Source organism: Hyla sarda, chromosome 6 (genome assembly GCF_029499605.1).
Source record: "Hyla sarda isolate aHylSar1 chromosome 6, aHylSar1.hap1, whole genome shotgun sequence".
Taxonomy (NCBI): Eukaryota; Metazoa; Chordata; class Amphibia; order Anura; family Hylidae; genus Hyla; species Hyla sarda.
Genome location: NC_079194.1, coordinates 153,361,425 through 153,505,603, shown reverse-complemented (window position 1 = coordinate 153,505,603; position 144,179 = coordinate 153,361,425). Strand labels below are relative to the sequence as shown.

At 43.2% G+C, this 144,179-nt stretch overlaps 3 protein-coding genes across 10 annotated transcripts; 2 read left to right on the top strand and 1 right to left on the bottom strand.

The window, feature by feature from the left end:
• Positions 1-43,492: 43,492 nt before the first annotated feature.
• CA7 (carbonic anhydrase 7) lies at positions 43,493-92,944 on the bottom strand. 6 transcript variants are annotated; one of them, XM_056525586.1, is made up of 9 exons: positions 92,519-92,944; positions 87,750-87,872; positions 81,346-81,438; positions 60,950-61,147; positions 59,572-59,690; positions 58,919-59,014; positions 58,293-58,355; positions 51,815-51,970; positions 43,493-46,218 (listed from the first exon to the last, which is right to left on the bottom strand). In XM_056525586.1, the coding sequence occupies exons 2-9, from the start codon at positions 87,805-87,807 to the stop codon at positions 46,090-46,092; spliced, it is 912 nt and encodes a 303-aa protein (XP_056381561.1). In that variant the 5' UTR covers positions 87,808-87,872; positions 92,519-92,944; the 3' UTR covers positions 43,493-46,089. The 6 variants fall into 6 exon arrangements, with proteins under 6 accessions (XP_056381561.1, XP_056381562.1, XP_056381564.1 ...); XM_056525587.1 differs by lacking the exons at positions 81,346-81,438; positions 87,750-87,872 and adding an exon at positions 69,730-69,912 and having other exon boundaries at positions 92,519-92,940; XM_056525589.1 differs by lacking the exon at positions 81,346-81,438 and having other exon boundaries at positions 92,519-92,938.
• Positions 92,945-93,291: 347 nt separating this feature from the next.
• On the top strand, positions 93,292-117,842 carry MVD (mevalonate diphosphate decarboxylase). Of its 3 annotated transcripts, XR_008845094.1 has the most exons (12): positions 93,683-93,796; positions 95,006-95,075; positions 95,700-95,770; positions 97,241-97,355; positions 98,689-98,841; positions 99,692-99,891; positions 100,217-100,291; positions 102,586-102,804; positions 104,296-104,411; positions 108,896-109,004; positions 112,218-112,365; positions 117,723-117,842. XR_008845094.1 is itself a non-coding variant. In XM_056525584.1 (11 exons), exons 2-11 carry the CDS (start codon positions 95,024-95,026, stop codon positions 112,296-112,298), a joined length of 1,191 nt encoding a protein of 396 aa, XP_056381559.1. In that variant the 5' UTR covers positions 93,292-93,410; positions 95,006-95,023; the 3' UTR covers positions 112,299-113,524. The 3 variants fall into 3 exon arrangements, 2 of the variants coding, with proteins under 2 accessions (XP_056381559.1, XP_056381558.1); XM_056525584.1 differs by lacking the exons at positions 93,683-93,796; positions 117,723-117,842 and adding an exon at positions 93,292-93,410 and having other exon boundaries at positions 112,218-113,524; XM_056525583.1 differs by lacking the exon at positions 117,723-117,842 and having other exon boundaries at positions 112,218-113,526.
• Positions 112,232-135,170, top strand: LOC130276351 (cytochrome b-245 light chain). The gene is made up of 7 exons (XM_056525591.1): positions 112,232-112,365; positions 117,723-117,850; positions 122,152-122,221; positions 126,496-126,570; positions 128,245-128,328; positions 133,575-133,656; positions 134,438-135,170. Exons 2-7 carry the CDS (start codon positions 117,793-117,795, stop codon positions 134,615-134,617), a joined length of 549 nt encoding a protein of 182 aa, XP_056381566.1. The 5' UTR covers positions 112,232-112,365; positions 117,723-117,792; the 3' UTR covers positions 134,618-135,170.
• The last annotated feature ends 9,009 nt before the right edge of the window (positions 135,171-144,179 follow it).

Genomic DNA, 144,179 nt, shown 5'->3' with positions numbered 1-144,179 from the left:
TCTGGCTACCTAACTACATAGATAGCTACCTACCTGGCTACCTACTAACTTTTCTGTGCAGTACACCAAGGAGGGCATTATAACAGTTCGGGGCCTATAGATAGGGAGATTGTGTAAAGGAGGGGAGGGCACTGGAAAAATGTCTAACATGTTTGTCCTGCAGATTATGTCAAGAGATGACTTTTGGATTGGAAAAAAAAATGGAGAAGAAAAGAAAAGGGGATGCCGCCTTTCAGAAAATAAGTCTGTGAGTTCCCTAGATGTAGCTGTAGTCACTTATATGTTGTATATATCCTGTGTACAGATGGTATCCTAAATATGGTCCTGTATGTAATCACTAATCTGGTATACAGATCCTATGTACAGCTGGCATCTACCTCTATATGATCTTGTATATAATCACTTATACGGTATACAGAACTGTGTACAGCTGGTATATACCACTATATGGGCACTGTATGGGGAAATACTGGTCTGTGCATAGTGATTTTATTTAGTACAGTATGGCAGTATTATCCAATTATTGTATGGTGGTATATATTCCCTCCTTGTATACCGTTATTATTGATCATGAAAAATTATCTTTCCTACGTTAACGTGTTTTATATACATATAATTTTTTGTTTTATTTTGTGTGTGAGGTGTCCCGGTACAGTATTGCATACAGTACCTAGTGTAGAGGTCCCCAAAGTCAGAGTAACTACGTTCAGGTAGGGTTCCTCAGGTGGGACAGCCCCTAGTCACCTCTCCTAAAGTTTATCTTTAATAATAATAAATGTATATATTTAATAATTATATATATATATTCTATAGTAATGTATAGTACTTACCTTGTTCAGCGTCGCAGGACCTTCGGTCATGTGACCATGTTGATAACCTCTATGGTATGTTGCAGGACCTTAGGAGGTCCTTTGTAATGGTGATTGACATCAGTATGGACCAATTAGCTTTAGTCCAGCCCCTGCCCTTATAAGGGAGCTGCATCCAATTATCGCTCTCTTGGGTTGCTGCTCTCGTGGATGCCGGACTAACAGGACGGTGCTACGCAACTTTCAAAGACACGCTAGGCCTCAAAACCTCCGGCCTGAGCGGAACCAAAACCGTGAGTTCAAATCTAAATCCCCGCTAATGCTAGCATGACTACTGGACCGCAACTAACCCCTAAATCCAGTGGAGCAACGCATAGTACTAAAGACTCTTAATGCTAAAGTCCCAACCTTTGTCAATCATCAAGGAAAAGCTGTTGTTATACCCAGAGACTGTTGTTATATTGAACCTTACAGAAACCTTCAGTAAACATTAATGCTGTTTAAGAAAACTCTCTGGTTGTGGACAATCTATTCTTCTTATCTATCTCCCTATCGCTCTTGGGAAGGGTGGCGGTAGGAAAAGCTTTATTGAGGAACCCACACCCTGGCGTCATGAATAGCAAGGGTTAACAAGCACCCTTTAATAACTGCACAGCTGCTCTCCCCATACCTTACATCCCCCAGGCTATCACATGTGTAAGGGTGGGGCATGAGGAGGGATTTGAGTGGGATAGGAGCAGAGGTGTGTCCAGCAGCAGAGTCTAGCAAGGGGCCCTTGCTTTATTTGGTCCAGGGGCCGTGAAAGTAGTCAGTCCACCCCTGCACAGGGAGAGATTTATCTATACTTGTGTAGAAGAAGAGTAGTGCAGTTGCCCATAGCAACCAATCAGATTGCTTCTTTCATTTTTAACTTCTTGGGGATGAACCGGTATGCCTGCTGAAATGCTTCAGCAGGCATCCCGGCACATCGCCGAGGGGGTCCTGAGACCCCCCCATATCGGCGATCGCTGCAGATCGCCAGTCAAATTAAACAGGTGATCTGCGGTGATTCTGGGTCATTCAGGTCACATTTGATCCAATGAGCCAGAAAAGGAGAGTGACCAGTGGTGTAATATACACCACCAATCACTCTCCGTACTGTACCGGGAGGCACTGTTGCCACCCCCCAGGACAGCTGTGAGTGGCCGGTCATAGTGACCGCACCAATCACAGCAGTATTGGAGGAGGGTGAGGAGCTCATTGCTCCGCTCTGCTCAGCACCATTTTGTTCCAGGTGTTGACCAGGACGGAGTCCCGTGCTGCATCTCCCCCCTCATTGTAAAAAAGTGCCCCCTGGCACCCTCTCTGTGCCCCCGCTGGCACATTAGATTGCAGGGACAGCTTGACGAAGGGCGCATGCGCCTGAAACGCGTCTGATCTGCTGGTTGCTTTTACTGCTTTTACTGTGAGTTCTAATAAAGTCTGGATTTCTACTGACCCACGCTGGATCATCTCCTCTTCTTATTTGAATTCATGTGCACCGGGCTGGGTGCGGATCCGTGTCGGGGGCGCATTGGTGGAGCGAGCTGGATTTTTCTGAACTATACAGCTTAAGTTAGGCAGGGAAAGTAGTTATATAATTTTTTTTTTGCAGCCCACCGCTACTGTAGTTGTCCGTTGGTCCATAGAACCTTTAGCTGCGTGACCCCAGCCCTACAGGGTTGCTGTGGTCTGCCCCCAGCCTTTTTTTGGGCACACACCTTTCATTTATTTTTGCTAACTGTGTGGCCGACCCTCTTATGTATAAAAGAGCGGCTGGCCACTGTTAGCCAATTGGCCATCCACTGCGGATTATAAGCAGCTTTTTTATTTTTTGCACCTATAGTCGGTCCGTGCCACCAGCAGCAGGCCTGTGCTGTGTGGACGGACTGTACCTCTGTGTTCGGCCTGCCCCACCGCTGTCAGTGATTTGGGTTCAGGTGGGTGCTTTTTTGGGGGTTTTGGGCGGGCATCATTTTTACTTTTGGCTATACTCATCATTCTAGGAATATTATTGCCATATCAGTAGTAAAATTGCTATTTTCATTTCCCCCAAACTACACTTCATCCATTCCTGGAAAATAAATTTAGGGAACACCCGTCTGTTTCAAATGTCCACCTCACCCCTATACACCTTCCCTAGGGGGTGTACTGTTTGTAATAGGCTCACATGTGGGTGTTCCTTTCTTTTATTTTCCTCTGAATGTATGTAACTTTTAGGTCTGTAAGAAACATCTGCCTCAAATGCGAAGAGTTCTCACTCATGATCTCTCTTGTATTTCCAGGCGACAATTCGGAGACCCATGTTAGTTGTTCCCAGAAAAATGAAGCAGAGCATAGGTTGAAAATTGCAATTTTCAAAAGCTACCCTTTATCCATTCCTGGAAAATAAATTTAGGAAACACCTGTGCGTTCAAAATTTCCTCTTTAGCCTCATACCCATTACTCAGGGTCAGGGCTCAAGTCCTGCAGGAACTCAAGGGAATGGAGTTCCTGCACCTTTTCCACTGCAAGAACTCTGCAGGATCAGTCCTTGAATGGAAATCTTGGGTGAATTCCCACACTTTTTCTTCCAGGACTTGACCCCTGCTCAGGGTGGGTACTTTCTGTAATGGTGTTGTGGTTTCCCAATACAGGACCTGTCCTATACCATCCTTTAGTCCCCTCAGGAAGAGTCCCTTTGGTCCATTGGGCTCTCCTGCAGGGCTCCTCCCGTGTTGTCATATATAAATGCAATGTATATTCATTATGTGCATCTATTGTTCATATGCATAAAGTTGTACAGTTTGTATAAAATGTATAGGACCTTCCTTGGTCATGTGATATACCCAGAGTTCCATGGGCACAGGAACCCCAGGCATTAGCAACCAATGAGCTTTAGTCCAGCCCCCTAGTATATAAGGGGCTGTAGTCTCTCAGTTAGCTCTCTTCTCTATTGTCTCCTGGACCTAAAGAAAGCATAAAGTCCTGTATACTGCAAATTCATCTCATCTAGGCCAAAGCCTAAAGAAACGCAGCCACTTCTAAAATGTGAGTTACAATTCTCTCTACAAATCCAGTGACTACTACTCAGCTAAGGAATATATTAGTAGTACAGTGGCCTGCCTGTTCCCTAAACATTTCAAGTAAAAGTTCCAGTTTATTTAGAATCCTTGCTGTGGACATTCCTTTATTACACCGTTTTTGGGTTGGTTGACAGCAGTTACCATAACGGAATAACTACATCCTGGCATTACGAACACTAAGGGGTTAACAACATCTTGCCCCCCAGGGTTAATACCACCTGACCCTGCTACATACTGCAACACCCCAGTCACGAAATCTCTTTTGGCGTCCTACGTACAGGATACGGGTGTGTGCCTTTAATAATTCAGCCAACCAGTCTACGCGCAACAAACAACGGGTGTATACCGTTATTGCAAGTGCCACTAGTCCTCCCCCTATGCAGGAATGTGTATAGAGAACTGTCCAGGATTGTCGCAAGCTGCGACCAAAATTGCGCCAAAAGTGTACTGGACATTGTTGCTGAAATTGTGCTTTGCCGGGGCGCAAGAAAAAGTAAGGGGGAGGTGAAGAATATTGTATTGTGGCCATGTGTAAAATTAGGAATGAAGCCATTTTACGTGCCCCGCTACAAAAAGTACCTGAAGGGGTTAAGGAAGTACCCGAGAAGTGCGCCAAAATGTCCAGCGCTGGTCTGCGTCCCGCCCCTGGGTGTGGACATCATGAAGCCATCTCTATACCGAAGTGTTATGCATCCACAAAAGTACCCTGGACACGCAAGACAAGGAGAAATAGCATTAGTTACATCACATTTAGTGCTTAACAGTGGTATGGACTGGCATAAGACAAGTTACAGTCCCTTACATACCTTTAATTGTATGCTTGTGAGATAGGTACATGAATTGTTGTGATTTATGTGTACTAAACTTGTGGATGTACACTAATAAAGTTTTGTGTGTACTGAATTTTATGTGTACACACAATTTTATGTGGTCTAAATATCTCAATAACTACAAGTCAAGGCAAGCCTGCAAGGTATCCTGTGTCCCGGTTGCCTCTGAAGGAACTGCATAATTGTGATGCCTGTTTCCTAAACATTTCAAGTAAAAGTTCCAGTTTATTCAGAATCCTTGCCGTGGACATTCCTTTATTACAAAACCGTTTTTGGGTTGGTTGGCGGCCGTTACCATACCGGAATAACCACATCCTGGCGTCAAGAGCAATAAGGGGTTAACAACATCTTGCCCCCAGGGTTAATACCACCAGACTCTGCTACATACTGCAACACCCCAGTCACCACAGTATCACATGTGGGTGTTTCTTTTTTGTATTTTCCTCTGAATGTATGTAACCGTCAGCTACTGATATGTCATAGGCCTCACATGCAAAACAGACCTCTATGACTTCTGTGCCTTGTTGTGCTCCCACCCAGCACGTTTCCCCATATGTGGATGTATTTCCATAGTCAGGGGAAAAAGCCCTCCAAAATATGTAACCCAATCTCTCCCATTACCCCTTACAAAAATGTTAAAAATTGGGTAACCCCAGCATTTTAATGTAAAAAAATCAAAATTTTCAATTTACGGCCACTGTTCAAAAAACCTGTGAGGTGTAAGTACTCACTGTACCCCTTGTTACCTTCCTTGAGGGGTTTAATTTCAAATTGTGGTCACTTGCTGTTTTTTTTTTTTTTTTTTTAGATTTTATGTCAGAACCTCAACCATTGCAGTGCAAAGCACCCCTTTAGGTCTCAAATCTCATTGGTTCTGTCTCACTCCTAAGCCCTGTTTTGTACCGCATAGTGTTTTACTGCCATATATGGGGTATTTCCTTATTCTGGAGAAATTGGGCTACAAATTTTGTGGAGCTTTTTTCTCTTACTACTTGTGAAACTAAAAAAAACATGTTAATACCAGCAATTCATGGTTAAAGGGGTTATCCAGGAAAAAACTTTTATATATATATATACATATATATATATATATCTATATATATATATTTATATATATATATATATATATATATATATATATATATATAAATAAATCAACTGGCTCCAGAAAATTAAACAGATTTGTAAATTACTTCTATTAGAAAATCTTAATCCTTTCAGTACTTATGAGCTTCTGAAGTTAAGGTTGTTCTCTTCTGTCTAAGTGCTCTCTTATGACACGTGTCTCGGGAACTGCCCAGTTTAGAAGAGGTTTGCTATGGGGATTTGCTTCTAAACTGGGCGTTTCCCGAGACACGTGTCATCAGAGAGCACTTTGACAGAAAAGAACAACCTTAACTTCAGAAGCTCATAAGTACTGAAAGGATTAACATTTTTTTATAGAAGTAATTTACAAATCTGTTGAACTTTCTGGAGCCAGTTGATATCTAAAAATTTTTTTTTCCTTGATAACCCCTTTAAAAATCACATTTTTTACTTTTACGGTCCACTGTTCAAAAAACCTGTAAGGTGTAAGTACTTGCTGTAACCCTTGTTACGTTCCTTGAGGGATGTAGTTTCCAAAATGGTGTCACAAGTGTTTTTTTTTTTTTTTTTTTTGTTGCTGTTCTGACACCATGGGAGGTTTCGGGCGTTTTCTTAAATGGGAGAAATTGGGCTTAAAAATTTGGGGTCCATTTTCTCCTATTACACAATGTGAAAATGAAAAATTTGGAGTAACACCATCATTTTAGTATTAAAAATCAAATATAAAAATCAATTTTAACGCAAACCCGTGAAACACCTGTGAGGTGTTAAGGCTCACTATACCCCTTGTTACATTTCTGGGAGAGGTGTAGTTTCCCAAATAGTATGCCATGTGTTGGTTTTCTTGCTGTTCTGGCACCCTAGGGACTTGCTAAATGCAACATGCCCCCCAAAAACCATTTCAGCAAAATTCTCTTTTAAAAAGCCAAATTTTGATCCTCCTTTTCTAAGCATTGTAGTGTGCCAGCAGAGCACTTAACATCCACATATGAGGTATTTCCTTATTTCCATAATGTAAATGGAGTTTTACATTTTTGGGGGCATTTTCTCCTATTACCCCTTGTGAAAAAGAAAAAATTGGGTTAACACCAGCATTTTAGTGTTATAAATCAAATTTTCCATTTTCACGTCCACTGAAAGGTAAGTTGTTAAAAGGGTACTCCCCTAGAAAAAAAAAATTCTTAAAATCAACTGGTACCAGAAAATTAAACAGATTTGAAAATTACTTCTATTTAAAAATGTTAATCCTTCCAGTACTTATCAGCTGCTGTATGTTCAAGATGAAGTTCTTTTTTTTTTTTTTTCCTTTGTATCTGACCACAGTGCTCTCTGCTGACACCTCTGTCCATTTTAGGAGCTGTCCAGAGTACAAGAAAGTCCCCTTAGCAAACCTATCCTGCTCCGGACAGTTCCTAAAATGGACAGAGGTTTCAGCAGAGAGCACTGTGGTCAGACAGAAAGGAAATTCAAAAATAAAAGAACTTCCTGTGGAGAATACAGCAGCTGATAAGTACTGGAAGGATTAAGAATTTTTAATAGAAGTAGTTTACAAATCTGTTTAACTTTCTGGCACCAGTTTATTTTAAAAAATGTTTTCCAGGGGAGAACCACTTTAAGGCTCACTATACCCCTTGTTACATTCCTTGAGGGGTGTAGTTTCCAAAATATTGTGCCATGTGGAGTTTTTTTATTTTTATTTTTTTGCTGTTCTGGCACCATGGGGGCTTCCTAAATGCAACATGGCCCCCAAAAACCATGACGGCAAAATTCGCTCTCCAAAATCCCACCGTTGTTCTTTCCCTTTTGAGCCATGTTGTGAGCCTGCAGAGCACTTTATGTGGTATTTCCATACTTCAGAGAAATTGGGCTACAAATTTTGGGGGCTTTTTCTCCTTATACCACTTTTAAAAAGGAAAAAAAATATGGGTTTACAAGAACATGTTAGTGTAAAAAATTCCGATTTTGATTTTTCTCCTCCTCTTTGCTGCTATTCTTGTAAAATGCCTAAAGGGTTAACAAACTTTCTGAATGCCATTTTGAATACCTTGAGTGGTGCAGTTTCTATAATGGGGTAATTTATAGGGTATTTCTCACAGAAAGGCCCCTCAAATCCACTTCAAACTTAACTGGTCCCTGAAAAATTCTGATTTAGAAAATTTTGTGAAAATTTTGTCAATTGCTGCTATACTATCAAGCCCTCTGATGTCATCAAAAAGTAAAAACATGTCAACTTTATGATGTCAACATCAAGTAGACATATTGTATATATGAATTAATATATTATTTATTTGTAATGTCCATTTTCCTTACAAGCAGTAAGTTTCAAAGTTCGAAAAATGCAAAATTTTAAAAATTTTCATGACATTTTGGAATTTTTCACCAAGAAAGGATGCAAGTAACGACAAAAAATTACCACTATGTTAAAGCAGAATATGTTGCAAAAAAATATATATATATCGTAATTAGAACAAAAGGTAAAAGCATCCCAGAGTAATTAATGCATAAAGTGACAGTAGTCAGAATTGCAAAAAAGGGTTGAGTCCTTAAAGGGGTACTCTGGTGGAAACCTTTTTGTTAAAAATGAACTGGTGCCAGAAAGTTAAACAGATTTGTAAATTACTTCTACTTAAAAATCTCAATCCTTTCAGTACTTATTAGCAGCTGTATACTACAGAGGAAATTCTGTCCTTTTTGAATTTCTTTTTTGTCTTGTCCACAGTGCTCTCTGTTGACACCTCTGTCTGTGTCAGGAACTGTTCAGAGCAGCATAGGTTTGCTATGGTATGGGACTAAGCCTTGGCTGCTAGGGTCTATCGGTGTTACGCCTAGCGCTCCGGGTCCCCGCTCCTCCCCGGAGCGCTCACGGCGTCTCTCTCCCTGCAGCGCCCCGGTCAGTCCCGCTGACCGGGAGCGCTGCACTGACATGGCCGTCGGGGATGCGATTCGCACAGCGGGACGCGCCCGCTCGCGAATCGCATCCCAGGTCACTTACCCGTCCCGGGCCCCTCCTGTCATGTGCTGGCGCGCGCGGCTCCGCTCTCTAGGGCGCGCGCGTGCCAGCTCTCTGAGACTTAAAGGGCCAGTGCACCAATGATTGGTGCCTGGCCCAATTAGCTTAATTGGCTTCCACCTGCTCCCTGGCTATATCTGATCACCTCCCCTGCACTCCCTTGCCGGATCTTGTTGCCTTGTGCCAGTGAATGCGTTTAGTGTTGTCCAAAGCCTGTGTTACCTGAACTCCTGCTATCCATCTTGACTACGAACCTTGCCGCCTGCCCCGACCTTCTGCTACGTCTGACCTTGCCTCTGCCTAGTCCTTCTGTCCCACGCCTTCTCAGCAGTCAGCGAGGTTGAGCCGTTGCTAGTGGATACGACCTGGTTGCTACTGCCGCAGCAAGACCATCCCGCTTTGCGGCGGGCTCTGGTGAACACCAGTAGCCTCTTAGAACCGGTCCACCAGCACGGTCCACGCCAATCCCTCGCTGACACAGAGGATCCACTACCTGTAAGCCGAATCGTGACAGTAGATCCGGCCATGGATCCCGCTGAGGTGCCGCTGCCAAGTCTCGCTGACCTTACCACGGTGGTCGCTCAGCAATCGCAGCAAATTGCCCAACAAGGACAGCAGCTGTCGCAGTTGACCGCCACGTTACAGCAACTTCTGCCTCTGCTACAGCAGCAACCATCTCCTCCGCCAGCTCCTGCACCTCCTCCGCAGCGAGTGGCCGCTCCTAGCCTCCGCTTGTCCCTGCCGGACAAATTTGATGGGGACTCTAGACTCTGCCGTGGATTTTTGTCTCAGTGTTCCCTGCATATGGAGATGTTGTCGGACTTGTTTCCTACAGAACGGTCTAAGGTGGCGTTCGTAGTGAGCCTTCTTTCAGGAAAGGCCTTGTCTTGGGCCACACCGCTCTGGGACCGCAATGATCCTGCCACAGCCACAGTCCAGTCCTTCTTCGCTGAGGTCCGTAGTGTCTTCGAGGAGCCAGCCCGAGCTTCTTCTGCCGAGACTGCCCTGCTGAACCTGGTCCAGGGTAATTCTTCAGTGGGCGAGTACGCCATCCAATTTCGTACTCTTGCTTCCGAATTATCATGGAATAACGAGGCTCTCTGCGCGACCTTTAAAAAAGGCTTATCCAGTCGCATCAAGGATGTGCTGGCCGCACGAGAGATTCCTGCCAACCTGCAAGAACTTTTCCATTTGGCCACCCGCATTGACATGCGTTTTTCTGAGAGACATCAAGAGCTCCGCCAGGAAAAAGACTTAGATCTCTGGGCACCTCTCCCACAGTATCCGCTGCAATCTACGCCTGGGCCTCCCGCCGAGGAAGCCATGCAAGTGGATCGGTCTCGCCTGACCCAGGAAGAGAGGAATTGCCGTAGGGAAGAAAATCTTTGTCTGTACTGTGCCAGTACCGAGCATTTCTTGGTGGATTGCCCTATTCGTCCTCCACGTCTGGGAAACGCACGCACGCACCCAGCTCACGTGGGTGTGGCGTCTCTTGGTTCAAAGTCTGCTTCTCCACGTCTCACGGTGCCCGTGCGGATTTCTTCTTCAGCCAACTCCTCCCTCTCAGCCGTGGCCTGCTTGGACTCTGGTGCCTCTGGGAATTTTATTCTGGATTCTTTTGTGAATAAATTCTGCATCCCGGTGACCCGTCTCGTCAAGCCGCTCTACATTTCCGCGGTCAACGGAGTCAGATTGGATTGCACCGTGCGTTACCGCACAGAACCCCTCTTGATGTGCATTGGACCCCACCACGAAAGGATTGAATTTTTCGTCCTCCCCAACTGCACCTCTGAGGTCCTCCTCGGTCTGCCATGGCTCCAGCTTCATTCTCCCACCCTTGACTGGACCACCGGGGAGATCAAGAACTGGGACTCTGCTTGCCACAAGAGATGCCTTTCCCCCCCTCCCAGTCCCGTCAGGCAAGCCTCAGTGCCTCCTCATGGCCCCCGTCCTTGTGTCACCCTGCCCCGTGCCAAGCTTCACCCTCTGCCCTCCCTCCCCATTCCCACTCCTGCTGTACTGCCTGCCTTTGAGGAAACCCTCCATTCACTCCCGGTGTCCTCGTCCCAGGTAAAGCAGTTGTCGGACAAAAAAAGGGGGAGACCTAAGGGGGGGGTACTGTTACGCCTAGCGCTCCGGGTCCCCGCTCCTCCCCGGAGCGCTCACAGCGTCTCTCTCCCTGCAGCGCCCCGGTCAGTCCCGCTGACCGGGAGCTCTGCACTGACATGGCCGTCGGGGATGCGATTCGCACAGCGGGACGCGCCCGCTCGCGAATCGCATTCCCAGGTCACTTACCCGTCCCGGGCCCCTCCTGTCATGTGCTGGCGCGCGCGGCTCCGCTCTCTAGGGCGCGCGCGCCAGCTCTCTGAGACTTAAAGGGCCAGTGCACCAATGATTGGTGCCTGGCCCAATTAGCTTAATTGGCTTCCACCTGCTCCCTGGCTATATCTGATCACCTCCCCTGCACTCCCTTGCCGGATCTTGTTGCCTTGTGCCAGTGAATGCGTTTAGTGTTGTCCAAAGCCTGTGTTACCTGAACTCCTGCTATCCATTGTCACGATGCCGGCTGGCAGGTAGTGGATCCTCTGTGCCAGAGAGGGATTGGCGTGGACCGTGCTAGTGGACCGGTTCTAAGCCACTACTGGTTTTCACCAGAGCCCGCCGCAAAGCGGGATGGTCTTGCTGCGGCGGTAGTGACCAGGTCGTATCCACTAGCAACGGCTCACCTCTCTGGCTGCTGAAGATAGGCGCGGTACAAGGGAGTAGGCAAAAGCAAGGTCGGACGTAGCAGAAGGTCGGGGCAGGCAGCAAGGATCGTAGTCAGGGGCAACGGCAGAAGGTCTGGAAACACAGGCAAGGAACACACAAGGAACGCTTTCACTGGCACTAAGGCAACAAGATCCGGCAAGGGAGTGCAGGGGAAGTGAGGTGATATAGGGAAGTGCACAGGTGAACACACTAATTGGGACCACTGCGCCAATCAGCGGCGCAGTGGCCCTTTAAATCGCAGAGACCCGGCGCGCGCGCGCCCTAGGGAGCGGGGCCGCGCGCGCGCCGGGACAGAACAGACGGAGAGCGAGTCAGGTAGGGGAGCCGGGGTGCGCATCGCGAGCGGGCGCTACCCGCATCGCGAATCGCATCCCGGCTGGCAGCGGAATCGCAGCGCCCCGGGTCGGAGGACGTGACCGGAGCGCTGCCGCGGGGAGAGTGAAGCGAGCGCTCCGGGGAGGAGCGGGGACCCGGAGCGCTCGGCGTAACAGTACCCCCCCCCTTGGGTCTCCCCTTCTTCTTGGAGCCTGAGAACCTGAGGAGCAGACTTTTGTCTAGGATGTTGTCCTCAGGTTCCCAGGATCTCTCTTCAGGACCACAACCCTCCCAGTCCACTAAAAAAAAATTTTTCCCTCTGACCTTTTTGGCAGCTAAAATTTCTTTGACCGAGAAGATGTCCGAGGAGCCAGAAACAGGAGTGGGAGGAACAGATTTGGGAGAAAAACGGTTGAGGATGAGTGGTTTGAGAAGAGAGACGTGAAAGGCATTAGGGATACGAAGAGAGGGAGGAAGAAGAAGTTTATAAGAGACAGGATTAATTTGACACAAAATTTTGAAAGGACCAAGATAGCGTGGTCCCAACTTGTAGCTAGGGACACGGAAGCGGACATATTTAGCGGAGAGCCATACCTTGTCTCCAGGGGAAAAAACGGGGGGAGCTCTTCTTTTCTTATCCGCGAACTTCTTCATGCGTGATGAAGCCTGTAAGAGAGAATTTTGGGTCTCTCTCCATATGATGGAAAGGTCACGAGAAATTTCATCCACAGCGGGCAGACCAGAGGGCAAGGGAGTAGGGAGGGGGGGAAGAGGGTGACGGCCGTACACCACGAAAAATGGGGATTTGGAGGAAGACTCAGAGACCCTGTAGTTATACGAGAATTCGGCCCATGGGAGGAGATCTGCCCAGTCATCCTGGCGGGAGGAAACAAAATGTCGCAAATAATCACCCAAGATCTGGTTAATCCTTTCTACTTGTCCATTGGACTGGGGATGATATGCAGAAGAAAAATTTAATTTAATCTTGAGTTGTTTACAGAGAGCCCTCCAGAATTTAGACACGAATTGGACGCCTCTATCCGAGACAATCTGCGTAGGCAACCCGTGAAGACGAAAAATGTGTACAAAAAATTGTTTAGCCAACTGAGGCGCAGAAGGAAGACCAGGAAGAGGGATGAAATGTGCCATTTTGGAGAATCGATCAACGACCACCCAAATAACAGTGTTGCCACGGGAAGGGGGTAAATCAGTAATAAAATCCATACCAATCAGAGACCAAGGCTGTTCGGGGACAGGCAGAGGATGAAGAAAACCAGCGGGCTTCTGGCGAGGAGTCTTATCCCGGGCACAGATAGTGCAGGCTCGCACAAAGTCCACAACATCCGTCTCCAGAGTCGGCCACCAATAGAAGCGGGAGATGAGTTGCACAGATTTCTTGATACCCGCATGACCTGCGAGATGGGAGGAGTGACCCCATTTGAGGATTCCGAGGCGTTGGCGAGGAGAAACAAAGGTCTTTCCTGGAGGAGTCTGCCTGATGGAGGCAGGAGAAGTGGAGATCAGGCAGTCAGGTGGAATGATGTGTTGCGGAGAGAGTTCAACTTCTGAGGCATCCGAGGAACGAGAGAGAGCATCGGCCCTAATGTTCTTATCGGCAGGACGAAAGTGAATCTCAAAATTAAATCGGGCAAAGAACAGAGACCACCGGGCCTGGCGAGGATTCAGCCGTTGGGCAGACTGGAGGTAGGAGAGGTTCTTGTGGTCGGTGTAGATAATTACAGGAGAACTTGATCCCTCCAGCAGATGCCTCCATTCCTCAAGTGCTAATTTGATGGCTAGAAGCTCTCGATCCCCGATGGAGTAGTTCCTCTCCGCTGGAGAGAAGGTCCTAGAGAAAAAACCACAAGTGACAGCATGCCCGGAAGAATTTTTTTGTAGAAGAACAGCTCCAGCTCCCACTGAGGAGGCATCAACCTCCAATAGGAAGGGTTTGGAAGGGTCAGGTCTGGAGAGGACGGGAGCCGAAGAAAAGGCAGACTTGAGTCGTTTAAAGGCGTCTTCTGCTTGAGGAGGCCAGGACTTGGGATCAGCATTTTTTTTGGTTAAAGCCACGATAGGAGCCACAATGGTAGAAAAATGTGGAATAAATTGCCTGTAATAATTGGCGAACCCCAAAAAGCGTTGGATAGCACGGAGTCCGGAGGGGCGTGGCCAATCTAAGACGGCAGAGAGTTTGTCTGGATCCATCTGTAGTCCCTGGCCAGAGACCAAATATCCTAGAAAAGGAAGAGATTGGCATTCAAACAGACATTTCTCAATTTTGGCATAGAGTTGGTTGTCACGAAGTCTCTGAAGAACCATACGGACATGCTGGCGGTGTTCTTCTAGATTGGCAGAAAAAATTAGGATATCGTCCAGATATACAACAACACAGGAGTATAACAAATCACGAAAAATTTCATTGACAAAGTCTTGGAAGACGGCAGGGGCGTTGCACAGTCCAAAGGGCATGACCAGATACTCAAAGTGTCCATCTCTGGTGTTAAATGCCGTTTTCCACTCGTCCCCCTCTCTGATGCGGATGAGGTTATAGGCGCCTCTTAAGTCCAATTTAGTGAAGATGTGGGCACCTTGGAGGCGATCAAAGAGTTCAGAGATGAGGGGTAAGGGGTAGCGGTTCTTAACCGTGATTTTATTAAGACCGCGGTAGTCAATGCAAGGACGTAGGGAGCCATCTTTTTTGGACACAAAGAAAAATCCGGCTCCGGCAGGAGAGGAGGATTTACGGATAAAGCCCTTTTTTAGATTCTCCTGGACGTATTCGGACATGGCAAGAGTCTCTGGGGCAGAGAGAGGATAAATTCTGCCCCGGGGTGGAGTAGTGCCCGGGAGGAGGTCGATAGGGCAATCATAAGGCCTGTGAGGAGGTAGAGTCTCAGCTTGTTTTTTGCAGAAAACATCCGCGAAGTCCATATAGGCCTTAGGGAGACCGGTTACTGGAGGAACCACAGAGTTACGGCAAGGGTTACTGGGAACCGGTTTTAGACAGTTCTTGGAACAAGAGGACCCCCAACTCTTGATCTCCCCAGTGGACCAATCCAGGGTAGGGGAATGAAGTTGAAGCCAGGGAAGTCCAAGGAGAATTTCCGAGGTGCAATTGGGGAGGACCAAAAGTTCAATCTTCTCATGATGAGATCCGATGCTCATAAGAAGGGGCTCCGTGCGGAAACGTATGGTACAGTCCAATCTTTCATTATTTACACAATTGATGTAGAGGGGTCTGGCGAGACTGGTCACCGGGATGTTGAACCTGTTGACGAGAGAGGCCAAAATAAAATTTCCTGCAGATCCTGAGTCCAAGAAGGCCACTGTAGAGAAGGAGAAGGCAGAGGCAGACATCCGCACAGGCACAGTAAGACGTGGAGAAGCAGAGTAGACATCAAGGACTGTCTCACCATTGTGCGGAGTCAGCGTACGTCTTTCCAGGCGAGGAGGACGGATAGGACAATCTCTCAGGAAGTGTTCGGTACTAGCACAGTACAGGCAGAGGTTCTCCATACGGCGTCGTGTCCTCTCTTGAGGTGTCAGGCGAGACCGGTCGACCTGCATAGCCTCCACGGCGGGAGGCACAGGAACAGATTGCAGGGGACCAGAGGAGAGAGGAGCCGAGGAGAAGAAACGCCTCGTGCGAACAGAGTCCATATCTTGGCGGAGTTCCTGACGCCTTTCGGAAAAACGCATGTCAATGCGAGTGGCTAGGTGAATAAGTTCATGTAGATTAGCAGGAATTTCTCGTGCGGCCAGAACATCTTTAATGTTGCTGGATAGGCCTTTTTTGAAGGTCGCGCAGAGGGCCTCATTATTCCAGGACAATTCTGAAGCAAGAGTACGGAATTGTACGGCATACTCGCCAACGGAAGAATTACCCTGGACCAGGTTCAACAGGGCAGTCTCAGCAGAAGAGGCTCGGGCAGGTTCCTCAAAGACACTCCGGATTTCCGAGAAGAAGGAGTGTACAGAGGCAGTGACGGGGTCATTGCGGTCCCAGAGCGGTGTGGCCCATGACAGGGCTTTTCCGGACAGAAGGCTGACTACGAAAGCCACCTTAGACCTTTCAGTGGGAAACAGGTCCGACATCATCTCCAGATGCAGGGAACATTGGGAAAGAAAGCCACGGCAAAACTTAGAGTCCCCATCAAATTTATCCGGCAAGGATAAGCGTATCCCAGGAGCGGCCACTCGCTGCGGAGGAGGTGCAGGAGCTGGCGGAGGAGATGACTGCTGAAGCTGTGGTAGTAACTGTTGTAGCATAACGGTCAGTTGAGACAGCTGTTGGCCTTGTTGCGCTATCTGTTGTGACTGCTGGGCGACCACCGTGGTGAGGTCAGCGACAACTGGCAGAGGAACTTCAGCGGGATCCATGGCCGGATCTACTGTCACGATGCCGGCTGGCAGGTAGTGGATCCTCTGTGCCAGAGAGGGATTGGCGTGGACCGTGCTAGTGGACCGGTTCTAAGCCACTACTGGTTTTCACCAGAGCCCGCCGCAAAGCGGGATGGTCTTGCTGCGGCGGTAGTGACCAGGTCGTATCCACTAGCAACGGCTCACCTCTCTGGCTGCTGAAGATAGGCGCGGTACAAGGGAGTAGGCAAAAGCAAGGTCGGACGTAGCAGAAGGTCGGGGCAGGCAGCAAGGATCGTAGTCAGGGGCAACGGCAGAAGGTCTGGAAACACAGGCAAGGAACACACAAGGAACGCTTTCACTGGCACTAAGGCAACAAGATCCGGCAAGGGAGTGCAGGGGAAGTGAGGTGATATAGGGAAGTGCACAGGTGAACACACTAATTGGGACCACTGCGCCAATCAGCGGCGCAGTGGCCCTTTAAATCGCAGAGACCCGGCGCGCGCGCGCCCTAGGGAGCGGGGCCGCGCGCGCCGGGACAGAACAGACGGAGAGCGAGTCAGGTAGGGGAGCCGGGGTGCGCATCGCGAGCGGGCGCTACCCGCATCGCGAATCGCATCCCGGCTGGCAGCGGAATCGCAGCGCCCCGGGTCGGAGGACGTGACCGGAGCGCTGCCGCGGGGAGAGTGAAGCGAGCGCTCCGGGGAGGAGCGGGGACCCGGAGCGCTCGGCGTAACATCCATCTTGACTACAAACCTTGCCGCCTGCCCCGACCTTCTGCTACGTCTGACCTTGCCTCTGCCTAGTCCTTCTGTCCCACGCCTTCTCAGCAGTCAGCGAGGTTGAGCCGTTGCTAGTGGATACGACCTGGTTGCTACTGCCGCAGCAAGACCATCCCGCTTTGCGGCGGGCTCTGGTGAACACCAGTAGCCTCTTAGAACCGGTCCACCAGCACGGTCCACGCCAATCCCTCGCTGACACAGAGGATCCACTACCTGTAAGCCGAATCGTGACAATCGGTACTACACACTCACCCCTAGAACACTTTATTCTAGATAATTTCTAGATAATATTCTAGATATTCTAGATACACATTCTGTTACCTTACTTTTGTGTGTGCACATGCATTTAGTTAGCTACAGAAATACCTTATGGCCACAAAAGTACCCTGGACACGCAAAGACAAGCATTAGTTACATCATATTTAGTGCATAAAAGTGGTATGGACTGGCATAAGACAAGTTACAGTCCCTAACATACCTAGTCCCTAACATTAATTGTATGCTTGTGAGATAGGTACATGAATTGTTGTGATTTATGTGTACTAAACTTGTGGATGTACACTAATAAAGTTTTATGTGTACTGAATTTTATGTGTACTGAATTTATGAGTACACTAATGAAGTCAGTCTTGGTATCTGATTTGTTAGATGTTAGTGGAAAGGTGATTTTCTTGTTTCTCCCAGTGGAGCTGGGACAGCACCTAAGTAGGATCACTATAACACCTCTATATAATTTTGTACTCATGTACAGTAAACCATTTACATTTTATTACATTTTAGGTGAACATAACTTTTATTGCTTGTAGGCACAAAGGTTAAATACCAGCAGCAAATAATTAAGATGGTCAAGTTAAATTTACCTGATATTTTTGAGTGTCGAATAGTGCACAAACTATATATTACTTTTATCACATATACAATAACGTGCATGTTAGGCTCAACAGTCCACCTACATTATGGAGTCTTTGGTTAGGATCACGGCTATAGCCTGGCACAGGACCTAATAGGATCTCCTAGGGCAAGGAGTCTCTCGGCTGGAGCCGGGCACAAACCTACGAAAATGGTTACTTTACAAACTGTGAAACTTCTTGGCACAGTCCTGCCAGGCACTTGACTGGAACGGTTGCGGATAACGATAACCTGAAACAATAAAGAAGTTTCTAGTGTACCACACAGTTAGTAGAATGCAACAATTTCAGATGTTTGCTCTTCTTGCTTCCCAACCTCACCTGTCGGTGTTCTTCCTGATTGGAGACATATATCTAGGAGCACGAGGTTGGGTTTTCTCTGTGGAATGAACACAGGTGTCCCATGCCACATTCGTTATGGTCGGATTAACATTGACCACCACACTGACCTCAGTGACTGAGGCCACTGGTATAACTGTAGGTGCAGGCTGGTTCGGCCAGACCTCCTTAGATGGAGTGGGCCGCGGCACATTGGTTGGTGCCTGCTGATTAGGCCACACCTCTGGGCATGGAGTAGGCCTAGGCACATTGGTTGGTGCCGGTGGTTAGGCCTCACCTCCGCAGGGGGAGTAGGCCTGGGCACATTTTCTGTGAGAGAAGATGCTGAGCTGGACCTCTTCAGGAATTTAGGAGCCATGGCAGGCGCCTCGGACATGTAGGTCTCCTCCTCAAGAGGGGTGTCGGGGATCTTCATTGGTCTCAGCCATAGTTGAGTAGGGTACTTGGGTCTGGTAATAGCTGCGGCCCACTCTCCACGTAGACTCCTCACCAGGGTATATTCCATGATTTCACCCCTCTCCAGAGAATGGAGGGCTGGAGGCAGGTAGTCCCACTGAATGGAATGGCTCTTTTGTTTACAAGTATGGTACCTCCATGCCGGCAGTCCTGGAGGGTGCCAAAACCCTGTGCTTTGTCGAATTCCAACGGTGGCTTACCCTCTCGTGGATGGTCTAGCTTGCGTATATAGAGGGCCTCCAGCCTTTTGGTATCCTGCTGCTGCTCTACTTGTACTTCATAGGGCAACTGCTTAGGCCCATTTTAAAAATTTTCATGACATTTTGGAATTTTTCACCAAGAAAGGATGCAAGTAACGACAAAAAATTACCACTATGTTAAAGCAGAATATGTTGCAAAAAAAAAAAAAAAATATCTCGTAATCAGAACAAAAGGTAAAAGCATCCCAGAGTAATTAATGCATAAAGTGACAGTGGTCAGAATTGCAAAAAAGGGTTGAGTCCTTAAAGGGGTACTCTGGTGGAAACCTTTTTGTTAAAAATGAACTGGTGCCAGAAAGTTAAACAGATTTGTAAATTACTTCTACTTAAAAATCTCAATCCTTTCAGTACTTATTGTCAGCTGTTTACTACAGAGGAAATTCTGTTATTTTTGAATTTCTTTTTTGTCTTGTCCACAGTGCTCTCTGCTGACACCTCTGTCTGTGTCAGGAACTGTTCAGAGCAGCTTAGGTTTGCTATGGGGATTTTCTCCTGCTCTGGACAGTTCCTGATACAGGCATCAGGTGTCAGCCCGGAGCACTGTGGACAAGACAAAAAAAGGGCTGAGTCCCCAAGGGGTTAAAGAGGCCTGTGAAAAATGAAAGAAGTAAGTTGATTGGTTGCTATGGGAAACTGCACCTCTCTTCCTCTACGCAAAAGTGGTATGGGGTGTGAGATGTAGGGCAGATGGAATTACCCTAGGGGCAGATTGCATTAACCCCTTGTATTCGTGATGCCAGGGCGTGGTTTATCCTCAATACCACCCAAAGGTATACTGCTGGATCTTGGGCTAGGCACGGGGGCAATAATGACTCCGACGCCAAGTTACGGACAACGGTAGCTTTACTGAGGTTAGACAGGTGGAAAAATCTATACAGTTCAGCCAGGCCCACAGAGGTGACCAGTGACTCAGAGACATTAAGGGCTTGCTGGGACTTGTAGTAGATGGGGTCAATTTAATATAGGCCATGTTGACTTGACAAATGATGACTGTGACTGACTTGGCTTGTGACTGATGACTGGCAAGACTGTGACTGTCTTGCAGGTTTGTAGCTTGTGGCTGCAGACTGGACTTGAGGCCTATCACTCTCTGGACACACACTTAGACTGTTGAGACCCAATTAGCTCCTAGCAGGCTATAACTACCCCTCCCCCTTACTACAATAATTAATTAAATAATAACTGACACAACAACAATTCACCTTTTCCGTGGGTGGGGATCGGCCACACAGCTTTATTTATAAAATTACTTATATAAATAACAATTTAACTGTAACAAAGACACCGATTGGCTTCTTGCCAACCCGAGAGGTGCTGCCACACTGTCCTGTGTGGAGGTCTACCCCGGGTTGACCCCGCTTTCACCGTCTTCTTACCACCAAGCTGTGACTTACAATAAACAGAGATACAAAAAGGGAGGGAGGGAGGGCAAAACTCCGGGTCCTGGGCAGATTGAGGGGGGAAGGGAGGCACCACAGCTATAAATACCCAGGGGAGGGACCCTGAAAGCCCGGGAAACTATTAAACCCCTGATTGGTGCACTCCTTCCCCCCCACCCATGGGACATACCACTATAGTTACCAACAAGTTTTTACAGGCGGGGGAGGGGGCTAAAAAACCTTGCCTGTATATTTCTTAACCCCTTAACTGCTCACCAGTCAGGGGGCAAGCTAGTTATGCACAGCTTGCCCCTCCAGACTGTTGAGACCCAATTAGCTCCTAGCAGGTTATAACTACCCCTCCCCCTTACTACAATAATTAATTAAATAATAACTGACACAACAACAATTCAACTTTTCCGTGGGTGGGGATCGGCCACAGCTTTATTTATAAAATTACTTATATAAATAACAATTTAACTGTAACAAAGACACCGATTGGCTTCTTGCCAACCCGAGAGGTGCTGCCACACTGTCCTGTGTGGAGGTCTACCCCGGGTTGACCCCGCTTTCATCGTCTTCTTACCGCCACGGAGGAGACCAGTTAGCCCTACACTGGGCTCCGACCCCCACCCAAGAGACACTGGATAGCCAACACCTGGGGCCAACTCAGCCCCCCGAACACACCCAACACATTTCCTCTCCAGGAAATTCGCCCAACCCAATTCCTCTCCAGGAAATTCGCCCAACACATTACCTCTCCAGGAAATCCGAGGTACCTGCCGCCAGGACCTATGTTTTTTTTTTTTTTTTTTGTATTCACTAACTCTTGTGTGAACTCATCTCTCAGACTCGCCCATACACTCGCACCACCTTGCGGAAAGCCACTCGCAAAACAAAACACATGTGGGAAACATCAAACTGGGCCCCACGCGCTGCGCTACCCTCTCCGGAAACCAAGCCCTCTCCGCCGACACCGGTACAAAAAGAGAGCGAATCCCAAACTCACAACACCCCATCCTACAAAGAGAAGCCAAAACCCAAAACAGACAATCAAGGGCGGGGAGCAAAAAAGAAAAAAGGGGGGGGGAGGCCCCCACCGCAGTCCAGTCAACAATAGGATGACAACCGGAAAAAACTGTCATTCGTGGACCCTCATGCAGCACAAGCTGTGTGTCCCAGATCGCCTAAGCAGTCTCGGACCGACGGACCTGAAAACGCACAAAATAGGCACCCAAAAAACACATCAGACACCCAAGTGCCATGGAAGGAGACGAGGAGAAATAAAGTACCCCATCCACCTAGCCCCGAAAAAAGCCAGCGCAAAACCTCGGATCAGAAAAAAACGACGCAAAAGCGACAACCAAAAATCTGACCCACAGCCGCCACCAAGCGACCCAAAAACTGATAGGAAAAAAGGGTCGCCGACAGCAAGGCCACCCGCTCACGGGCCCAGCCCCTAGGTATACACCAACATCCCACCAACCGGAAAGCAGAAAAGAAAAATCACCCCCCGCCATGCGGCAACCTCACCCCACTGGATCGCAGCCCAGCGGGAAAGCACTTTTTTTTTTTTTTTTGCATTGAGCAGTAGGTGATTCACACGAACAGGTGAAGATACCCAGCGTCATATACTAAGAATGTTAATTGGATACATGCAGAATACAGCCCAAATCTCGAACCTCCTTGGATAGGAGACACAGCAGTTAACTTATTTTATCACAGCCTATCAAAACGAAATAGGAAATCAAACAGCAGAACCTTGTAGGTACAAAAAACAAAACCCCTATCCACAGACACATTTGGAACCTTCGGGACCCTCCTCGACTGTAGACATCCCGGCCTCCACACCAACCCCAACCACTCGCAAGCGCCTCACCGTGAGTGCGACCAAGTCACAGGAGCCACCAAAGCGGACCAAGAAATACACCACTCTCCACGATGACCCACAGGCCGAAAATTTAACCACAACTGTATCACTCAGTCCTACCCCGGGACCCGAACCCGAGGTGTTCTCCCATTCCACAGCCACATGAGCAAACCTTCCGACTCCACCCGAGGGAGCAACCTCCGGAACCACTGCCAGAGAACGGGACAAAGCGTCAACACCCAATACCGACCCCAGGGACTACAGCCGCAAAATAAACCTTATCTCCAAACAGCGAAGCACTAGGTGCAACAAGCCGAGCGCAAGAAGAAAGCCGAAAGAAAGAAATAATAGCAGTGACAACGCCCCAAATGTCAGACCGACAAAGCGCCCCCGATCACTCAAATCACACCCAAAAAAGAAAAGCATCACCAAATTAAAGCACAACCAAGCGCAGGGGCCACGCCAACCCACACAGTACCGTTACAATTCTAGAACATGAGCTACCGAAGCAAGCACCCAAAGTCCCACAACCAACACCAAAGGAAAAAGCGCAAACAAAAAACCCAAGCATGGCAGAAACCCACTGACTACCAAGACACCCAGTAGTAAACCACCCTGCAGCACCACTGGAAAACCAAAACACCACACCAACAACCAACCAAACCAGCCACACCTGGGAACAGAGCGAGCTCCCCATGAGCTGCAACAGGGGACTGAAAGCAGGCCTGTCCACTGCATTACGCCTGAAAAACCCCAACCAACCGGAACGTCAGCCCTTAACGCACCAGGGGCACATATGCGGGGGCACAGATACCACACACCCACGGCGGCCAGAGACAACCTGCAGGAAAAAACTCCGCCCAGAACCACATTCCACGTGGAACATTCAGTAAACCAGCAAGAACCGGAACCGGGGCACCTAGCAAGCCCCGAAGAAACCAAAACAGAGAAAACGCAATCACTCCCTGACCATAGGAAAGCAGCAAACCAACGCCAACACGGCATGTGGAAGACATGCTAATCTCCTCAAAATCGTTCCAATTTTAACATATGTGCTGCCGAAGCGAGCACAAAACATGGACGCTTCACAAATTTGCATGTCAGCCTTGCAGCAACAAACCACACCCCAACAAGTGTAGCGCAAAGGAGAATCACCCTCCGGAATACCACCACGAACAGAAGAACCCACACAGGCAAGACAAATGGAGACACAAGCGAAACCTACCCCCAGAGACTCAAGCGAAACCTACCTACCGCCACATCAGCCAAAGCACCCAGCACAACATACAGGAGTCCCATGCCTACATGAGATTGGGCGAAACAGGAAAAAACATCAGACAAATACACTAGGACAATGGAGCAGCGGAGAGAGACTACAACTTAAGATGGAGAGATAAACCAAACAAAAGGGGAGAAAACCCAAAGAAACAAAACCGTGACTGGGTGGCAGCCACCGATTCAGGAAAAGGAACAAGCCTCGGGAGCTAAGTCAGCAAAACCCCGGCCACCTAGAGCGTAAGGCCAAAAGACCACTCACCCAAGCACGCACCGCAGAAAATGATACCCTACCAAAGCACCCCGTCAAGAAGAGACGTACCCAACTCACAACCAGAGACCAACACAGACATACACCCATATCCGAGACCCAAACTCAACAAACACACGGGAACAAAAGGACGAACACTACACAGAACGTAGCCATAAGCACACAAACCAGGGAAGGGGCCAAGCCCCACATCAGAACACTCACCAATTCCAGAAAATGGAGAAGCACAAAAGAGGGAGGAACCACTTCACCACCGCCGCAGGCGTGGGACAAGGCACGCTGGAGACCGCCGGGTCGCGGGCACTCGGCCGCCGCCCGGAACGGCGCCGGAAACCACGCCGGGAAAACAGCAGTAAAGGACTCCGAGGGAGAACCCCTGCGGGAAGAACCGAAACACCTACTCCCCGCAGGTGAGCAGAAGGCCCAAAAAACACCGCCTGTGCCGCCTCCCAGGGCCAGAGCGAGAGCGGCGATAAATACGTCTATGCTCCCATCCGGCCCCAGAGGGGGAAGAGCAACACGAAATCAAGGGAGCACTCCCTACCCCTCCACGGGGGGCATTGGAGAGGCAGGAGGAAGGAGGACAGCAGCGGCAGCAGGGGGGGGAGGGGGGGTTGGGAACTCGGGGCAGAGAGGTGATGGGGAGGCGTGGGGGGGGGAGGCGCAGTGGCTGCAAGAACCATGGGGAGCACTGGAAGAGCACGAGGAAAAAGGGGGGCAGCAGCAGCCACGGCAGCAGTGGGCAGGGGGAGAGTGCTAGTGTGGTGGGGGTAAGGAGCCGGGCAAAGGAGTGGGGACGGTATGAGGGCTCATATGGTTGGCGTTGTGATCTGAAGCTGTCCGCAGTACCATTGTCGTTTTGATCAGAGTTTGAGATCGCTGTTTTTTCATATTTACGGTATAAAAAGGGGTCAAAAATACGCTATTTTGGACTGTGAAATTTATTTATTCAAGTAATATTATTACTTATTTATGTATTTTATTCATTGAATTACTATTATTTTTTTTTATACGCGTACGCCATAGACGGAGCGCCTAAAATGACGATATTTATTTATTTATTTTTATACTACGGACATGTACGCTGCGATACCACACATGTGTATGTTTGTTGTAATATACAGTATTTTATGTATTATTATTTTATTTTATTTATAGATTTTAATTTTTTATCATTACTATTATTATAATTTTTTTTTATAATTATTATTATAATTTGTTATTTATTTATTTTTTATTTTTTTTATTTTATTTTTTATTTTTTTTGTTATGATGGGGAAAAGGGGGGTGATCAAATGTGTAAAATTGCAAAGGTTAAAGGATCTTTATTAACTTAACTATTCAAATACTTCAACAGTTTTTTTTTTTTTTTTTTTGCAATGCTATAGCTCCCATAGGAGCCATAACACTGCACACACTGAACCTGACACTGATCACTTGCCATGTAGTAACATGGCAATGATCGGTGTTATCAATGATTGATTGCTCAAGCCTGAATTTCAGGCTTGGAGCAATCAATTGAGGAGCGGACGCGCAGGAGGCAGGTGAGTGACCCTCCTGCAGCGTCCCAGCTGACCGGGACATCGCGATTTTATCGCGATGGTCCCGATCAGCCCGCTGAGCAGCCGGGATGCTTTCAATTACATTTTCAGACGCGGCGATGACTCTGATCGCTGCGTCTGAAAAGGTAATGCCGGACATCTGCCAGATCGGCGATGTCCGGCATTAGCAGGGGTCCTGGTTGCTAATAGCAACTGGGACCCAACAGCTATAATGCGCGCTCACCATGTGAGCGCGCATTATAGCTGGGGACGCGCAAACGGACGTTACTAAACGTCCATTTGCGCAAACGTTAAAGGGGTTAAAACAGCAGCAGCCACCCAGGGGCCGCCACCTCCAGAGCGGAGGGGACAACAGGGGGGAGGGGGAGGGGGGGTGGTTATGGAAGGAGATGAAGGGGACCGCAACGGGGGGGGCAGACGAAGGGGACCACAACAGGGGGGAAAAAAGAGACGGACGGGGCAAGGAGGAAATCAGAGCCTGCTCAAGGAGCACGCCCGGAGGAATCAAAGCACAGGCAGGGGAGAGGGCAAAAGGATGGGACAGGGCTCACAGGGATTACAGTGGGAAGGGAGGGCAGGACTGATAAGAGGTCCGCCAGCCTCCCGAACCCGCCAAGGGCGCAACAGGAGGGGAGGCCAGCTCAGCCACAAGCGAGCATGCCAGCCCTCAGCCTCCTGCTCCATCCAGGCCACAAATAAGGGACAGCAACATACCCACCAGCAGCCAAAACTCCGGGTCCTGGGCAGATTGAGGGGGGAAGGGAGGCACCACAGCTATAAATACCCAGGGGAGGGCCCCTGAAAGCCCGGGAAACTATTAAACCCCTGATTGGTGCACTCCTTCCCCCCCCCCCACCCATGGGACATACCACTATAGTTACCAACAAGTTTTTACAGGCGGGGGAGGGGGCTAAAAAACCTTGCCTGTATATTTCTTAACCCCTTAACTGCTCACCAGTCAGGGGGCAAGCTAGTTATGCACAGCTTGCCCCTCCAGCCTCGACTTGACTGGACCTCAGCAGGAAGCAAGAGAGAGAGAGCAGAGGCTCCACACAGGGCTTACATGGGGGAGGCTCTGGGGGGATCCAATTGGTCACCCTTAAGTCACCTGGTCACTGATACCTCCTGGGGAACAATCACATGACAACTCACATGGTAAACAGTCTTAAAGTGACAACGCTTATTTCACACAATACACAGTATAATACATAATAAACATATTTACATGGGGGTACAGATGCAAGGGGGGCCCAGGGGACACTGAAGGGAGGCTGCCTGACAGGGCAGCAAGGGTACAGGGTAACACCTCTCTACTGGACCACCACAAAAGTTTTGATAAATCTTCCCCACAGTCTTTAGATTCACCAGAATTATCAATGAGTCTGAGACACTTTGATAAATCTGGTGCTTCTAAAGTCTGTCTAAGTTTGCCCTGTCTGTTGTCGCAGACAGATTGGTAAATCCGGGCAACAGTGTGAGAGGAGGGTTTTATTCTTTATCTACCCATCCATGCCTCATGATGAATTTTGGTAAAAACCTCTTTAAAGGAGTATTCCGAGATACAAATACATATCCCCTATCCTGAGGAGAGGGCCCGTCTCTGCTCCTGAATAGAGCGCGTTGGCCACCGTACGAAGCAGTGCTAACATGCCCCATCAATGCAGCTCTATGGGAGAGCCAGCATGCTGCATTTGGCAATCTCCGGCTCTCCCATAGATTGTATTAAGGGGGTACTCCACCCCTAGACATCTTATCCCCTATCCAAAGGATAGGGGATAAGATGTCTGATTGTGGGGGTTCTGCTGCTGGGAACCACTGCAATCTCTCCTGCAGCACCCTCTGTCATCTGCTGCACAGAGCGAACTTCACTCCGTGCCTGATGAGGGGTCATACAGGGGCCGGAGTATCGTGATGTCATGGCCACGCCCCCTCGTGACTTCACGCCCTGTCCCGCCCATCAATGCAAGTCTATGGGAGGGGGTGTGGTGACCGCCATGCCCCCTCCCATAGACTTGTATTGAGGGGGCGGGATGTCACAAGGGGCGAGGCCATGATGTCACAATACTCTGGTCCCTGTATCACCCCTCATCAGGCACAGAGCGAAGTTCGCTCCGTGCAGCAGTTAACAGAGGGTGCTGCAGGAGAGATCGCAGGTGTTCCCAGCAGCGGGACCCCCTCGATCAGACATCTTATCCCCTATCCTTTGGATAGGGTATAATGTAGTGGCCCAGTATGGGAGATGTTACCACATACCCTTGCTGTCCTGTCAGGCAGTCTCCTTCAGTGTCCCCAGGGCCCCTGGCACCTGTTTCCCCCCTGTATATATGTTCTGCAGTGTATTGTATTATAAAATGTGTTGTATCTTTAAGAGTTATGTCATGTGATTGTTACCCAGGAGGTACAAGTAGCCAGGTGACCCCAAGAGCAGTGGCGTCGCTAGGGGGGGTCAGAGGGGGCCATGGCCCCCCCTAAATCAGGCCGTGCCCCCCCTTGTGCCCCCCCCCCCCCCAATTTAAAATAAATAGGGATGTCCCGATACTAGTATCGGGGCCAGGGGCGGACTGACCAGCTGGGTAAAGAGCCCGCTGCAGCTGCAGGGATGAAGGTACCTGATGATGGCTCCGCCCACAGCACAGGAGAGGACGGGGGCCGAAAGCTGACAGGCCTCCGGAACACAGAGCAGCTTCAGCTTCATGTGAGGAGAGTGATGTCCCGTGTCCTCCCTCTCTCCCCCCTGATCAGCAGTATATCCTGGGGCGGGGTCATGTGTATAGTAGCAGTCCAGAGGGGTCACTTTCCCTCCTTCAGTATCCACAGGTCACATTATCAGAACAATTTTTGGGAAAAATCGTCGCAAAATTGTGCATTTTTACGGCGAGTTTTCGTAAATCGCGGTAAAACCGCACAATTTTTGCTGCGCTTTTTCCATAACATTTTCTGGTAATGTGACCTGTTGGTGACCTGTGGACACTGGAGGAGGGAAAGTGACCCCTCTGGAAGGACAACATATGAACACACTGCTAGTTTATCATTAACTCCTTAAGGGTACATTCACATGTACAGGATCAGCTGCATATTTTTGCTGCATATTTTGTGCAGCTGATTTTGCATCCCATTAGCTTCAATAGGTAGCAAAATCAGCTGCAGAAAATATACAGCAGATCCTGTACTTGTGAACGTACCCTAAGGGCTCATTCAGGGGTGGATCCCCAGCATATTTTACGCTGCAGATCCACCGACAATGGACCCTACAGTGCTGCCTCCATCTGTGCCTGCTCATAACGGCAATCCTCCGCTACGAGCAGACACGCTTTGATGTGTAGTATACTCGCACACATCATGGCCACTCCTCCTGCTCTCTGAGCTAGGCCGAGAGCAGCCGCGATGTGTGCGAGTATACACATGAAAGCGTGTCTGCTCGTAGCGGAGGATTGCTGTTTTGAGCAGGCACAGATGGAGGCAGCACTGTAGGGTCCATTGTCGGGGGATCCGCAGCGTAAAATATGCTGGGGAGCCATCCGTGTAAATGAGACCTAAGGACACAAGGCGTATGTGTACGCACAGTGCCTGCTCACACTGTGTTATATACATCATTAGCTAGAACCCTCAGCTAATGCCAGACATCACCAATCAGGCTGATGTTTGACATTAACACTTTAGATGCCGCTATCAAAGTTGATGGTAGTATCCAAAAGTTTTAACGCCTTAAGGACATAGGGGGAGATTTATCAAAACCGGTCCAAAGAAAAAGTTGCTGAGTTGCCCATAGCAACCAATCAGATAGCTTCTTTCATTTTTAACAAGGCCTCTGCAAAATGAAAGAAGCGATCTGGTTGGTTGCTATAGGCAACTCAGCAACTTTTCCTCTGCACGGGTTTTGATAAATCTCCCCCATAGCGTTTTTCTGCTTTTGCACTTTAGTTTTTTCCTCACCTTTTAAAAATCATAACCCTTTCAATTTTGCACCTAAAATCCATATGATGGCTTATTTTTTGCGCCACCAATTCTACTTTGTAGTGACATCAGTCATTTTACCCAAAAATCTATGGCAAAAACGGAAAAAATAAATAATTGTGCGACAAGAATGTATGAAGATTTTAAATTAAATTTTTTGACATTTTTTTTTATTAAGCATGTTCTGGGAGCAGGCTACATGTCGACCTAGTGCTGCTGTAATTGCCCACTGGCCCCTGTTTTTTGCTTATTACGCACAGGTAGGTTAGCGTTAGGTCCCGTGCCATCTGAGAAACCTTGGCGTTGGTGTGCGGGCTCTGGTGTGTCCTTCATATAAGGATACACTGGCGAATGTCTCAATTTTAACATCAGTGTTGAGGGATAGCCAATGTCATTGTAAACATCTACCACAGTAGTGCACCTACATTTCTGTATTGTATTATTCTAATTGTTACACATCCACACCGTTTATCTGGTGTAGGATTCTATTGTGGCACTTGTAGTCCACTGCAGGCATCCTCCATTGTATGCATTTTATGCTGGGGATCGCCCCTAGCAACGGACTACAAGGGCAGGATCTGCTCCCCCAGTATATATGCACAACTGCATTTGGGGTTGAGCACCTCCAGCCATTTGAGACCACGTTTTTTGTTGTTGTATTTATTTATGATATATATATATATATATATATATATATATATATATATATATATATACACATACACTTCTGTTGCTATATACACATAAACACACACGTTTTAAAATTGCCCCCCCCCCCCCCACACTTTTGTCACTGGCAAAATATGAATGCTGGCTTCACGTATACAAGGTGTTAATGCCATCTGCTCCTAGGGTAACAACATCTGCCCTCATCACATCTTGCTACCACAATAAGATGTCTAGGGGCGGAGTGCCCCTTCAAGGCTTCATGTGGTGGTTGACAAGCTCCATTTAGAAGGAGAACTGGGGGCCCCGTACAGGAGATTTGTTTTTAGAAGAAACTTAAAGGGTAACTCTCATTAAAACTAATTTTTGCTATTGCACTCCATATGGTAAATAAAACATATTTCTCCTATACTTTAATGAAGTTTTCTATGTTTTATTTGTTCTTAAAAAAAGCTCAAGAGCACATTTTCCCCCATCTCATACACAGACTTTGGACCGAAGCCCAAACACAGGAAGTGCAGCCTGGAGTGCTGAGGTGACTGTGTCTAGCCTCATCCAATCATAGCTCCTTTCACACTTAACTGCCATATGTAAAGTATATTTTTTTTTTTTAGCCCGTAGTACTTTGTTTCCTCAACAAAAAAAAAGGAAACTAGAGCAGTCAATTTACAGTTTCTCGAGAGGCTATATACTTAAGGTAACTCAAACCTTTCCAGGAGCCTAATTCTGATCTGATCCTGAGATCTGAGCCTTTCCTCTGTCACTTCCATCCCCTCCACCCTCCTTGCTGCTGAAGCAATGGCACATGAAGTGTAAGGTGCACGTGATGGATTGAATACACATCTCTATTTTCACAGCCCACACTCCCAGGAACTAGAAGACTCAGAATGAAATCGAACAATGCAGATCCTGTTACTTGTTAAGAGAGAAGGACGATCAGCAGTAATGACTAAACTTCTCTACAGAATGAATGAAATGATGTGTGAAACAAGCCAACACAAAGGATAGGCTGCTCTTACTATTTTATGATATACTGTCTGCTGAGCCGTGTATCTAAGCTTATAATGTATGATACTTGCTGATGAGCTGTGTATCTAAGCCTAACGTGTGATATAAGCTTATCTTGTATGATACTGTCTACGTTTCTGTATCCAAGTCTGTCATGTATAATATTGCCTGCTAAGCTGGGTATCTAAGCCTGTTATGTGTGATATTGTCTCCCTAGCGGCTGTATATAAGCTTATATTGGATAATACTGTCTGCTGAGCTATGTATCTAAGTCTATCATGTGTGATACTGTGACATATCATTACAGAGATTCGCACATAAGATATGAAGTTTTGCTGTCCGTTTGTATTTTGTGGTGTACCCAGGACTTGCTGTAAATCAGTGGCTTTTGTCTACTATGGGAAACTCTGTGAAATGTAATGATTAACAGCGCCTGACCCATAAAGTCACTTTGTTCCGTGTTTACTCTCTGGTAAAAGCCACATTAAATGTCAGTTTAGTTGCCATAATGAGGATAATATATGAGCTGATTTATACATATACTTTCTAGGTGAGGAATGAACTGTTATCTACTGTTACATCATCTTTATAGCGATCCAGCCTGACTACCGGTAGATGCCAGACGTGGCAGAGAAGACCACATAGCAAAACATGTAGCAACTATCAGTTCATGAAACCACCCCTGATCTCATATACCACCAGACAGGACTGATCTCCCTGCCACCTGCTGTAACAGCCTATGAAGAGTAGGGTGGTGTGACCCATGTGTCTGTAGTTGTTATGCTGTGTCAGGAGTACATTATAAGTCAAAGGGGACTGTCAGGAAAAGTTGGTGTCCATCATTCGACAGGTCTGGCACTGCAGTCATGGCTTCCATTGTAACAGAAGCCACTTCAGTCGTGTGAGTAGCGTAGAGGGGATACCTTTCGTCAAACCGCACACCAGAAGTAAAAGTGACAGGTGCAATGCCCCCTTTTCTAGCAGAGCCTCACTAGGCCATTCCCCCTTCCCTGCATAGCTTTGCCCCCCCTTTTCTCTCACATTCACTGATGTTACACGTAATCTCCTAAATGGAAGTGAATGTTTATGGTGTGGGGCCCAGTGTAATATGTGGACATGTCCAGCAGCAGACTAAAATGCTTCTACAGCAGCTGTTCTTAGTTGCAGTTATATAATGATCTTTTTATAGTTTCTGAGAGTATAGTAGAAAAATGTAAGGATATTGGGGGAGATTTATCAAACACTGTCCAGAGGAAAAGTTGCTGAGTTGTCCATAGCAACCAATCAGATCACTTCTGTCATTTTTCACAGTATACAATGAAAGCTTGATGCTATACTTCGCACCTTGTGCTATAATTAACCAACATCTGGTATGCATTTAGCTCTCTGTCATTTCTTACCAAACATTTTACAATATGCCCCATTCCTAAAACTACATAATAAGTTAAAGGGGTTGTGCGCTGCCCTGCAGTTCGGAGTTCCGCTCACAGCTTCTGGAAGTTCATTACTCCGAATGCTGTGTGCGGGCTTCCGTGTTCGCAGCCGCCGGGCATGAGGTCTCGCCCGCCCCCTCGTGACGTCTCGCCCGCCCCCTCAATGAAAGTCTATGGGAAGGGGGTGCGTCACGAGGGGGCGGGCGAGACGTCACGAAGGGGCCGGGCGTGACGTCACGCCCGGCGGCTGCGAACACGGAAGCCCGCACACAGCATTCGGAGTAATGAACTTCCGGATGCTGTGAGCGGAGCTCCGAACTGCAGGGCAGCGCACAACCCCTTTAAGGAGGTAAACATAGCATTTATACTATAATTTATCCCTGTAAATAAATTTATGATATTAATGTAATTTTACTCTACATTTCCCTCTAGTATGGAAATACCTCATATGTGGATGTAAAGTGCTCTGTGGGTGCACTAGAGGGCTCAGAAGGGAGGAAGTGACAATGGAATTTTGGAGAGCGAATTTTGCTGAAATTGTTTTTGGGGGCATATCGCTTTTAGGAACCCCCCATGGTGCCTGAACAGCAAATAACTCGCATATGGCACACTATTTGGGAAACTACATCCCCCCAAGGAACGTAACAAGTGGTACAGTGAGCCTTAACACCCCACAAGGTAATTGACAAATTTTTAATAAAGTTGGATATGAAAATGAAAAATATGTTTTTAACTAAAATGCTGGTGTAACCCTAAATTTTTCATTTTTACTAGGGGTAACAGGAGACAAAGCCCCCCAAACTTTGTAAATACCCCATATGTGGATGTAAAGTGATCTGTGGGCGAACTACAATGCTCAGAAGAGAAGGAACGCCATTGGGCTTTTGGAGAGAGAATTTGGTTGGAGTTGAAGTCGGGGCCATGTGCATTTACAAAGCCCCCGTGCTGCCAGAACAATGGACCCCCCAACATGTGACCCCATTTTGGACACTACACCAGTTGAATAATGTAAAAAGGGGTGCAGTGAGCATTTATACCCCACAAGTGTCTGACAGATCCTTGGAACAGTTGGGCGTGCAAATGAAAAATTAATTTTTTCCTTTTTATGGACCACTGCTCCAAAAATCTGTCACACACCTGTGGGGTGTAACTGCTCACTGCACCCCTTATTACATTATTTAAGGGGTGTAGTTTCCGAAATGGGATCACATATGGGGGGGCTCTGTTCTGGCACCATGGGGGCTTTGTAAACGCACATGGCCTTCAATTCCAGCCAAATTCTCTCCCCTAAAGCCCAATGCAACTGCAGAACACTTAACATCCACATATAAGGTATTTCCTTACTCAGAAGAAATGAGGATTCGGTGTTGGATCAAGGGCGCATGCCCGAAATCTTTGGGGTGTTTGCTAAAAGCTTCATGGTACCTTTTGGTGACATTGATGACACCGTTGACTTGGTCCCTTGGGGTAGTGTCATCTCCCCCTTGGAGTTGTGCCCACCAGGGCTCAGGAGGACTCGTACTGGATCCTTTAGCCACTTGGGCTGCACGCTGTCGGGCCACCATACATTCTGTTAAGATGTCCTTTGACTCTATGAGATACAACTGGGCTACTGGGGTGTATTTGAGTAACACAGTAGCAGCATCAGACAGGTTGACTAACCGGACTGGAACTCTCCTGTTGGTAACGGTGACAATGCTTCTCGCAGCTCGGACTAGAGGGTGGTCTTCTAGTTGCAGAGGTCTTCTATTCTTGACTCCAGGACATACACGACACCAGATGATAGTCTCTGTGTTGGGTTGCAAGGTCACCTGGGTTGCTCAAACTCTGCAGATTTCACCTTGTTGGCAACTTCAGCTCCGCTTGTAGAACTTTCAAGTGGTGCTGCGCAGCCCACTGGCCTGAAGGGGACATATGGGGAAGAGAGGCATGCAAGGAATCTACTATTTCAACAAAACAATTTTTCATAATCTTGATCCCCAGTAAAAATTCAGCAGACCTCTTATCTGTCACATTAGTTACAATTACTCCCTGCCCGCTAAGTACATGCTCTTCCAACTGAATAGTTGGCACCCAGTATCCATGTCTGGGGACTCGTTACCCATTACCCGCAATTACTCTGAAGTTAACATCCTCCGGTTCACACAAACCAGCATCCCAATGCTGATAGAAAACAATTTTAGGTATAGTACCCTGTGACCCTGTATCTATCAACGCCTCCAACGGTATACCTTCTACAAAAATGTTTACATAGGGGCAGGAGGGACATAAAGTGGGATTCCTGACTGAGTTGTTCGGGGATTGGACCTGATGACTGTTTTCCTGAGGGCCGGTCCGCGACCTCATGGGAAATCCGTTTAAATCCCAACACTGCATTTTCCAATGTCCTGGTTTATTACAATAGGTAAAGAAAAGGGTCTATTGGGCAGAGGATTGCAGGGGTTGAAATTGCGGGGAGCAAGGGCAGGTTTTCTGGGAAGGGGCGGTCCACGGTCAGATGAGGTGGACCTGGTGGCAAGCTCATTCAAAACCACAAGTTGGTCAATGTCCTACCTAACACTCTGTAAATCTCAGGCTTCGGTGACTGGCAAAGCAGGTGACACTGGGGCAGGGGCTGGTGATGGTGGTGGTATAGGTCTGGCTACCGCCCCTAATGGCTTTTGGACAGGTGGACAAGCTTCTTTTAACTCAGTCCCGGACTCGAATCACTTGGATAGCCAGTCTCTTGAAAGCAGTGAATGACAAGTTGAGGTTTTGGACTGCTAACATTCGCACCTGGGCTTTGTCCCACTTATTATGAGCCCCATCAATAAATCTGTCCATTAACGCCTTATTGCCCTGCTCGGGAGTTATACCATCTAATTTTTGAACAGTCTCTAGGGCATTCTGTAGGGCCATGGCATATGCTCTCAAGGTCTCACCTGACATCTGTCGCCTTTCATACAGCCGGAGACGTACCTCTAATATAGAATGGGACTCAAATATGTGGTACAGGCCTTCAAAGATCTGCTCTACAGTTGCCTTCTCGGAGGCTGGCCAGGTGCGGACTTTCTCTAACGCTGGTCCCTGTAGTTGTCCTGTGAGCAATTGCACCTGTTGATTAGGAGGAAAAGAGTAGAAGACAAACAAACTCTGGATCCTTTCTTTGAAATCCCTCAGGGTGAAGGGGTTTCCATTGTAGGTAGGGAGAAAAGGTTCCCCATGAATACTGGTGCAGACGTGGAAACACCAGGGTTGTAGATGTGGACTGCAGGCAGGACTGGCAACATTCCAGCCACTTGCACAGGTGATGATCCCGCTGCTGGAGATGGAGTGGCACTGTTGCCTGGTTGATCTGGAGAGCTTGGTTCTGACATCTTGTTGAATTTTGAGTGTGCTGTCACTTTAAGAAGAATAAGGTGCTTTCCCCTTTAAGATAATTGCTGAAGTGCTGCAGCGGCTTAGACTAGGCTAGTGGGAGTACTATAAATACTAAACAATGTTCTGTTTGGGGAAATGTGTTGCATGAAAAGAAATTGCACAGATCCAGGTGCATCACAAAATGCTACAGAGGAACTTATGAGTCGGTTTAGACACAGGGGATATACAGAGACTACCTTGAAGAGAGCTAGAACTAGGGTAGATGGCATTGACAGAAAAGAGTTAATGACACTCTAGGAGACATGGAAATTACCCACAACAGCATTTGGGACAATCTGCAGTAACTCCTGTTCTCCTGTTCGCAGCACCCCGGTCAGACCCGCTGACCGGGAGCGCTGCGATAATGTCCCTAGCCGTGATGCGATCCGCGATGCGGGGCGCGCCCGCTCGCGATTTGCATCCCGGCCCGCTTACCAGACTCGTTTCCCGTCTGTGCTGTCCCGGCGCGCGCGGCCCCGCTCCCTAGGGCGCGTGCGCGCCGGCTCTTTAAGATTTAAAGGGCCAGTGCACCAATGATAGGTGCCTGGTCCAATCAGTCCAATTAGCCTCCACCTGCTCCCTGTCTATTTAACCTCACTTCCCCTTCACTTCCTTGCCGGATCTTGTTGCCATTGTGCCTTGAGAAAGCGTTCCTTGTGTATCCCAAGCCAGTGTTCCTGACCTCTTGCCGTTGCCCCTGACTACGATCCTTGCTGCCTGCCCTGACCTTCTGCTACGTCCGACCTTGCTCTTGACTAATCCCTTGTACCACGCCTATCTCAGCAGTCAGAGAGGTTGAGCCGTTGCCGGTGGATACGACCTGGTTGCTACCGCCGCTGCAAGACCATCCCGCTTTGCGGCGGGCTCTGGTGAATACCAGTAGCAACTTAGAACCAGTCCGCCGGCACGGTCCACGCCAATCCCTCTCTGACACAGAGGATCCACCTCCAGCCGGCCGAATCCTGACAACTGGTCATGTGGACACACAAGGTGCCTCACATGCAATTACATGAATGTCTCTAGAACTGTTATTTCAGGCCGTACGGGTCGGGCCCATGACATACAAGAGTATATTAACTGTAATTCCAAATATATAGTGTATGTGGCCACCAGCACGGCATGTAATGTACAATATGTAGGTTGTACGAGTAACGCCCTCAAGACTAGATTTAGGAAACGTGCCAGATGTTAAAAATAATGCAGTGAGTATTTCCATGTTGTCTAGACATTTTAGAGAAGTTCATTCGGGAGACCTCCAAACTTTAAAAGTCTCAGGGTTAGAAAAAGTAAAACTCGGCCCTAGAGGTGGAGACCTAAGGAGAAAATGATACAATAGAGAGACGTATTGGATGTTCATGTTAGAAACGAGACAGCCTAAAGGTTTGAATAAAAGGTTAGACATGATAGTCACCTGCTCCTAATATGCATTTGAGAGAATAAAATATTGGATTGATTTATATTATGTAAATTTTCTCAATTTTTTTCCCCACTATTTCTCTAGTTAAATAAATTTTGTGTGAGATTAATCTCAAGGAGAAGTAATGTTCTCTCTGAACTCTACGGGTGATCTCCCCTAGCAATATACCACAGAAGTGACATGATGAAAACGGGATGAAGTTCCATATAAAACCTGGATCTGCAGATTAAATAGGAGAGGTATATCTCTCTTCGCCGATTTACGGATGTATTGTAAATTATTACGTAATCGGATAGATTCCATATCATTATATATCTCATGTGGAGTAGTTATGCTATCTTTAATGTATAAAAGAAAATAACACCATTTATTGGATTTTGAAGAATCACCCGTTTGGACACGGAGACCACATCCCCTCCTAACTGGATTGAAGATTTTCCATTTTGCCTTGTAAACTACTGATGATGTAATGGGTCATGTGACCTTTTACTGCATGTATTTTAACCTGTGTGTAATGCTGTAAACTTACGATTAAGCACGCAAGTGCGAAACGTGTCAGACGGCTTGCTCTGTTGTGACTATTGTCTGAGGATTTCTAAATAAAGCAAAGATTTTTAACCGCAACTCCAAGTGCTGGATGATCCTTTATCTTTCTACTATAATGAATGCTCCCCCTCTATTTTGCAGGTACCCAGTAGTAATTTGTCTTATGCCCAGACTTACGGACACTAGTGGGTTGATGCTGATAGTTACCGGCAGCGGAGACTTGATACTGGTAATCGCTGGCATTCGCAGAGTCTACGCTTCAGCTGGTGCTTGATAGAAAACAGCAGAGCCGGACGCAGCCGCCAGAACCTCCAATATGGCTGCGCCCAGGGAACTTCCTGCAACACAGCGCGACTCTTTGGTTCCTCCTCACTGTGCTGGAGAGGCATCACCACTGGGGACTGACAGGGCAGAGCTGTGACCGTTCCCCGCAGGAATCACTGGACCCAATTAACCCTTTCAGGTACTGACTGTCTACAATCCACAATGGGAAATAACAGTCTTTTCTTCACCTCCCCCTATGTTTCACAATCGCCGCGAGTAAAACACTTTTCACTTGCAATGTCCCATACATTTTTTTGCGCAGACTTAAATCGGCATGTTTTTTTTTTCAGACAATATTGGACACAGTTCAGACTCGGGGGAAGGACTTGTGGCATAAGGCACACACCCGTATCCTGTTCGGGATGCCAAAAGTTGTGGTATGGCGGTTAGTGTGATGCAGGGCAGATGTTGTTACTCTAGAAAAGGGGTCTGCAACCTTTAAGACAAAAAGAGCCACTTGGACCCGTTTCCGAAGGCCTGGGTTGGGCTTTTTTAGTTAGGCCCAGGCCTGGGGTGGGCTTTTTTTTAGGCCCAGGCCTGGGGTGGGCTTTTTTTTAGGCCCAGGCCTGGGGTGGGCTTTTTTAGTTAGGCCCAGGCCTGGGGTGGGCTTTTTTTTAGGCCCAGGCCTGGGGTGGGCTGGGGAGAGGGGGGTTAATGCTGCCGCGGGGTGAGGGATTAACCAACTGTTAATGCTGCCGCTGCCATGGGGTGAGCCTTGTGAGGGGTTAAGTTACCCCTCACCCCATGGCAGCGGTAGCGTTAACCCCTCACCCCGCGGCAGCATTAACGCTGCCGCGGGGTGAGGGGTTAAGCAAGTGAGTAATGGTACTCACCAGCTCCTCGCGAGGCGTCTTCCTCTCCCGGCGGCGCTCCTCGACTGAGCGCGCAGGCCGGCGACGTCACTGTCATGTGACGTTACATTGTCACATGACAGTGAGGATCCGCGCGGCCCCGGAAGAAGAGACTCTGCTCCAATGGCTCCAGTGCAGGTGAGCAAACGTAAAGGTAAGGGTGACCGGGACAGACTCGCGGAGCCGCAGCAAAGGCTTAAAAGAGCCGCATGCGGCTCCGGAGCCGCGGGTTGCCGACCCCTGCTCTAGGGAGAGATGGCAGTAACCCCTTGTATTCGTGATGCCAGGGCGTGGTTTAGCCTTTAACCACCTGAAGGTATACCTCTGGATCCTGGGCTAGGTAAAGTCTATACAGTTCAGCCAGGGCCCAAGGAGGTGTCCAGGGACACAGAGACCTTAAGGGCTTTCTGGGACTTGTAGTAGGACTGGACAATTGAATGCAGATCATGCTGACTTTACAGATGACAGGGACTTGACTCATAAAGCTGTGATTTTAGCTTACTTGACTTAATGGTGGTTGCAGGACTTGACTTTGAGATCTCCAACACTCTAGATACACTCTAGGCACGACTGCACTGGACCTCAGCAGGAAGCAAGAGCTAAGAGATCAAAGAGAGAGAAGCTAGCTCCACCCAAGGATTATATGGAGGAGACTAGCAGGGAGCCCATAGGTCACTCTTGGGATCACCTGGTCACTGACACCTCCTGGGTAACGATCACATGACATATCACATGGTGTAACTCTTAAAGCACCATTACATTTTATAACACTTTACATGGTAAAACATATTTACAATGGGGAAACAAGTGCAGGGAGCCTTGGGGGACACTGAAGTAATAACTCCCATACTGGGCCACCACATAATCTTCTGGTAAATTGTAAGGTTACACCCATTCCTGCAGATCGCTGCAAATACAGTGAAGGAGTTTAAACATGCATGGGATGGACATAAGGCTATCCTTCATATATGATAAGGCCAGGGCCTATTCATAGTATTCAGATTATTGGGCAGCCTAGATGGGCCAAATGGTTCTTATCTGCCGACACATTCTATGTTTCTATCACAGAGACAAAGCCCCGCAACACATTTCAAATTTGCGATGTTTGGACACATCCAAAGTTAAATACTTTCAAAGTGCATAATTTACAGTTACATTTATTATGCACCCATGCCATAAGTATTTCAGGTACTATATACATAACAAAGATTCATGAAAACATTGTGCTAACCAAGTAATATCCAGGGCAAATGGACACTGTGCCTATTGTAAGTAAAAGAAATGTGTCCAATCGTAGAAGGTTTAGTAACATATAAACTTAAAGAAAATACTATAATAAAAATAATAATAATGATGTTATATATTTATAGCACATGATAAATAATGGCATTAATCATTTTCAGGGACAGTAATATTAATAGGACATGTATGAGCACATAGTTATTACTAGAGTAAAAGTATTTCAGGTTTTGCCAATAATTCTTAATGTTATGGATGATGGACACATATTCATGTAGTGTTCATGTGTTAATACTATGTAACACAAAGTACTAATGTTATGGCTGATGGGTTTATAAAGCTTTATTAATAGAACTAATCATATATTCAGACACATTTCATAGACTAAAGTGTTTCTACATTTATAGGGTTAAATACATTTTATATAGTTATTGAAACATATATCAAATTTTTTTTTTAATAAAAGATAAGTGCCTGGTTAGATGCATTTTAGATATTGAAACAGTCATTGAATAATATTCATAAAACGCGAGTACAATGTAGAGTAAAATTACATTAATATCATACATTTATTTAAAGGGATAAAGAAATGCAGCACAGAGGAATTTATATGGCTAAACGTATTATAGAAATCAAGGGATGCAACGTACCGCAAATCTCTTTTTCAATTAGGGGTGAAGGGCTCTCTAGTATAAATGCTGCGTTTACCTCCTTTAACTTTTTATCTAGTTTTAGGAATGGGGCATATTGTAAAATGTATGATAAGAAATGACAGAGAGCTAAATGCATACCAGATGTTTGCTAATTATAGCACAAGGCGCAAAGTACAGCATCAAGCTTCTGACAGAAGCAATCTGATTGATTGCTATGGACAGCTCAGCAACTTTTCCTCTGGACAGTGTTTGATAAATCTCCCCCAATATCCTTACATTTTTCTACTATACTCTCAGAAACTATAAAAAGATCATTATATAACTGCAACTAAGAACAGCTGCTGTAGAAGCATTTTAGTCTGCTGCTGGACATGTCCACATATTACACTGGGCCCCACACTATAAACATTCACTTCCATTTAGGAGATTACATGTAACATCAGTGACTGTGAGAGAAAAGGGGGGGCGAAGCTATGCAGGGAAGGGGGCATGGCCTAGAGAGGCTCTGCTAGAAAAGGGGGCGTGGCACCTGTCACTTTTAGGAGTTGGTAATAATGCTCAGCAGAATAGTGAGCGCAGCTCTGAAGTACGATACAGGATGTAAATCAAGATCAGTATGGGGGGGGGGCTAGCTCTGAAGCTACTATTGATTTTAATAGGGTCTTCAGAGCGTACCCATGCAAAAAAGAAAGTGACATCATTACTTATTCTTGCATTTCCTGCCTTCCATTGAAGTCAATGGAAGCAGGACTCTCTAAATCAATGTTTCCCAAACAGGGTGCCTCCAGCTGTTGCAAAAGTACAACTCCCAACTCCCAGCCTTTGGCTGTCTGGGCATGCTGGGAGTTGTAGTTTTGCAACAGCTGGAGGCACCCTGGTTGGGAAACACTACTCTAAATTGACACCACATGGTAAATGATGTGTAAATTTTGGTTTTCACCATTTAGTGCTTATAAAAGGATCTGAACTAGAAGTTTGGGACACTGGAGAGCAACCCAGGTTACTACCCACAGAGTAGTCCTTTTCATTAGCTGAATATAGAAGATTCCAAAATGAATGGTACCAAAACAGAGGATGAGAAATGTAGTTAGACAGAGGTCATGGCAGGCTGAGTTCACTCACAAATTGTAGATAGACAGAAGGCACTGTTTCTATCTCCTATTATTACAGTAAATGGTCAGGGAGCCAGGAAACAAGTAAGGTTAAAAATGGAGCAGTCAGAACAGTATAACTTCTTTGTACTTTACAGGAACATTATTGCTGAAAAATTGATGATATTTGGATCCATAGCCTGGGGTGACCAATAGAGATGAGCGAAGTTACAGTCATTAGATTTGTCACGAACCTCACGGCTCGGCAGTTGATGACTTTTCCTGCATAAATTAGTTCAGCTTTCAGGTGCTCTGGTGGGCTGGAAATGGTGCATACAGTCCTAGGAGAGAGGCTAAAGTCAGCAACTGCCAAGCCGAGAAGTTCGTGACGAATCAAATTACTGTAACTTCGCTCATCTCCAGTGATTACTAATGGAAAAAGGTAACTTGACTTGACTCATCACTTGTTCATTGAAAAGGGAACTTTCACACTGCCGTTGCGTCCCATCAAGAACGGCCGTTAAAGTCTCTTTTTATTTGTGCCTTTAATGGCCGTTATCGTGATAGCGTCCAATGGGCAACAACGGGTCCCGATGGCTCCCATTTACTATTATGGGGTCCATCAGGTACCGTTGTTTTTTGAAGGGAATAGCGGGAGAAAAAGACGGTGCAAGCAGTATTTTTCTCCTGCTATATTCCCCGGCTCCCCTGACAGGCGTCACACTGCCTTGTCATTAGTGATGAGTGGCATTGGCCATATACGAATTTGCAATATTTTGCGAATATATAGACAAATATTCGTCCTATATTCGTGTATTTCGCGAATTCGTTATATTTGCATATTCGCATTTTCGAGGAAGAAAACAGTGAGTGGATGGGCAACTTTACTACTGGTTGCTAGGGATGTTGTTGGGAACCTCAGACAAGTGTATTTGCATCATTCTAATTGTCTCACAAGTGAAAAGAAGGAATATGCGAATATTCACATATGCGAATATGCGGAAAAACAAATATTCGCAATTTAGAATATATAGCGAATATATACGCAATATTCAACACTACTTGTCATAACGCCCAACACTACTTGTCATAACAACAGAGTGAAAGGAGCCTAAGTATGGCTTCAGAACACCTCAAATGGTACTAGGGGGGGTTAATGGCATTTAATTAGATTATTCTTACCGATGACCAATTCCTTTTAAGAAATGTGTTGTATAGCTAGTCTTACAATGTATGTGAATACTTCCGTCATCCTTTGGTATGTAACAGGGGTTATAATGCTGCCTCTATGACAATCCATTAAGTCAGGCAATGCAGGCGCGATCCGCACTATGTTGTACTGTAACTTCTGTTTTTCTCAATTAACAATATGAGTAGGAATAGTGGCAAACCAGGAGAATCACGTCAGAAAGTCATTTGAGGATCCAATGATCTGGAGACTGCCAAGTGCTTATGATATAGATACAGTAGATAGACATATGTAATGAACATAACAAAGGACAGATCCACTCAGTTTAGTAAAAAACATAATTTATTTGCCAGGGGATCATGCACCTCTAATGTTACTATTTTGACAGAATACGAGATTTAAGTTACGATTGTGATCTTAGCAATCATAAAGCAAACAAATTACATTATAAATGACTTTACTGGTGCAAGAACCCAGAAACCATTGCCATTTATTATATGCTCAGGTTAGGCTACTAACATATCGGCTGAATATACATTATGTAACAGGGAACGAGTTTGGGAGACACAAGCAATGACACTATTGACTCTTGACAATGGACTATTATCAAAAGTTTTGCTGTTTGTTATAGTAAAGAGTCCATAAAAGTAGTCATACTTACACACAAACACATGAATGCTCTCTTCTTGCAGTGGCTTATATCCTCAAGAAGAAAATGAGCAGACAGTTGAAATTCAACATGTCCAATCCTTCTCTCCATTGACATCATTGGTTGGAGAGAATCAGGAGACCCCTGCAGGTTGGTTATTCCTACAAATATTGGGTTTGGCTGACACATCTAATGTGTACAGTAAGGGACCATCCAGGATTAGAAAAATGCTGCTTCTTTTTTGCAAAAACAGCACCACTCCTGTCCACAGGTTGTGTGTAGAACTGCAGTTCAGTTTCATTTACTTCAATGGAGGAGAGCTGCAATACCAAACACAATCTGTGGACAAGAGTGGAGCTGTTTTTGAAGGAAAGAAGCCACATTTTTCTAATCCTGGAAACCCCTTTAGGTTTGTGGACAGACACACCCTTAGGGTCTATTCACACAGCAGAATTTCCGCTTGCGGAATTCTGCCTCAAAGCATAAGTTCAGAAGTGTAAATTGGAGTGCAGAATCCCATAGACGTCTATGGGCTTTCATTTGAGGCAGAATTCCGCAAGCTGAAATTCTGCCGTATGAATAGACCCTTAGGCTAGGTTCACTTCCACTGTGAAATTGCAGGCAGAAGCTCCACTTACTATTATGTATAGTATAGTGAATGGGTTTCCGATCACAAATTCACACTTCGGACTTTGTGAAGAGGAATTTGTGAACGGAAAATCTGCTTGGAAATTTCCACCTGAAGAATGTCATTGCTCATCCAGTAGCCTGGTAATGTAATCCGCTGAAAGTTTTAGCAGGTAAAATGCCGCTTTCTGGCCCAAGTGAATTTAAAGGGGTACTCCGGGGGGAAACTTTTTTCTTTTTTTTTTCAAATCAACTAGTGCCAGAAAGTTAAACAGATTTGTAAATTACTTCTATTAAAAAAAATCTTAATCCTTCCAGTACTTATTAGCGGCTGTATACTACAGAGGAAATTCTTTTTTTTTTTATCCTGTCTGTTCACAGTGGTCTCTGCTGACACCTCTGTCCACGTCAGGAACTGTCCAGAGCAGAAGAAAATCCCCATATCAACATATGCTGCTCTGGACAGTTCCTGACATGGACAGAGGTATCAGCAGAGAGCACAGTGGTCATGACAGAAAAGAAATCCAAAAAGAAAATAATTTCCTCTGAAGTATACAGCAGTTAAGTACTTCGAGGATTAAAGGAAAACTGTCAGACATTTTCTCCCACACTATCCACACTACTGGTGGATAGAACGGGAGACGCTGATTAAAACTAGCCCTACCTCGTCTAGATCCGCCCAGCCATTTGCCCGCAATTGTAGTTTTAATCTATGTGTATATCTTGCTGTAACTGGCATGGGCGGGGCTTCTGCAGGTTAACTGGCACTGACGTCAGTGCCACTTATGAACATTCATCCCCCCCTCCCTCCAGTTCTCCCTCTCTTCGCTGCTTCTAACTGGAGGGAGGATAGTGCGGGAGAAAATATCTGACAGTTTTCCTTTAAGATTTTTTAATAGAAGTCATTTACAAATCGCTTTTTTTTTTTGGCACCAGTTGTTTTAAAAAAAAATTTTTTTATAAAAATGTTTTCCACTGGAGTACCCCTTTAACCTAAGGCTATGTTCACACATTGGAATTTCCACAGCAGCAGCAGAATCCTATTGATTTCAATGGGATTCTGCTTCACTGTGCACATGGCAGAATTTCCGCGCCAGATGTTTGTTAGCTTAGAAATTCAGATTCCAGCATCTGCAGAAAGAATAGTCATGTCTATTCTTTCTATGGAGTCATACACGGCAAAGCATTTCCAAGCGGTCCTAGCGCTGGAATGTTCTGCCAGCGCTCCACTGTTGGTGGAAAGTCCACACAGACCACACTTTCCCAGAAGAAAAATTACCAGATCAAACTCTGTGTAGAGTGTAGGGAGATTAATGCTATGTTCACACCTCAGAATTTTCGTGCGGAAGTTGGCAGCATTTTGACTTCAGCTGTACAGAATGATACAGGTTGTAACTCAGGATCAAACATATTCTCTTCCTGAACATCATAATAATAATAACAATAATAAAGCTAATGTTGCAAATATAACATAACAGGTGAAAAACAGTGTGTCATCTACAGAAAAAAAATGATTTATTCATTAAAGAAATTTGAATGAAAAGATAAGTGCAATAGAAATCTACAATGCAGCAATTGGATTATTATAAAATATAAGGCAGAACTTGGCCCCCTTGGAGTCCATCGGACAGCGAGTTTGGTTTCTGCTGTTGAGAAAGTCCTCAGTGCTCATAGGCATCAACACTTAAAAGATGCTTGTACTTTTCTGCCATTGAGAGGCTGTGGGGGGCGGAAATTATTCACCATATGGATCCTCTCTTCCTCTTCTTCATCATTAAAAAGGATGGTTTTCCTAAATCGTTCCATCTAGGAACAGACAAAAACATTAAGATAATAACATTTCTTCATATCATTTACAAAAACACTTTTAGTTAAAAGCCTTAAATCGAAAACTGGCCATACAAAGAGTAATATTTCTGCCATGAGAGACAACTGGGCAAAGAATTGAGTAGGTGTCTGATAAAGCAGAGAACTATTGCAACCTGGCCATGCTGGCTTAACCCCAAAATCACGGGACCCTATAAACTGTCTTCAATTGTATATCTAATACACCATGGCTACTGATATCCCAATGTCCCCAAAAAATAACGTGGAGCCCTTAATTGTGGTTATAGCCAGGGCTGCATTTACCATAAGACACCCGAGGGCCTGGGCCTAGGGCAGCACTTTTGAGGGAGGGCAACACTTCAACGAGTAACAAAAGGAAAAAAGATTTTAAGGTATGTTCACATGTGCAAATTTTGCTGCAGATTTTCTTTACCTTAATTTCTGCTGCTTATTTTATCAACACGCATGTTAACATACCCTCATGGAGCAACAATTGATAGGGCGTACACAAACAAACAGAAATGGGAGGGCAAGGCAAGACATGTTGCACCTTAGCCAATAGGTACAGACACTCAAGGACGTAAAAAAAACAAAAAAAAACAAGAACAGGCCGTCTAGGGAGCAGCAGAACACAGTCTATATTTAGTCACCCAGGGACCCCACACCGCATCAAATTTACGCAGGGCCTTAAACTTTTCATATATCTTCCTTTCCCACCGGACAATAAGAGAAACCCTAGCAACCAAGTCAGTTACCGTAGGGGGGCTAGCCCTGATCCAGTATTGGGCAATAAGTTTCCTAGCCTGATACAAAACACGGAGGATTCCCAGTTCTACCCCCCGACAGCTCAGGGTCACACCCAGTATACAAGATTTAGGGTCCCGAGGCACAGTAATCTCATACACATCACGTACAAGGAGGTGGACATCCCTCCAATAGGGAGTCAACAACGAACAGTCCCAAACAATATGGTACAAGTCCACACCCACCTGACCACACGGTTGACTACGGTTTTAGGTCCGGTAGAAAACCGCATACAGGCAAAAATGAGCCGACCGGGTCACTCCGGTCGGCTCATTGAAATGAATTACATACCGGCCGCATACGGTTCTCTGCTGACACCTCTGTCCGAGTCAGGAACTGTCTAGAGCAGGAGAGGTTTTCTATGGGGGATATGATTCTAATCTGGACAGTTCCTGACACGGACAGGGGTGTCAGCAGAGAGCACTGTTGTCAGACAGTAAAGAAATTCACAAATTAAATTTACAAATATGTTTAACATACAGGCACCAGTTGATTTGAAAACATTTGTTTTCTACTTGTTTCCACCGGAGTTCCCCTTTAAGTGGCACAAAGGGTGTTTGGCCTTATTCACTGATGTGCTTGCCTTCTCATCATTTACACCATTGGAAGAAGATCTGATACCTATATCATAATGTCATACCTGTGTCCAAAACTGCAACTTAGTCATCATAACACAGAAATGTAATAAAACTACTCCCTGCTCTGGGAGTGTCTCTTTTCCTATCACTGATGATTGTCTGTAGATAAGTGCCCTTTTCTCTCTTGATTGAGTATGGTCCCCTCCTGTCCGGTGTATGTGTCACATTGACTGCTTATTGCCACACACCCTGTTTCATGGAATAGGAACTGTAAGCACCATTTATACAGGGCCTGCCCTTAATGTACACGGCAGCAATGTCCCAGCAAACCTCAGAGCATTTACACAGTGGCATTAGTAATAGTTTACTCCTCTCACCTTAACACCTTCACAATCTCAAGACAAACAAGTTACCGCTGCATAATATATTAATCAAATACCAATCAGGTACAAAGTTTAATCCAGATACCATTGCTGTAACAGCTGGACCTAATGAGACCTGTTATAGAAAGTTGGGAGGAGGGACACAGCACCCCATTATTATATGTATGGATGGGCAGATGAGCAGTGCAGCAGTACCTGAGGGCCACCCTTTGAGGCTGATGAAGTCCAGTGATAGGCCCCATTACTTTTTCACTGAAGAGGCCTCCCAACCACAGCTTACATTAAAGGATTATTCCCGTCTAACACATTTATTACATATCTATAGTATGAGCTATAAATCTCTGATAAATGCTTGTCCTAATTTTGTACCTTTTTTATTTTTTATTTTTAGAACTGGGTCCCTCAAGAGCCCTCTGGCCTGTATGTGGGGGACTGAGTTGGCCAGAATTCCAAAAACTGCCAAGCAGGCTGTTTTGCCTTGGTTACATAAGTCCCTTAGACTTATTTGCGAGTTGTGGAAACAGTGTAGCTCATAGGGTTTCAAAGAAAATCTCTTGCTCTGGAGAACATGTCCTGTTCTGCATTACATAGATCAATGTTTCCCAAGGCGTGCAATGGCAGTCCAATGAGAAAGACGGCAACTGGATACACTAGGACCCCTGTGGCTTAGCTCCAGCATAGGGGTCCCAGTGTGTCCTAGCTGTGAGATCTTTAGGCCGCTGGCATGTAGCTGTGCCTACAGACGGTAGTGGAAGGGAACATCACTTTTTCTGGGATGCACACAGGTGACATAATTGTGTGCGTCCCATAGGTAGAGAAGCTCCTGGCCTCTTATGACTGTAGGAGGAAGCTACCTGCAGCATAGAAACAGGATAAATCATTGGTGAGTAACGGGGGGCCAAGAAGGTATGGTTTTATTTGTTTTGTTGTTTTAGAGCTTTTTTTTCTGTTAAGTTTTTAGGGGCACCCCTATACAGGGAGCAAGCTACCTACAAATCGATCCTACCTACATGGGGAAGCAAACTACCTACAGGTAGGGGGAGCCAAGAAGGTGAATATATATTTTTTTGTTTTTAGTTTTCAGGGATATCTTGCCTTCAGGGGGGCAAACTACCTACAGCAGAGTCTTACTTACAGAGGGTCCTACATACAAGCAGCAAGCTACCTCCAAGGGGGTCCTACATACAAAGAGAAAACTACCTATAGGGAGGTCCTACCTACAGGGGAGGTGGAAAAATACCAACATGGGGGTCATATCCACAGAAAGGACAAGCCACCTAAAGGAGGGGTCCTACCTAAAGGGGATTAAACTACCTTCAGGGTTGTCCTATTTACAGTGGGGCAAACAACCTTCAAAAGAGTTCTACCTACAGTGGGGCAAACTATCTTCAGGCAGTCCCATCTACAGGGGGGCAAACTGCCTATAGCGGTGTCCCACCTATAGGGGGCAAACTTCCTACAAGGGGTTTTTATCTACGAGGGGTGCAAACTACCTAAAATGGGCTTCTATCTACAGTGGCAAAGTATCTACATGGGCCAGACTACCTGTAAGGGAGGGAAATTACTGACAGGAAGTCCTACCTAAAGGGTGCAAACCACCTACTAGAGGAAACTACATCCTGGGGAAACAATTTACTGTGGGAAACTACCTAACGGGGAAAACTATCTATTGAACTAGCTACCTACAGTGGGGCAAAAAGTATTTAGTCAGCCACCATTTGTGCAAGTTCTCCCACTTGAAAAGATGAGAGAGGTCTGTAATTTTCATCATAGGTACACCTCAACTTTGAGAGACATAATGAGAAAAAAAAATCCCATAAAATCACATTGTCTGATTTTTAAAGAATTTATTTGCAAATTATGGTGGAAAATAAGTATTTGGTAATCTACAAAAAAGCAAGATTTCTGTCTCTCACAGACCTGCAACTTCTTCTTTAAGAGTCTCCTCAGTCCTCCACTTGTTACCTGTATTAATGGAACCTGTTTTAACTTGATATCCAAACTCCACTATGGCCAAGACCAAAGAGCTGACGAAGGACACCAGAAACAAAATTGTAGACCTGCACCAGGCTAGGAAGACTGAATCTGCAATAGGCAAGCAGCTTGGTGTGAAGAAATCAATTATTAGAAAGTGGAAGACATACAAGACCACTGATAATTTCCCTCGATCTGGGACTCCACACAAAATCTCACCCTGTGGTGTCATGATAACAAGAACGGTGAGCAAAAATCCCAGAACCACACAGGGGGACCTAGTGAATGACCTGCAGATAGCTTGGACCAAAGTAACAAAGGCTACCATCAGTAACACACTACACCGGCAGGGACTCAAATCATGTAGTGCCAGACGTGTCCCCCTGATTAAGCCAGTACATGTCCGGGCCCGTCTGAAGTTTGCTAGAGAGCATTTGGATGATCCAGAAGAGTATTGGGAGAATGTCTTATGGTCAGATGAAACCAAAGTAGAACTTTTTGGTAAAAACTCAACTCGTCGTGTCCAAAGAACACCATACCTACTGTATAGCATCAGGGTGGAAACATCATGCTTTGGGGCTGTTTTTCTGCTAAGGGAAAGAATGAATGGGACCATGTATCGTAAGATTTTGAGTGAAAACCTCCTTCCATCTGCAAGGGCATTAAAGATGAAACATGGCTGGGTCTTTCAGCATGACAATGATCCCAAACACACTGCCTGGGCAATGAAGGAGTGGCTTCGTAAGAAGCATTTCAAGGTCCTGGAGTGGCCTAGCCAGTCTCCAGATCTCAACCCCATAGAAAACCTTTGGAGGGAGTTGAAAGTCTGTGTTGCCCAGCGACAGCCCCAACACATCACTGCTCTAAAGGAGATGTGCATGGAGGAATGGGTCAAAATACCAGCAACAGTGTGTGAAAACCTTGTGAAGACTTACAGAAAACGTTTGTTTGTCACTGCCAGCAAAGGGTATATAACAAAGTATTGAGACCAAATACTTATTTTCCACCATAATTTGCAAATAAATTCTTTAAAAATCAGACAATGTGATATTATGGATTTTTTTTCTCATTATGTCTCTCATAGTTGAGGTATACCTATGATGAAAATTACAGGCCTCTTTCCTTTTTTTTTTTTCAATTGGTGGCTGACTAAATACTTTTTTGCCCCACTGTATGTGCCTAATGGGAAGGGCCACCTACCCCTCCCCAACTACCCACTTACCTACCCCTTTCCACCAACCCACTAACCTTCTCACTCACCTACCTACTTTACAGTTCATGACACTTAACAGCAGAATTATTACTGTTTGGCACCCTAAACTGTGTAGAAAATAGAAGGAGATTTCTGGAAAAGTGTGGAGCTTAAGATGCTTGTCTGGCAGGTTCTGCAGAGATGAGTTTTGGGTTGAAGAAATAGTAATGGTTGTCTGGGCTAGATTGAGAAGAAAAGGGTAAGTGAATTACTCTGATCAGAGAAGATGTCACATGTGAATCATTAGATATAACAGCACTGTAATCTGCACAGCTAGGATATAGGTATTGTGCATTGCTTCTTTTTAGGTGATTGTTGTCTTTGTTGTAGAAAATTATTTGGTAGGTACAGATTTTTTCAGAGGGTAGCCCCAAGGTGAAAAAGGTTGGGAAACACTGACATAGACAATCATTTGATATAAAAGGACACTGTGTAGTGCTCCATTTTCCCTGCAGGGAAACTAAAAGCCTACTGCCAGGTTACCAGGCAGGGATCCCAAGAGCAGGACACTGTGTGATCTGCTTATTGTCTAAAGCAGTCCCCTTTAACAACCCCTTTAACATGCTTCCAGTCAACAATTTTACCTGTTTTTCTGAAACCTTTATAGGCTCTTTCAGGACAATCCAGTTCACACTTTCATTGAGAGGGGGTGTGGTTAGAGAACCGGGGTATGTCCAGTATTCTAGGCTGGATGGCAGCAGGCATTTGGGATTGAAGTTGTTAAATTGTGCTTTGGTTCCCTTAAAAAGAGTTAAATGTCAGTGGTGAATTCTGTATCTCACTGGGAGACAAACATCAGAAGATAGAGAACATTCCCTCCCATAACACATCCACCCCCACACTGTAATACCAGAAAATTATGTACCAATTAATCTGTGATTGTAGCAAGGTCTCCACATATGTATCTAGTAATCTGGCAGCTCTCCCATAGATATGGCTGCCAGCTGGACATTGCTATGTAGTCTAGATATACAAATAAGCTCAAAAGACTATCCCATAATAGCCAAACCAAGACTTCTGCAAAAAGAAGAGTCACCCATGTATAAACAGCTGTTTGGCTAGTATGGGACAGTTTTCTCCTGGAGGAGAGCTGGTCTGCATATTTTTTCCTATAGAGCATTGCCTGGTAATCAGGGATGTGCACACATTCAGGTTCAAAGGAGGCTTGAGCCCCTGCTCTTTTCCGCCCCTGCCCCCTTAATGCCTTTTTTTGCAAATCTGCAGCAGTGTAGACAGAGTGAGTCTGCTCACTCTATAGCATGGGCATAGGAACCGGGGGGGATGAGGGGGACGGATCCCCCCAGGAATTCATGCGGGGGAATCAGCCGCCACCACTTTAAAAGCCCAGTGCATGCTGGGAGCTCCCTGCATGCCAAAGAGGAGAAGCTGGCATGGACAGTCACAGACTTTAGAATGTGGCCAGTATTAAGCTCATGGTAGGCAATCCAAAGGGGGCTTCCTGGACAGCTTTAGATACACACTTACACTTTCAAATGTTACATAAATCGCGGTAAAATCGCGACAAGTTTGCTGCGATTTGTGCAAAATTTTTACACAAATCACTGCAAAATGGACAGAGAACAGAGGGGTCCGGAGAGGACAGGAAGATCTGGGTTACAGAGGGGTCTGGAGAGGAAGGAAGTCTGGGGTACAAAGGGGTCTGGAGCCTAAAGAGCAGTCTAAGGTACAAAGGGTCTGACGAGGACAGAGTACAAGGCCTAGGGTACAAAACGAGCCTAGGGTACAAAAGGGTCTGGGGTACATTGGGGTCTGGAGAGGCCAAAGGGGTCTGGGGTACAGAGGTGTCTGGAGAGGACAAAAGGGTCTGATGTACAGAGGGGTCTGGGATACAGAGTGGTCCGGGGAGGACAGAGCGTGGTGAGTGGACAGAGCGGTCTGGAGAGAACAGAGTTGTCTGGGAAGGACAGAGTAGACATAGGGATCTGGAGTGGAGAGAGGGGTCTGGAGTGGAGAGAGGGGTCTGGAGTGGACAAAGAGGTCTAGTGTACAGAGGGTCTGGGGAAGACAGAGTTGTCTGGGGAGGACAGAGGGGTCTGGAGTGGACAGAGGGGTCTGGAGTGGACAGAGGGGTCTGGAGTGGACAGAGGGATCTGGTGTACAGAGGGGTCTGGAGAGGACAGAGTGGTCTGGGGAGGAAATTGGGGTCTGGAGGGGACAGAGAGGGCTGGGGGTACAGAGGGGACTGGGACACAGAGGGTCTGGAGAGGACAGAGTGGTCTGGAGGACAGAGGGATCTGGGACACAGAGGGTCTGGAGAGGACAGAGTGGTCTGGAGAGGACAGAGGGGTCTGGAGAGGACAGAGGGGTCTGGGGGTACAGAGGGGACTGGAGAAGACAGAGGGGTCTGGGGTATGGAGCGGTCTGAGGTGCAGAAGAGTCTGGGGTACAGAGCAGTTGAAAGTACAGAGGGGTCTGGAGGAGGACAGAGGGGTCTGGGTTACAGAGAGATCTGGGGGACTCTGATCAGGCAGCGAGACAGGAGCCTTATCTGTTTGTATTCCTGGCACATTGTGATCATCTCTCCCTGTATAGACAGTAATGGGAGAAGATTTTAGAAGCCCAACAACTGCCAAATGTGGAGCAGCTTCTGCCTCACAGTCACAATGCTGGAGCCGCTGTCATGGTCGGTGGATCACCGGCAGACCCACCCCACTCAAGACCTGCATACTCTGGGTGAGTTTACATGGAGCAGTACTGATAGGAGATACTAATTGATTGTACCAGATACAGTACTATCGATAATTGGGATGATTTATTTATTTTTTTGCTTAGTTTCGGGGCATTAATTGCATAGATTCATACGACAATTTATGAGGTCCAGAGGTTAAGTAAGTTTGTGAAAATGCTCTAAGTGGAGTTATTTAGGAATTTCAGTTGTAACAGATTTGTGAACTTTGACTTTTGCATAAAATGTCGCAAACCATTCAAAAACACCGCGAATCAGCACTAGCCCTGACCTGGCTTTTAAAAAATGCTTTTTGTAAAAACTTCATTTGGAGAGCATTTTTAAAAAGTTCCACGTTTATTGCACAACAGGGCAAAAATAAATGGCTTTAATACACACTTTATAAAGGCAACAATGAAAAATGTCCCTCATAATTTGGTAACTGTAGTAAAGTAAAACAAAACATAAATAAATTGGGTATCTTTGTAATTGTATGGACCTGCAGAGTAAAGACTACATGTCATTTTAACCGTACAATGCATTGTGTAGAAATGCAAGCCCCCAAAAGTGGCAAGATTGCATTTTTTTATTTCACCCCACAAATAATTTTGTTTATGTTTGTGTGATAAAATAAGTGATGTCATTACAAAGTACAATTGGTGGTGCAAAAACAAGCCTCATATGAGTCTGTAGGTTGAAAATGTAAAGACTTATAGCTATTAAAGTGGTACATCTTTTTTTTCCCTTTAAAATCCGGCCTAAAAAACCTCTACTTACCTCCTACCACACCCTTAGCACCTCCAGTATCCCTGCCATGGCCTCAGCTACAATTCTCTTCCCGGTGCCGGATGTGAACATGTCAGTCTGCAGCTCAGCTAATCCTCAGCTTCAGTCAGTGATTTACTGAGCAGCAGTGTGGGACGTATTGCTGGTACCGATGGGTTCTGGGGGCCTATTGGGACTTTCCTGGGGTAATGCTAACATGATGGCTGGAGGTCCTTTACCTCGGGAATTGTGATGTGGTAAAGGGGCACTTCGCCCCTAGACATCTTATACCCTATACTTTGTCTGACTGCGGGGGTCCTGGCGCTGCGGCACCCCAGACATCCGGTGCACTGAGGGAACTTTGCTTCGTGCCAGATGACTGGCGATGTGGGACAAAGGCTCGAAACGTCGTCAGGCCCCGCTCATCATGTCACGGCAACACGCCCTCAATGCAAGTCTATGGGAGGGGGCGTGACAGGCGCCCCCTCCCATTGACTTGCATTGATGGGGCGTGGCCGTGACGTCACAAGTGGGCATGGCTGTGATGTCACAGCTGCACCTGATGCTCTAAACCAACGCCGGGTGCAGCAGGGAGATCATGGGAGTCCCCAGCGGCAGGACCTTTGCGATCAGACATCCCCTATCCTTTGGATAGGGGATAAGATGTCTGGGGGTGGAGTACCCCTTTGACATATGTAAGTTTTTTATGGTGCCCTTTTTTTAACTTGAGCCCCTGCCCTCCAAAATGTCTGTGCATGTCCCTGCTGGTAATAAATCTCCATACACCATAAGATTTCCTGGGGAATGTTTATATTCTAAGTCTTATGATATTTTCCCTTTTTTCACATTTAGTTATAAGCTTATGTACATTTGCAACAAATTGAGGGCTTTGTTGCAAATTGTGCGACAAGTTGTGCAAGAAGATAACCAGACTATGACATATCTACACACAGAATCTTTGAAACTCATTCAGAGTGACCACTGGGTTCTTCATCACTTCTCTCACCAAGGACCAATTACTTAGTTTGGTGGGGTGTCCAGCTCTAGTAGGAATCCTGTTTGTTCCAAACTTTCTTAATTTAAGAATTACTGTGTTTTTGGGAAATATGAGTGCAGCATAATGTGTCACCTTCTCCAGATCTGTGCCTCCACACAATCCTGTCTCTGAGCTCTACAGGCAGTTCTTTTGCCTCATTATGTGATTTTGCTTTGTTATACATTGTCAGCTGTGAGACTTTATATAGACAGGGTTGTGTCTTTCCTAATCCTGTCCAATCAACTGAATTTACCACAGGTGACTCCAATCAAGGTACAGAAACATCTCAAAGATGATCAAGAGAAATGGGGGGAGTCAAAGCAAAGGGTCTGAATACTTATGTTTATGTAAAAGTTCTTCCTTTAAAAAAAACACTTTGTCAGTATGGAGTATTGAGTGCAGAATGGTGGGTAGAAATTGATTTTGTTTTTATTTTTAGCACAAGGCCACAACATAACAAAATGTGAAAAAAGTGAAAGGGCTTGGAAACTTTCCAAATGCTTTTTATGACTTTTATACTGCATAATGTGTGTATAATGTTAAATGGGCACTGTCATCAACCTTTTTTTTTATATGTTGTAGTACTTATGTACTTCAACATATCTCTAATATACTTTCATTATTTTGAATAGGGTTTGATAGAGCGGGTTGCGCAGTGGGGTTCAGGGTAGCGGGTTGTGGACGTAACAAAGATATTGTTTTCAACACAGGGTGCCTCCAGTTGTTTCACCACTACAACTCCCAGCATGCCCTGACAGCCAATAGATGTCAGGGCAAGCTGGGAGTTGTAGTGGTGAAACAGCTGGAGGCACCCTGTATAGATGAACTAAGGGCGGAAGTGTCGGCCCCAGCAGGTATCAGTGACGTGGTGCCTGCTGGGGAAGTCTGCCTGGTAAGTGAGCACACTACCAGGCAGACAAAAAGCCATTTTTAATATAGTAAAATAAGGGAGGGAGGGGGTAAGGGATAGACGGGCAATAGGTAGGGACAGAAAAAAAAAAGGATGGTGGGAGCTACTCTTTAAGGTTTGCACTCTCCAAGAGGAGAGAAGAGTGCCTGGTCTTATGCAGCAACCTTCCACAACCAGGGTATGGTTCGGGAAGGGGGGAGCCACCAAGAATTATCATTTGCTGTATCCTCTGCTCAGTGTATCCTCTGATCATTTGCTGTATCCTCTGCTCATACAGACACTGTGAATAACTGTCATGACAGCTCTGTTTATGGAGTACTGTCTCTGCCAATACTTTAGAGGAACCGTGGCTGTCAAAAGTAATGGGGACACTATGACTGTTATTGTTATGGGGCATTGTGGCTGTCACTGTTATAGCAACATTTTAGCTGACACTGTTATATGGGCACCGTGACTGGCACCGTTACAGGGGATACTGTCACTGTTACGGTGCATTGCGGTTGTCATTGCTATAGGGAGATTGTGACTGTCACTGTTATATGGGCATTGTGGTTGGCATCATTGGGAGGGAACTAAGGCAGTCCCTCTTATGGGGTACTGTAGCTGGCAATGCTATATGAGTACCCTGTCAGGCACTGTTAATGAGGATACTGTTGCTGGCACTGTTAATGGGGACCTTACATATGACATTGTGGCTGACACCAGTTTGGCTGGAGCTATTTTATGGGCTATGCCAGGTGTTGTTGTTGTTGTTATTATTATTATTATATAAACAGAATTTAAGGATCTAATATGTTTTTTTCATTAACAAATATGGAATGTCACTTAATAGGAAAAAGGTCTCACCACTGTTGACATTCTTGCATTTTAATGCCTCAGCCTGTGCTGCTGTCTCCCTTTGAGATATTACATATAATATTCTTATTATAAGGCTTTACATGAACATTCATCACTCTAATCCTCCATAAAAATCCCATCAGCAAACACTGGATTGGTTTCTGTTGGCCAGTAATCTGAGGCTGTGTTTTATGTGATAGGTCATTATATACGATGCTAAGAAAGCAAATCCAATACAGGTAGGTACATAAGCTGAACCATAAAGGCAGCCGAAGTTAAAAATAGCTGTGAATTTCGAGCACAACACTAAATGTGAATAAACATTATTTACCCACCGGTGGATAGATAAAGGGGTGAAACAATGAACCGAATAAACAATTCTATAGAGCATGAAAAACATGCAATTCATTATAAGAGCATAAAGACAGGTTTCTGGGGAATTTACACAATTTGTCTGTAACAAAGGCCCAATGGTCTAAGATCTATTAATATGGCAATGTATACAAAGTGGAACACAAGTGCAATAGGCAACCTGATAGGGCACATGTAATATAGACTATATGTACAATTCTTTCCACCGAAGGTATAGAAAATGTTCAATACTATGTGTTCCGCATGTACACCTGCAGCACTGACAGTGACATTGTAGGGTATAGGATGTACAGAGGCTGGATATACCGTATATGATCAGCAGGAACCACATAGATGGGACTTACTGGTGTAAATGATGGGGGCTTTTACTCTGGAAGGAAGCAGGATTATCAATTTTTGCCCCCAAGTTTCATGTTAGGGTTTATACACTGGAATACTGATAAAGATGTCACTTACTTTAAATCTGACCATGTACAATGCGTCTGTTAACCTATCAAGGCCCGGGTGTTTCTCCTCAATCTGAAAATGAAAATATGGTAAATATAGGTATAAGATGAAAATGTCAAAATATACATAAAATTCTACACATACTACAATATATTAAAATTTGCTAATAATAAACTACAATAGTAACTGCATCTAATCTATGTACAGCACTAGACTGCAACCTGTGGGAAACTACAAATGCAAGCACGCCCTGACTGTACATGCTGGGAGCTGCCATAGGTTTCCTATACAAAGGGTAGATCTGGGAACTGTTCCAGTCATGACATGAGATATACACACTAGTTATCTTTCCTATAACATACAGAGAATATGTGGGATACAGCTCACTGGCCACTTACCTGCAGTCTAGGAGGGTAATTTCCAGGACTTTAGTGCCTTTCCTGTATCTTTACCACTCCTCTTACATTGAGCCTGTGTAATAATCTATGTTTTATATGGTAACCTTCTTCCATGAAAGACATTTTTAGTTTTTTTTTTTACTGCCAGTCGTTTTATAAACACTTTATATTTTTATCTGCCCACAGGATATTTTTGCAAGTACAAAATTCCTTTCTATTAAAACAATTGATACTGACTTCCATGAAGACACCAATGACCACCAGCCCATCTGAGGCCGCCGCTGCCTCACTGAAAGTGGAGTAGGATTTTGCATTCCAATGAACCAAGTGGAGCTGTGGGTACAATGACATAAAGTAATAAAAGTTTAGGGCTGTTCAGCAAATAACTATAAACTGTCTGTAACATGTGGCATACATACTATTGTAATGTATTGTTAACACTGGTTTAACATTTAAGGGGTTCATAAACTTAAATATACACCAAGAGTTAGAAAATTCCCAGTAAGTGCTTAAAGGGTGACTGACAGCCAGTTCACCCGCACTAAACCCAATACACAGGGTTATAATGTGGGTCAACCAGTTCTGGAGATAGAGCCGTTGTTAGCCAGCATTCCTAATATGTTAATTGCTGGCACGATGAAGGAAGGACCCGGCAAGGAGTCAGGGATGCTGGGCATGCCGGGTCCCTCCTCCATTGCACAAAGCGACTAACATATTAGCAATGCTGGGTAATATCAGGTCTTTATCTGGAAAAACAGATCACGGATGCGGTTGAATTATACCTTATATTAATCCAATCCCCCCACTATAACCCTGTGTATTGGGTTTAGTGCATGTGTACCAGCTTTCAGTATCACCATCATAGCCCTCTTAGTAAGCCTTATGCATACCTCACAGGGGTAAGATTTGCCATCCACAGTGTGTTCTGATCCTTCATTGTCCTGGTTTCCCCAATGAAAGTGGAATTGTTTGAGGCGGTAGGGATCATTAAGTGGTCCTCCACTGATCACTGCAATAGCCATACAATCAAGAAGTCAGCAAACACTGTATAAACCTGAATTTTCTTTTTTTTACTTTGTAAACCTAAAGTATACATACTATACAGTGGACCCTCAACTTATAATGGCCTTAGGTTACAATATTTTCAAAATACAATGGTCTTTTATGGACCATTGTAACTCGAAACCTTACTCAACCTACAATTCTGCGGAGAGACCAGATCCATGAAACGTGCCTATGGCTGAAAGAACTGACCAATCAGAATCAGTGTCTCACTAGTAAAACACCTGTATTACTTAAATGCATGCACTGACTGTCTGATTGTCTGCTAGCGCCTCCCTACAGTACAGGGAGATACTACATGGTCTGTACTATTTACCTGTGCCACGGCCAGCTGGTCCTTTGGACACCAAGTATTGGAGGCTCCATTACTTTTTTGGGACACTGTGTGTACTATACAGGACCCTGAAGAAGCTCCTGTCCTCCACATGGACAGAGATTTACAGCTTCCAGCAGCTCTTTCTTTTATGTGTAAGGACTGTGGGGTAGGAGGCCCAGCTGAGCCAATTATCACCACTTTTTAAGGGCAGTGGAGATGACCAATATATATGTTAGGGGTCAGATCTCGCCATTCAAACCCTGATAACTAAAAATGTTAAATGATGAAATTATTTTCGGGCCATCTTCTTTGGGTTCTTTACCCTTCTACATGAATAGTATACACTTTCCTATGACTGACCAGTCATTAGGAACATTTGGTCATCCAAACAATTCTAGATGGACCATATTACTTTTGTTCCAAAACTGTTGTGTTAGATGGTGCCTGGACCCTCCATGAATCCCTGAGCTCATTGTCCTAATCTAGACATAGAATGCAAATCTGCCATGTCTTATTCAGTCTTCTGGCCACCTTCTTAATCAGTTTATTGCTCCGGATCCACCCACTCAGCAAATATTTAGCCTCCTGGTACTGGAGTGAATGTAATCTGTGTTAGCCAAATAGGATATCACAGAGAGGTGTGAGCAGAATTATGTGTTGTAGCAGCTGAGGGTCCATTGTGGGGTTCTTTCATTTGTTTGGGGTAACGATGACATGGCCCTATTGTCCACCAGTCTGTTCTAAATAAAAAGGTATCTATTCCTGCTTCAATGTCACTCTTCACATTCACAGTAGTAATAATAATTCTTTCATATTGTCTTTCATGCATTTCTGTAATGGAAGCGTACAACATGCACTTATCATAATGTCACACATATCTGCTGTCTCACCTGTTTTGTCATCATTGTCGTCAAACTCCACCATGACCGAGTGACCATTGTTTGAAATGTTGATGGACGTGCACTGATCATAGGACACCACTAGAGGTGGCAGGCTGGGATTAAAGACCGCCTGACTGGTGACTATATTAATAGGAGATTGACGGTTACCCTGGGCAATAGGGAAGTATCGGTACCACTCGGAGGGACCTATGGGTGAAAGCACAGCAAAGAGATGATTAAAGGTGTATGCTGACAAAAGGCTATTGGAATAAATAAGGTTTGGACAGCTTGAGCAGACTCTTATCTCCACCATGGAAAACATTAATGGTAATGGGGGCGTAAGGGTTGATAATTGTTCAGTGGACATTATAATAATGTCTATTGTCAGCTTTAAAGGGAAAACATTTTTTTTTTTACATCAACTGGTGCCAGAACGTTAAAAAGATTTGTAAATTACGTCTATAAAAAAATCTTAATACTTCCAGTACTTATCAGCTGCTGCATGCTCCACAGGAAGTTCTTTTCTTTTTGAATTTCTTTTCTGTCTGACCACAGTGCTCTCACAGTGTCAGGAACTGTCCAGAGCAGGAGCAAGTCCCCATAGCAATCCTATCCTGCTCTGGACAGTTCCTGACATGGGCAGAGGTGTCAGCAGAGAGCACTGTGGTCAGACAGAAAATAAATTTAAACAGAAAAGAACTTCCTGTGGAGCATACAGCAGCTGAATCTGCTGGCAGCAGGTAGTGTAAGCCAGAGAGGTGTTATCACTCTGTTAGTCAATGTACTATGGACTCACCTATTATATCATTACATTTTATCAGCACTGTGCATGGGGAAACATACAGAGGAACAATGTGTTCTGTTGAATTCTATGGTAAAAACGCTCTCTATACACACATTTTAATTTTAATTCAATAATTGTTAGAATCATAAAATTAATGGTCAGACATTTTTTGCCTGTTCATATGAAACAATATGGCAATATTTTGTCACGTAGTCTGGAACATATTTTGGGCCATAAACAGCTGTATTTGGGGCTTTAGGTTTTGTTAGAGCCCAAAAATGACAGAAAATATATCCCAAAATGGCTGCGTTTTACAGGTTAAAAAAAAAGTCCCAATAAAGGCAGAAAAAACATTTTGAAAGTTTTTTTTGCTTGAAACATTTTGCCTGAGAGATAGATGGAATTCCCCCTGGATCCCGCACTGGCAACATCTATTATTGGCACAGGGTTTGGGATGGTTTGGGGCAGTGGTTCCCAAACTACTTTTGGAAATCCATAGAATTTAGAGAAGCAAGAAGGCAAAACGCAGGAGAAGAAAAAGTACAGGGTGGGCCATTTATATGGATACACCTTAATAAAATGGGAATGGTTGGTGATATTAACTTCCTGTTTGTGGCACATTAGTATATGTGAGGGGGGAAACTTTTCAAGATGGGTGGTGACCATGGTGGCCATTTTGAAGTCGGCCATTTTGAAGTCGGCCATTTTGAATCCAACTTTTGTTTTTTTAATAGGAAGAGGGTCATGTGACACATCAAACTTATTGGGAATTTCACAAGAAAAATAATGATGTGCTTGGTTTTAATGTAATTTTATTCTTTCATGAGTTATATACAAGTTTCTGACCACTTATAAAATGTGTTCAATGTGCTGCCCATTTTGTTGGATTGTCAATGCAACCCTCTTCTCCCACTCTTCACACACTGATAGCAACACCGCAGGAGAAATGCTAGCACAGGCTTCCAGTATCTGTAGATCCAGGTGCTGCAGAATGGGCAAAACAAAAATTGGAACAGGACCCTCAGTTTACGCAGAAGATTTTGTTCAGTGATTTTATGTGAATGGTGAAGTTAACAAACAAAACCACCGCTATTGGTCTGACACTAACCCACATTGGATAGATCCCTCCAAGACTGTTGGAACACAAAAATTGATGGTATAGTGTGGTATATGGGGTACAAAGATAGTGGGGCCATTCTTCATCAATGGAAACCTCAAGGCCACTGGATATGTGAAATTGCTACATGATGATGTGTTTCCCTCTTTATGCACTGAAGCTGGCACGTTCTCTGAGTTTTTCCAGCAAGATGGTGACCACCACATTATGGGTGTCAGGTGCGAGCATTCCTAGATGAACAGTTTCCTGGAAAGTGGATTGGTGGTCGTGGGCCAGTTGAATGGCCCCCAAGGTCTCCCGATCTGACCCCCTTAGACTTTTATCTTTGGGGTCATCTGAAGGCAATTGTCTATGCTGTGAAGATACAAGATGTGCAGCACCTGAAACTACGGATACTGGAAGCCTGTGCTAGCATTTCTCCTGCGGTGTTGCTATCAGTGTGTGAAGAGTGGGAGAAGAAGGTTGCATTGACAATCCAACACAATGGGCAGCACATTGAACACATTTTATAAGTGGTCAGAAACTTGTAAATAACTCATGAAAGAATAAGGTTATGTTAAAACCAAGCACATCATTGTTTTTCTTGTGAAAAATGATGTACTGGTGCACACCTCGTGGTATCCTGATGGCGTGTGATGTCACAGGCGCTTGGCAATGCTGCCTGGAAGTTGGACTCGAATGGTGCTGCTGGTTTAGCACAAGGTTTCAAAGGCTGGATCGGAATCTTCAGGTAAATTAATAATAGATAGGTATCGGTGGTGTAAAAATAACTTATATACACCTAGACGCGTTTCAGGGCTCTTATTTGTTGAACACGGCCCTTTGCTCAGTAGGAAAGAGCCGTGTTCAACATATAAGAGCCCTGAAAGGCGTCTAGTGGTATATAAGTTCGTTTTACACCACCGATATCAGATGCCGGATTACTGAAAGTGACATCAATTTGATACTATTTTACCAATGATAGCTATCGGTGTATGTTTTTATTATATTTTGTTATAATTTACGTTATATATATTACCTCGGCACAAGGGCCCTGTGCTATGAGGTTAAATTGCATCATTTTATATTTTAAATAAAAAATTATATTTTTAATAAGTTGTATAATATAATTGAAGCACGATCCAGTTTATCATCATTCATAATTTTATTTACAATTATTCATCTATGTATCAGGTAACTGATACTAGTCTTGAGGGTTTGGTTACTGTTTAATAATTTACAAATCTGTTTAACTTTCTGGAGCCAGTTGATATATAAAAAAAAAAGTTTTTTTTCCTGGATAACCCATTTAATCTTTCAGGCTCAGGAATTAGATAACTAAGATGAGTGCAGTCACCAGTGCAATGATCCAGTATTTCACATATTGCAACGATTAATAGGATTTACAGTCATCTGCAGAGACTGAGAAACACAGGGAAGAATAGGCATCTATACAACAACAAGCAATACTTTCCCATGAGCTCCTGGTAATAGACAAGGATCTAAAAGATAGCTCAATGATAAATGAGCAGGATATATGTACAATAATGTAATGATCATGGGGACAGAGGGTTTTCTGCTATTCCCATCACTTATCCCATAAATAACAAACTGTTCAATAAACCCTTAAAGGGTACCTTTCGTCAAAAAAAAACTTTTGATATATTATAGATTAATGTATGCAGAATAACTTTACAATCGCATGTTATTAAAAAATATGCTTCTTTCTATTTAATTTTCCACTTTGAAGAAATGGCCACTAGGGGTCTCCCTACCAGTCCCGGCAGCAAGCATTTCAGACTCATGCTGGAGTCCTAAACACTGCGAGCTGCCAGTCTGCTTTGTTCACAAAGGAGAACACTCAGCTGCCAGCCTGCTTTGTTCACAGCCTGTTTGGCTGTGAACAAAGCAGGCTGGCAGCTCTCAGTGTTTAGGACTCCAGCATGAGTCAGAAATGCTTGCTGACAGGACTGATCGGGAAAAATACAATAAAAAGAAGCATATTTTTCATTAACATGCTATTGGAAAGTTATTCAACATTCATTAATCTAAAATATATCAAAAGTTTATTTGATGAGAGGTACCCTTTAAATATCAACCACGCTGTCATATTTCATTCTGTACATACAGTAGCTGTATCACTTCTTCAAAGGATCTTACTGTACAGTCTTCCCACTGACTCTAGAGGAGGGAGATTGAGGAGCTTTTCACTCTTACATAATGTTACTTGATAATTCAGTAATACCTTCCAAATTATGTGACTAATATACACAGCTTTAATACACTAAGTCAGTGTTTCCCAACCAGGGTGCCTCCAGCTGTTGCAAAATTACAACTCCCAGCATGCCCGGACAGCCAAAGGCTGTCCGGGCATGCTGGGAGTTGTAGTTTTGCAACAGCTGGAGGCACCCTGGTTGAGAAACACTGCACTAAATAATCCTTATTCTTAGCTTTTATCTGTTTATGGGAAAGCTGAGTGATCACCAATATGGCTACCATTTCTTATCCCAAAGTGCTGACATTGTCCTTTCACCTGGTGCTGCACATTTCACATTTTTCACCTTTTGCTTTTTTACAAGGAGATAGTAAAGGTTCATTTGTTGTGAAAATAGCATGAAGGGTAAGAGCAATGACACTGCAGAGATAAAGATAGGGGAAATATATGAACTTGTTTTGCCTGTAAATAAACAATATAATCTAAAGTGTGGAACATATTTTAAAGGCATTTCCACCCATTTGGTATTTATTGTTCTTTGTAAATCCTGGCTATGAGGCTGCTATAGACCAGTGTACACTACCTGTGGTTTTCCAGCTGATGTAAAACTAGAACTCATGCTCTGGCAGCTGATGGGGGTTGTAGTTTTAAGTTTAAAGGGGTTATCCAGGAATAAAAACTTTTTTTTATATATCAACTGGCTCCAGAAAGTTAAACAGATTTGTTAGTTACTTTTATTAAAAAATGTTAATCCTTTCAGTACTTATGAGCTGCTGAAGTTGAATTGTTCTTTTCTGTCTAAGAGCTCTCTGATGACATGTGTCTCGGGAGCTGTCCAGAGTAGAAGCAAATTCCCATAGGAACTGAGGAACTGTACAGAGCAGAATAGGTTTGATATGGGAATTTGCTTCTACGCTGGACAGCTCCCGAGACACATGTCATCAGAGAGCACTTAGACAGAAAAGAACAACTCAACTTCAGCAGCTGACAATTATTGGAAGTATTAAGATTTTTTAATAGAAGTAATTTACAAATCTGTTTAACTTTCTGGAGCCAGTTGAGCTAAAAAAAATAGTTTTTTTCTGGAATAACCCTTTAAAGCCACGGGTTGGAGAACACTTCCATAGACATTAGATAAAGATTGGTTGCCTATGTGGGCCATAACTGGCCTCCTAGTGGGACACTAAACTTTTAAAATTGAAATTTTTGTTATTTTGTGACGGACGAATGAACGGGAGAAATAGTGCATGAACTAATTCTCCCGTTACTATCGCCTGTCACAAAATAATGGCCGTTATTAATAACGGGCAATAATGGGTTAAAACGGTTATTAGAAAAATCCCATAGACTATAATGGGATTTTCTAATGGCCGTTAGTGATTTAATACCGGCCGTATAACTGCTGATTTCCTAACGGGCGTTGGTAACGGAAGGGATTTTATAGTGTGAAAGGGGCCTAAGCCCCTGTTATCCAAAGACCCTGACATGAGGAGGGGGATAATGAGGGTGCGTTCACACGCTCTTTGTTTTTGCGGGTTTCCGCTGCGTATTTGAAAGGGTGTGGGCTCTTCTTGGCTGTCCGCAGCAGATTTTCCACTGAGGAATTTACGCTGTGGAAAATCCGCCACAAGCCCCATTGAAGTCAGTAGGGACTGCGGCAGATTTTCTGCAGCGTAAATTCCGCTGCAGAAAATCTTCTACGGACAGCTGAGAAGAGCCCGCCCACTTTCAAATACGCAGCGGAAAACCTGCAAGAACAAATAGCGTTTGAATGTACCCTAAGGTTGGATTTACATGCAAAGATTTTGTTGCAAAACTGTCTCATTCATCTAAATGAAACTTGCAGAGGTACCAAAACCTGTGTAGAGGAAGAGTGGTGCAGTTGTCCATAGCAACCAATCAGATTGCTTTTTTCATTTCTAAAAAATGTCTCTGAAAATTTTAAGAAGCATTCTGATTGGTTGCTATGGGCAACTGCACCACTCTTCCTCTACACAGATTTTAATAAATATCCCCCAATGTCAGATGAATGGAACTGACATTCAGACAGAAATTTCTGCAACAAAACCTGCCAAGTGTGAACCCATCCTAAAGGGGATTCCATACTAGTACAACATAATACTGAGCGGGAAAGACAGCTAGGAAGGAGATGAGACCGAAAATGGAGATGAACACAGCAGCAACAACAATATTAACTGCTCTACAACATGTTAATACCAAGAATAAAGAACTAGGTTCTAGTATCACCAAGTGCTCCGAGAAGCCACATCAAGGAGTACATTACCAGTGCCCCCCCCCCCAGAACATATTGTATTATAACTGCTGTATATTGGGTTACATATAACAACTGGTACCTGCATGATACTCTAAATATCGTATTATAAAAAGGCACAGATAGATAGATAGAATGGACAGATAGATAGATAGATAGAATGGATAGATAGATAGATAGACAGAATAGATAGACAGAATGGATAGATAGATAGAATGGATAGATAGATAGAATGGACAGATAGATAGATAGATAGATAGATAGATAGATAGAATGATAGATAGATAGATAGACAGAATAGATAGATAGATAGACAGAATAGATAGATAGACAGAATGGATAGATAGATAGATAGATAGAATAGATAGATAGAAAGATAGATAGATAGATAGATAGACAGAATAGATAGATAGACAGAATAGATAGATAGATAGATAGATAGAATGGACAGATAGATAGATAGATAGATAGATAGATAGAATGATAGATAGATAGATAGATAGACAGAATAGATAGATAGACAGAATGGATAGATAGATAGAATGGATAGATAGATAGAAAGATAGATAGATAGACAGAATGGATAGATATATAGAATGGATAGATAGATAGATAGATTGATAGATAGATAGATAGATAGATAGATAGATAGATAGAATGGACAGATAGATAGATAGAATGGACAGATAGATAGATAGAATGATAGATAGATAGATAGATAGAATAGATAGATAGCTAGAATGGACAGATAGAATGGACAGATAGATAGATAGAATGATAGATAGAATGAATAGATAGATAGATAGATAGATAGATAGAATAGATAGATAGCTAGAATGGACACTAGAATGGACAGATAGAATGGACAGATAGATAGAATGATAGATAGAATGAATAGATAGATAGATAGACAGAATGCTTGAAAAAGGTGGTGGATACCACTGAAACGTTGCATCTGAACATGGTTTAAATAAACACAGCTGTGTTTTTTTCACTTGACTCCGTGAGTGCTGTTGGATTTATTGCTGGAATTTATGGATGCGGTCTGCGACTGGGACCGCAGTTCTTCCTATTGCACCCTGACTACTACCTAGAGACATATAGTGGTTGTGCTGTCCTCCGCCGTTTGGGAATAGATAGACAGAATGGATAGATAGAATGAATAGATAGACAGAATGGATAGATAGAATGAATAGATAGATAGATAGATAGATAGATAGATAGAATGGATAGATAGATAGATAGATAGAATGAATAGATAGACAGAATAGATAGATAGATTGATAGAAAGAATAGACAGATGATAGATATAGATATTGAACATATTGTATTGTACTGGTCCTCTATAAATGCTGTATATTAGATTACATATATCAAGTGTTACCTGCATGATAGTCTTAGTATTGTATTATAAAACAGTTACTGATAGATAGATAGATAGATAGATAGAATGGATGGATAGAATGGATAGATAGAATGGATAGATAGATAGATAGATAGATAGATAGATAGAATGGATAGATAGATAGATAGATAGAATGGATAGAATAGACAGATGATAGATATAGATATTGAACATATTGTATTGTACTGGTCCTCTATAACTGCTGTATATTAGATTACATATATCAACTGTTACCTGCATGATACTCTTAGTATTGTATAATAAAACAGTTACTGATAGATAGATAGATAGATAGATAGATAGATAGATAGAATGGATGGATAGAATGGATAGATAGATAGATAGATAGAATGGATAGATAGAATGGATATATAGATAGATAGATAGATAGATAGAATGGATAGAATAGACAGATGATAGATAGATATTGAACATATTGTATTGTACTGGTCCTCTATAACTGCTGTAAATTAGATTACATATATCAAGTGTTACCTGCATGATAGTCTCAGTATTGTATAATAAAACTGATAGATAGATAGATTGATAGATAGAGTGATAGATCTCATAGGGCTCATTCACACGTCTATAAAAACACAGATCAAATACAGATGCAGCAGATGCAGCATTTTTTTTTTTACAATCTGGATTTCATATTGTATCTGGTTTTATACAGTTATATAGTTTATAAGGCAAAACATTTTTAAATGAATCTGTCCATCTAGTTCAGCTTCTTACCCTCCGTATTTTGCTATACATTTTTTTTTTTTAAGTAGAAAAACAGTACAATTACTAACATGTGAACTATACTAAAACCAGAACATTAATCTTTATGAACTAAAACCCATAACAATACTGATCTGCTAGAACATGATGTTTTAAAAAACAGAAATGCTGATAAAACTATTTAAATGTATAGATGCAGTTGTTTTTTGCAATAAAATGTTATGGATCCAAAAATACAGAAATGTAATTGAGCCCATAGACAATGGTATAAAACTGAAGAATATGACATACATGAAATAGAGGTGAAAGCTAGATACACAGACAGCCAGGTAGAGAAAGATGTTACATAGATGGATCTTGCAGGCAGCATGTGGTCTATAGAGATGAAGACAGACAGTGATCCAGAGATCTGTTCTCCTATATGCCAATGAATGGAGCTGAATCTGCAGTTAATACACTGAGGAATGTTTCATGCTGGAAAGAAGAAAGAGATTATCAGGATTTGAATTACCGTCCTCCTCTCCATATCCCCAGCAGTGTTGGCCGGTCATTGTCACAGGGTGCACTCAGACTCAAGGAACTGTCCCTGATCTCTATACCTGTTGCCTTTTTACTACACACTGTACCTGTTCTCAGCCTCTTAAAGGGACAGTAGGGGGGGGGGGGGGGCTCAGCTGACTACAGGAGTAAGACAGGCACTGCCCAAGTATTACCCACCTCTCCTCCTATCTGGGTGTAGCAGCCAGTACTAGAACTACCATGTTCCCATGTAGAGCAGTCATCACACACATTAATCAGCATTGTTACCCTATAAGGGTCATTCTATGATATGTATCGGTGCACACTTTGCTTTCTAATGTTAGCTCATTGTATCAGCAATGTTCATACAATAATAATATATGGTATGAGAAGATTGATTTTATTCAAATAATACTGACTGTATATGTCAATATCTATGTTATAACTCTTACCATTTTCAAGCTTCTCATTTTAAAGGGGTTCTCCGAAGGTAAAAAAAATGTATGTTTTCAAATTGGTGCCAGAAAATTAAACAGATTTGTAATTAAAAATAGAAAAAATCTCAGCTCACCTGGGACTTGCGCGGCTACCTCCAGACATCAAGAAAAGATTTGTAATTACTTCTATTTAAGAATCTTAAAGGGGTACTCCGGTGAAAAACTTTTTTTTTAAGTCCACTGGTGCCAGAAAGTTAAACAGATTTGTAAATTACTTTTATTTAAAAATATGAATCCTTCCAGTACTTATCAGCTGCTGTATGCTCCACAGGAAGTTTTTTTCTTTTTGAATTTCCTTTCTGTCTGACCACAGTGCTCTCTGCTGACACCTCTGTCCATGTCAGGAACTGTCTAGAGCAGAAACAAATCCCCATAGCAAACCTCTCCTGCTCTGGACAGTTCCTGACATGGACAGAGGTGTCAGCAGAGAGCACTGTGGTCAGACAGAAAGGAAATTCAAAAAGAAAAAAACTTCCTCTGAAGTGTACAGCAGTTGATAAGTGCTGAAAGGATTAAGATTTTTAATAGAAGTCATTTACAAATCTGTTTAACTTTCTGGCACCAGTTTATTTAAAAAATAAAATTTGTTTTCCACTGGAGTACCTCTTTAACTCTTCCAGTACTTATCAGCTGCTGTATACTACAGAGGAAGTTGTATGCTTAATTTGTCTGACCAAAATGCTGTCTGCTGACACCTCTTTCCATGTCAGGAACTGTTCAGAGCAGGAGCAGATCCCTATGGCGAACCTCTGCTTCTCTAGTCAGTTCTTGACACGAACAGAGGTGGCAGCAGAGAAAACTGTGATCAGACTGGAAAGAACTACACAACTTCCTCTGAAGCATACAGCAGCTGATAAGTACAGGAAGGATTAGAATTTTAAGAATAAATCATTTACAAATCTTTTAAATTTTCTGGCACCAGTTAATTGAAAATCATTTTTTCCCCTCTGGAGTACCCCATTGTGGCATATTGAGCCTCAGTATCCCCGTCTTCATCTTGCCAGGCTCAATATGTCACATTGCATCTCAGCCTATCACTGCAGGCGGCCATTAGCTGAGCCCCAGTGTGACAAGTCAACCACAAGAAGCAGGAACAGGATCACTACGGAGCTTGGGAATGGGATACAGGAGGCACTGGGGGAGTGAAGGGAGACAAATCCAGCATTTGTTTAAATTTTTTTTAAGATGAGCATTGTAGTCAAGTTAGAAAAAAAAAAGTTGGAACCTGTAGTACCCCTTTAAACCTAGATGCTGAAACCCATACAGGCTAAATACTTCCCACTGTGAGCTCAATACATTAATGTTCTATTCACACATACAGTATCCTGCACAGATTTTATGCACGGGATTTGCTGCACAAGATTTTATGTTGTAGATTTCAATGTAAACTAAATGACTGAACACAGCTTCAAATCCTGCGCATCAAATCCCACGCATCAAATATGCACAGAATACTTTTCATGTGAACAGACCCTTAGGCTAGGTTTCCACACAGATTTTTTTCTGTCAGTTTTTGGAAAACCACCACTGCAGTTTTTGAGCCAAAGCCAAAAGTGGATCCAGTAGGAAAAAGTATAAGTCCTTCCTTTATATTTCCTATTCTTTTTGGATCCACTTCTGGCTTTGGCTTAAAAACCGCAGTAGTGGTTTTCCAAAAATGCCAGAAAAAAACCTGTGTGGAAACCTAGCCTAAGAACAGAATATATTTTTTGTGATGGTTTAGCAATGTATCAGTTCCATTGTGAATGGAGCCAAGTTGTAATACCACACACAACTTTAGTGTGGAGCTGTTTTTGGAAGAAATTAGCTTGTATTTCTATTCCTGGATAACCCCTTTACAACATTTGCTATTTTTAGACTGCATCAGTCAGTGTCTGTATAACGTTAGGTAATTATTGGAATAGGTCCTGGCGCTTAAATGGTCACTCATTAAAACAAAGTTGTGCTATTGCACTCCTTATGGTGAATAAGAAATCTTTGTAATATACTTTGTTTTAAAAAAAATGAAGTTTTCTTTGTTTCTTTATTTGTGTTTAACCCCTTAAGTTTTCTTTGTTTCTTTATTCGTGTTTAACCCCTTAACGACGCAGGACGTCCTGGTGAGCTGGTACCTAACACACCAGGACATACATTTACATCCTATGCATAACCGCGAGCATCGGAGCGATGCTCGCATCATGCGTGGCAGGTCCCGGCTGCTGATAGCAGCCAGGGACCCGCCCGTAATGGCGGACATCCGCGATCCCGCGGATGTCCGCCATTAACCCCTCAGAAGCCGTGATCAATACAGATCACGGCATCTGCAGCATCACGGTACTTTAAATGGATGATCGGATCGGCCGCAGCGCTGCCGCGGCGATCCGATCATCCAGCATGGCAGCCTGAGGTCCCCTCACCTGCCTCCACTGCCTTCCACGGGTCTTCTGCTCTGGTCTGCGATCGAGCAGACCAGAGCAGAAGATGACCGACAATACTGAACAGTGCTATGTCCTATGCATAGCACTGAACAGTATTAGCAATCGAATGATTGCTATAAATAGTCCCCTATGGGGACTATTAAAGTGTAAAAATAAAAGTAAAAAAGTAAAAAAAATTTGAAAAACCCCCTCCCCCAATAAAAACGTAAATTGTCCCATTTCCCCTATTTCACCCTCAAAAAGTGTAAAAAAAATATTTGATATACATATTTGGTATTGCCGCGTGTGTAAATATCCCAGCAATTAAAATAAAATGTTAATGATACTATACGGTGAACAGCATGAACGTAAAAAAAAAAAAAAAAAAAAGGCCAAAATAGCTGCTTTTTTATAACATTTTAACCCCCCAAAAAATGTATTAAAAAAGTATTAAAAGTTTTATATAAGCAAATATGGAATCTATAAAAAGTACAGATCACGGTGCAAAAAATGAGCCCTCATACCACCGCTTATACGGAAAAATGAAAAAGTTATAGGTCTTCAAAATAGGGGGATTTTAAACGTACTAATTTGGTTAAACAGTTTGCAATTTTTTTTAAGCACAACAGTAATAGAAAAGTATGTTATCATGGGCATCATTTTAATCGTATTGACCCAAAGAATAAAGAACACGTCATTTTTACCGTAAATTGTACGGCGTGAAAACGAAACCTTCCAAAGTTTGCAAAATTGCGGATTTCTTTTTAATTTCACCACACAAATAGTATTTTTGGTTGCGCCATACATCTTATGGTAAAGTGAGTGATGGCATTACAACGGACAACTGGTCGCGCAAAAATAAAGCCCTCATACTAGTCTGTGGATGAAAATATAAAAGAGATGATTTTTTGAAGGCGAAGAGGAAAAAACGAAAACGTAAAAATAAAATTGTCTGAGTCCTTAATGCCCAAATGGGCTGAGTCCTTAAGGGGTTATTTCCTTGGGGACAGAGCCATTTTTGACCCTAGGGACGGGAGCATTTTTTGCAAATCTGACCACTGTCACTTTAATAACTCTGGGATGCTTTTACTTACAAATTTGATTCCAAGATATTTTTTTTGGTGACATATCCTACTTTATGTTAGTGGTAAATTTTCATCAACACTTGCTACATTTCTTGGTGAAAAATTCCCAAATTTCAGGAAAATTTTGAAAATGTAGCATTTTTCTAACTTTGAAGCTATCTCCTTGTAAGGAAAATGGACATGCCAAATAAATTATATATTGATTCACATATAAAATGGCCCTGTTACGCCGAGCGCTCTGGGTCCCTGCTCCTCCCCAGAGTGCTCGCGGCGTCTCTCTCTCTGCAGCGCCCCGGTCAGACCCGCTGACCGGGAGCGCTGCACTGACATTGCCGGCGGGGATGCGAATCGCATGCCAAGTCACTTACCCGTCCCGGTCCCCAGCTGTCACGTCCTGGCGCGCGTGGCTCCGCTCCTTAGGGCGCGCGCGCGCGCCAGCTCTCTAAGATTTAAAGGGCCAGCGCACCAGTGATTGGTGCCTGACCCAATCAGCCTAATTAGCTTCCACCTGCTCCCTGGCTATATTACCTCACTTCCCCTGCACTCCCTTGCCGGATCTTGTTGCCTTGTGCCAGTGAAAGCGTTTAGTGTTGTCCAAAGCCTGTGTTCCAGATCTTCTGCTATTCCATTTGACTACGAACCTTGCCGCCTGCCCCGACCTTCTGCTACGTCTGACCTTGCCTCTGCCTAGTCCTTCTCTCCCACGCCTTCTCAGCAGTCAGCGAGGTTGAGCCGTTGCCGGTGGATACGACCTGGTTGCTACCGCCGCAGCAAGACCATCCCGCTTTGCGGCGGGCTCTGGTGAATACCAGTAGCATCTTAGAACCGGTCCACCGACACGGTCCACACCAATCCCTCGCTGACACAGAGGATCCACATCCAGCTAGCCGAATCGTGACATGCCCTCATTTACTATTGCGCCAGAAATTCTGTCTGCACCAGATTTTGTGCCAGAATTTGTGCCAGAATTGAAAAAACCCCGACTAACTCTCCATTTTGCTAAGAAAACCCAAAAAGGGGGCATGGTCTCAGAAAAGGGGCGTGTTCCCGACATTTTCACAAAAAACAAGATATAAACTAAGGTTTCCACATAAAATGTGGTGGATTTGAGCTGAGAAAAATCCGACAGATCAGAGCATATGTAAAAAAAAACAAAGTGTATGGAAAGTGGAAAATGTAGGGAAACCTTAGTAAATACCGTGGAAAATAAATTGTAGGGAATTAAAACCCACAAAGAAACCTACACTCCACTCTTAGTAAATAAGGGCCAATATGTCTACTTTATGTCTGCATCATAAAGTTGACATGTTTTTACTTTTTGAAGACATCAGAGGGCTTCAAAGCAATTTTCCAATTTTTCACAAAAATGTAAAAAAATTTCAGGGACAAGTTCAGTTATGAAGTGAATTTGAGGGTCTTTATGTTAGAACCCCCCTATAATGGACACCATTATGAAAACTGCACACCTCAAAGTATTCAAAATGATATTACAAAAGTCTATTAACCCTTTAGGTGTTTAACAGGAATAGCAGCAAAGTAAGGAAAAAAATTTCAAAATCTCAATTTTTTTACACTCACATGTTAATGTAGCCCCTCTTTTTTTTCTTCATTTTTAAAAGGGGTAAAAGGCAACCCCCCCCCCCCCCCCCCAAAAAAAAAAATGTAAAAATATTTGTAACCCCATATCTCTCAAGTAAGGAAATACTTCATATGAGGATGTAAAGTACTCTGTGGGTGCACTAGAGGGCTCAGAACAGAAGGAGCGACATTGGGCTTTTGGAGAGCGAATATGGTTTTTGGGGGACATGTCGCATTTAGGAAGCCCTCATGGTTCCTGAACAGCCAAAAAAAAAACATGGCGCGCTATTTTGGAAACTTTACCCCTCAAGGAACGTAACAAGGGGTAAAGTGAGCCTTAATACCCCCCAGGTGATTGGAGAACTTTCATTAAAATGGGACGTGAAAATGAAAAATTTGAGCTTTTAACAATAAAATTGTAATAGGAGAAAATGCCCCCAAAAATGTGTAACCCCATTTCTCTCGAGTAAGTAAATACCTCATATGTGGATGTAAAGTACTCTGTGGGTACACTAGAGGGCTCAGAAGGGAAGGAGCAACATTGGGCTTTTGGAGAGTGAGCTTTTCTGAAATTGTTTTTGCGGGACATGTCGCATTTAGGAAGCCCCCATGGTACCTGAACAGCAGAAAAAAACACATGGCACACTATTTGGGAACTAAACCCCTCAAGGAAAGTAACAAGGGGTACAGTGAGCCTTTACACCCCACAGGTGATTGACGAACTTTCGTTAAAGTGGGACGTAAAAATAAAAAAAAATTTGTGTAGCATCATTTCTTCTGAGTAAGGAAATACCCCATATGTGGATGAACTACAATGCTCAGAAGAGGAGGAGCGCCATTGAGCTTTTGGAGAGAGAATTTGGTTGGAATGGAAGTTGGGGGCCATGTGCATTTACAAAGCCCCCATGGTGCCAGAACAGTGGACCCCCCACATGTGACCCTATTTTGGACACTACACCCCTCACAGAATTTAATAAGGGGTGCAGTGAGCATTTACACCCCACTGGCGTTTGAAAGATCTTTGGAACAGTAGGCTGTACAAATAAAAAGTAAAATTTTTCATTTTTACGGCTATTCAAAAAAAATCTGTCAGACACCTGTGGGGTGTAAATGCTCACTGCCCCCCTTATTACATTCTGTGAGGGGTGTAGTTTCCAAAATGGGGTCACATATGGGGGGGGGGGGTCCGCTGTTCTGGCACCACGGGGGATTTGTAAACACACATGACCTTCAATTCCAGCCAAATTCTCTCTCCAAAAAACAAATTTAGCTCCTTCTCTTCTAAGCATTGTAGTGCGCCCGCAGAGCACTTTACGTCCACATATGGGGTACTTTCTTACTCAGAAGAAATGGGGTTACAAAGTTTGGGGGGCTTTTTCATCTATTACCCCTTGTGAAAATGAAAAATTTGGGGTAACACCAGCATTTCAGTGAAAAAATTTAATTTTTAATTTTCACGTCCAACTTTAACGAAAAAAGATCTGTGGGGTGTTTAGGATCCCTGTACCCCTTATTACATTCCTCGAGGGGTATAGTTTCCAAAAGGGGGTCAAATGTGGGTGTTTTCATTTTTGCGGTCATGTCATAACCACTGCAGCTACTGTGCAAATCACCAATTTAGGCCTCAAATGTACTTGGTGCACTCTCACTCCTGAGCCATCTAGTGCACCCGCAGTACTCCCAGAAATTGCATTACAGATTTTTGGGGTCTTTTTCTACTTTTACCTCTTGTGAAAATGTATAGTATGGGGCAACACCAGCATGTTAGTGTAGAATTTTTTTTTGTTTTACACTAACAAGCTGGTGTAGCCCCTAACTTTTCCTTTTCATAAGGGGTAAAAGTAGAAAAAGCCCCCCAAAATTTGTTAGGCAATTTCTCCCGAGTACGAAAATACCCCATATGTGGCACTAAACGGTTGCCTTGAAATACGACAGGGCTCTGGAGTGAGAGAACGCCATGCGCATTTGAGGCCTAGATTAGGGATTTGCATAGGGACGGACCCAGATGCAAGCATGGCCTTTGCCTCCAATACCAAAAATACTCTACGGCAGTGTTCCCCAAACAGGGTGCCTCCAGCTGTTGCAAAACTCCAAGCATGCCAGGACAGTCAATGACTGTCCAGGCATGCTGGGAGTTGTAGTTCTGCAACATCTGAAGGGCCAGATGTTACAGAACAACTCCCAGTATGTCTGGACTGTCTGGGCATGCTGAAAGTTGTAGTTTTGCAACATCTGGAGGACCAAAGTATGGAGACCACTACACAGTGGTATTCAAACTGTGGCCCTTCAGATGTTACAAATCTACAACTCCCAGCATGCCTAAACAGCCTTTGGCTGTCTGGGCATGCTGAGAGTTGTAGTTTCGCAACTTTGAGAAGGCCACAGTGAAGATCACTTACCACAGATCTTCACTGCAGCCTCCTCCGCCGGCTGTACCGCCGTCCGCCATGCCACCGGTAACTGCTTGCTCCCGCCACCGCCCCACTTGTTCCCCCCGCTCTGCTTGGACTTCGATCGGTGGGCAGAGCGGGGGAAATTAACTTTAAAAATTATGAAAATAAAGGAAGGGGGTGGTTTATCATGATGAGGGCAGTAAACTGGTAGGTTTATAACATTTATCAAGTTAATGAGAGGTCCTCTTTAAGCTAAATGGATCCATAGAATCTTATTACCTGGTGGAAATCAAACGTTTGTCATTTTGGTCTTCATTTACTGTATTAAATAGTGCACTATTCCATTGAGCCAGATCCAGTTAAAAAAAGTCTACCAATGGGTATACTTTTTAAATATAGGACCCTGTTACGCCGGGCGCTCCGGGTCCCTGCTCCTCCCTGGAGCGCTCACGGCATCTCTCTCCCTGCAGCGCCCCGGTCAGACCCGCTGACCGGGAGCGCTGCACTGACATGGCCGTCGGGGATGCGATTCGCATTGCGGGACGCGCCCGCTCGCGAATCGCATCCCAAGTCCCTTACCCGTCCCGGTCCCCGGCTGTCATGTGCTGGCACTCGCGGCTCCGCTCTCTAGGGCGCGCGCGCGCCAGCTCTCTGAGACTTAAAGGGCCAGTGCACCAATGATTGGTGCCTGGCACTATTAGCCTAATTAGCTTCCACCTGCTCCCTGGCTATATCACATCACTTCCCCTGCACTCCCTTGCCGGATCTTGTTGCCTTGTGCCAGTGAAAGCGTTTAGTGTTGTCCAAGCCTGTGTTACCAGATCTCCTGCTTTCCATATTGACTACAAACCTTGCCGCCTGCCCCGACCTTCTGCTACGTCTGACCTTGCCTCTGCCTAGTCCTTCTGTCCCACGCCTTCTCAGCAGTCAGAGAGGTTGAGCCGTTGCTAGTGGATACGACCTGGTTGCTACTGCCGCAGCAAGACCATCCCGCTTTGCGGCGGGCTCTGGTGAACACCAGTAGCCTCTTAGAACCGGTCCACCGGCACGGTCCACGCCAATCCCTCGCTGACACAGTGGATCCACAACCAGCTAGCCGAATCGTGACAGACCGAATGTATAATGGATGCCACCAAGTGCTATACGTCAGATATTGGACATTCCTTCTGACATTTACATCTGACGAACACTGCTGTTATGGTATAAAAGTATTACCAGTTATGGGGAGGTCAATCTTTGACACTGCATAACTTGAGTACACAGTGTGGGTTTACTCTTTAAAGTCCTACAAAAAATGCTTGTTTTAAAGGAGATCTGTAGCCCCCTCCATGTATCTCTATGGCGTTCGTGCATCCCCGCCTCTCCCATAGAGCTGTATGGAGGGGGCGTGTCTTTGACATCAGTGAGGTCGACGACACATGCATTAGCCTTGCAAAGGCCTGCGGATAGGGGATAAGTGTCTAAGATTGCAGTACTCTTTTAAGTGTTAGGCTGGGTGCACACATTGTAGTTTGGTCAATACTTTTTGACAAAACCTGAGGAGGAACTGACAGAAAAATTATAATGGAAAGATTCACCTTTTTATGTATTTAAGACCAACCACTGGTTTTGGCTATAAAACTGACCAAAATACTACATGTTAACCAGGGGTCAAGTCCTGGGGGGAAAAAAGTGTGGGAACACACCCAAGATTTTCACTCAAGGGACTCTTGCTAACGGGAATGGTGCTCCTGCTATGGAAAAAGTGCAGGAACTCAGTTCCCACGTGTTCCTGTAGGACTTGAGCCCTGATGTTAACCCAACTTTTATGTGAATAAACCCTATTGAAACATTTATTGTTTCTATTAAATGTTTAGGGTTCTCCAGAGGTGTCACTCACACCTTAAGTTAATACAAGAAGAGAAAAGGGGTCCAATTTTTTCCACAACATATGAATGGGATCCAGGGCCAGACAGAGCCACAGATCATGCAGTGGAAATAGCAGCTAAAATCTATATGGGTAATGTTGACACGTGATGATGTCACCACATTGTGTGTACCTCCATGCTGGGATCTATGGCTATTGTTTGGAGAACAGGACAAAGAGTCTTCAGAAAGCTGCTGTGTACACGAGGAGGCGACTGATGAGCAAATCTCATTTTCTATTCTTTCAGAGTTTTTGCTGGTTTCAATGGCAAAATAAAACATAAATTTACCATTCAATTGTTTTCTGGGAAAGAATTAGCTAAAGGGGCCATTCCCAACACAATAACTATTAACCTGAACAATGCCGTTAACCTGTTAAAGACACATAATGTTTGTCCTCATGTCCACCAGATCCATGGTGCAGTGCTCACAGACAATACCGCAATGTCTGGTATCTTATAGAGAGGCATATATAGGGTTTTCTGTTTTTCTTCTTATCATGGATACATATAAAAATAAGAAAAGAATAGTGACCATCATGTAACAGAGGCATTCACCCACAGAAGCAGAGCTATCCCTGAGAATGAGGAAGATGCCTGACATCTTGTCACTGGTAAGTGAATTATCAGCTCAGTATTATGCTTAATCTTGGGGCAATTCATCTCTTATAAGGCTGACACTGTTTATATAACAGGCCAGTGAGCACTGTACTGGGGACCTTGGACCCTCTCATCAAAACCAATGTATTCATTTCTCAGATGGAGTTAGGTTCATAAATCACTTTACTATAGTTAAATTCATGAGAATGAGGTTCAGTTAGGAACATGGTGCCACACACCTCAGTGTCATGACACAATGCTGATGCTCTTCCACCATATGTCAACTACAAACGCTCTTCCACTTTGTGCAGAAAACTTAGTGACTTTTCCACTAGTGACTTATTTCTAATCAACTGGGGGCAGAAAGTTAAACAGATTTGTAAATTACTTCTATATAAAAATCTTAATCCTTCCAGTATTTATCAGCTGCTGAATGCTCCAGAGGAAGTTATATATTTTTTTCTAGTCTGACTACAGTGTTCTCTGCTGACACCTCTGTCCGTGTCAGGAACTGTCCAGAGCAGTATATGTTTGCTATGGGGATTCCTGCTCTGGACAGTTCCTGACACGGACAGAGGTGTCAGCAGAGAGCACTAACTAGCCAATCACACTTGTGCTTGCCTGATCATTGTGGCAAGTATCATTAAGGCATCATCTCACTCTATGTATAGGAAAGGATACATGGCTCAGTACTGGCGGGGCAGAGAGCAGCTGCTGGGACCTTCCCCTTGTTCTTGCTGCAAGGCTATCATGTCACAGAAAAAAAATAATGCTTCTATGTTATTCACTAGGTCATGCATACTCTTTAAATGTTTTTTTTAGGTAGCTTCTGTATTTGTCTCTCAAATCCCTCTGTTCTGCTGCTCACCCATACTGACATCCACTGCTCAGGAAGAGGCATGTCAGAGGTAAGCACTGAGCTTGCACTCACTCACCATGCATACACTTCCTCCCCAAGTCTGCTGTACTGTGTCTCTTCATCCAATCGCTGCTCTGTAATCCTCTTCTCTCTGTTTTCATGTTGCAGTCTAAAAGACAGGACAGGAGTGAGCACAGAGCAGTGCTAGTACTGCCCTCACTTCCTGGATTTTGCCACAGCCTGTGCTTCAGCTGGAACAAAGATGATGCTGCAGCTGGACAGGATCATGTCCTGGATAGTATGGGGACCCCTAGTGGCCTTTTTATAAGCCATGATTTATATGAATAGGAGATAAAAAAAGAATGTTAATAAAGTATATTAGAAAGGTTAATGTTTTGCCAAGAAGTAAAACAAATAAAAAGTTTTTGATTCTAACAATGTCCATTTAAACTCTGAAACGCATGGGCATATTAGAGTAATTCATAGTGGTCCGGATCACTCTCTGCACCAGTTTTATGAGAGGTTTGGGCAGCATAAAACTGATGAATGGTTCCCTTTAATATAGCTACAGATAGTAGATAGAGATGACTTCCAGTAATTCTATTCGTCACGAACTTCTCGGCTCGGCGTTTGCTGACTTTATCCTGCATAAGTTAGTTAAGCTTTCAGGTGCTCCGGTGGGCTGGAGACTCTCTCCTAGGACTGTATCCACCTTTTCCAGCCCACCGGAGCGCCTGAAAGCTGAACTAATTTATGCAGGATAAAGTCAGCAAACGCCGGGCTGAAAAATGGGGGTGCTGCAGGGGACGGGGTTTCGTGACATCACAGCCCTGCCCCCTCATGATGTCACTCCCCGCCCCCTCAATGCAAATCTATGGGAAGGGGCGTGGCGGCCATCACGCCCCCTCCCATAGACTTGCATTGAGGGGGCGGGAGTGACATCACGAGGGGGTGGAGCTGTGACATCATGATACTCCTTCCCCTGCACCGCCCGTCATCAGCCACGGAGCGATCCTCGCTCTGTGCAGCTGAAAAACGGGGGTGCTGCAGGAGAGATCACGGGGTCCCCTACGGCAGGACACCGCGATCTAACATCTTATCCCCTATCCTTTTGATAGGGGATAAGATGTTTAGCACCGGAGTACCCCTTTAACTCCTACCTGCTGGGACCCCATCCACAGGACAACCCATTTAAAGTGTATCTGTTGTTTGCAAAAACTTTTTATATAATGTAGATAATAACATAATTAGGTATAACATTGGTTAAACAATTTGGATATTTTTGGGTGAAAAAATGCTGTCCCTGCATCTATTGCCCGTATGTCTCTGTGAGGAAACGAAATACAGGAAGTGAGGGCAGGACAAGCAGGGCTCTGTGCAGGCTCCTGGCTTGTCAATCATCGTGCTGTGTGAGCCAGGGGCCATGTCACAGAGCCTCAGTCTACACAGCCCTGCTTGTCCTCAGTGTATAGAGCCCTGCTTGTCCTCAGTGCACAGAGCCCTGCTTGTCCTCAGTGTACAGAGCCCTGCTTGTCCTCTGTATAGAGCCCTGCTTGTCCTCAGTGTACAGAGCCCTGCTTGTCCTCAGTGTACAGAGCCCTGCTTGTACTCAGTGTACAGAGCCCTGCTTGTCCTCAGTGTACAGAGCCCTGCTTGTCCTCAGTGTACAGAGCCCTGCTTGTCCTCAGTATACAGAGACCTGCTTGTCCTCAGTGTACAGAGCCCGGCTTGTCCTCACTGCAAAGAGCCCTGCTTGTCCTCAGTGTACAGAGCCCTGCTTGTCCTCAGTGTACAGAGTCCTGCTTGTCCTCAGTGTACCCAGCCCTGCTTGTCCTCAGTGCACACAGCCCTGCTTGTCTTCAGCGTACAGAGCCCCGCTTGTCCTCAGTGTACAGAGCCCTTCTTGTCCTCACTGCAAAGAGCCCTGCTTGTCCTCAGTGTACAGAGCCCTGCTTGTCCTCAGTGTACAGAGCCCTGCTTGTCCTCAGTGTACAGAGCCCCGCTTGCCCTCAGAGCCCTGCTTGTCCTCAGTGCACACAGCCCTGCTTGTCCTCAGTACACACAGCCCTGCTTGTCCTCAGTGTACAGAGCCCTGCTTGCCCTCAGTGTACAGAGCCCTGCTTGTCCTCAGTGTACAAATGACAGGTACACTTGAATTCCTTCTGCTGATATTGCAGTACACATGTATGATCCGATCTACTTTTATGGGGATCATTCGGGAATATTGCTGTCAAATGACTATGGCAGATGCTGTCAAATGTGTATGGCAGTTTAAAGGGTTGTCCTGTTTTTATATAAATTAATATTGATCATTGTGTAACAGACTTTGGCCCACATTATTAAATGTAATAAAATAAAGGTATAAAATAAAGGAATAAAAGTTGGAGTGAATTGCACCAATTTTATTGATAGGCACATGCCTCTTAGTACGTTTGACACATTTTGGACTGTCCTAAAGTAAGAAAATAAAATCTACATTACACCTTACATAAGCAGGTGTTTATTTGTGCTAAAGTTTGCACCCTTTTGCACCTTAAAGAGTGCCTGTCACCAAATCAAACTTTTAATATAGTGTTCCTTGTGTAATTAGCAGACACTTTCACATTCAAAAAACAGCCACTAGGTGGTTCTGTTCTGTTCCCTACCACAATTAATACAGTGAGTTTGGTCTCCTCCCGGCCTGGCAGGAAGTGTTTTTCTGCACTGAGCTTTATTGACAGCTGCACAGAAAGTGAAATCTAAACAGATTCTCACAGAAAGCTACACAGACTGAAAGCTAAAGGAGAGCCTCACTGAATACTGCACAGACTGAAACATGCACAGAGCCTGAGGTATTTTATTCATCACAGCACTGCAACGATGTGAGGGCGGAAGTGGTCCCCCCAGCAGGCTTCAATGATGTCATGCCTGCTGGGAAACGCCCATTTTGTCCTGCTGGGAGATTGCACTATGTGAGCAAGAAGAAAGGTAAGAAACACAGCTTTTAAAAGCTCTGAAGGGCTGGAGGGGTGTTAGGAGTAGTTAGGGAACATAACCTGAGTTAGAATAGAACAGTTTATTTGGTGACAGAATATATATATATATATATATATATATATATATATATATATATATATATATGAAAAAAGAACACCAGAGTCCACCAAGTTTAAACTATATGCCTATTGTGTCCCTACTGAGTTCTCAAGATCTCTGCTTGTGATCAGTGAATGGGGATATTCTCGATTCTATCTATAGTCCACAAGCAATTAAGACATAACAGGTCTCACAGGTGATGGTTAGTTACAGTTGTATTCAGTCTAGACTATTCTATGTAAGCCTAGATATTCTGTAATTGACTTATACATTGTAACAAACAATCAGCACAGAAAAGAGATCTGTGCTATACTGATATATTTAGTGCACCAACCTGGTGATCAGTGGGGATCTAGACATGTCAGATGATGATCACTAAATGTATCCTGTAGAGCAGTGGTCTACGGCTTCAAGCTATTGTTAAATTACAACTCCCAGCATGTTTTATGGGCAGTGTTTCCCAACCAGAGTGCCTACAGCTGTCCGGGCAGGCTGTGAGTTGTAGTTTTGCAACAGCTAGAGGCACGCTGGTTGGGAAACACTTCTTAAGGGTTTACAATGAGACAGAGCAACAACTTCAAACCACCTTGTTATATAATATATGTATGTTACACATGTATCCCAATAGTGTATATTATATGCTTTATTTTAGAACAGAGAGGTCTCAGTATGGGTGCTCCCTGGACATTTATTGTTACTGCTGATGATAGATTGCTCTACCAAACAGATTAATAGCCATAATACTCATCACTATTTCATTATGTGTCAAGAAGAGTCTCAGTATATTATATTTTATATCTGTACAGTCAGTTAAGAGGACAGAAGCAGCTGATAAGAACAGGTAGTGGCTTTGGGAATACAGCAAACAGTTGTGCTACTGCCCCATCCAATGGAAGAATTCTAAAGTCATCTTTTACACTGTTCAAAATTCCATATAGCCAATTGTGGAATTACTCGGACAATTGGTATGCCAACTGATGCTCCCATGGGGATTGTCATTCAGGCATTATGGTCTTGGAAGGTATATAGGCAGTAATATATTATCCTACTCCAATATTACTTTATAACTAGACAGATTTTTACCCAGGGCTGCAGAAATGCTAAGCTTCTTTGAAAGCTGCCATATAAGATATCATCAATCTATTCTTAAAGGGGTACTCTGCTGGAAAACTTTTTTTCTTTTCTTTTTTATTTTAATCAATTGGTGCCAGAAAGTTAAACAGATTTGGAAATTACTTCTATTAAAAAAAATCTTAATCCTTACAGCACTTATCAGCTGCCGTATGCTCCACAGGAAGTTATTTTTTAATTTAGTTTCTGTCTGACCACAGTGCTCTCTGCTGACACCTCTGTCCATGCCAGGAACTGTCCAGAGCAGGATAGGTTTGCTATGGGGATTTGTTCCTGCTCTGGACAGTTCCTAAAGTGGACAGATGTGTCAGCAGAGAGCACTGTGGTCAGACAGAAGGGAAATTCAAAAAGAAAAGAACTTCCTGTGGATCATACAGCAGCTGATAAGTACTGGAAGGATTAAGATTTTTTTTAATAGAAGTAATTTCCAAATCTGTTTAACTTTCTGGCACCAATTGATTAAAAAAAAAAAAAAAACATTTCCAGTGGAGTACGCCTTTAAAAAGATGAGAGAGGCCTGTAATTTTCATCTTAGGTATATCTTCACTATGAGAAACATAATGAGAGAAAAAAAATCCCTAAAGTCACACTATCTGATTTTTTAAGAATTTATTTGCAAATGATGGTGAAAATAAGAATTTGGTCAATTACAAAAGTTAATCTCAATACTTTGTTATATACCCTTTGTTGGCAATGACAGAGATCAAACGTTTTCTATAAGTCTTCACAAGGTTTCACACACTGTTGCTGGTATTTTGGCCCATTCTTCCTGCAGTTCTCCTCTAGAGCAGTGATGTTTTGGAGCTGTCGCTGGGCAACACAGACTTTCAACTCCCTCCAAAGGTTTTCTGTGGGGTTGGGATCATTGTCATGCTGAAAAACCCAGCCACGTTTCATCTGCAATGCCCTTGCTGATGGAAGGATGTTTTCACTCAAAATCTCACGATGCATGCCCCCATTCATTCTTTCCTTTACATGAATCAGATGTCCTGGTCCCTTAGCAGAAAAACGGCCCCAAATCATGTTTCCACCCCCATGCATCACATTAGGTATGGTGTTCTTTGGATGCAACTCAGCATTCTTTCTCCACCAAACACGACGAATTGAGTTTTTACCAAAAAGTTCTACTTTGGTTTCATCTGACCATATGACATTCTCCCAATACTCTTCTGGATCATCCAAATGCTCTGTAGAAAACTTCAGACGGGCCTGGACATGTACTGGCTTTAGCAAGGGGACACGTCTGGCACTGCATGATTTGAGTCCCTGGCGGCGTAGTGTGTTACTGATGGTAGCCTTTGTTACTTTGGTACCAGCTCTCTGCAGGTCATTCACTAGGTCCCCCGTGTGGTTCTGGGATTTTTGCTCACCGTTCCTGTGATAATTTTGACACCACTGGGAGAGATCTTGCATGAAGCCCCAGATCGAGGGAGATTATCAGTGGTCTTGTATGTCTTCCATTTTCTAATAATTGCTCCCACAGTTGATTTCTTCACACCAAGCTCCTTGCCTACTGCAGATTTAGTGATCCCAGCCTGGTGCATGTCTACAATTTTGTTTCTGGTGTCCTTTGACAGCTCTTTGGTCTTAGTGGAGTTTGGAGTGTGACTGTTTGAGGTTGTGGACAGGTGTCGTTTATACTGATAACAAGTTCAAACAGGTGCCATTAAATGGGTACTCCGGCCCTGAGACATCTTATCCCCTATCCAAAAGTGTCTCACCGCGGGGGTCCCGCCGCAGTTTGAGCTGCACGCCGCGGTGCCAGCTCACAAACAGCCGGGTGGTGACCACGGGTCTGGAGTATCTTGACGTCACAACTCCGTCCCCGGCGAACACAAGTTTGCGGGGGTCCCCAGTGGCGGGACCCCCGCGGTGAGACATCTTATGCCCTATCCTTTGAACAGGTGATAAGATGTCTCAGGGCTGGATTACCCCTTTAATATAGGTAACGGGTGGAGGAGTCTGTGAGAGCCAGAAATCTTGCTTGTTTGTAGGTGACCAAATACTTATTTTCCACCAGAATTTGCAAATAAATTCTTTAAAACTCAGACGATGTGATTTTATGGATTTTTTTTCTCATTATGTCTCTCATAGTTGAGGTATACCTATGATGAAAATTACAGGCTTCTCTCATCTTTTTAAGTGGGAGAACTTGCACAATTGGTGGCTGACTAAATACTTTTTTGCCCCACTGTACTTCAACAAAACGATTATCTTCTTTTTATAGAAATCATGGCGTTAAAAAAAAAAATAGACCACTAGGGGTCCCCATACCATCCAGAACATAATCCTGTCCGGCTGCAGCAGCATCTTCATCCCAGCTGAGGCACATGCTGGGACAAAGTCCCGGTAGTAAGGGTGGGACTCTTCTGTGCTCTTTCCCATCCTATCAGACTCCTGTTTGATTACAGAGAGGAGGGGGTTACAGAAAAGCCTGTAGTGATTGGATGAAGACAGCCATCACAGCACAGCAGTCTCAGGGAGTAAGTGAATGCTAGGTAAGTGAGGGAAGGCTTAGTGCTTGCCAAGGACATACCCTTTCCTGAGCAGTGGATTTCAGAGTGAGTGAGCAGCAGAACAGAAAGATTTGTGACCCAAATATGGAAGCAAGACACATTAAAAAGACATGTAAAGCATCTGCATGACCTGACATAATGATTATGAAAGGTAGACTTTAAGACTTAACTAGTAAAAAAAAGGAAATTTGCCAATAATAAAGTTGAGTGAATCTACAGTAAGATTCCCCATATCCAAAACTAATGAATTGGCCATCAATTCATGAGGGCTAGAGCTACAAGGCGACTTGTGTTGTGGGACTCAAAGATCTTAAAGGTTGCACTATGATGTTGCATGCAGTGTTTCGAACCTTCCACAACTTGGTCACAACTAGCGCTTGACTTTTCCACAATTTACCTCAACGCATGTTGTTAACAGACAAGTCGTGAAAGCAAATTGCACAAAATATTTTGGTTGTGCAACTTGCTGTCACGGGCTTTGTAGCCTTATTCTTATGTGTCCTGGACCACACATTGACCTGTGTAATAGGAATGTGCGGCGACAAATCATGACGTAAAGGACCACCATGATGGTGATGTGTAATAGGCTTACTATAAATATAGTGGTCTGTGTAATACCAGACTTAGGGTGCATGCACACCAGGTTTTTGCAATACAGTTCTCATATCAGGTTTTTGATGAAAAACTGATTCCTCAAAACCTGACTAAACAAAACGTGTGTACAAATTTTAACCTGTATACGGTTTGAAAAATGAAGTCTGGTTGCATCCGTTTTAAAAGAAAAAAAACGTATACGTTTTTAACTTTTCACTCCATTTTGAATAAAGTTTCACTTGTTTGATTGAAATTCCAAGAAAAAAAACTGTGCAAAGTCAAAAAACACATGGTGAAAATCGGATGGAACCGTACGCACATACAGTTCTGCACGGTTCCCATTGACTCCCAGTTAAAAAAAAAAAAAAAAACGTATATGGTTTAATACAGTTTTTCACCCGGAGGCTACGGTTTTGGGTATGGGTAAAAAAAAAACGGACAAAACCGTATAAGACACAAAACGGACTAAGCCGGATGATGCGTTTGACATATGGTTTACAATGTTAAGTCAATGCATATGGTTTTCTATACGGTTCTGTACGGTTTTTAACTTGAAACCGTATACGGGAACTGTATGGCAAAAACATGGTGTACATGCACCCTTACTACAGATTCGCTCATCCATCCATGATATTCTGTGTAGCAGGTCTGAAAGAAAATAGGTCTGGTGTGCCACCTAGTGGCAGTTTATATCTATATACAGTAGGTGGAGGCATAGATATAGCACAAGCAGCTCATTTTTGGAAAACAGCCTCTTAATGCATTTTGCATGGCCTCCGATTTGGGGATGATCAATTTTAAGTGGTGCAATGAATTCTTACTTTTGTTAGCCAAGGTTTACATAACTCAGTTATTTCACTGCAAAAGGAAATGAAGTCATATTTTACTGGTATAGTCAGCCAGACGGGTCCTAAGCCATGCAGTTGATTTTTAGACTCATGATCGCTCTTATCTTTAGCGATTCATGATCTAGTATGACAATTTTTTTTATAGGTTCCTAGGAATCTCTACCTACGTAACTGACAATCACATGATTCTAATTTTAAAGGGGTACCCTGGTGGAAACAAATGGAAAAACAAATGTTTTCAAATCAACTGGTGCCAGATTTGTAATGTACTTCTATTTCAAAATCTTAATCCTTCCAGTACTTATCAGCTGCTGTATACTACAGAGGAAGCAGAGTTTTTCTTTTCTGTCTGACCACGGTGCTCTCTGCCGACACCTCTGTCTGTGTCAGGAACTGATCAGATTAGAAGCAAATCCCCATAGAAAACCTCTCCTGCTCTGAACAGTTCCTAACATGGACAGAGGTGTCAGCAGAGAGCACTGTGGTCAGACAAATTTCTCTGTAGTATACAGCAGCTGATAGGTACTGGAAGGATTAAGATGTTTTAATAGAAGTAATTTACAAATCTGTTTAACTTTCTGGCCCCAGTTGATTTGAAAACATTTTTTTCCCACCGGAGTTCCCCTTTAAGGCTAGGTTCAAGGCGCAGCAGAATCCCATTGCTGTCACTTGGTTTCCGCTGTACAGTGTGCAATACATAATTTAAGTGGTGGACGTTCAGCTGCTGAAATTCCACTGGCAAAAGAATCATCTTGTTCATTCTTTAGGCGGAATCCACTCCGCAGACATCACTGTCTAACAGCAATGTCTGCATGGTCTGATTCAGTCGGAGCTTGTCGCACTGTAGGGTGAACCCAGTCTAAATAAGAAATCCAGGTTTTTTTTTTTTCATATCATACACACTCACTATCACTAGTTCTACAGCACCATCTGTTTCATTTCAGCACAGCTGCATCTGGTCATTACTGCATCTGGACCCCCGCGATCTCCTGTAAGGGGTGCTGGGTCTCCCAGGGAGTGGCAAGTCACGACCCCCACACGAAGCGGTGGCCAACATGCCCCTTCCATATATCTCTAAGGGATAGGGATTATAGAGCCGGGGCCCCATACAGGAGATCACGGGGGGTCACAGTGGTCTGACCCCCCTGCAATCTAAAACTTATCCCATATCCTTTGGATAAGGGATATGTTTTTCCCCATGATACTTCTCCTTTAGGGTATGTTCACACGTATGCAGATTTGATGTGCAGGATTTTCTGCTGCAGATTTTAATGTAAACGAAATGACTGAGCACAGCTTCTAATCGTCAGTTACAAAACCTGTGCATCAAATCTGCGCAGGGTCCTGTATGTGTGAACGTACCCTTAATGTGTCAAAAGGAAGTCGAATCTTGGGTCAGCTGGCTTCCTGTGAACTATAGGATTTCATAATCACCTATTAGATCACTTAGCCTAGCTCACTGAGCCTTCCCCACCCAGATCTGTATACTGCTGCTGTCTTTATGGGATCAGGATATATAGTATTCCTGAGGCTGCGTTCACCCATTGCATTTCTTTGTTGCATCTGTTCTTTCAACAATGTAGGAAAAAAGGTACTATTTCATCACAATTGTGAAAATCACAATAAATAAATGTGTTTTTTACCACAATTTTAGAAAATCATAACAGAAACAGCCAAAATGCAGTAACACAGCCTAAAGACTTCCAATCATTATAAAACACCTCTATTGTGATTACATGTTGATTCACTTCCGCAATATGGCAACATTTCTCTAAAAAATTAACTTTGAATAACAAAATGCATAAAAACAACTGCATGTAGTGTGAACTGACACCAACCCACTTATGAAGTCCCTGCTGCCCTGAATCAGAAACAAACATGGCTCAAAACCCATGCCTGCCACATCGGACAAAATGGGTATGCACAAGACATACACAAGAACATCTACATTATTCTCTATTAAACCTATGCTGCACTATATAAGGAAAAAATGTTTTAATTGGCCAGAACAGCTTCATGCCCCAGACTTATGGCTTTGGGGTAGTGAAAATAATAGTAATATCACTGTGATTGTGTATATACAGTGGTCCCTCAAGTTACAATATTAATTGGTTCCAGGACGATCATTGTATGTTGAAACCATTGTATGTTGAGACCAGAACTCTATGGAAACCTGGTAATCGGTTCTAAAGGCACCAAAATGTCATCCAAAAATAGAAAAAAGTGAGAATTAAAGAAAAATAAGTAGATAACTTATATCGATAAAGCAGGTTGTTACATATAAAAGTAAGAAAGATCTGCTGGGAGCTGTAAATCACTGTCTATGTCAGTGTTTCCCAAGCAGGGAGCCTCCAGCTGTTGCAAAACTACAACTCCCAGCATGCCCGGACAGCCAAAGGCTGTCCGGGCATGCTGGGAGTTGTAGTTTTGCAACAGTTGGGGGCACCCTGCTTGGGAAACACTGGTCTATGTAGAGGACAGGAGCTTCTTCGGGGTCCTGCACAGTACATGCAATATCCTAAAAAGGTAACATGGAGCCGCCCCCACCTGGTATCCAAAGGAGCAGGTAACCCTGATACAGGTAAAGTGTACAGAACATGTAATACCTCCCTGTACTGTAGGGGGCGCTACCAGACATCAGTCAGTGCATACGATGCAGGAATACAGGGGTTTTACCAGTAAATTGCCCATTCTGATTGGTCGGTTCTTCCGGCCATTGACACCTTTCACAGATCTGGACTGTCTGTAGCATTGTATGTTGAGTCTGGTTTCAAGTTACAATGGTCCAGAAAAGACCATTGTATGTTGAAACTATTGTATGTTGAGGTCATCATAAGTTGAGAGATCACTGTACAGTGATAAGAAGAGTAGCTAATAAAAAACACTGTATGGATCACAAAATCCCTTCAATAGAACCTGGATATGAGTTTTATTTTTATTTATTTTTTGCTGTATGGGGCACTGCATAGAACTGTGGAGAACAGCTACAGAACATTGGTATGTGTCATTGGGAACAGAAAGGTTCTGGAATGAATATGGTTTCTTTCCTTTACATTAGGCCACATTCATACTACGAAATATTTACCTGGAGATATTCCAAGTGCAGCAAACACCACTCTCTTGGTGGTAGGACCGCACGTCCCTGCGATGTCACCACTGACGATGAAAGAATATACATGTTTATTGCTTTTTGGCAGATCCAAAGTCTGGATTTCTCACCGTGGAAAATCCCTCCGACAACTTATTTTTTCTTATCTGACGCAGAAAGTTACAGACCTATAGGGAATGATCAATCTTTATGAACATTATGCAAGATGAAGCTAAATATAAGTAAATGTAGCTTTATTTCAGGGTTTCCCAAACAGGGCGCCTCCAGCTGTTGCGAAACTGCAACTTCCAGCATGCTGGGAGTTGTAGTTTTGGGTAAGCTGGACTCTCCTTGGTTGGGAAACACTGGTCTATAGTCTAAAGCAGTGTTTCCCACACAGCGTGCCTCCAGCTGTTGCAAAACTACAACTCCCAGCATGCCGCATGCTGGGAGTTGTAGTTTTGCAAGAGCTGGAGTCACCCTGGTTGGGAAACACTGGACTATAGCGTTGTGACCAGCCCAGAATCTACATCCGCAAAACAGTTAATAGTTCAATTCAAGGCTTGCAACCAACGGTGTGCACCGGTTATTTCTTCCCCCAACCTGTGTGCTACAAAGTGTAGACTCCGTGCTGACACTGATAACCCGACGCATTGGTTCCGGAATGTTCTCTGTTCCGGTACGCTCAGGCCGTAGTCTTCCGATGAGCTCTATTGGACGGATGCTCAGGTGGGGGGCGGAGTCTGGACAGCGATTGGCTGGCGTGGAAGCAGCTGGTAGTGGACTGACCAATGGGAGTGAGGCGGGTGATGTGTTGTGAGCGCAGGCTGCAGCGTATGACAGCGGGGCTGAGAGCCCATCACATGTGAGGGTGACTGCTGCGCATAGGGTAGGTGTATTATCTTTTATTATATTTATTGTATATACTGTATATTTATACAAACACTTCTCTCTTTATACACACAAGACATGTATAATATCACACATGTGACCATAATAATACAGCTGTGACCCACTGTGGCATGGGTGGTCTCTACCAGTGTTATCTAAGATGTTGTCACAATCCTGAGCAGGGTGGCAGGGCACATTATCTTACTGGAAGAGGGCACTGCTATTATGGAATATCTCCGCCATGTGTAAGGTATAGGGAGGTGGTGGATGTCAGTGTAACATAGCATGAGTGCCAGCACCCATGGTTTACCAGCAGAGCATTGCACAGGGCATCACTCTACCTCCGCCAGCTTGTCTTCTTCCCCGGTGCCATCTCTTCTCCAGGTAAGTGACACACATGCTTGGGAACTCTGACCAGTCTCAGCTTTGCAGCACGTTTTCTGTCATAGGCACCTACAGGAGTATTCCTGGGGGATCAGACATAAAGGGATCCCACACATGTCAAAGGGCCTTGGACATTAGTGACTATGTCCCCAGTTCTCTGGTCGTCCCTCCTTAGAACACATTTGTAGGTATTAAAGGGGTACTCCAGCATTTAACAACTTATCCCCTATCCACAGGGGGATCCAACTTCTTCAATTCCCCATTGTTTATGGGAGCACTGGAGATACTGGAGCACTGTACTCTTTGGCGCTCCCCTAAACAATGCATGGAGTGCATACTGACCCAGTGCTCCATACAGTGGGGAAATTCTTGGCCCCGTTCTAGAAATCATGGGTGGACCCCCACCCAATATATTTCAGTTAGCCTGTTATGGCTGATCACTACACTTCTTACACTTAAAGGAGTACTCCGGGATGGGAAAATTGTCATTCATACTGCCGGCAGTAAAAATAAATAAAGAGATGCACGCCTTCCATCGCTCCCCCGGTGTCTCTGGTAACTCGCTCCGGCCTCCGCCACGATCCTCTTCCTGGTTGCTGGTGGTGATAGGCTAAGTGGCAGTGTCACGTTTTCAGCCCCGGCACCTGCTGCTGGGGCCGAAAAATGTCACACTGCCGCTTAGTCTATTGCCGGCCGAGGCGGGACTTTGCTGCGGCCGGTGATTGGCTGAGTGCAGTATGACTCGCAACCAGGAAGTGGATCGCGGCGGAGGCCGGAGCGGGTTAACGGAGGCACCAGGGGAGCGACAGTAGGTATGTACCTATTTTTTTTTTTACTGCCGGCAGTATGAATGTCAATTTTCCCATCCCGGAGTACTCCTTTAAGCTTGGAAATGTTTCAGACTGTTTCCTCTACAAATTGCCCCTTTACCAGATTAAGATTATAGTTTGAATTTAATGTACATATAGGGGAAGATTTATCAAAACCTGTGTAGAGGAAAAGTAGACCAGTTGTGCATAAAGTCCTGTGAAAAATAAAAGAAGCAATCTGGTTGCTATGGTCAACTTTTTCTCTGCTCAGGTTTTGATAAATCTCCCCATCATGTGTATCATTATAATGCTATATGACATGTTAGGCATCACTTCCATCACCTTTCGGGGCCTTACATTTGTTGATGCAACAATTGACATGTTTATATTACTTTTTCAGTTAAACAAAGTCTTAAAGATGAAGAAAGTGACCTGCACAGCTCCTGTAAACATCGCTGTCATAAAATACTGTGAGTAGTAGTAAATTGAAAGTTCCTATTTAGATGAGGTTTACAGAAAACGTTAGAAATTTGCAGCATGAAAAAATATGTATTTAAAATTCTTATAGAGCAATTTATCGCAATGTCATCTAGTAAGATTCTTTTTGTTGCCCATATTAACCAATCACAGCTCAGCTTTCATTTTACCAAAGCAATATAAAAAATGATGGTTGCTATGGGCAACAAAGAAAATCTTAGTTGAAAAATCTCCCTATCTCTGCTAAGCTCTTCTGATGCTTAGATTTGGCACCAGGACCCTCACCATTCAGAACTTTTGAGATGTCCTTATGATGTGTCATCAAATAATTGTGACAATGGTATCTTTTTGAGGAACATTCCATGAAAATACACTGTGCAATGCCAAGCACAGGGCTTTAGGAAGTGTTGCATGACACAGAACACAAACACAAACAGCTCTGTGTTATTTTCTGCCTCATAAGATCCCTCTCCAGGCAGAATTCGTTACCGATTGCATCAGCTTTTCCTGGAGTGTTTCTTAATCATTTTTTTTACATTAATCTGTATTTTTTTTTTTTTTTTTACAATTGGTGGATATTTATTTATCGAAATGTAATTTCTTGTTTGCATCCACAGGGGGGAAGAGGAACGAGGAACTGATTCTCCCTATTAACTCATCCCTCAGTGTTACGCTACATCAGGACCAGGTGGGTGTCACTTTTGGAAGTTTATACTCCTCTTAGTTTCCTTTGGGCAATTATTGTTACATATTTTCAGAAATACAGGTAATGCATAGTTCTGGAGTGTTGGAAATCATGAGGGAAATAGATAACTCTAAAACTGACAGTGAGGATCTTGTAGGAGATTGAGGGGCTGCCTGGAAACCTCAAGCATATTCTGCAGTGGCTAACAGAGAATGCACCTTTGTTCTGTTCACAGCATATGTGGGCAAGTCTGTGGTTGGGCAATCTTAAAGGGGTATTCCACTGGCTCCAGAAAGTTAAACAGATTTGTAAATTACTTCTATTAAAAAATCTTAATCCTTTCAGTACTTATGAGCTTCTGAAGTTCTTTTCTGTCTAAGTGCTCTCTGATGACACGTGTCTCAGGAACCGCCCAGTTTAGAAGCAAATCCCCATAGCAAACCTCTTCTAAACTGGGCGGGTCCCGAGACACGTGTCATCAGAGAGCACTTTAAATGGGCACTGTCATGAAATAAAAAAAATTGAGATGTTGTAGTACTTAAGTACTACAACATATCTCTCATATACTTTAATTAAAAAAAGTGATTTTAAACCAGTTTAAAATCACTTTTAAATTCGGCCACTAGGGGTCGCCCTCCTAGTGGCCGAATGCATTCGGCAGTGACGTCACTACAGAATTTCGACTCCTTTAAGCCTGGCAACGAGTCGGAATTCAGTCACTGCGGTGCTCGCTCCCCCCTGTCAGGGGTTCACCTATACAGTATGCCTCCAATTTCCCCACTACTTGTGCGTGTTCACCTATACAGTATGCCTCCAATTTCCCCACTACGACTCCCAGCATGCCCTGACAGCCAATAGATGTCAGGGCAAGCTGGGAGTTGCAGTGGGGAAACAGCTGGAGGCACCCTGTATAGGTGAACTAAGGGCAGAAGTGTCGGCCCCAGCAGGCATAAGTGACGTGGTACCTGCTGGGGAAGTCTGCCTGGTAGTGAGCACACTACCAGGCAGACAAAAAGGCATTTTTAATATGTAAAAAAAATAAAGTAAAATTAAAGGCAGGGAGGGGATTAGGGATAGATGGGTAATAGGCAGGGACAGAAAAAAAGTGATGGTGGGAGCTACCCTTTAACTTTAGAAGTTCATAAGTACTGAATGAATTAGGATTTTTTAATAGAAGTGATTTTCAAATCTGTTTAACTTTCTGGAGCCAGTTGATATATATAAAAAAAAGTTTTTCCCTGGATAATCCCTTTTAATCCTAACTTTTCGGTCACAATCAAAATATTTCCAGTAATAATATTAGATATAGGAATTGCTGAAAATGCAGTTCCATAATATAGTAATTGAAGTTGTTTCAAATTCCAGCATGTTTACTGCTTGATTTTCTCCTGGTCCTTTCCAGTACTTAAAAATATTCTCCCTACTGTCATTCAGTAATGCATCTGCTGTTTTTCATGGATTTGTTATTGACAGTTAAAAACCACAACTACAGTTGCAGCAGGCCGTGATTTCACTGAGGATCGTATCTGGCTGAATGGGAAAGAGGATAATATTAACCACCCCCGACTCCAGTCCTGCTTACGTGAGAGTAAGTGACACACTGATGTAGTCACATGTACATTATCACATTGCTTATCTTGTACTACAGAGATGTGGAAATCCTATCGCCTGATGCCTGGGACAAGCAGTTCTGGGCAGGTGAACTTCTTTTAGGCATTTAGCCCTGCTTCAGGCAAGCAGAGCCGGACCTGAAAGTCTCCAACAAGTACGGGGACATTCAGGGTGTATGGAGTGGGCTCCTGACTCGAGCACGCTCCATACCAGGCAACCCCCACAGAATTCAGTAGCTGTGGGCTGCCGCTAATAGCCACGATGCGTCGATCTCCACGGCCAGCTATTAACCCTTTAGATCACCTCTGTCAAAACTGACAGCTGCATCAACAGGTACCTTTTTAACCATCCCTGGTTGTCTAGTGGGGTGAATCACCCCCTGCAGCGCGAATGTGGTGGGGTGGGGGGGTAATCCACTTTAGGGGTAGCCGTACCTCTGCTTCCCTAGGGACCTTGGCTCTGTCATTGATAGAGCCTGGCTGGACTAAGCATTATCAATGGATTGCAGAGCCCACAGATCAATGGAGTTCAATAGAACTGCATTAATCTGTATGAAGAATGTTCAGTTTAATAAAAGTTTAAAAGACACACATTAATCCCTGCCATATAAAAAATTTGAATCACCTCCTTTTCCTATATATAAAAAACATGTAAACATAATAAAAATAAACATTTTGTATTGCCGCGTGTGTAATTGTCCGATCTATTAAAATATAACATTATATATCCCGTACGGCAAATGATGTAAATGTAAAAAAAAAAAAAAGTTCCAAACCCTTGAATTGCATATTTTTTTATAACATCATAGCCCTGAAAAAATAAAGTAAAAAGCGATTGAAATATCAGATCAATACCAAAATGGTAATGATACAAACAACAGATTATGGTTCAAAAAAATTACCCATCATACAGCCTGGTATACGAAAAAATTTAAATGTTACAGGGGTCAGAATATGGCAATAAAAATAAATAAATTAAAAAAGTTTACATTTTTTTTTTTAAATTAGTAAAACGTGACGGAAACTATACAATTTTGGTATTGCTGTGATCAGGCCAACCAAAAGCATCAAAAAAATAAGAGTTATGCCTCCTTAAGGCAAGGAGGAACAAATGAAAACTGAAAAAATTTAATTGACCTCAAGGCCAAGAAAGGCTGCATACTTAAAGGGTTAACAGCTAGAAGTTTTTTGACTCACAGTTAACACCACTGATACTGATCCTGCCTTTAATATCTGCAGTCAGCTAATATTTCTAGTTGATCTGAAAAAAGAGAATCTGCTAATGGCTTTCTGTTTTGAAATTTCTGATAGTCCGCCGTTTGGCAAGGAAGAGGAGGAGCAGCGGTGGCAGTGGAGAGGAGAGCGTCTCAAGAATCCTAAATTACAAGGTTCACATATGCTCAGTCAACAACTTCCCCACAGCTGCTGGCCTGGCGTCTTCTGCTGCTGGATATGCTTGTCTGGGTAAATGCAGACTTTACCACTGTCACCTATGACAGTATTTATCCAGGGTAACAGGAAAAGATATGGATTCCGCACACTGTGGACTGATAGGTCCTCAAAACCTGACCAAGGCTGTAGTCCTAGAGAATATAAGAAGATGGAAAATGGCACTCCAAGTTAAGGTGTCCAAGACAAGTGTGGTTTATTGGTCCAATGATAGATCAATAAACCACATTTTTCTTGGACACCTTAACTTGGAGTGCTTTCTTCCATCTTCTTATATTCTCTATGACAGTATTCACATTGACACAACCATCAGTGTATCTTATACAGTATATGCAATCTACGGAAACTGCTAATTTTCTCAGAATTTGCTTTATGATATCTAAAAATGTCAGATGTTGCTTTGCCTCAGCCAGCTTTATACTTCATCTACAAAGTCATACATTGGCAACACTGCACATTAGACAAATACCTGCTTGGCTGAGTGCTAACTAATACAGAACAGCCTCCCTAACTTTTAGTTTGGAGCCTACTGCTCCATAGCACCAGGTGCCTGGCATGTCTCACCAGGCTTGGGTTCCTCCAGGCTGTAGCTCCCACAGGCCAGGCCTAGCATGTGACTCACACTGGGTGCCCTTGACAAAGCCTTCTCCCCAAAGAGGTCCCTCAGTTGGCTCCTAAAAAGCCTAAGCAACACCTAGCTGGAGTAAAATGTAACTCCAACATCCAGCTCCTGATTTTGGCTATAGACTAAACCTTAACAGGAAATAAGCCAGTTTTCTCCGTTTTAGTGGTATATCCAGCCAGTCTGCCACAGTAGGTGAAGTAATATAGGTTAACTGTGCCCTTTTCTTTTTTACACTCGCAGTGTATACCTTGGCAAAGCTATATGGTGTTGAAGGTGAGCTTTCAGAAATTGCCCGGCAGGGTTCTGGCAGCGCCTGTAGGAGCATGTATGGAGGATTTGTACAGTGGGTCATGGGTGAGAGAGAAGATGGTAAGGACAGCCTGGCTCAGCTGGTGGAACCAGAAACTCATTGGCCAGAACTGCGAATCCTGATCTTGGTGGTAAGTATTGGGGCATAAACTCAAAATGGGGGAAAGTTTTGTGTTCATAATGCCAGTAAACAACTTTTATTTAATATTTTAGCAGTAAGTATGTGTAATGCTAACTATTTTATTTAATTAAAATTCTGAACAGTTATTGTGCAGTAGTACAGCGGTGTACCTACAGCAGGTCCTTTGAGTTTGATGGACCAGCTTACTGTTCAGTCTATTTTTAGTGTAAAAAATCAAGTTTATTGAGATGCAAAATAAATGCAGGAAAAAAACAATGCATATAGCCAGGATGCAACCCAGCACTAAATAACACAACTTTTATCTAATATTTCAGGCCAGTGCAGAGAGAAAGCACGTAGGCAGTACAGCTGGCATGCAGACAAGTGTAGAGACCAGCCCTTTACTCAAGGTAAAGTGTGATCCCAAAATAAAGACACTTGCTTTTATACAGCAGTAAGTATGTGTAATGCTGATTATTTTATTTAAAATTCTGAAGTTATTGTGCAGTGATACAGCAGTGTACCTACAGCAGGTCCTTAGAGTTTTATGCACCAACTTACTACGTTCAGTCCATTCTTAATATCAAAGAAATCAAGTTTATTGAGATGCAAAATAAATGCAGGAAAAAAACAAAGCATATTGCCAGGATGCAACCCAGCACTAAATAAGATAAGGTGGTGTACATAAGTTCAATCCATTTTTAAAATGTATGTTTATTTCGCAGCACTCAAAAGCGTGGTGTGCTGGGCTGTTCAGCCTTGCAAAATGAATGTAATTATCGGGGTATACCACGCACCGGCCTATAACACGCACCCTCTTTTTTCCAAGGAAGTTTGGGTAAAAAAGTTTTTTTACTCAAATATCTTTGTTAAAATGGGGGTGCGTGTGTGTGCGGGTATACCCAGATAAACTGTTTCTGGCTCCGCAGAAGCTGCTGCAGTTCAATGATTTAAAGCGGGCGCTTTAAATCATTGAACTGCAGCGACTTCTGCGGGCCAGAGTCGCGATGCCGCTGCCTGATTCCCTCCCCATCCCCGGTTTTATACTTACGTGTCCTGGGGACCGCTACTGGCTAACTAGCTAATAGGGGCTGTACTGGCTAACTAGCTAATAGGAGCTAGTTATTGTGAGCACTAAAAGACCTAGTCACCTGCTTTTAACCCCTAACACAGGTGTAACTGTACTAGGGCGTATTGACCTCTCATAAGTGTAACCTATACGTACACCCAGCCGGTGTAATTCTTATTATTTTTTTTTTTTCCTGTGAAACTCATTAGGGCCAGTTATTGTTAAAGGCCAGCAATACCTACACACCTGCTTTTAACTCCTAATTCAGGTGTAAACATGCTGGGGTGTATTTTCTTCTAATAAGTGTAAAATGTATACGCACTCAGCTGGTGTATAAGTATGTCAGGCAGAGAAGTGCCAGGACATGCACAGAGGAGTGGCAGAGGCCTAAATTCATCAGGCGCAGGCAGAGGTCGCAGCTGACTAGGGGCGCGTGGCAGCAGTATTATTTCACTAACCCAGCACACTCCCTATGCTTGTTACGGCAAGGCAAAGTGTTCTACACCCCTATTGAGGCTCTCTGTAGCCCGGAAATAACAGTTTTTAATAGCGATTCGCCGTGAATAAATTCGGATCGAACCAATTTTTTTTCGGAAAATCAAAAATTTGCTCATCTCTAGTGACTATCCGAGCTGTCCTGTTTGGTGGATAACGCCATTACCCGGTATTTTCCTGTATACCACCTTTGGTTGCACGACTTCGGCTGGGAGGACCCAGGCTGTCCCCAGGGGCGGCTGCACCATGTACCTACTTACACTCGCTTATTGTGCTTGTGTCTTCACACAACCTGTCCAGGTGAGCAGACCTCTACACCACTGAAGTTTGTTCACTGCACATTGTATCCCTTGATGTTGCCTTCCTGTGAGGAGCTCTGCTTGTTTTTGTTTTGGAACAAGGACAGAACATGCTCATTAGTTGATGGTGGGCCCACTAAACTCAATGGGCTCTCTGTCAGTACTACATGGTATATATTGCTACAGATTATCCAGAATGTCTGAAAATGTAATGTGAACAAAGCCTCCAGCCTATACAACAGTGTTGTAGATTTAGTTTGAAAATTATCTTTATCACACATTCACTGTCATATGCCTTTGATGGTAAAAGAGGACATTTATAAGAAAATGTTTCTTTACAGAAAAATTACAATTTGTTGAAGATGTTATCCAGTACTATAAAATAGATGGTCCATTCTATAGTGTAGTCCATCACTATTAGATCAGTGGTCTTCCAAATCCTGAGTATGAGCTGTTTGACGTAGCAGTTGCCTCTTTTCCACATGTTGTCAGCTATTTCAGACTGGGGAGAGGCAAAAATCCAGTGGGATGTAAACGTGGAACCCCTCATCTACATGTTCTCGTCATATATCACCTGTGGAGACATTTCCATTTGATGTGTATGCTAAGCTGCTCTTATGCACTATTACAAGGTTACTGCCTCTTTAAAAGCGATTGTCAAGTGAAAAACAACTTTAAAGAGGTACTCCATTCAGCGATATGGGTGAAGTAGTTTTTCACTGGACAGCCACTTTAATAAGGGAAGCAGTCATGTGGCAGCATAGCGGGTGTGCCACAACATATTCTCTTTGAGTACAGACTTGCCATATGTATAATATTTTCTTATAACCTGTTGTCACAGCATCGGGCTGAATCAGTGGTTCCAGGACGATTGGTCGAGATGATTGAAGCGATTAAAAAAAAGGACTTTGAAGCCTTTGGACAACTGACCATGAAAGACAGTAACCAGTTTCATGCTACGTGCTTGGACACTTACCCCCCAATATTTTACCTTAACCAGGTTTCCCAGAGAATAATCAGCCTGGTTCATCGGTACAATGCCTACTATGGGCAGACAAAGGTGAGAGAATAGTAAAATTATAGGAAACATTAACAAGCCTTTGCTGGCTACACACACTGATAATTAAAATAGTGCTCAGTCAGTGGTACTTATAGTGCATGTGGCCTCAAAAATGGCAGATAATCTAAATATTATTCTCATATTAGGAGATTGGACTATAGCTCTTTTATAGGGTCCCTAACAGCAACAATCGGGTCAGAGTGCAGCCGTCCAATACAAAAACCATCCTCCCTTCTCGTATATAGGGCGGGGGTTTATTTTAGTAATGTCTCTTTGTCTGAAGTACATTATATATATATATATATATATATATATATATATATATATATATATATTTTTTTTTTTTTATTTTTTTTTATATAGATCCATATTTAACATTTTTGTATGGTTCTGTTGCCTGTATGGATTCCTATTAAGGGAACCTCTTTCCTATTAGAGAGCAGTGTAAGTTTGTTACAGACATGCTGATCTCATCGGTTTCACTTATGTGTGTAGATAATGTAGATTTTGTGTTAAATGGTTGTAGTGTGCTGTCTGATATATTCATGAGTTGCAAGCTCTTCTGCAATGATCTCCGTAATGGGATCCTGGCTCTCGGTGAAGAGCGCATGCTGTAGACTGCACGCACTCCATTTCTATGAGTTCCAAAGAGATCCGAGTACTCGTGCATCTCCAATGGTCCCATAGAAACTGAGCCTCGGCGTCACTAATCCCCAAAGCTGTTTTCAATACTTTTTAGATACTCTTATCTTCCTCTGCTTCTTGCAGTGTTTTGCATCGAGTACACAAAACTAGTGTTTCCCAACCAACCTGCCTTCAGTTGTTGCAAACCTACAACTCCCAGCATGCTGGGAGTTGTAATTTTTCAACAGCTGGAGGTACCTTGGCTGGAAAGCACTGTCATAGACACACACACATGTTGTTCACTGCAGAAATTAGCACATCAGTCACTACCTCTTTCAGAGGACAGCCTAAACATTCTTACAGCTTACCTTTAAAGCATACCTGTCATAAAAAAAAAAAAACTTACCCATTCTTGCTTGCAGCTCAGCTCCCTTTGCTTGAATCGATTTTTCTTACACTTAGTCCCTTGCAGTTCACGGAGGAGGAGGGGGGGCATTCATTTCCAGAATAGTGATGTTTATCCATAGTCTCTGTCGGGGAACTCCTGTCCTCCTCATTGCAGGAAAAGCACAGTTGTCTGACGCTCGCTCTGAGCAGGATGATTGACAGCAAGGAGCTCTGCTTCTCCTGCATGGCTCGCCCGCACTTCCTGGATTTTGTCTCAGATTTAAGACATAGATGATGCGGCTGCCAGAGACAACATCTTCCAGCTGGTACGAAGACCCTTAGTGGCGTTATGTATAACATCTCATTTAACATTTTTAGATGTGACATTTTTTAATAACGTATGAATATCTTTGCGTTATCTATGCAATTTTACAAAAAAAAATTGACACTGCCCATCTAAGTTAATCGCTTTCTATACAGGTTGCCTACAGCTTTGATGCAGGTCCTAATGCTGTCATCTTCACCCTGGAGCCAACAGTCAATGAGTTTGTGGAGATTGTTAAACGTTCCTTCCCTCCTGAGTCGAATGGAGACCCGTAAGTTACAGACTGAGCTCAAAAAGTTTCCCTTCCCACTCATTACATTATGTATAGTAAGGATGGGCTCACATGTATATATTTTGGTCAGCATTTTAAGCAGGAGTGCCACCAACTATGATGGAGAGATTTCCCTTTCTATATTTTGGACTCATTCCTGGGTTTGGGTAAAAAATACTGACTAAATTACAACGTGTAAACCAGGGTGAAAGTAGTACTGGAATGCAGGCCCCAGACTTCCTCTTCTGTTTATAAATAGGAAATTGGACATTATTACAAGCTCTGTCTTTGTAACACAAGATTCACACCACAATGCTTTTTCCTACTGAAATATTTTTTGTCTAAATTTATGTAACAAAAAAAAGACCTCCCACATCAGGATTCTTTTACTGTAGCATCATGTTGCCTAGACCTGCATTGTACATTGGGATCAGAAAGAGACAGTCTAGTATGTGTCAATTAAAGAACAGACACTTAATCATGGTGGAGGTCCCTTGGATCCACTAACAGATCTTTAAAGGTAGCCTAAATATAAGTTCCCCTACAACAGTTTAGTTGCAGAAATGTTTGTTTCAGGTTCAATGCTTCTGAATTCGTTTTTTTTTAAATCTTTTGCAGCATGTGATTTGATTCTAGCAATCCCAAAAGCATGGTTAGATGTTATAAAGGCTCCTTTGGCCATCACTTACCATTTAAGCATATGTGCAGCAATGAACTCGCCAGATAACTTCACACAATAGCTCTGAAACCAGAACTGTCTGGTATTACCCATAACAACCAATCGCAGCTCAGCTTTCATATCTTACCAAAATTTGGTAAAATGACAGCTGAGTTGGCATTATCTGCTAATTCCTTGCACTTTGTTAACTCTTGATTTACTGTTACCTGCTGGAGAATTTGCCGAGAACAAACAGTGAATTTCCAGTTCCTCAGCTAGTTAGTATAAGATGTAATATAACCATTGTAGTAGAGTACTGCTATTGTAGGTAAGTAGATGTGTACATAGTCTATGGACACAATGTATAATGGCATCATTGCTTCAACAAATTACTCGGTATTGAGGAATTCACTGTAGGAGACACTGGTGACTTGAAATATCCAGTTTAGGATTTACCTCATTAAGCCTGTGCTTCTTGCCCGGCCTCCTGTTCAATGAATGCACTTCATTGTCCACTAGGTAGAACACTGTTTCTGCAGACCTGTTACTCATTTCTTGCATTCTGATGGTGATAACCGTTTTATTACCTGCCATTTCTAGAGTCTTAGAAAGAATGTTGGAATCAAGAATTCAAGAATCTATAGCTGTCTAACTAGGGTTACACAGGGGTCAGAGTTTTGTATCAAATCTGTTGCACAAACTGTTATGCGATGAAAACCATGGAACAACACAACAGACAATTCCAACCATAAAGGGGTTGGCCACAAACATTTATCTTCTACCCACAGGATAGGTGACAAATGTACAGGCTATGGATCTGACTGCTGGGACCTCCAACCAAAATAAAAGAACCAGTGAGATCCTGTGGAAAGGTGCTAAATCTTCTGCTTTTCTGGCCTGAAAAAAAAACACATAAAATGCCCCCCATTTTTCTCCCTCTTTCACGAGGCAGTTTTTTTTTTGGCATTTCCCCCTAAAATAGTGTACATTAGTATAGGCAAGAAAAATGCCTGCATACAGTGATGGCTGTAAATGTTGGCACCCCTGAGTCTATTCTAGAAAATGAAGTATTTCTCACAGAAAAGGATTGCAGTAACACATGTTTTGCTCTACACATGTTTATTCCCTTTATGTGTATTGAAACTAAAACAAAAAAGGAGAATAAAAAAGAAAATTGGACATGATCTCACACCAAACTCCAAACTTTCAAAATTGTGGAAAAATTTGATTGTTTCAAGCATGTAATGCTCCTTTAAACTCACCTGGGGGAAGTAACAGGTGTGGGCAATATAAAAATCACACTTGAAAGCTGATAAAAAGGAGAGAAGTTCACTTAGTCTTTGCTTTGTGTATCTGTGTGTGTCACTAAGTATGGACAACAGAAAGAGTCCCAAAATTGTGGAGAAATATCAACAATCTCAAGGTTACAAGTCCATCTCCAGAGATCTAGATTTGCCTTTGTCCACAGTGCGCAACATTATCAAGAAGTTTGAAACCCATGGCACTCAAGCTAATCTCCCTGGGCGTGGACGGAAGAGAAAAATTGATGAAAGGTGTCAATGCAGGATAGTCTGGATGGTGGATAAGCAGCCCCAAACAAGTTCCAAAGATATTCAAGCTGCCCTGCAGGCTCATGGAGCATCAGTGTCAGCGCGAACTATACGTCGACATTTAAATGAAATGAAACGCTATGACAGGAGACCCAGGAGGACCCCGCTGCTGACACAGAGACATAAAAAAGCAAGACTACATTTTGCCAAAATGAACTTGAGTAAGTCAAAAACCTTCTGGGAAAACATCTTGTGGACAGATGAGACCATGATAGAGCTTTTGTTAAAGCACATCATTCCACTGTTTACCAAAAAACAGAATGAGGCCTACTAAAAAAAGAACACCGTACCTACAGTGAAATATGGTGGAGGTTCAATGATGTTTCGGGGTTGTTTTGCTGCCTCTGGCACTGGGTGCCTTGAATGTGTGCAAGGCATCATGAAATCTGAGGATTACCAACGGATTTTGGGTCGCACTGTACAGCCCAGAGTCAGAAATCTGGGTTTGCATCTGAGATCTTGGGTCTTCCAGCAGGACAGTGACCCCAAACATACGTCAAAAAGCACCCAGAAATGGATGGCAACAAAGAGCTGGAGAGTTCTCAAGTGGCCAGCAATGAGTCCAGATCTAAATCCCATTGAACACCTGTGAAGAGATCTTAAAATTGCTGTTGGGAAAAGGCGCCCTCCCAATAAAAGAGACCTGGAGCAGTTTGTAAAGGAAGAGTGGTCCAACATTCCGGCTGAGAGGTGTAAGAAGCTTTTTGATGGTTATAGGAAGCGACTGATTTCAGTTATTTTTTCCAAAGGGTGTGCAACCAAATATTACGGTAAGTTAAGGGGGCCAATAATTTTGTCCAGCCCATTTTTGGAGTTTGGTGTGACATTATGGCCAATTTGCTTTTTTCCCTCCCTTTTTTTGTTTAGTTCCAATACACACAAAGGGAATAAACATGTGTATAGCAAAACATGTGTTACTGCAATCCTTTTCTGTGAGAAATACTTCATTTTCTAGAAAAAATTCAGGGGTGCCAACATTTCCAGCCATGCATATTTGCATGGTTTTTGACATTTGTTTCCCTGCCTATAGAACTTTGTGGCAGAAAAAAAGGCCATAAAATCAAAAACAAAACAAATCCATGCTGTGAGTCAGGAAAAAAAGACACAAAATTGTGTAAAGACTCCATGTATGTATGGGGTTTTATATCTCTGTATTTACTCCCTGTTAACTTTTGGCCACAGCGTTTTGGCCCCCCCAAAAAACACCATGTGATGACTATGGCATTGTTTTTGGACAAAACTGGCATGTCTGTTTTTTGTCATAATGATATTTCTGGGGGCAACTTATTTTAAACTGTCCATACACTTAAGATAGCTGACGGTTATTTATCCCAACCCCACACTACACCTGGCAGGGTGAATAAATAAATTTAAAATGTAAATTCTTGAGCTTTGCAAAAGATAAAGTCATGTGTACACTGTATTCAGAATCAGGTGAATGTCACTGCACTCACATTTAAGTTGAAACAAAAACACCTTATTTTATTTTAGTTATAATTTTTAACTTGTTTTATGATTTTGTGCACAATCATTTGTAAATAACAAGCGGGAGATTTATCAAAATCTGTCCAGAGGAAAAGTTGCACAGTTGCCCAAAGCAACCAATCGGATCGCTTCTTTCATTTTTAACAAGGTCTCTGAAAAAGATAGCTGAACAGTCGTAGAGGCAAAGTACGCTATGCTGCAGGGCTGCCTCCTTCCTCCACTAACGTTGCACTATTGATCGACACACACATCGCTTTCCTACCTGCGGTGGCCCTGTGTAGTTCTTGTGCGCACATGACATCTGTCAGTCAACAGCGTGACCTAAGTGGAGAGAGGCGGTATGGCTAGAATAGTCTTGTAAAGCTCTACTGCACTAAGTGTGCAGCTTCATAAGCCTATTTTAGGTGACAGATGCACTTTAAGGTTAGGGGTCACACATACCACACATCTGCAGTGTATTTCACGCTGCAGATGCAGCACTGACTTGTGGTCCAATTTCCAAACTTACTGCACACACAGGGCTGCGGCTGGGTAGCCCTGTGTGTTTGCTTGTTGCAGATCTGCAGCGTGAAAAACGACGTGGATGCGATATGTTTGAACCTACCCTAAAGAGTTGAAGTAATCCACTAGTGCAACCAGGCAGGATTGCAGAATTTCATTCTTGCTCTCCTTTTACATCAGCTAGCTGACAATGAAACTACTTGACTTACCCATGACATCTTTTTCTACAGATATCTCAAGGGGCTACCAGTCAGCCCTGCTCCTCTGTCTCAGGAACTATTGTCTGGAGTAGAAACTGATGTGTACCCAGGAGGTGTGCGCTATGTTATTGTCACACAGGTAACATTGTTCTGGTCTCATTTTCTAAAGATTATACAAGGGTTGGACAAAATAACTAATCCCTATTTTTATGTAGTAAAGTTAAACACTTCCTGACACATCGACCATCATTTGTAAAGCTCCATTCTTTTTACTCAGTGATATAGTTTATATGGCTGTTCATAAACTTTATTACTTGTCCTTTTCTTAAAATCTTTTTATTTTAATTTTTTTTTTTTTTTTTTTATTAGGACGCAATATGTCAGACCTGACAAGGTTCCAAGGGGAATGATTGTTGGTGTGTGTCTGGTAGGGGCATCACATCTTTGTGCAGTGCATACATTAGTCCCCCAGGCTGCTTGTGCCTTTCACTCCTTTCCGCAGAACAACGTACCTGGTACATGCAGTCTGGTGTGTTATAAGGACAAGCTGAGAAAACTTCATACCTAGTGAGTACCAGCTGATATCACCAGCCAGCACTCGCCTCTAATGACTGCCATCAGCAATCATGCTGATAATGGTCAATTAAGTCTCGAAATGCTGTGATCAATAGCAGCATTTAAATGGCAAATTTATCTCTGCAACTAGACCTCTCTGCATGCCATAGTGAGCTCTCTTATAGATCCATCGATTGAAAAATAAAAAAGTTATAGTGGTCAAACTAGGGAACTTTTAGGGTACGTTCACACATACAGTATCCTGCGCAGAGTTGATGCGCAGGATTTGTAATTGCCGATTAGAAGCTGTGCTCAGTCATTTAGTTTACATTGAAATCTGCAGCAGAAAATCCTTCGCATCAATTCTGCGTTCGTGTGACCGTACCCTTAAGCATATTTTCTAGTGGTTGCATATAGGGATTAAAGTTGCATTCACCTCTGCAGTAATTTGAGAAGCCATTGTTTTATCGGTATTTGGCTATAGTGTTTTTTTCCTTCCTCATGTCAAGCTTTGGCTTCAACCACAGCTGTTTCTGTCTGCAGATGTTTTGCCAGTCCTTGCATACTGTGATGGGCCTCCACACACTCATCAAATCGAGTCACAGATGTCCCTGCCAGTCTCACACCAAAAATCTTTTCCTATTGGAACTTGGTCAGGTCTGACATATAGTTACATAGGGGGAGATTAGGTTTTCATAAATCTCCCCCATAGTTAGTACTGTTAAAAAAAAAAAAACACATTTCATTCAAGTTCTACCAAGGAGGGTATAGGGTGGATAAAGGGGAGGGGATGTGATGCAATATTTCTGCATATGCATTAATCTTGTTTTGTTCTAAGAATGTGTTTAAGCCTTTTTTGATGTCCTCAACCTACTGTAACCAGATCCTCAGGTAGACTGTTCCATAAATTCATAGTTTATATGTTAAGTCATACTTCTAAAAGAAATAAACAGATTTTTAGAACAGCACAAGTAATAAAGTATATTAAGTGATACACGCTACAGTTGAATGCGATAGAAGTACGCTTTCATCGGCATACCTTTTTGACGGAACAACAAGTATACCTACAACTTACTAAACAAACACAGTATGAACCCAGCCTTAAATCAAACTGAAAGTTAATAGAAATAAATTATTAAAAATAAAATGATAATACATATTAATGCATATAATGCAATAATATTATAAACAGAATACATTTTTCGGGACTTATATGTATTCCTTGTATATTTAGTGAGTGTAATTTTAGGCTCTACATAGAAGACTGCTATCACTGAAACATCTATATGTACCTTAAGCCCCATTCACATCAGGATCCAGGGCTCTGCTGACAGTTTACATATGGATACCTTTAATCGATATTGCAACGTATACTCCAGCACATCCATAGGTGATAATGAACCAAATGTAGATTGTGACTACATTTGCTTTTGTTTTTACGCTAGTACACTTTTAATATCAAACCTTTCTGTTCCTCAACTAATATGTATACTGGCATAAAGCAGACTAAATGTCACAATCGGACTATTCATGGTCCATAATCATTAGAGATGAGCGAAGTTACAGTAATTCGATTCATCATGAACTTCTCGGCTCGGCAGTTTCTGACTTAAGCCTGCATAAATGAGTTCAGCCTTCAGGTGCTCCGGTGGGCTGTAAAAGGTGGATACAGTCCTAGGAGAGAGTCTCCAGCCACCGGAGCACCTGAAAGCTGAACTCATTTATAAAGTCAGCAAACGCCGAGCCGCGAGGTTCGTGACGAATCAAATCACTGTAACTTCGCTCATCTCTAATTATCATCTGTGTACACAACAGTATGTTTGAATACCTTATTAGTGGTATCCAAATGTATACTGGCAGCAGAGCTCCAAAATATGATGAGAATGGGAACCATAGCAACACCTCTGTAAAGGTCGGTTGTAGTACATGCCCCTTGCTGAATACCCCCTGGCATGTCGGTCATCACAGTGCTGATGGGTTCCTATTGGCAGATTGTGGTTGTAGCTCTAGAAGTGACTAGCTTATGATTGAATTTTTGAACAGACTTAAAGGGTCTAAATATATATATATATATATATATATATATATATATATATATATATATATATATATAAAACTCAGCATATGTATGTATGTTCCAGCATCACGTCCAAACGGCTAAAGATATGAACATGAAACTTGGCACACATGTTACTTATATGTCAACAACAAACATAGGAAAGGTGATTTAACCCTTACTCACCCCCATTTGCCAGGGGCGGGGTTTATGTTTAAAGTCCCATACAAGTCAATGGGAAATATATGTTACTGCATAGCTTCCAAACGGCTGGAGATATTTCGATAATACTTGGTCACATGTTACTTATATGTCCACTTAAAATATAGGATAGTTAATTTAACCCTTAACTACCCCCATTTGTGAGGGTCAGGGTTTTGTTTAAAGTCCCATGCAAATCAATGGGAAATGTATGTTACCACATAATTTCCGTACAGCGGGAGATATTTCAATAATACCTGGTACACATATTACGGGTCGGGATAGGAGGACCGGAAAGGAGGATGGTAAAGGAGGTCAAGATATGAGGACAGGAAAGGAGGTCGAGATAGGAGGTCGGGATATGACAACAATATATGAGGACGGGATATGAAGTCAAAAGCTTCCTCCTTTGTTTATTTTCCTCCCCAACAAGGATTAGGAAGGAAAAACCGGGCAACGCCGGGTACTCAGCTAGTTATTAATAAAAAAAACAATGTGTGCAGATCTTGTAACTTTCTGACCCTTCATTTGATGTTGCAGCCAGGACCAGGCCCCATGGAATCACAAGATCTCTCCCTGGATTTGTTGGAACCTGACGGTCTTCCCAAGACAAGTGCCTGATGTTACGTGACTTCAGTAGACACTTTTTTAAATCGGATTTTCTAATCTTTCTTTCAGTTTTTGAGCAGTGAGTTCTGTATATTGCTCTGAAGGGCATTCATAATATCTCAAGGAAAATAATTTAATTACTGGAGTCACTAAAGTGTGTGGATTTTCCTAAAGGGGTTCTCCCAGTAAGAAAAATAGTTCTACACCGATGCATTATATGAAATTAAACCTATTTCAAACATACAATTATTTCAGATAATGTCCTGCTTCAGACATCTAGACTTGCTTATCCCCCATGTGTCAGCATTGTTTGATAACCTGCTACCCTTGGTTATGACCCACTGAGGTGGTTACACATGCTCAGGTAAACTGTAGTCTTCTGAATGTATTGCCAGTTGGTCTCCAATGGGCATGTAACTAAGGGGGTTGTGCTATGTTGGATGGTGACTAAAGGGTCATAGTTCAGAGAGAAAAGCAGGAAGTGATCAGATCCATGGGGGAGATGAACAGTAAGGTGATGTAAGTTACTTTACTGAAAAACAGCACATTTTTCCTCTGTCCTATGTATGTATGTGGTACAAATCTTAGTTGACCAGTTTTGCTTAGTTGGATAACCCCTTTAAGGAAAAATAAATTTGATAAAATTATCATTTTGTATCTGTTATTCCCAGTTGAATGGGAAAATAAAACAAAAATGTTATTTAATAAGTTCCCTTTGTTAATGTTTTTTTTTAAATGTATTATTGTTTTCGAGGGGAGATACATTTGTGTTGGTTAGTGGGGAATATTATGCTACATATGACCATAAATTTGTGTTGACAATCTTTACATCTGTATCCATCAGTTTTTTTGTTTTTTAAAAACTGTCAGCTTTTACTTGTAAATTCCAATGAATTGTCCATTATAATTTGGACACTTAGAGACGCCTGCCTGTCAGTTTTGAGCAATGCTGGCTGTAAAGCATTTCAGTGTACCCTTAATGCAACTAGTGATATAATATTTCAGGAGGTTGGCGTTTAAAAAGGCCATGCATTTCAAAAATACCTGTACACATCACAATTAAACCTCAATCCAACTATTGATTTGATATTTCAGAATGTCTGTCAGAAGAGGTAGGAGGGCACCACTGAGTCGTAGTCCAATTACACTAAACAAGTGGAGGGTATTGTGTAGCAGTAAAGCAGATGCCCGACTTCAGGATTGAGTCAGTGGGGGTGCTAGGACGTGATATAGGGATAGACTTAGTATCAAATAGACAAGTAAAGCATACAGGAATATCCTGCACTCGCCGCACAGCATCAGACTCTAAGCTCCTAACCGGATCAGCCAGGGACCAGGACTGCAGCGCCTACGCATCGCTGCAGTCCTGGTCCCCGGCTGATCCGATTTGGAGCTTAGAGTCTGACGCTGTGCGGTGAGTGCAGGATATTCCTGTATGCTTTACTTTTCTATTTGATATTTCAGAATGTTTGGTCTTTTTTAAAGGGCCATACATTCCAATATACCTGCTGCTGCCCTGCACATTTAAACGTGCTTTCGGCAGCTACATGGACCATAGGAACCTGTGAACAGGAGATTTTTATTGACTATCACCATGTGTGTTGGCCAAGATGTTGGCAACATTTAATGCTGTGTCTTAGTGATGCAGAGCAAGCATTTTTTTTCCCCTTACTTTTACAATTTTATTTACATTTTATTTTTACTAGTCCCACAAGACTACTTTGACAACGATTAGCAGATTGCTGGTATAAAACCTTGCACAAATACTAGTGGAATGTATTTTACCTGTCATCATAATGCCGACAGGCAATGTACCCAGACATGCTGCAGACACAGAGGTGTACTCGGGCACCCATGGCAGGCCTGGTGGCCTTCTCAATGCCCCTGGCTGCCATGGAAATCCATTTGCACTGGCAATCTTGTCACTGGAAAGCCGATGGGGCCAAATGGCATACAGACTCCTCACATGCAGTGGTCGTGATGGGAAAGGTTAATCCACCAGGAGCTGGTAGTTACAGGGGAACCCCCGCTGCCATGCTGACAGCCGAACTCCCATGATCTTGAAAAGAAGAGATAGATCTGTGTTGCGCTGCCTTATTCTAGCCCCGCTGTAAAAATGGCAGGCTAAAATAGGGACCCTTAATGACCACCATAAGGAGGCGCATTAGTGGTCATAAAAAGGTTACTAACCTCATTGATAGCATGCCAAGACATGTAAGTGCATGTATTTATCGGCATGGCAAGCATGGTTTATACTCTGTACTGAAATAAAACAAAATATTTTGTTTCCATAACATAACATTATGTTCCAGACATTACCATGTCTATCGATCCTGTGATTTTTATATTAATTTAATTTTTTATATTAATTAATATATATTTATTGTAATATCGAATATAAAAGCACATCACCTTTAAACATCCCTGTTATCAGTCACTTTAGGGGAGAGGCTTGCAATGGAACAGGTAAATACAATCCATGTGTGACTAATATCAGCCCCTCCTTATATATCCCTGTTGCTCTATTTAAAGCTGATGACTTTACCTTTTTGAAATGCTATCGTAAGGCATTAGAAGTCAGTGGAGGAAAGGGGGTGCTAAAGAACCCCCTCATCAGCCAGAGGAGAGAGTGTCTCTCACCCTGGAGGACAGCCTATTTATTTTAATGATAAGTATATAATGCTTGCAGTATAACACAGATCCTAAAGGTCGTATAGAACTGAAACACAAAAAAGTCTGTTACACAATAGTTTCACAATAACTGAGCATTGTACAAGATTGGAAAAGCCCTAACCATCTTAAAGCTGACAATCAGGCTTGATGTTCCTTTGTAATACAATATGCCTATGGAAAAGGGAGGGGAATTTGCTACTAGGTACCTCCTGGTTTTATTTATTTTGTTCTTTTACATAGCACCAACATATTCCACGGCATTGTACAGAGCATGTCATCGTTCATATTGGTCCCTGTCATTGGTGCTCACAATCTAAATTGAGCTATTAGTATGTTTTTGAAGTGTGTGAGGAAACACAGGGAGAACATACAAACTTTACCTCAAAATTCCCTACAAATGGGGGAGGACATTTATCAAAAGATGTCTAGTGTAGTTTTTTTTTCCACCCTTTTTTTGACAGTAAATTTATCAAGAAGTTGCAAGGACAATGATCAATTTACTGTATTATCAGTATTTTGTACATTTCCTCAGTGTAGAGGTTTTTCTCATGCTTCCTTTTAGATGTAGAACTACCATATATACTCGAGTATAAGCAGTTTTTCAGCACAATTTTTTGTGCTGAAACCACCTTGACTTATACTCGAGTGAACAAAAACATAGCTGGCTTAGCTGTGAGGGGATGGGCCAGGCCATCCATCTTCGGCCATCTATGCTGCAAGGACCGTCCGGTGGGGAGGGTTAGTCATTCCGGGCTGTCCATCTTCACCGGGAGGCCCTCTTCTCTGCTCCGGGCCGACCCCGAACTAGTGACGCTGCATTGACGCCACCTCGCAGGGACGTTCATGAGCAGGGACGTCCCTGCGCATTGTCGTCAATGCAACGTCACTAGTCCGGGGCCGGCACGGACCAGAGAAGAGGGCCTCCCGGTGAAGATGGACAGCCCGGAATGACTAACCCTCCCCACCGGATGGTCCCTGCAGCATAGGTGGCCGAAGATGGATGGCCCGGACCAGCTCACCCTTCCTTCCCACCAAGAAAGGAACAACTGGGGAAGTGAGTAGAAAACAAAAGGGGGGTCTGGATGATGACGAAGGGATTGACGGGGGTCTGGATGATGACAGGGGGGATGATCACATGGGGGGATGATTTATTTCCCACCCTAAGCTTATAGTAGAGTCAATAACTTTTCCTAGGTTTTTGGGGTGAAATTAGGGGCCTCGGCTTATATTCGGAATGGCTAATACTCGAGTATATACGGTAAGTGTAGATGTGCGCTTCGATTTTGTTAAATGCACAAAAATTTTCGACTTTTTACTAAAGTCACAGTTGATAAATATGTGACCACTGCATGGTGAAAAGGATAAATGGTGTACTGCAAGACAACATTGTGAAGAATGTCTATTTAAGTTGGGTGAAGAAAAAAAAAAACACACCAAACTGCACCAAATAGACCACAAAACAGCTCAAAATGCAATGATGAATGTCCCCAGTATTTTTAAAGATACAGTCTAGAGTGGTGATCTCCAAACTGTGGACCTCCAGATATTGCAAATTTACAACTCCCAGCATGCACGGACAATTTTTGGGTGTCTGGGTATTCTGGTAGTTGTAGTTTTGCAACATCTGGAGGTCCACAGTTTGGAGACTACTGCTCTAAAGATTGCATTTAGCCATGAACCACCCCTCAGAATACTGTTTCAGTTGGATTACTTGTTTTTTGTGTGAGAACATACAGACTCCAAGCAGATGTTGGCCACGGTCAGATTAGAAGTCATTCTTTAATATCAAGAAAGGGTTAGATCATAGTTACACCTACAAACAGCCCTTTCAAAGTATAGATCAGTGTTTCCCAACCAGGGTGCCTCCAGATGTTGCAAAACTATAACTCCCAGCATGCCCGGACAGCCAACGGCTGTCTGGGCATGCTGGGAGCTGTAGTTTTGCAGCTGTATAGATATAAGATATAAACTATAATGTCATTCTGGGTATATAGCTTTCAAGATACTTTTATTTAACATCTCACCTCTACAGCTATGGGCATCTTTTCTTACGGAGGGCTGATATAGGGCCTGTCTATGGGAGGGGAGCATTCAGTGGAGGATACAATGCAAGTGTAGAAGACTGTGGACATACGCTGTATAATGGTAGAAGGGCAATGCAAGGCAGGGAGGCTGCACTATGTATAATAGGGAGGAAGGGCAATGCAGGGAGGCTGCACTATGTATAATAGGAGGGGAGGGCAGAGCAGGGACATTGTACTATGTATAATAAGAGGGAAGGACAAAGCAAAGAGGCTGCACTATGTATAATAGGAGGGAAGGGATATGCAGGGAGGCTGCACTATGTATAATAGGAGGGGAGGGCAATGCAGGGAGGTTGTACTATGTATAATAGGAGGGAAAGGCAATGCAGGGAGGCTGCACTATGTATAATAGGAGGGGAGGGCAATGCAGGGAGGTTGTACTATGTATAATAGGAGGGAAAGGCAATGCAGGGAGGCTGCACTATGTATAATAGGAGGGGAGGGCAATGCAGGGAGGTTGTACTATGTATAATAGGAGGGAAAGGCAATGCAGGGAGGCTGTACTATGTATAATAGGAGGGAAGGGCAGTGCAGGGAGGTTGTACTGTGTATAATAGGAGGGAAAGGCAATGCAGGGAGGCTGCACTGTGTATAATAGGAGGGAAGGGCAGTGCAGGGAGGTTGTACTGTGTATAATAGTAGGGCAGAGCTCTCTATATAACAAAATTCTCATCAGCAGGAAGTGATACTCTGCAGCTTAGAGTCTCCAAGTTTCTATACAATCTGCTATCTTCGTGTGATCTACAGCCATGGGGCAAATAGAATGGGCAATGTGGGCAAATGAGCAGGCACTGGCATCAGGACTCAGTAAGTATTATGTGTCAAATAGAATGATCTTATCATTAGTGCTGAATTGCTTATATTGTACATGTATCGGAGCTAATTGTAAATGCAGTCCCATGTAACTCCACAGATTGTTATTGTAGTAGCTGTTTCCTGCAGTCCCTTGTAACATTACTTATTGATAATGGTGTTCATTGTACTGAATGACAACTTGGCTTGCTACATCTTACTATAGACAGTATGCATGTTTATTGTTGATTATTAGAAGATAACGTACCTTATTTTGCCTGCTGTTCATAGTGTGATTAATATTTCATTATTTTATCTATATCAATTACAAAAGAGCAATAGTGTCCCTACCTAGTACATCTTATGACCTGCCCTCGTTCACCTCTTAAATGTCTGTTACTATAATAGTTGGGGTGTAAAAATTTTACAATGGACCCCGGTGTTAAGTGCACCCAGAATCATTTGAAATGTCATTTTAGGTATAAATTAGACAAATTTTCAATTCAGTTTTCAAGAACTGAACTAATGGACCTCCACAACTACAAATGGTTTATATCATTCAAGTTTAGCTGCATACATGTACATGTAGATGACAGTACTATAAAGGGCATGGGACACCAGGTGTAAAATCATGATATAGCTTTTTCACTAGGAGCTACAAGCGGAACAAGTAAAGTCCGTTATAATGTTAGGTGGTTGGTCAGAACGCTACAGAAAAGATTTTTCTTTACACATAAGGGGGAAGTTTCGGGACAAGTATCCGCATCTAAATGTCAACATATTAAACACTGTATGAGGAACTGAAAGGAGGAAGTTACTTTTCATAGAAGACTCTGTGCCACACCTGGATAGTGAACTGGTTCTCCCACATCTGTCCTGGTCCATAACTGTCTTTGTATTTAGGAATAGATGTAATGTTGTCATTGTGCTTTATCCTTTGTAAAACCCACAATCTGTGTGGGGAGGCAGAATGCAGTGTTCTATATATTAGAATGATGCAGACCATCTTTTTTTTTTATAATACATCTAGAAAACAGAGACCTTTAAATTAAGCTTTTCCCCATTTCCACCTCTTAGGAAACAAATGCTGGATGACAACCAGAAGTGTAACTTTCAGCTTTGTAACAGGGTCCCCACCTACCATGTACCATTTAGACCCGAGGCATCAGGGCATGGACGTGACTGCTATTATCTCTGCATTAACTTAAGCTGTACCCCTCCTGAAAACCACTAGTGACTTCTTTACCTGTGTGTAATTCTGCCCTTCTGTTCATGAACATAGAAGATCAGGATGAACACCCAGCTTTTCACAGACCCAAGCAAGTTAGCCTAGCCCTGTTGTGATACATCCCTTGTATAAACAGATTAAAACCGTGCCCACAGGACTTCATGGTCTATAAAGTGTATACTACATCTAGATAGAGACCTTCCTCCTGCTCATATCTATATCACACTCTGAGTAATTAAGAGTTAATTCCGCTCCCTCCATCACATTGTGAGATGTCCAGTGACTGTTGACTTGGCCGATTACACAAATGTAAGAAATCATTTAGTTCATCTTTCTAGAGGGAAGTGGAGAGGGAAAGAGTTGCTGCACAGGGTATTTCTTAAAATGATATCCTGTGTTCATGTTGCACCATAGAGGATAGATGCAGATCTGTGTGCTCCCCCACCGCACGTTGGCAGCAGGCTGGCAACATTCACTTGGAGTACAGCTTCATTTTTAAACACCATTTTGCCGCTTAGTGCAAGCGAATATAAGGGTCCTGTTCAGAGGCATGGCTTGTAGCTTCTGGGTCCCGATGCAAGATCTGCAACAGGGCCCCGTATGCCAACTATATTACTGGTCTCTAATGGGGCATATGTGCTTTGGGGCTCCCTAAGGCACCAGGGCCCCAGTGCCACTGCTACCTTTGCTAACTCTATAGCTATGCCCCTGGTCCTATTACACAAAGTGAATATTAGCCGAACAGGTCTTTATTGCCTTCTGTAAAAGAGAATAATGAGCAAATGCTTGTTCATTGGCTGATCAGCTGTACCTTTCCTCTTGTAATTGGGGATGTGTGTCCAACGAGGGATGGAAGCAAAGGGCCGAACGGCTACCGATTCATGTAATACGCTCTTTAAACAAGTGCTGATCTACAAGAATGGCGATTGTTTACACATCAGCTCAGGCCCAGCAGCTAGGGCTCATTTACACATCTCGGCTCGAGCCCAGCAAGGTTCAGCAGAGGTGTGAGGTTCTTCAACCTGAGAGGTAACAGGAAGCAACCAACCTTGTGAATACAACTTGTAAATTTATGTCACTCAACGTAAAATAAAAATATACATAAATAAAACAATAATGCATGAATTTAAAGGGAATCTGTCAGCTCTATATCATGCTCAGAACTCAAGTGTCAAACAAGCAATACAAAGTACAGCACCATGTTTTCTCCCTCCTCCCTGCCTTGATTGATAGACATACAAGGCTCAGCACTGGAAGCCAAGCCCTGTACATCAATCATGCAGGAGGGGGAGAAGACACACTGCCTTTTTGATGCTTGAACCCTAAGCATGATATAGTGCTGACAAATCCCTTTTAAATTCATGCTTTATTTTGTTTTACTTTATGTATATTCATTTGATCACAAGTGACATAAGATGAAATCTTAAGCTTCTGTTACAATGTTACTGGCTTCCTTCTTAGGCTTAGGCATCTCTGATAATTTAGAGTATGCACTGCTGTGATGTATTGTTGGAGATATGGGGGGAGTTTGAATTTATCATTTATTTCCCCGTTTTTGTGGTGTTGATTTTTCACACGATTTGTCACAGTTGCTGTTTAGAGCCTTTGCTAATTTACACCAGACCTGGCTTACAAAACTGGCTGGGTTTGCCAGTGGGGTAAAAAGTGGCAGAGGAGAAACTGTACAAAGTGGTGGACTAGAGTGTAATAAAAAAAAATATATATAGTGTACAAGCATATTTATCACATGCCATGCAACCATTTAATAAATTTGGCGCCTGTACACATTGCCACCACCCAAATTAAAGGTGTAGAACAATAGTTCACCTACACCACTCTTGATAAATTTCCTCCCTATTGTTTACAAATAGTAAGATTAAGCATTTGTTGACTACTCTTTATATGCAAATCATGCTCTTTAAAATATATTCCCTAGCACCATTTTGTACAGCAGTGTCCCCACTAAACTCCTTTTAGTGGAGGGGGTTGCATCTTGTAGTTGTGACAGCGCTTGCTCTCCTGCCTGCTGTTCTTTGTGGGTGCTCTAGGAACGTATAAAGGGTGTCATGCAAGCTAAAGCTGCAGAATAAGTGTACACTGTTGGTGTGAATTTAACCCGGAAACCTTTTTCAAGAAAATGTACTTTTGTATTTTTGTTTCTATGCTTTCTGTTTTGTCACAATTGAGAATGCATTTGCTGAAACCCCCACTTTACCACAATAAAAATTAAAAGCCCCAAACGTTCATCTTGTGAAAAGACTAAAAATTAAAGGCAAAATAAAATTATATATTCTGCTAAAAGCTGCAATGTTTTAAGTGGGCACTGTCATTTGTAAAAACTTGTTATATAATGTGGAAAATAACGTATATGTATACTTTCCCTGCAGCTACTGCCAGTGTGTCTCTGTGGAGAGACAAAATACAGGAAGTGTGGGCAGAACAAGCCGTACTCTGCAGAGACAAAATACAGGAAGTGTGGGCAGAACAAGCAGTACTCTGCAGAGACAAAATACAGGAAGTGTGGGCAGAACAAGCAGTACTCTGCAGAGACAAAATACAGGTAGTGTGGGCAGAACAAGCAGTACTCTGCAGAGACAAAATACAGGAAGTGTGGGCAGAACAAGCAGTACTCTGCAGAGACAAAATACAGGAAGTGTGGGCAGAACAAGCAGTACTCTGCAGAGACAAAATACAGGAAGTGTGGGCAGAACAAGCAGGACTCTGTACACAAAGCCCTGCTTGTACTGCCCACAGTTCCTGTATTTTATCCCAGCTAAGACACACAGGCAGTAGCTGCAGGGACAAGACAGCATTTTTTTTTTACTCAAAAATATAAAAAAATATTTAAAATAATGTATATGTACATATACTGTTATTTTTTACATTATATGAAAAGTTTTTGCAAACGACAGAGATCATTTAAATGTGCTTGCGAGATATACATTTAAAATTTACAAAATAATATTTGGTACATTGACAAAAACCACCTGCAGAAAGCAGTGTTTTCCATGTGTAGTAGCCATGGAGGCTTAGCTGCCATGTTTCTACTGTTCTTGCTATCAGTAACCAATGTTTTCTGTCTCCACAGTCCTCCTCTCTGGCGGTATTGTTGCAGTTGCCGGACAGTTTAAAGGTTGGCAGTTTGGGGCGTATGGAATGTATCCTTTGTAACAAATGACATCATTACTGTGATCTAATGCAAGTAAAATGGATCTGTCCTTATTCAGCAGCTATTGCTAGGATCTCATCGCTGCAGCCTATCCTAACACCAGGAGGCAGTACCAGATATGACAGGTTTAGTGGTAATAGGTAACACTGTCCTTCTGATAGCTGCATACTTGTTCAGGGTTGTGCACCACATTGCGTCTTCTGCTATCATTGGACTCTGAGGCCAAACATGTCCGCATGTATTTACTGGTTATTTTAGGGTTAATTTATGTCATTTTAAGGACATGTTATTTGAAATTTCAGATCCTCGAAATGAAATTCTGAGCATGATGTAGAGCTGACCTAATCCTTTAAAAAAGTCAATTTGTCTCTTTTTGACAAGTTTCTGTCAGGATCTATCTACAGAAAAATGGAGAATATGTCATTTATCTGTCCTGTAAAAAAAAAAAAAAAAAAAAAAAAAACTTGATGGATTTCTTTTTTGTACAATGTCTAAATGCAAAATATGGTGTGAACCTAGCCTAAATAAAGGAATGTATATGTGTAAATGTATATACACAAGGTGACTATGCAGGACTAATTATTGCATTCAGTGACCTAACCACTACATAGTTGCAGTTCCGTAAAAAAAAAAAAAAGTTAAATTCCATACTCATAAATTCCGCAGTGTGAATGGGTGAACAGAAAACACATTCACTCTCATTTTATCTTCATGTAGCGGAATTTCTGGTTGGAAATCCGAAGCTCCATAGTGTTAACCTAGCCTTAGGGTATGCTTCAGCTCATATTTCTTTCTGCCAAGCTGACAGTGGATTATTTGCAGTTTTGCAGATTCTGCACGGAATGTGTGCGGAATTATTTGCGCTCAACACACAGATTCTGGATAGAATTCAGAGTCCTATAGACTTCATTAAACCCTGAACAACGAGTGCCATACATATACGGCGCTGTCGTGCGGTAGGTCTATGAAGCAAGCTCAGGAGCTGAGCTCGCTTCTTAGCCATTCGGTTCCGGCTGCTATCAGAGCCGATGCCGATGCCAAGCATGAACTCTTTAGACGCCGCAATCAAAGTTGATTGCGGCGTCTAAAATGCGGAAAATAAACTCCGAGCAGCTCAGCGGAGCAGATCGGGATCATTGCGGAGAAATCGCGATGTCTCGATCAGCTGAGAGGACAGCGAGAGCCTCCTCGCCATCTGATCTGTCCCTTGATTCTCTAGCCAGGCTCTGCAGGCTTGAGCAATCGAGCACAGATAACACTGATCAATAATATGCTATGGTATAGCATTGAACAGGTATGCAATCTACTGATTGCATGTAATAGTCCCCTATTGGAGCTATAAAAAAGTGTCAAAATTTTTTTTTTTATAAATGTGATTTAACCCCTTCGCAAATAAAAGTTTTAGTCACCCCTCTTTTCCCCCCCAAAAAATAAAAAATGTAGTATTGCGGCGTGCATAAATGTCTGAACTATAAAAATATAAAGTTAATTAAACTGCACTGTCAATGAAGTACACGTTAAAAAAATTCCAAAGTTCAAAATTGCGTATTTTTGGTCACTCTGTATACCCTAAAATATGTATAAAAAGCGATCAAAAAGTTCCATCAAAACAAAAATGGTACCGATAAAAACTTCAGATCACTGTGCAAAAAATTAGCTCTCATATAGCCCCATATATGGAAAAATAAAAAAGTTATAGGCATCAGAAGAGGACATTTTTAAACATGCTAATTTTCATGCAAATGGTAATAATTTTTTTAAAGAAGTACCGTAAAATAAAATAAAACCTATATAAGTTGGGTATCATTTTAATCGTATGGACCTACACAATAAGGATAACGTGTCATTTTTACTGAACAGTGCACTGTGTAGAATCGGAAGCCCCCAAAATTGACAAAATGGCTTTTTTTTTTGCCCCACAAAGATTTTTTTTTTTCGTTTCACCGTAGCTTTTGTGGTGAAATGATTGATGTCATTACAAAGTAAAATTGGTGATGCGAAAACAACCCCTTTATATTGGTCTGTAGGTGGAAAATTGAAAGCGTTATGATTTTTAAAAACGAGAGTGCAAAATAAAAAAGCCTGCGTCCTCAAGGGGTTAATCTCTGCTGAGGAATTCTACAAAAGAATTTACAAGTTCAATGTTTTTGCAGACTGCAGAATTCCCGCAGTGGTAATTCAGCAGCGGAAAATCTGCTGTGTGAATGGGACAGTGGAAATTAAATTCCTCACAACCTTAACTTCATGTAGCAGAATTTCTGAGCTGAATTCTTTCTCCAGATTCTGCATTGAAATTCCACTGTGTGAACATAGCCTTAGGGTATGTTCAGACTGTGTAATTTGTGCAGATTATCTGCACGGAAAATACGTGTGGACATTCTGCTAGGACCATTTGGAAATAACCGTCTCCTAGACATGTCTATTCTTTTTGTGGACACTCTAATCAGGATTTCCACGGCAGAAACATCTGTTGTGGAAATTCTACCATGTGAACAGTACAGCAGAATCCCATTGAAATCAATGCGACTCTGCTGCAGCGGAATGTCCATGTGGAAAGTTCCTGTGGAATTCCGCACGCACATTCCGCCGTGTGTACATAGCATCAAGCTGATTGTTCTCCATAGACCTCTGGAGCGTTATAGCCCTATAAATATGCAGTAGGAGACTGACAAATCTTCCTTATGAGTGTCCTTGCTCCGCTGCTGGGAATTCCCTGTGATCACTAGTCAGACCTGTAATTTGCACGACTCATCTTAATAACATCTTTATTTCACTGGAGTTCCCTGTTTACTACTCTGTTATTGTACACGGCTTCCTCCTCCACCTCACTTCTTTAACCCTATGGATACTTTATTTTTTCAGCTGGAGTCATTATGGATACTTTATTTTTTTCAGCTGCAATCATTATTATAATAATTTTTGGGCAAAGCGCCAACTCCAGTCTCTTTCTGGCCTTATCGGTTCTACCGCACTTCAGTGGCAACTGATCTGACCGTCCCATATTCCCCAGTGTGCCTTCAGCTGTTGCAAAACTACAAATCCCAGCATGCCTGGACAGCCTTTGGCTGTCCAGGCATGCTGAGATTTTGTAGTTTTGCAACAGTTTTGTAGTTTTGCAACAGCTGGAGGCACACTTTTTTTTTAAAAACACTGTCTCAGACCAGAGAGGAAGCAAAGAGCAAAGATATTCAGACCTATTGCTTTATTTACTATTAGATTCATATAGGACTAGGGAGCGCCAAGACCCAGGTAGAGCTGTTCCTTTTATTTGCATTAAAGGGGGTTATCCAGGAAAAAAACTTTTTTATATATATCAACTGGCTCCAGAAAGTTAAACAGATTTGTAAATTACTTCTATTAAAAACTTAATCCTTCCAATAATTATCAGCTGCTGAAGTTAAGTTGTCCTCTTCTGTCTGGCAACAGTGGTCTCTGCTGACATCTCTGCTTGTCTCGGGAACTGCACAGAGTAGAAGATGTTTGCTATGGGGATTTGCTTCTACTCTGGATAGTTCCCGAGACAGGTGTCATCAGAGAGCACTTAGACAGAAAAGAACAACTCAACTTCAGCAGCTCATAAGTACTGAAAGGATTAAGATTTTTTTAATAGAAGTAATTTACAAATCTGTTTAACTTTCTAGAGACAGTTGATATATAAAAAAAAAAGTATTTTCCTGGATAACCCCTTTAAAGGGGTACTCCGGCGCTTAGACATCTTATCCCTTATCCAAAGGATAGGGGATAAGATGCCTGATTGTGGGGGTCCCGCCGCTGGGGACCCCCGTGATCTTGCACCCCGTTAGAATCAGTCCCCGGAGCGTGTTCGCTCCGGGTCTGATTACTGCCAATCACGGGGACGGCGCATTGTGATGTCACGGCTCTGCCCCCGTGTGACGCCACGCTCCGCCCCCTCACTGTAAGCCTATGGGAGGGGGCGTGACAGCTGTCTGTCAGTCTGACCCCTCCCATAGGCTTGCATTGAGGGGGCGGAGCATGACGTCACACAGGGGTGAGCCGTGACGTCACAATGCTCCGTCCCCGTGATCGACAGTAATCAGACCCGGAGCGAACACACTCCGAGGACTGATTCTAACGGGATGTGGCATGCAAGATCACAGGGGTCCCCAGTGGCGGGACCCCCGCGAGCAGGCATCTTATCCCCTATCCTTTGGATAGAGGATAAGATGTCTAAGCACCGGAGAACCCCTTTAAGGTACATAAAATATTTTCTTCTTTCTGTAATTCCTTAACTTCTACTCTCAGAGCGGCCGGTGTATTCATTACACTTCTGGAATATCCTAGAAGCAGAAGGAAAAAGGGGTCTAGCATGGAGAGATGGTAAGTGCACTGTGCCCTATGGAGGTCAGTACTGTGTTCACCTTTAAAGAATAAAAATTCATTCATATCAATGGATCCATAGTCTGCATGCTCAGCCATGGAAATCAGTGGTATTGTATGCTCAGCCAAGCGCTGAGACTCCTTAATGTAGATTATTGAAGGAAGACCCTTATGTCTCACTCCCCATGTAATCTTCTGACATCATCTTTTCTTTTCTTGAAAAAAAAAAATCTCTAAGCTTAAACCCCTATATTAGCTCAGCCTCCACAGTATGCTGCACATAGATGGGATTTAGAATTTTATGTGGAAATAAAATAATTTTTTTAAGCCATTTGCCTGCTTACATCATGTGTACTTGCGCTACAAAAAATTTAAACGAATAGCTAAGTATCTTAGATTAAAGTTTCAAAGTATGGTCTCAAATGGATTATCCAGGAAAAAAACTTTTTTTTTAAATATCAACTGGCTCCAGAAAGTTAAACAGATTTGTAAATTACTTCTATTAAAAAATCTTAATCCTTTCAGTACTTATGAGCTTCTGAAGTTGAGTTGTTCTTTTCTAAGTGCTCTCTGATGACACGTGTCTCGTGAACCGCCCAGTTTAGAAGAAAATCCCCATAGCAAACCTCTTCTAAACTGGGCGGTTCCCGAGACATGTGTCATCAGAGAGCACTTAGACAGAAAAGAACAACTCAACTTCAGAAGCTCATAAGTACTGAAAAGATTAAGATTTTTTAATAGAAGTAATTTACAAATCTGTTTAACTTTCTGGAGCCAGTTTATATATATAAAAAAAAAAGTTTTTTCCTGGATAACCCTTTTAAGATTGTGCAAAAATTTGCGACAATTCAAAATTGTCGCATTTGATACTTCAGCTACCCCTGCAAAAGTCCAATTAAGGCCCCTTTCACACTACCGTTGTCACTACTACCGGTGACTTTTTCTCCCGCTACTCTCACTGAAAAACAGCGGCACCCGACGGACCCCTTTGACTATAATGGGGTCCATTGGAACCCGATGTTGCCTGTTGCGCCCCGTCAAAATGGCAGCTGTCAAACTTAAAAAAAAAAGTTTGACACCAGTTCTTGACGGGACGCAAGGACAGTGTGAAAGAAGCCAAAATTGGACTTCTTCCTAAGGAGTTTCGCTAAAATAATGTAAGCAGTGTGGAAGGGAAAAAGTTGCAATTTTTTTGCACAAATCACTGTTTTCACAAAAATTTGCAAAAAATGTATACAAAAAAATAAACTAATTTATACAAATTTATTATGTAAATACAATGATAAATTCCCCACATATACTTTTACTCACTCGAAATTTATTACATGTAGTTTATCATTTTTAGTCCTTACTTGTAGTTCTCTGTGCTGTATCTAAAGAAGCAGAGCTGCTGTGTAAAGCATGGTGGAGGGACGCAGCAGTAGAGTGAGCCTCTGATGAGACAGAAACAGGACATTAGACGCCAGTAGACCAGTGTTTCCCAACCAGGGTGCCTCCAGCTGTGGCCAAACTACAACTCCCAGCATGCCCGGACAGCCAAAGGCTGTCCAGGAATGCTGGGAGTTGTAGTTTGGCCACAGCTGGAGGCACAATAGTTGGGAAACACTGCAGTAGACAATGCAACTGTGCAGGTTATAGCCAAACCCTAATGGATTATGTTATTGTATTTTTCAGTGGACAGAAGTACATGACAGCGGTGGTGAAAGTCTTTGGTCCTCTCACCCGTAATTACTATGTCCGAGCTATTTTGCATGCAGGGTGAGTACTTCCTTGATGTATTATGCCTGTGAAATAGGTTGTTTTTCTCATAATGTTTATATAGACATTTGATATTTAAATGGGCACTGTCATGAAAACAAAAAAATTGATATGTTGTAGTACTTAAGTACTACAACATATCTCTAATTTAGTTTAATTAAAAAAAGTGTCACCCTCCTAGTGGCCGAATGCATTCAGCAGTGATGTCACCACTGAATTTCGACTCGTTGAAGCCTGGCAACGAGTCGAAATTCAATCACTGCTGTGCTCGCTCCCGCCTGTCAATCAGACAGGCGGGAGCGAGCGCTTTGAAGGAAGAGGACGCGCGCAGGCTCGGGGACAAGGTAAAGTATTATGTTCACTGTATTATGTATACTGTTCACCTATACAGTATGCCTCCAGTTTCCCCACTACAACTCCCAGCATGCCCTGGGAGTTGTAGTGGGGAACCCTGGAGGGACACTGAATAGGTGAACTGAGGGGGAGTGGGTTGAGCGGAGCGGCGGGGCCGGGGGGGGGCTGGGGGTATGCGGTCTGCGGGGAGGGGGTACTCTGGGTGAACTAAGGGGGAGTGAGTTGAGCAGCGCGACGGGGCCGGGGGGGGGGGGCTGCGGTACTGGAATGGTGAAGAGTCATTGTGTCGTGGCTGTAAAGCTAGCGCCGAGATGAGATATGAAAGCAGGATGGGCATGCTTACAGATAGGAAACTCTGACTCTTTACCATACCAGGCTAAAATGAGAAAGGAGCTGACCAGGCCCGGCAACTACACCGTAAACAGAACCAACTGCTTCCAGTCCCATTCGCTGTGTAGTGCAGGAGTTGGGGGTGTCAGTCAGCAATTGATGGCCTATCCTGAAGATAGGCCATCAGTCATTTCAGCCTGGAAACCCCTTTAAAGGGGCACTCTGGTGGAAAACATTCTTTTTTTTTTTTTTCAAATCTGGTGCTAGATAGTTAAACAGATCTGTAAATTACTTTTATTTAAAAATCTTAATCCTTCCAGTACTTATCAGCTGCTGTATACTACACAGGAAATTGAGTTGTTGTTTTCTGTCTGACCACAGTGCTATCTGCTGACACCTCTGTCCATGTCAGGAACTGTCCGGAACAGGGAAGGTTTGCTATGGGGATTTGCTCCTACTCTGGACAGTTCCTGACACGGACAGAGGTGTCAGCAGAGAGCACTGTGGTCAGACTGAAAAGAACTTCCCAAATTTCTCTGTAATTGACAGCTGTTGAGAAGTCCTGGAAGGATTAACATTTTTAAATAGAAGTAATTTGTAAATCTGTTTAACTTTCTAGCACCATTTGAATCGGAAAAAAAATTCCACCGGAGTAACCCTTTAAGAGAAACTGTGTTCTGATGTAGGATGTTACAGTTGCAAGAAGGAGTAGGTGAACCACTTGAAATTACCTTGATTTCTGTAATACTTGCTACTCAAACATGACCTGTTGTTATCACAATCCTGGACAAACACAATCCAACTAAACTAATAACACACTCATAGCTGAACTATTTATGTCTTTTTTACTGAGCAGATTGAGTAAACATCCAACTGCAGGAAGAAATTGACTTATAAAAGTAACAAAACTATATGTGAAACAAATTAACAAAAATAAGAGGAGGAAACCACTTTAGTAAAAGGAAAAAAAAATCCACCTATAGGTTATAAATAAAGCTATAGTTGACAAAGAGTTGTATTTAAAAATACAGGGAGGTAAAACTAATGCCTTAAAGGGGTATTCCGGGCAAAACCTTATATATATATCTCTATATATATATATATCTATCTAATCTATCTAATCTATCTACTCCGGAAAGTTAAACAGATTTGTAAATGACTTATATTAAAAAATCTTAATCCTTCCAATAGTTATTAGCTTCTGAAGTTTTCTGTCTAACTGCTCAATGATGATGTCACGTCCCGGGAGCTGTGCATGATGGGAGAATATCCCCATAGGAACTGCACAGCTCCCAGGACGTGAGTCATCAGAGAGCAGTTAGACAGAAAACAACAACTCAACTTCGGAAGCTAATAACTATTGGAAGGATTAAGATTTTTTAATGGAAGTAATTTACAAATCTGTTTAACTTGACGGAGCTAGTTGATATATATAAAAAAAAAAATTGGCCTGGAATACCTCTTTAAAGTCTCAAAAGGAGGAAGAATTTGCCAAATCTGTGGTTAAAAACTTTATAGATGAGGAGAACATATTCACTAACCATTACAATAGCTACTTGCTAGAACCCCTATCGATCAAAAGATTGGGGATTTATTTTCCCCTAAGTGGAGGAAGCAGCAGTATGCATGCTCAGCCACTGGACTATTCACCATCTATGAGGTAGGTGGGTACAACCACGCCATTCACTTGTGGGACAAACAATCTCTGTTCTTGTGAATGGTGGGGGTTTCCGTGGGGCCTCTTGTGATATGGTGTAGATAAGTGATAAGTTAACATGCTGGGATAATCCCATAAAAGCAAAATAATTGGTGCATATTGCCGCCATCCATGATATCAGTTTGTGATTGCAGCGCCTCTACCTGTTTTGTTTAACCAATCCTTTCTCATGGGAAATTCTCCCGGTGATTGAAAAATTGTTAATGTTACATTCATCCTCAGTAAGGTATGTACCCTGTTTCCCCGAAAATACACCCTACCCTGAAAATAAGCCCTAGCTGGATTATCGGGGTGGGCTGCAATATAAGCCCTACCCCAAAAATAAGACCTAGGGCTAGGGGTACTCAACTGGCGGACCGCGGCTGCCAGTAATGCAATGCCGATATTTAATCCCTGGATGTTTCAGTGTTTTTACAGTTGGCTAAAGGATAGATTGTAGAAGGTTGTAGTTAATGGTTTGTATTATGAGCAGAGACTGGTTACAAATGATGTGCAGCAAGGGTCTGTTCTGGATCCTATTCTATTTCATATCTTTAATCAAAAGGAAGCTTCGTTTGGAGCATGATAATGGCGCTGAACGAAACAGAGGATCACAAAGCCAGGATAAAATCCAACTGATTTATTACCAATAATGCAACGCGTTTCACTGCGCATGCGCAGCGAAACGCGTTGCATTATTGGTAATAAATCAGTTGGATTTTATCCTGGCTTTGTGATCCTCTGTTGCATTCAGCACCATTATCCTGCTCCAAACGAAGCTTCCTTTTGATTATACTCTACATATGCTCAGGAAGGCTGCAGACGGAATTCATTTTACTACACACTTTTCCCATTGTTGTGTATGTAGTTGCACAACCTGATCTGGTAAGCGGTATTGAATCTACCTATTTGTCTACCCTTACCATCTACGTTACTTCACAAGGAGCGCCTTTCCGCTTTTCTCTTTCATTTCATATGTTTGTCAGGGTCATACCAGAGAGTTTGGTAGGTAAGCTTTACCTGTTTGCTGATGACAAAAATGGCTGATATTCCTGGAGGTATCTGTAAAATTGAAAAGGATTTAACTTAAATAGATAAATGGCCAAAACTATGGAAACTTAAGTTCAATGTTTCCAAATGTAAAATAAGGCACTTGGCTGCATAGCTAGAGGTATAACCAGTAGGAACAGGGATCCCATGGTATAAAGCTCTAGTGAAACAACATCTGGAATACTGGGTTAACTTCTGGAGGCCTGACCCAGGGGCACAAAGACTGAGCCCAGAGTGGCAATGACCAAGCTTGTGGTACTGCATGTCCTCCATGGTATCACACTGGTGGCTAAAGTGCTGGGGCTGGGTGCATGCAAACCTAACGAGAGGACCCGAGCACTGGCAAGGCCTGGTACTGAACGGTTTGTCTAAAACCTGTGTGTGCCAGTGAAGCAGCTTTTTGATGACCGTGCCTATATGTGTTGGGAAGACTGCAGGGGAAAGGGGTGAAGAGAAGACATCAGTGCTTTGGCACGAAGAGTGAAGATATCACGTGGCACCGCCGCATTGCACTGTACAATTGGCAGTTCACATTAAACAGAAGGTCTTAAGTGTATAACAGGAAAGACTTAAAGTTTTTTCCTGGAATACCCCTTTTCTATATATATCAACTGTCTCCAGAAAGTTAAACAGATTTGTAAATTACTTCTATTAAAAAATCTTAATCCTTTCAGTACTTATGAGCTTCTGAAGTTAAGATTGTTCTTTTCTGTCTAAGCGCTCTCTGATGACACGTGTCTTGGGAAATGCCCAGTTTAGAAGAGGTTTGCTATGGGGATTTGCTTCTAAACTGGGCGTTTCCCGAGACACGTGTCATCAGAGAGGACTTAGACAGAAAAGAACAACCTTAACTTCAGAAGCTCATAAGTACTGAAAGGATTAAGATTTTTTTAATAGAAGTAATTTACAAATCTGTTTAACTTTCTGGAGCCAGTTGATATATAAATAAAAGTATTTTTCCTGGATAACCCCTTTAAACAACTAAATCTGTAAATCTAAGTTTGGAGGAAAAAGGGAAAGGGGAGACCTGATTAAAACCTTTAAACATGATAAAGGGTTAAATAGGTTTAAGGAAGGAAGTATTTTGCAGTCAGAAATTGAACACAAGAACAAGGGGATCCAATCTGAGGTTATTTTGGGGGGGAGAGGAATCAGAAGAAATGCAATGTATTATGTAACTAAAAGTGTACAGGTAGTAGATGCCTGGAATAAAATTCCTGCAGATGTGGGTGATAAACCTGATAAAGCTGACAAAAAGCACACATGAAAATCAACTAAAGAATGGTTGAAAAAAATCTTTGTGTTCTGGAAGCATCAAATAAGAGTCCTGACCTCAACTCTATCACGATGATGTGGCATGACCTGATGACATGTAAGTCATCCCAGATATATTGATGAATTAAAACACCTTTATAGGAAGGAATGATCCAAAATTCCTTCTCTATGTTGCACAAATCTTTTTTGCACCTTCAGGAAACATTTGATTAATGCTAAAGAGGATCTATAGGTAAATTAATTTAAGGGTTCACTATTTATTTTTCTTCCGGCACTATGGGTGTTAACTCACTATGCTAAATAAATTGAACGAAAAGTGTGACTGTGTGTGTTATTAATATAGTTCACCGATGTAGTTCTAAAGGGTTCACTATTTCTTGATTCTGTGTGGATGTTGGGGCATTCCAGAGTGTACACAGGATTTGAGGAGAGGAATGTCACTGGCTAAGACTTGCTTGGAAAAAGGAGCATTACGTTCTTACACTGTGAAATTTGCATGAAATAACGTTTATATATTAACTTGAATGGTTTGGTTACACAGGTTGGCAGTACCTGGAGGTTTTATCCTGGCCACCATCTTGGGCACAGTATGTCTTGGTATTGCAGCCATCATTTATTTCCTGGTAAGTGTCAGACAAAGATTGGAGGGGAGGTATTTTGCCATATTGGGCCATCTGGATGTTATAAAGGGTGTCCTATCACTGGGACCTGTCTCTACTACTCTCTTGGGTGGGGATACTGTAAATACGACTGGGTAGATAAAGTGTCAAAATCAACCAGTAATAAAAGTTGAACTTGGGAGATCCTGTAGTAGGCCCCTCCTACAATCAGTTTATTGACTTACCAGCATAAAATCTGCAGCATATATAATGTGTGTGAAAATACCCTATTACTGGAGACCCAAAGGGTGGTTACCGAGAAAATGAAATTCACAGATCATTAATTCATAACAACTCTTAATTCATGACAAATCTAAAACCCAGTTAGATCATGGGGAGCAGAATCTGTAATTCTGCAGACATTGTATCTCTGAATTTAGTAACACATAATGTATGTTTTTGTGTATGTTAGGCTTGTAATGTCTAAAATATAGTCCAGGACTTTTTGGCAGGGGTTCTATGGGGTTTCAAAGCAGCAGGGTCCACAAAAGTTTTCATCGTTTGGGGAGTGAAAAAAAAAAAGCTCCAAATTGGCAACAATAATTGGCACCATGAGCTGTTTGGATCATAGAACCACTTAAAACTTGCCACTAAGATGGGCAAATGTGAATGGTTCACATTTTTTTTTATTATCTAGCATACTCTGAATAGTGCATATACATATTTATTCATTTATATAATTTATATATTGTAGTTACTCAGTATGTCTTGAATTTTCATTCTTATTATTCTCTTGTGTGTCTAGGCCGCGATAAGAGGGGAAGAATGGCGCCCTATTGAACCACAAGCTCCTCCTAAGCTGAAAGTGGCAGAGACCATTAAACGTCCTCCACAGAACCCACCTCCTCGTCCTCCTCCAGAGGTGCGCAGAAAGCAGGTGGATGAGGGACATGTCAACCCCATTCCAGTCCAGGATGAAGTATGACTATCCTCAACATATGGGACTTTTGTTTCTAAGGGGACGATGGACAGATGATCTGACCAACAATTGTGTAGCAATGCTTTTTTCCATGATGCTCTCTATCGCGGACACCCCCTCTTCCAAGCAGTCTTGTCCACTATTCATGTTCGCTTTGTGGGTGAGAGACTGGATGTCATGAAAAGACAAGAAAGTGACACCAATGAAGATTTTTTTTCTCCCCAATTTTTACCCTTAAAAGGGAACTTTTTTCCTCAGAACAATCAGTATTCAGCGCATCTGAAGGTACTTGTATTGCTCACTTTATCAGTCATTTAGAGATAAGTGGTTATCTTGGAGGTTGCCATTTCTGCTATTTAAAGCAAGGTATTAAATGAATGATAACATGAGATGTCAGAAGAGTATTAATAGACTGTTATTTTCCTACTCTGCCCAGCATACCAGTATCCTGCCAGTGTGCCATTTTTATGCAGCTAGACCTATTTTATATACGGTAGCTTTCCTTATAAAGTGTTCTCAATAAAGCTTTATATATAAATAATGTTCTCAGTAAAGCTTATATATGTGTAGTGTATTATATGGGACAACAAGGTGTACAATATGGGACAATTGCCTGTGATGAGCAAAGAGATTCCCTAAAATAAAGAAAATCTAATAGACAAATCATCGAATGTGTACTAAAAAAAAAAGCTGTCACGCCCCCTCCCATATGCTTTCATTGAGGGGGCAGAGCGTGACGTCACACTGGGGCGGAGCTGTGATATCACAATACTCCGGCCCCCGTGGTCCCCAGTCATCAGACCCGCAGCGAACATGCTCCGGGGTAACTGGGTGCTGTGTGAAAGATCACGGGGGTCCCCAGCGATCAGGCATCTTATCCCCCATCCCTTGGATAGGGGATAAGATATCTTAGCGACGGAGTACCCCTTTAAAATTGCTGTTGGGAAAAGGCACCCTTCTAATAAGAAAGTCCTCGAGCAGTTTGGAAAGGAAGAGTGGTCCAACGTTCCGGCTGAGAGGTGTAAGAAGCTTATTGATGGTTATAGGAAGCGACTGCTTTCAGTTATTTTTTCCAAAGGGTGTGCAACCAAATATTAAGTTAAGGGTGCCAATAATTTTGTCCAGACCATTTTTGGAGTTTGGTGTGACATTATGTCCAATTTGCTTTTTTTCCTCCCTTTTTTGGTTTAGTTCCTATACAAACAAAGGGAATAAACATGTGTATAGCAAAACATGTGTTACTGCAATCCTTTTCTGTGAGAAATGCTTCATTTTCTAGAAAAATTTCAGGGGTGCCAACATTTACAGCCATGACTGTATATGTCTGGAGAGTGTACTTTATTTTCGTAAAGCCGGGCACCACCATGAGACTCATAAGCCCAAAATAATCAAGGATTTCTTTTCGCAAGATATACTGTATCTTTTTTTTTACACAAAACTATATATGAATCTGCTTGGGTCCTCCTGCCATGAATAGAATAAGTTGGGTAGATTGAGCTGCAGTTTCAGGCCCTTGTGTAGCATAGTGGACCATGTTAGCAGGGGCTCCTGTGTACACATAGTATAATGTTGATGAAAACCTGATCAGCACCTATGGCAGAGTTTCCAGGGCTCAAGTCCTGCAGGAACTCATGGGAACAGAGTTCCTGCACTTTTTCCACAGCAGGAATGCAGTTCCCATTAGCAGGAGTCCTGCAGGACCAGCCCTTAAAGGGGTACTCTGCCCCTAGACATCTTATCCCCTATCCAAAGGATAGGGGATAAGATGTCTAATCGCAGGGGTCCCACCGCTGGGGACCCCCGCGATCTCGGATGTGGCACCCCAGACATTCGGTGCATGGAGTGAACTTAGCTCCGTGCTGAATGACTGGCGAAGGGGGGCAGAGGCTCGTGACATCACGGCCATGCCCCCTCAATGCAAGTCTATAGGAGGGGGCATGATGGCCGTCATGTCCCCTCCCATAGACTTGCATTGAGGGTGTGTGGCTGTGACGTCACAAGCCTCTGGCGCTGCACCCAACGCTCTCAACGAATGCCGGGTGCAGCAGGGAGAATGCGGGGGTCCCCAGCGGCGGGCCCCCTGCAATCAGACATCTTGTCCCCTATCCTTTGGAAAGGGGATAAGATGTCTAGGGGCGGAGTACTCCTTTAAGTGGAAATCTTGGGTGAGTTCCCACACTTTTTTTCCCCAGGACTTGACCCCTGAGTGTTTCCCAACCAAGGTGCCTCCAGGTGTTGCACAACTACAACTCCCAGCATGTCTGGACAGCCAAAGGCTGTCCAGGCATGCTGGGAGTTGTAGTTGTGCAACATCTGGAGGCACCCTGATTGGGAAACATTGACATATTGGGAGCTATGAGTCTCTTCGATTCTTGGCCAAGCCATGTGGGTAAATAGCTTGTCCCAGACAAAAGGTAAGGTACATTTAGCACTATGTCAGTGATGTCTGTTTGCATTGGGAAATCTTCTGGCCCATACAGCAAACATAGACCCAAATGATTTCTACCAGGCTTAGAGTTTTTTATTTTTTGCTGGATAGAATAGCGCAGACCTATTATTTAGCATCACCAAATTTCCATGCCATAGGATAGTGTTTCCGAACCGGGGTGCCTCCAGCTGTTGTAGTTAGAAGCACCCTGGTTGAGAGAGACTGCCACAGACATAAATCGGCACAGATTTTTCTCCATTTTTGAAGTAGAAAATAATCCTTATCTGGATTTTCTTTTACATCTATGGGGCTTTGATTCTACAGGCATTCCAGGCATATTTTTAGACAGAATCCACATTGAAATTCTGCTGGATTCTGCCTCAAATAATTAGGGCCGGAACACACTGAGAAATTCCTCTAGGATTCCTCTGCATTTAATGGGATTCCGCTGCTTAGTTCACAGTACCATGGAAATTCAGTGGCGGAATGGAATTCCACCAAAAGAATCCACATGTTCATTCTTTCAGCTGAAATCTGCGCAGACTCATTGCCATTAATAGAGACGCTGCAGGTCTGCCTGGTCATAGTGATTTTCTGCATAAATCCACTGTGCATGTTAAAGTACCATAATTCATTGCAAAAGTTAAATTTACCTTCAAATTCACACAAAAGCGGAGAAAATAAAAAGCCCCATTGACTTCAATACTGTCACCACTCAATTCCGCAAAAATATAAGACATGATTTTAGCGAAATGTGGAATTTTAGCTGCAGAACATCTGCAGAATTTCCATTCGAATTTCAGTTCAGTAATCCATGCGGAAATTCTGCCGTGTGAACATCGCCTTAGTGTGCGTTGGTTTCTGCATGGAAAAGTAGAGGATTTCAGCTTTTTCTTATTATTTTCCAAAGATCCATAGAGAAAGTTCAGTGAGAAATTTCCTTCCGGAATTTTCTCAGTGTGTATGGGCCCTAACAGCCTTGTCCTAACCCGTTCCTACCACTAACTCCAATGCTTAGGGTTGTCAGACAGGCCCTGATATTTTGCTGCTAGTAAGCCCAGACTGTGAGCCGCCAATAACTTTGTCGCTCTGTTCATGTGACTGTGCGACCTCAGTGTTTGCCTCATAGCAGCCCATACATAACTAGGGACCAGAGCTGCAGGCCAGACCCTTGTGCTGAAGGACTATTCAGGATGTCACCATCATGTGACCTCTGTGGGAGGAGTCAGGCACCAGACTGTGCAGTGAGGATCTTCTGTAGTCCTGAGCTGGTAAGCGGAATACACACACTGTACACTATGGGGGAGATTTATCAAAACCTGTCCATGGCAACCAATCAGATCGCTCCTTTCATTTTACAGAGGCCTTTTCAAAAATGAAAGAAGTGATCTGATTGGTTGCTATGGGCAACTGGGCAACTTTTTCTCTGGGCAGGTTTGCATACATCTACTCCAATATGACGCACAAACAAACTACACATTGTATATCACACACACACACACACACTGCACAATATATGCAACACAAACTACACATTGTATGCCACACACACACACACTGCACAATATATACAACACAAACTACACATTGTATGCCACACACACACTGCACAATATATACCACACAAACTACGCATTGTATGCCGCACACACTGCACAATATATACCACACAAACTACGCATTGTATGCCACACACACTACACAATATATACCACACACACACACACACTGCACAATATATACCACACAAACTACACATTGTATATCACACACACATACACTGCACAATATATACAACACAAACTACACATTGTATGCCACACACACACCCACTGCACAATATATACCACACAAACTACGCATTGTATGCCACACACACTACACAATATATACCACACACACACACACACACTGCACAATATATACCACACAAACTACACATTGTATGCCACACACACACTGCACAATATATACCACACAAACTACACATTGTATACCACACACACACTGCACAATATATACAACACAAACTACGCATTGTATGCCACACACACTACACAATATATACCACACACACACACACACTGCACAATATATACCACACAAACTACACATTGTATGCCACACACACACTGCACAATATATACCACACAAACTACACATTGTATACCACACACACACTGCACAATATATACAACACAAACTACACATTGTATGCCACACACACACTGCACAATATATACAACACAAACTACACATTGTATGCCACACACACTACACAAAATATACCACACACACACACACACTGCACAATATATACAACACAAACTACACATTGTATGCCACACACTACACAAAATATACCACACACACTGCACAATATATACAGCACAAACTACACATTGTATGCCACACACACACTGCACAATATATACCACACAAACTACGCATTGTATGCCACACACACACTGCACAATATATACCACACAAACTACGCATTGTATGCCACACACACTGCACAATATATACCACACAAACTACACATTGTATGCCACACACACACTGCACAATATATACAACACAAACTACACATTGTATGCCACACACACTACACAAAATATACCACACACACACACGCACACTGCACAATATATACAACACAAACTACACATTGTATGCCACACACACACTGCACAATATATACCACACAAACTACGCATTGTATGCCACACACACTACACAAAATATACCACACACACACACACACTGCACAATATATACCACACAAACTACACATTGTGTACCACACACACACACACTGCACAATATATACCACACAAACTACACACTGTATACCACACACACACACACACTGCACAATATATACCACATAAACTACACATTGTATGCCACACACACTACACAATATATACCACACACACACACACTGCACAATATATACAACACAAACTACACATTGTATGCCACACACACTGCACAATATATACAACACAAACTACACATTGTATACCACACACACACTGCACAATATATACCACACAAACTACACATTGTATACCCCACACACACACACTGCACAATATATACAACACAAACTACACATTGTATATCACACACACACTGCACAATATATACAACACAAACTACACATTGTATGCCACACACACACTGCACAATATATACCACACAAACTACACATTGTATGCCACACACTACACAAAATATACCACACACACACACTGCACAATATATACCACACAAACTACACATTGTATACCACACACACACACTGCACAATATATACAACACAAACTACACATTGTATACCACACACACTGCACAATATATACAACACAAACTACACATTGTATGCCACACACACACTGCACAATATATACAACACAAACTACACATTGTATGCCACACACACTACACAAAATATACCACTGACACACACACTGCACAATATATACCACACAAACTACACATTGTATACCACACACACACACACACACACACTGCACAATATATACCACACAAACTACACATTGTATGCCACACACACACTGCACAATATATACAACACAAACTACACATTGTATGCCACGCACACACTGCACAATATATACAACACAAACTACACATTGTATGCCACACACTACACAAAATATACCACACACACACACACGCACACACACTGCACAATATACATAGGCGTGTGCAGCCTATTGCATTAGGGTGTGCACCCTAAAGCACAAACTCACGCTGCGCGCGTGCATATATATATGTATATATATACGCACAAAGTTAGTATAGTTCCCCCACATTAGGTGCAGTATAGTTCCCCCACATTAGGTGCAGTATAAGTCCCGCCACATTAGGTGCAGTATAGTTCCCCCACATTAGGTGCAGTACAGTCCCCCCACATTAGGTGCAGTACAGTCCCTCCACATTAGGTGCAGTACAGTTCCCGCACATTAGGTGCAGTATAAGTCCCCGCACATTAGGTTGGCAGTACAGTTCCCCCACATTAGGTGCAGTTCAGTTCCCCCACATTAGGTGCCACCCAATGTGGGGGAACTGTACTGCACCTAATGTGGGGGAACTGTACTGCACCCCCACATTAGGTGCAGTATAGTTCCCCCACATTAGGTTGGCAGTATAGTTCCCCACATTAGGTTGGCAGTATAGTTCCCCACATTAGGTGCAGTATAGTTCCCCCACATTAGGTGCAGTATAAGTCCCCGCACATTAGGTTGGCACTGGTAAAACAACTGTATTACTGAAGTGCATGCACTGACTGGCTATCTGGTAGTGCCCCCTACAGTACAGGGAGGTAGTACATGTACTACTCTGTACATGTGCCAGTCAGCTGCTCCTTTGGACACCAGGTGAGGGGAGCTCCATTTTACTTTTTTTTTTTTAGGACATTGTGTGTACTGTACAGGACCCTGTGTGTACTGTAACGACCCTGAAGAAGCTCCTGTCCTCTACATAGACAGTGATTTACATCTTCCAGTGTTGTTGCGGACCTTGACTTTTGTTATAAGTCTCTGAATTTAGGGTTAATTGCGAAGATCCGTCCGGATTTAGGGGATAGATAAGGTCCGGTGATCTTGCAGAGTGCTTAGGGATTGCTACACTCACGGTTTGTAAAGATCAGCCGTCACCGCAAGGCTCTGGCCTAACCTCACTGATGACAGCAGCGCAGATCCTTCCCTGTCAACAGCCCAGGAACAAGAGAGAGAGCTATGGCTGCCGCTCCCTTATATGGGCAGGGCCATTTTGATTAGTCCGAGTAACTGTCACTCACCGTTACAAGGAATGATGGGTGAAATACATCATAGGGACCTCCAAAGGTCCTTAAGCAAAAACCATAGAGTTTACCTGATCACAAGACCCGCAGGTCATGCTACGCTCCGTACAGGTAATTAACCAATAATATAGAATTGTACAATTATATTTATATAAATCCTGAATAAACTGTTAGATAACTAATACCTAGATGAGAGGTGACAAGGGGTGGACTAGATAAGAAGGACCCCGACGTCCTAGGGACTCTGGCTATGGGGACCTCTATACAGGTACCGTATAGGATGCGGTACCAGGACACCATAAACCCCCTTACTTAAGATAAGTCGACCTCGACGCCTGTCCCCTAAGGCAGAGGAACTAGGACTAGACCAGGATGATACTTATAAATTTGCTATACATTCTAAGTAAACATTGAACACATTTACATTCTCTGATACCCTTACTAGTATCTGGACTAGACAATAGAAATATTTCTAGACATTGGTGCTATCTAGACATTAACGAAGCTGTCTAACCTTTAGTTTCTAGCTTCTTAGACATTTTTTTAAGCTTACTATACAATTAGGCATCTATCTGATATCTAGTTACTAGCTCCTAAGACATTTTTATTAGCTCTCTACACATTTTATGAGGCTAAACTAGACATTAGTACAGCTCTATATACTTTTAGCGTCAAGCTGACTAGACATTTTTATTATCTCACACATTTTATTCGCCAACAATAAGTTACCTGTTAGTACACAAAAGTTGTACTGGCTAGCCGGAAGCTAGGACACAGTAAGGTTGGCTGCTAGGGTCTATCGGCTACACGCTACTTACCCCTAGAGCATTTCACATAACCTACCAAGGTTACTTTAAGAATTACGTGTTTCATTTGTTAGCTCGCAAGAGCACCTACTGGCCAGGTAGAGCATCTCACACACGCAAAGAAAGAGAAGAAGTGTACCTAACAGTGGCAGGAATTGAATTTCAATAGGCTACAATCCCTAAAGTGTTTTCTTAAGTGAGATATTTATTTTGATGTATGTACTAGAGAAACTTGAAGTAGTACATTTAAGTCAGTTAGTTAAGGTACTATGTGTGCAAGTACTATTTTAAGGGCAATCTTCCCTATTATTTTTGTTGAGACAGGTGCTAGCGATTGGCAACAGCAATAATACTACCCCCAGAGGAGCCGGGGTGTCACCTATTTAGCTACTACTAAACACCTTTAGCATTCTTTACATTTGTATGTACAAGAATCATTTATGTTTTTAGTGTTGAGTGTACACGTGCAGCACACTGACATTTTCTGTGTACAGCTCTGACTCACTTTTTATGTACATAGATATTAGACTATCTTTCTATGTACAACCAATACCTATTTTTTATGTACACAGACACGAGGACACCTTCCTGTGTACAAGAACCATATACAGATTTACTACACAATTTACACAATTATCAACACTCCAACATGGTTCAGGCGCATTCACCTGATAAGTGCAACATTTAGCATAAGAGTTCTTATGAAGCTGCTGGTATATACATAAAACAGACGTGTAAGGATCAGCAGTCCACCTACACTAGGAGTTCATGGAAGGGAAAGGTAAACACGGCTTTAGCCACAACTCAGCCGGGTACAGTCCTTAATGAATCTCCTACAGGCTAGGAGTCGCTTGACTTAATAGTCAGGCACAAGCTTAGTGGTTACGTTGCTGAACTTTGAACTGGAATTATCTTAGCACAGTCCTGCTAGGCACAATTCTTAAACTTGGTTGCTGCAAAATAAAAGGGGTTAACACAAGAAACAATCTGATATTACTTTAAAGTCTCTTCAAAGAACATTCTTCTTTACTCTTGTTGTGCCTCTCTTGGTTCCCCCATACCTTCCAACAACAGGGGCAGGTGTAGAATTGACATAGCTTTGCCACACCACATTGGTGAGGATGGAGTGGTGGAAAGCAGCATTAGAAGGGGACACAGGCTTTCTAGCCGGGATCAAAGTTGGGCAATAGGGCTTGAGTACCATCTCCAAACTAGGATGTACCCATGACTCTTTCGTTGGTACCCTGGAAGCAGGCAAACTCTCCATGTCAGAAGAGGGCTTTAGTACATACGTTGGTACCTGTGTAGGAGGCAAACTCTCATTGCTCCGAGAGGGCCTAGGTACGTGCGTTGGTACCTCTGGAACAGAAAAACTCTCATTGCTCCGAGAGGGTCTAGGTACGGTCTTTGGTGCCCACAATTTGGGCTTACTTTCCCGAACTTGAGCAGGACTTGACTCTCGACGGTATGTAGAAAACGAAGAACTTCACTCTTTGC

What these genes read in the sequence shown, in the direction of transcription:
- MVD (XM_056525583.1), top strand. Translation starts at nt 93,698, where the DNA reads ATGAGTGCCAGCACCCATGGTTTACCAGCAGAGCATTGCACAGGGCAT. An exon ending in TTACGCTACATCAGGACCAG is followed by an intron (nt 95,771 to 97,240) that starts GTGGGTGTCACT and finishes TGTTATTGACAG; the next exon opens with TTAAAAACCACAACTACAGT. An exon ending in AGACCAGCCCTTTACTCAAG is followed by an intron (nt 100,292 to 102,585) that starts GTAAAGTGTGAT and finishes CTGTTGTCACAG; the next exon opens with CATCGGGCTGAATCAGTGGT.
- LOC130276351 (XM_056525591.1), top strand. Translation starts at nt 117,793, where the DNA reads ATGGGGCAAATAGAATGGGCAATGTGGGCAAATGAGCAGGCACTGGCA. An exon ending in GGCACTGGCATCAGGACTCA is followed by an intron (nt 117,851 to 122,151) that starts GTAAGTATTATG and finishes CTGTCTCCACAG; the next exon opens with TCCTCCTCTCTGGCGGTATT. An exon ending in CAGCCATCATTTATTTCCTG is followed by an intron (nt 133,657 to 134,437) that starts GTAAGTGTCAGA and finishes TTGTGTGTCTAG; the next exon opens with GCCGCGATAAGAGGGGAAGA.
- CA7 (XM_056525586.1), bottom strand. Translation starts at nt 87,807, where the DNA reads ATGTGCCTCAGCTGGGATGAAGATGCTGCTGCAGCCGGACAGGATTAT. An exon ending in GCAAATCTTACCCCTGTGAG is followed by an intron (nt 59,015 to 59,571) that starts GTATGCATAAGG and finishes TTGTACCCACAG; the next exon opens with CTCCACTTGGTTCATTGGAA. An exon ending in TGTACATGGTCAGATTTAAA is followed by an intron (nt 51,971 to 58,292) that starts GTAAGTGACATC and finishes ACTCTTTTTAAG; the next exon opens with GGAACCAAAGCACAATTTAA.